This window comes from Cynocephalus volans, chromosome 15 (assembly GCF_027409185.1).
Source record: "Cynocephalus volans isolate mCynVol1 chromosome 15, mCynVol1.pri, whole genome shotgun sequence".
Classification (NCBI taxonomy): Eukaryota; Metazoa; Chordata; class Mammalia; order Dermoptera; family Cynocephalidae; genus Cynocephalus; species Cynocephalus volans.
The window spans coordinates 63,399,671-63,543,849 of NC_084474.1; the positions used below are offsets into that span (position 1 = coordinate 63,399,671).

Here is a 144,179-nt window from a genome sequence, read left to right on the forward strand (position 1 = left end):
TGCATGGTTTCCCTGTTTCCACTCCTGCTACTATGAATTTTGCACATGCCAGAAATAGGGTTAAAAAAGAAAAAAAAAAAACAAAAACAAAAAACCCAACAGATTGTATCATTATCCTGTTTAGAGTCATCAATATTTTCTCATTACACTGGGAATAAAATCAGCCCCATACCATGGTTTACAGAGCACCGTTGAACCAGCTTCTTGTCTGCACCCACCTTCCCCTTCCCCCTCAGTGTGCTTAGCCACCATGGCCTCCTTGATGCTCCCATAACATACTAAGCACTTTTCTGCCTCAGGGCTCACCGTGTTATAAAAACATCATTTGTTCTTCTTACAACATTTTACCCCTACATCTTCACTTGACTGTTTTTCTTTGATTAGCACCAATGTTGTTTCTTTAGAGATGTGTTCCTTACCTTCACCCATCACTCTTGGTCAAAACTGCTTGTTTATTTTCTTTGGAGCACTAACCACTATCTAAAACTCTCCTGTTTATTTGTTGGCATGTCTTTCATGGACACAGAGTGTAAGCTCCCTAAGAGCAGAAACCTTGTCTGTCTCTTTCACTATTAATGACTGACCCAGTAAAGTACCTAACTAGCATGGTAGTACCAAACAAGTATTTGGATGAATTAATTCATTCAACAGCTAGTTTTAGACCCCCTACTGTGCCAGGTACTGTTCTAAGTTCTTGACATAAGAGGGTACTTCAAAAAGTTCATGGAAAAATAGTATTTAAAGGTAATACAAATCTTTCCATGAACTTTTTGAAGTACCCTTGTGTATCTGTGAACAAAACAGCACACAGATTCTGCTCTCATAGAACAAATATTTCAGTGGGCGGGATGGGTAATAACCTGGACGTAATAAATAAAAAAGTTGTATGTTTAAAGGTAAGTGCTATGTTGAAGGGATACCTGCACTCCCATATTCATTGCAGCTCTATTTACAATAGCCAAAATACGGAACCAACCTAAGTGTTCATTGATAGATAACTGGATAAGGAAAATGTGGTATATATACACAATGGAATACTACTCAGCCATAAAAAAAGAATGAAATTCTGCCATTGGCAGCAACATGGATGAGTCTGGAGAAAATTATGTTAAGTGAAATAAGCCAGACAAGGAAAGAGAAATATCACATGTCCTCACTCATAACAGGGTGCTAAGAAAGAAGGAAAGAAAGGAAGGAAGACAGAAAGAAAAAGAAAGAAAAGACTACAACAATGTGTTGAACTTTCAGAAGGAGAGAACAAACCTAAGGATACTAGAGATGGGGGAAGTGAGGGAGAGAGTTTGGGGAGTGATAGTTCAGGTAAACAGTATAAAGAAAAATTATGATTTGTAATAATGAATATGCTAAAATAAAAAGAATTTTAAAAAGGTTTTTAGTGCTACAAAGTTGAATAAGAAAAAAAGAATAAAGGTAAGTGCTATGTAAGGAGAGTTTCTGGATGAGAATTTAGGATATTCTCTAGGTATCTTCCCTTTGTGTGGTACAGAGTAGAAAAGGCATTTGCATTACAGACACTTGAAAAAACCTTGGCGTGTGGAGATAAACTATGAGATCCTGAGCAACTTTCCTCTTTGAGGCTTAGTTCCCTTATCTGTAAGACAATACCCACCTCACAAGGTTGATGTGAAAAATAAGCGAATTAGTATAGATCAAACACACTTCCCAGCCCCCCCAACCCTATCATTCCAATGGAAGAAGAGCATATGTCACTACCATATTCTCCTCCTGCTCACCTGGCATGCTTAAAAAATCAACCCAACTTTCTGAAAATACTCAATACTTGCTTCCTGAACAAATATGTGAACAAACAAGTGTATGAGTAATTTAAAAGCAAACAAAGCTATATTTACTCAGAAATGATGCTTTTTAAGTCGGGATAGTAAATCCTCGCATTTCTTTATTATTTTTCCCTTTTTCTCATTTCTTACTGCAATTTTTACAGACCCTATTGGTAGAGAAGGAAGATCCGCTATCCATTTAGTTTTTCTTATCATGTATACAAGTAAACTTACAGACAATTATTTTATAGGAGGATAAAACATTTATTTAAATGGAAACACTAGTCTTTATTTTGATCATGCTGAAGTGCGTGGTTACAAACAATTTCCAACAAAACACTATATATAATAAGCAAAAAATAAGTTAGTACATTGTAAACTTACATAGTTTCATCAATTAACAGGTTTAGGAACAAACAAGCCACTTTAGACTTTGGAGCTACATTTAGTAAAAAAATGCAAACATTCAAACCTTATCAACCCCAAGTAAGACACTAAAGAGCTATTCAAGACTTCTTCAAACCAATTACACAAATACATTTTTATTTTTGGTTACAGTCTCCTGCTATGCACAAGACCATAGGAATGCTGGAACAATTACACATTTGAAAACGGCACAAAGCAAAGCAAGGAGATAACATGCCAGCCTTAGAGAAGCTGTCTTGAAAGTGCAAACTGCATTTTCTCTTCCTGAACCACTAGGATAAGAACAGGTACCTCGACGACACGGCAGGGTCATGAGCATGCTTTCTAAACCAGACTGTTGGGACATTTACTGGAACCAGGTCTCCATGCCTCTGAAGATACCTTCGGTTTTAAACAGTGAACAGGCTTCAACTAAATATAGTGCAAATCAAATACCGAGGAGCAAAACGACAGAATAGAGACGACCATCGATCGACCTGCTGTCTCTCTACCTGGCACAATGCCACACGTGACAAATTGGCACACGGTAACAACTTCCATTTAGGTTTTGATATGGAAGGCGGTGCGGCGGAGAGAATGCAGGGCCACCACACAGCAGCCCCGGAGCAAGGCTCCGATGTTGTAGACGGGATCTGTCCCCCGTCTCTGAGTACTGAATGCCCACAGAACGGTGGGGACCACGGGGGCGGCCACCGCCAGGAGATCCACCAGGAAGCTGCTGCTCCAATAGTGTGTCGCGACGCGCCCCCGAGGCAGCGGGATGAGGCCGTCCAGCCTTTGCTCCGTGCAGGCTGCAAAGTCCAGCTCCCTCATGAGGCGGTTCTCGGGAGCTTCCACGTCCACCGTCGAGTATGCGGTCTCCACGGGAGACAATAGGATGGCTGAGTTCGGATCTCTCGGAGTTAGATCAACCACTAAGGCAGGGATGGGCTTTGGGAAGCTCTCCGTGAAGTCAGCCCCAGACTCATCAGGGGATGCCGAGCTCGAGGGACAGGGGTCCCGGAGCTTGAGCACGTTCTGAATGAGCTCCGACACCGCGGGGCTGTAGGACACCACGTCGGTCTGGATGGCTTGCTCCACCACCACGCTGCCCTCCTCCTGACCCACCGCCACCCGGGGGATCTCAGGGACTGCGGCCCCAGGAGTGGAATGAACAAACTGCAGATCTCCAGATTCTGTGGTGGTGGCTGTCACCATGTCATCAAGCAAATCTGTGCCATCCGCCATGCTATCTCCCACCAGCAGCTCGCTGTCGGCCCCTTGCTCAGTGACCTGCTCCTCCAGAGAGAACCCATCCACCACATGACCAAATGGGGTGTTTAGGGTTAAGCTTTTCTCTGGGGAATCACATGGGAAGTCTAGACACAGTTCATCCCTCAGGGAGCCACTGTGTGCCATCTCCATGCTCTGAAGTAGAGACTCCAACTTCTTGTTTTGTATGTTTATGTCCACAAAATATTTCTGAATGCCTTTATCTTTATCAGCCAAGCTGCTCCTCATAGTTTCGATGACCTGTTTGAGCTGTTTAATCTCTTTCCTGGCTTCCTTGAGTGCCAGCTGGGCCTCTACCCGGTGGCATTCTTCCTCAATCCAGTCTTCTCTCATGCGGGCCAGCTGGGACTTAAGCTCCACAATTTCAGTTTCTCTGGAGTTGGAAGACATGCATGGTTAAGAAAAATGTCAACTCTGAACCAGGCAACAAGCAATTCTGACACACAGCCAAGAGCCCGTGCTCTCCACTTGAAACAGGTTAAATCAGTTTTGATTTTTTTTTCCTTTGGCAGATACTAGCCGTTTAATTGTAAAATAGCTACAGTAATAACAGTAATCTGAATCAGAATCAAAATATCTACCATTGTTTCCTTTTTCCTTTTTTGAGCGCTCACTGCGTGTCAGCATTACACCAAGTACTTTACAAACATTATCCTCTACTCACTACTTAATATTTGAAATTTTATTATTAGAACACATTAGAATCTCTTAGCCTGCTTTTATCTCCATAGCCTACCCTTTCATAATGTCTACAGCTTGTGGGAGCAAAGACCATTTAGCTTTTAATTACTTATCAAAGACAGAAGATGAACTGATAAGCTTTAGCCTTGCAAAATTGTTCTGGTCATATTCTGATGATAATTTAAAATTTTTTAAAACCAGGAAATGCTACACGTAGCAAGGACTTTGTAAAAAGTTGCTTATTCTATCTCCTTTTAGGTAAGATGATATTGAATCTATCCTGCACTGAGGAGAATCTATCCTATTTTTTAGATCTTTCACAAGAATCTGTTTCATGACCTTTGTCAAGAAATTCTTTCTGATAAAATTTTTTAATTATGTAATATAATTTCCTCATAGACAATGTAAATATATGTCCTCATATTGTCAGTGGATATAAAGACCAGGTAGTCAGGATCCTCATACATGTAAAGAGATGTTAGTATTGCTTCTTTAAGTTTAGGCTTGAAAGTTTCTCAAGTTTTGCTCCTTTCCAATCCCTCCCTCCCGCGAGTGCTCAAATCCTCCTATGGATTCCTCAAATCAAAAACCAAACACACTTCCAGAAAGTACAGTATGACTCATGCCAGAGGTAAGTTTGGATCTCAAGTCTATTATTACAGGGGAGTGAAGAACCAAATTATCACAGAAGATGAAAAATGCCCCTCCTCACAGCCTATGCCCTTGTCTGCCCCCAGTTTTATAAACTAAGGTCACTGGGTCTTCTCCATATCCTTGTGGCAGCAGAGGAGGAGGTCTGGGCTGATCAAACAGCCATGTGCTAAAGCAGTCCCCAGGCTTCCCTGAGTTCACAGCTACCCTGGTGAGAGCTCTGTTAATTTGTCCCAAAATGGTCCAGGGGAAAACCATGGAGCAGGAAAACTGGCCTGCCCCCAATATGTCAGAGGTCTTCTCTCTGAGATAAGATCTCTTAAGCAGGGCATGCTTATTAACACTTAGCCAAGAATAACAAACCTCTTCCTTGAGCACAGAAATAGCCTTCAGGAATTACAATACACAAAGATATCCACTCTCTCACAGAGAGAAACAGAGTTTAATGGGGCCCACCGTGTGACCCATTCTGCTAAAAGTATGGGATTGTTCCTGCAAGTGTTTCTGCTATTTAAAAATAGTCATGCCACACACCCAATGGTTCATGTCAAAGCTGTATGCACCCAGAAAAAACAGAGGGTCCCCTTAACCCACCCCCCCTGAACTCCTTAAACAGCAAAATCACACAAAATTATGAAATGGCTCTGTTCAGAGACTGATTTAAGAAATGTGACAAAAATTAAAACCATTTTTTTTTCTTTTCTAATTTACTATAGTTTGGGTTCATATTTCATTTTATGGGGAAAAAACTATCCTAAAGCAAACAGTACAAGAAATGCAGATTCACCTTTCATGAAGTCGTGACTCTGATTCCTTCAGCTTGGTCTTTAGGTGCCTCACTGTAACCTCTTTCTGCTGCAGAGGAGTCAAATACTGCTCTGGATTTGGGGGTTTGATGCCATGATTTTCTCCGCAAGACATATACTTTCCAGACCGTCTGAAATAATCCAAGTAATTAAATGTTACTTTTTGCCCTGTATCCTTTTCTATAAAAAGAAAAGTAACACACAGTATTATGGACTGAATATTTATATCCCCCCAAAATTCAAATTTTGAAATCCTAACCCCCAAGGGAATGGTCTAGCAGATGGGGTCTTTGGGAGGTAATTAGGTCATGAGGGTGGAGCTCTCATAAAGAGGATTAGGGACCTTATAAAAGAGACCCCAGAGAGCTCTCTCCTTCTCTTTGCACCTTGGGAGGATACAACAAGAAGTTAGCAGTCTGCAACCCAGAAGAGAGCCTTCCCCAGAACCAGGCCAAGCTGGCATGCTCATGTGGGACTCCCAGTCTCCAGAACTGTGAGATACACACTTCTGTTGTGTATAAGCCACCCAGTTTATGGTACTTTGTTATAGCAGCCGAAACAAACTAAGACATACAGCTAACAGCTTGAGAAGGAATGGCAGCTGTGTGTTGCGTCTTAAACCTCAATAATGGGTGACCTCACTTCAGAAGGTGGACTACAATATGCCTGCCAATCTTAGGACTGTTAATTACTTGGAAGATTGAGGAATGTCTGTGTCTTTGTGCAGGGGGTAGGGACAGTGGAGAGAGAGGATTTTCTATGGCTTAGGAATGATCTCATTCAAAATAATGCACAATTGTCCACAGGCCTGAGATGTCAGTTCAAAATAACATGCTGTTATGTTAAAGGACAATGAGTGCGGGAGGCAGGAGGGTAGGAGAGGAACGAGGTGATCTAACTTTCCATACAATATGCCACTGCCTAAAGATCCTGATTGTTCCGTGCACTGGCCAGAAAAAAATCCTGATTGTTGCTAGTTGAATTAAAATTGTTCTGAAATCAGTCCCTGATGTGAATGTGATGATTTGGTGGAAATGGAAAGTTCTTTGCTCTGAAGGGAACCAGTTTCTTCTACTTCATTCTCACCAGTGTGTTTTTGAAGCGAGGTACTCAAAGTTCTACAAAAGAGCCCTAGCTGGAATCTCGGTCCCTCTCAGGCCAAGATTCTGGGCATCCCTGCTGTAAGAGAGCTGATTAATGAGAACAGGGATGTCTAGAAGGAAGGAGGAGACTGAGAGAGGAGGCTGCCAGCTTTTTCCTAAACTCTGGACCCAAGCCAAGCCACTGCGCCACTCTGCGCCCCTGAGCCTGCACTCCATCCAAGATGCCTGTGTCTAGTTCCCAGCCCACCCGTCCTCCTGCGGTGGCTTTGGATGTGCAGTTCCGTCTTTCTGCTCCACAGTCCCTGCAACCCCATACTAATTAAGTTCTTGCTTGCCTTTAAGATCTCCCTCCAATTTCACTCTCTAAGGGAGTCCTCCCCAATCCCTCCAGACTAAGCTGAACCCCCTCCCCCCCTTTTACACACTTATATAGCAGCAGGAGCTTGCAGAATAATTTTAATTTGTTTTTGCCATTAGATGGTGTATTAGTTCATTTCTGTTGCTTATAACAGAATATCTGAAACTGAGTAATTTATAAAGGAATAAAATTTATTTCTTTCAGTTTTGGAGGCTGGAAAGTCCAAAGTCCAGGGAACATATCTGGTGAGGGCCTTCTTCTGGGTGGGAACTCTCTACAGGGTCTTGTGGCAATGAGGGTGTCACATGGCAAGAATGGGCTGAGCAAGAGAGCCACCCTTCTCACTCACTCTCCTTATAAAACCGTTAGAACCACATCCATTACCCCATATATGAATCAATCCATTCACAAAGGCACAGTCCTCACAATCTAATCACCTCTAAAAGGCCCCACCCTTCAGATACTGTAACTGGATTTCCCACCCTCTTAACACTGTTACAATGGAGATCAAGTTTCCAATACATGAACTCTTGGGGAACACATCTGATCTTTAGCAGATGATTAATGTTCTTCTCCTCTGGGCAGTAAGCACAGGGGCCATCTCTGTTGCTCACTGCTCTATTCCCAGTACTTAACACTGCACAATAAACATGAGGTGTGAGAATGAATGAACACATGTATGATTCTTCCCTGTTCTGAGGGAATAGGTCCCTCCTACTGCCACTGTAACATTCTCTCTCTATATCCAGTAACTGCCTGGACTGCTATACCTTGTTAAAAATTGTGGTTTGTGCTCTTTCTGCAGCAGCCCTTAAAGTATTAGCTGACCTTGGGAAAGCAGAGAGGTGTTTTATTGCAGAATAGGGCAGAGGATCAAGAGCTGTATAACATTTTTTTTTTTAAGGAAAAGCATACCAAGTTGGAGAAACTCAGAGGCGTAAATTAGGAGGTGGACTCACCTCATGATGGGGCTGCAGTCACTTCCTTTGTAGGAGCCTGAGTTGCTACTACTTGGGGAAGAAGGTGTGTAACCGGGATGGATGTTAACAGGGCTCAGCTGATTCCTGCACAGCATGGACAGAAGGTCCTTTTCTCGTGGGGAGGGTGGACTGCTGCCAGATTTGTACGATGAAGCTCCATTGCTCCGCCCATGTGGACCTCGACTGAGAGAAAAGCATGAAAAATGTTAAAATCCTTGGAGCTAGAGATGCCTGAGTGCTAATGTCTGACTCCTTAAAGCTAGTTACTACTAAGGAAACCCAATTTATAGAGGCAAAAGGAGAAATATAATTATTAGTGCAAACTGTCCTCATGAGCTGCCTCTTTCCACCTGTCTGGTATTCTCTCTCCTTGTATCATTAGCACAAGCAACCTCTCCCTCTGCTGTTCTCTCAAATAGTTTCTGACCATGAAGCTTGTTTTGGATTAAATCCAATTGCCTGCTAAGAATACACACCATGTAAAATATTGATTTGGCTTAGGTTTATTTTGGAGGCTGTTTCAAAGATGTGGTTTTTGTTCCAGTTACACCTGTTTCAGTTTAGAAATATATGGGGTTGGTTCATGTTGGGGTAGAAAAATTAAGGTCGTTCCTTTGGAGGATGGGGAGCATGGCCATTGCCCATAAACGGGGAGGAGAAAACAGGAGAGATAAACAGAGCCCACAAAAATATATGAAGTCTATAATTTTGACCACTTAAGTTTTTTCTTTTCTTTCCATCCCCAATGACTTAATACAACCTTTATCACTTAACTACTGAATGTTGTAAAGGCCCCTCTTAGTTTCCTGCCTCTTGCCTTGCCCCTCCAGCAAGAGGCTGACCTGTGGCTGTAGTGGCCTTTCTAAAATGGAATTTGAATATCACTGCTCTCCTCAAAGACATTCAGTGGTTCACATGCCTCTGGAATAAAGGCCGGACTAAGATAGCTCACAAGGTCCAATCCCACCACCCATCCAGCCCCATCCACCACCACTCCTCCCACCCCGCAGGGTACTCCGGCAGTCCAAACAGCTTACAGTTTCCTGCAGGATTCATGCTCTTGATCATCCTTAGGTTTTTGAACTTATAGTTTCTTCTGCCTAGAATTTTTCCTCCTGCTGCCTTCCCTAAGTCCCTGGATACCAGGATACTCCTACTTTGGGACTGACGGGAACCTTCTCCAAGCAGCCTTCTCTGAATTCTTCCTTTCCTAGGCCAATGTAGGTGCTACTCCATGGTGCTCCCTAATACTCTGTGCAGACTTCCCTCATGAAACTTATCGTATGGCATCACAACTGCATTCCTACTTGTCTTTCCCACTAGACCGGACATCCTTGAGGGCAGGAACATGGCCTGTTCTTTCACATCCTCACTACTTCCTGGCACATAGTAGGTGCTCCCTAAATGACTGGTGAATGCATAAAATGGGTTCAAGTGCTGGCACTGCCACTTACTAGGAATTGAGGCAAGTAAGCCACTTAACATATGGTGATATGTATATTTATACTCTCATATATATATCTATGTATCACATAGATATACATATATATATATACACACACACACCTTTCCTGACTTCCTTGCAGAATTGATGCGAAAATCAAATCAAAGAATGCATGAAAATGCATTCGATAAGCTGTTATTAAGTGCAACTCAACTGTAGACTATAATTACAAGATAAACTTGTTTGGACTTCCCTGTTCATCTAGTTCCAGAGATTTGCTACCCACTAGCGTAGGAAAGCATCTTGAGAATGTTGAAAGTACTGAAATAGGATAACAGTTCTGTGTCAGGAATCTTACTTGATGACATTACAAGAAAATAAAAGGGAACAAGGTATCTTGCATATAGCAGACTGCTTTTTGACAATCCCCTCTTTGGAATTTTAATTACAACTGTATTCAACTAACATATCTCAACAAGAAACATGTGTAAATATGAATGGGAGTGTTCTTGTGGGTATAACTTGGCCCCCAAACCATAATTACTTATTTGAAATCGAATATAATTTCAACTGGCTTTCAACCCATAAAATCACACATAAATGAAACATCACCAAATTCTAAAGTTAAAAGTTCTTTCATATTGACACTATCCAAATAGACTCTCCTTTTCGTGAGAAGGGGACACTTTATATGGAACAGATGGGCTGATGGCTTTGTGACAAACCAACTTCAGCAGCCCAGGGACGGGAACAACTTCATGAGTAGCTGCAAGGAATGTCCTCTGGCTTGGATTTTCTTCTCCATGCTTCACTCCTAAGTCTGGCACCAACCAACCTGACTATTTCTCAGTGTGACCATGAGATATATGGAGGATTAACCATTACAAGTTAGGAGAAAATTAGCTAACCCTAATTTTGACCTAGGGAGTTTTATTCTGAATTAACCTTTGCTGAGGACCTTCTGTGACCCTAGTGCTGTTCCAGGCACTTTATGAACATAGTTTCACTCCTCTTTGGCATCAGCCTATAAGGCCAGTACAATCACTAACTTCCTCTTACACATGAACTCACTGAGTCTCAGGGGAGATAACTGATCCATGTATACACAGGTGAAATGGGATTCAAATGCAGATCTCCTAATTCTACAGAAATCTCTCACATTTTATACATATGTAGTACATTGCTTTGGGCTTGTTAGGCACTGGCTATGTATATGGTTATAACCTGAAAACATCATCACTGATACTGTTAGTGTGATGACGCACTAAGGGGCATAATTAGTGAAACACAAATTAACTTAGATGAGGGTTTGGTAAGAACTCATCTGCTACACAGAATAAAGCAAAGACTCTCCAAGCTTTAAAACATTACTAAAGTATAATCAAGTCTTCACATATATTTCAGGAAATGAATGGTTAGACTGTTTATAATAGCTAATTTCAAAAAACAAACAAACAAAAAAAACCCTACCTGCTTAAATATACCAGTTCTGTTCCTTTCATTTAGTTTAGTTCAAATGCTAACATATAGGTACAAACATCATAGACGATGATAAAAAACATTTTCAAAGAAGCAGCTTGGGTTCTATGCATGTCATGGCCGTGAACAGGCAAACCTAATGCTACCCTCCTCAGCCCACCCCAAATCCCTTGGTCTGGTGAACAAGAACAACACAGTCCACAGAGGAGAGAAAATTCTGCTGACCCTGCACGCTTCCTTCATACCTCAATATTGTAACTGGAAAGTAAGAGAAAAGGAGAAGTGAAGAAAGAAACCTCACAAGAGGTCCAGGTGAATTTCTATTCCCAGCCATGGCCCTTTACTTCACGTATGTTCCTGTCTATGACAGTAACATACACGATCATCATCACCGTGATCATTGTTCAAGGCTGAACGGTGCCTTCCCCAAATTCATATATTGAAGCCCTAACTCCCAGTACCTCAGAATGTGACTGTATTTGGAGATAGTGCTTTTAAAGAGGATTATATTAAAATGAGACAATTAGGGTGGGCCCTAATCCAATTTAACTGGTGTCCTTAGAGGAAGAGGGAATTGGACACATACATGAATAGAGGAAAGACAATGTAGTGACAGGGAGAAGACAGCCATCTGCATCCAGGCCAAGGAGAGAGGCCTCAAAAGAGACCAACCCTCTAGGCACCTTGATCTTGGACTTCCAGTCTCCTGAGTTGTGGGTAAAGAAATCTCTGTGGTTTAGGCTACCCAGTCCGTGGTACTTTGCTGTGCAGCCCTAGCAGACTAATATAATCACAGTCACCCTGATCACCACACCACCATCAGCAGCAGCAGAGTGTCTATTAGTATTACCTTTACCATAACTGACAAGAATAGCCATTTATTGACCCTTTTACTAAGTTCTGGGCACCGTGTCAAGCACTCACATTTATCAGCTTATTTAGCTTAGTGAGGTAGATACATTATTAGCCCATTTTCCAGAACAGGAAACTGAGGCTTGGGGCTATATACCTGATAAACAATGGAGGCTGACCTGAAGCCCGGATCTGTCTGACTCCAAATTCTAAGCTTGTTTTTTTCCTCTCTCTCACTTCTGTCTGCTTCTGAACAGGTTAGCATTTTAATTTAAGAAAGAGAATTTCTTAGAAATATCAGCAGAGTTAGTAATTGACTTCTAAAGGACTTTTGGTTTTTGGCTTCTCTAAGTTCTTTGATACCTTGTAACATGGGTATGTGCCAATTTCTTGAATGGGTTACATAAGTGGTTTATTCTCAGAACAAGCCACATCTGGTTTATATAGAGAATGTTTAAATTCATGCCCTGTAATCTCAGAGTCACTTTATTTCCAAAATAGAGGGGGTCTGGGGATAGAGCGCTTGTGCTTTTTTACTGTGGACTTCACTCCTGTTACAGGTTTGTTTGATTTCAGCTTTACTTTCAAGGTTAAAAATGTGTACTGGGGGTCTCATGTTCCCTTTGTAAACATCAGCCAAAGCATTTGCTCACCCAAGAGTAATAGAAAATATTTGCTAGCTGAGTCCTGGAAATGCAATATTTTAGAAACTAAATGGTTTTTCTCCAGGAAGAGACTTTAAAAATATAGTCCAACTCCCTTTTTACAAATTTGGACACTGAGCCCAGGACAGTCAAGTGATTTGACAGAGTCATTCCCAGGTGTTGCTGTGGCTTATCCTGTTGCTTCCTTCAGGTCCCTGCTCAGAGCTCACCTCATCACCGACGTCTCCTGGAACCAGCCCATCTAAAATATACCACATCCCATTACTCTCTATATCTTCTCCTTGCATGTTTTTAAAAATAATTATATCATTTATTTCTTTATTATCTAAGCCCTACCGGAATGAATATCATTCTCATGGAGTATTGTTTACTGCTGTATCTCTAGACCTTGCCTCAGAGTAGATGCTCCATGAATACTTGTTGAGTGAATAAAGCCACTGGCAAGCAGAGAATCCTGGAGCTTACAGCCCCTCCCGTTGAATGTGAGCAGGGACTCCCATTTTCGCACAGTCCTCTTGCCCAATTCAAATAACATGAATGGTGAACATTCACTGATGGTTACTGTGCTCCAGTAAATAACCCAGCACTTTACCTGCATTAGCTCACTTAATCCTAACAATAAACCCCACGAGGCAGGTATGACTACAGCTCTGTATTACAGCTGTGGAAACTGAGGCCTAAAGAAGTTAAACAGCTTCACACAGCCTATAGATGGTGGCACTGGCATCAAAACAAGGCTGCCTGGCTCCAGAGTCCACACCCTCAGCTCCTTGGCTCCCGTGCTAGCCTCTTGCAGTGGTGGCCATGAACGTTACACTTTCTTCGCTCCTTCCCCAAGTAAATGTTGGGAGTGGTCAGGGGTAACCATGCTTCCTTCACAAAGATGACGTGGAAGCCCAGCTAGAGGAAAGAAACGGTGAAGTCAGAGGCTTCACAGCTCATAGATTCCTGAAGGGGAGATGGGGAGGAAAGTGGGAAACAACTCACTTAATACCCAGGTGAGTACACAGGTGAATGAGAGAAAGAGAGAAGGGGGAGGATGAGTGGACACAGAGCCGAGCACTGGATGACAGACAGCCATGGGTGGACAGACACAGGCCAAGCAATGTGACCAAAGTAGGTAAGGTGAGGAAAAAAGTGACAATTTCAAATCACTGTTAGAAAAACCCAGACAACTCCCTGAGTAATAATAAAATATGAACAGACTGTAATCTGGTGGTTCTATAAATACACAAGGTGCAGGTGAGTCACCTGTGTAAGGTGCCTTAATTACAGAGCAGGAGGCAGTGCCTACTTGCGTGTAAAAGAAGACCGCTTGCTTCCAGCAGTAGACATATGGACCTCAGGAGCGGAAATGCTGCCCGTGCTGCTTGAGGAGCTAAAATCAGCTTCACTACCTGAAAAACAACAGGGGAGAGAGAGAAGCATGAAGGAAAGGACACCCGAGAGCACGCTGGCCTGCTGAGGCCCCCGGCTCTCTGTGTCTGTACACTGTAACTCAGCAAGTGCCAACATTCCAGAGCTTCCAGGCTCTCAGCGTTTCCCTCAAAGCAAACAAGAGAAGAAGACACGAGTACAAGACATCATTTCATAATTACTGCCTAGAAGCACAGTGAGGCCGGTTTCATAAAAATGCCAGTCTTCCAGCAGACTACCAACAGTGACCCAAGCTGCGCAAGAAATGCACACCTGTTCCCATGTGTTAAGCTCCCACTCAGCAACAATGTAACAATGTACCAGCCCAAAATTTAAGCAAAAGGAAAAACATACTTATCAGTCCAAACGTAGTTTTTCCAAGAGAGTTTATCTTTGGGCTTTGCAGTCAGCTAGTCAGTCACACTTAAATTTGGCATGTTAGGTCTGGAGGCAGTCAACCAGTTAGAAGCAGTCAGGAAGAAAGCCTGGGCTCTAGAAACTGCTGGAACCAGCACTATCTGATTACTGACTTTCTCTGACTGCAGCTTCAGCTTTTCTATAAAGAACAGGACCTTAATCAAAAGCAGGAATTTAACATTTCCAAACCCAATGGCAGAGATGGAAACTGTGAATTACACTCAAATTTGGAATTTTAGCTCTGGAGTGGGAGCGTGGTTGTTCATTAGTTTACAAAGTTCACATTACATTTTGAGTACAGACTAGAGTTGGGTGTGTACTTATAACAGAAACATGCTGTGTGGTAGAATAATTCATATAAATTCACTATAACAAAAACATAGTTCTGAAATAGTAATAATGAAAATATTCCCATAGATTGGGGGGGGGGAGGCGTGGAAGAGGCAAGAGAGAATGACAGGAAGAAGAAAAATAGGAACTTCAAAAAAAAAGATGAAATTCCACATGCTTTGGGAAAATAGATCTCGGTGTACAATTTTATTTGACCTTATTATTTAACTCCTACAACACAATTTATGACTCTTCTGGTCTAAAACCCAGAGCCAGCTCATATTTCTGAGCTGAGGAAAATATGAATAATCTAAATCCTTGGGTTTTTAAGAAGCAGTGAACAATAATCATTATCATAATAACAACTATTTATTGAGTGCCTACTAGGTCCTGGGCCCTGTGCAAGATGCTTTCTATTCTTTATATCATCTAATCTTGGCAAGTTTATAAGGCAGACATTAATCTCACTGTTCTAGTATTGAGGAAACCAAAGCTTATCTGCTCAAGACTTGCAGGGGATGCATCCCACCCAGGACCAAATCCTCATGTTACTTTTACAATACCAGGCCTCTTCCTCAGGAAGGCAGTGGGAAAAAGCCAGGGAACAAGAGAGGTTCTTAAGTAAACTATACATTACCATCGCCCTAACAAGCCAAGATGGGCCATAGGTACAAGATGCAGCCAGATTTTGGCCCGCCAGTAAACAGATTCTTTGATGAGTTTTATTAGTTTTGCTAGAGGGGAAGGTAGGTAACAACAGCAAGAGAGGAAAATCCCTTCTCTGGCATCCAGGACCTCTCAGGAAGCCCAGCCTTTTCTGGGAAAGAGATCAAGAGTGACCCATTAGCTAGAAGACAGCGGTGACTCTCAGATCTCAGCAGAATTCTAGAAAGATTAGGGTGGCAATTTATCAGGACCGAGACCAGTTTTTTCTTCTGGATGGCAGAGACTTTGTCTAATGATGTTATGAGCTCCAAGAAGCAATCTGAGCTTAATTAGTTGCTGTTGAGCAATGCACTGGCTAAACTGTGGAATTTAACACAATCTCAAGGATTCATGATAGGCAGTGCTATCCAGTGACATGTAATTCCTGACAGCCTAATTCAACCAGCCTTGTGTGCTAGTAAATGATCAAGTTGGTTATTAAATAATAAAAGTGGGCAATTTTCAAAAATAGGTCCTGTAGTTGCAGTCACCAGGTTTAAGAGATTATTTCCTAATGTGATATTATTACTCTGAAACACCTAATTTTCAGTGTTTAATAGAAACACAAAAACACATCAATTATGATTTAACTGCTTGCATAAAAACAGAAATTCTAGAACAGGAACACACAATTGCTGAAAATCCATTGTCACCTCACAATGCCTTCGATCTGTGGTAATTATGTTCTCTGAACTAAAGGAACAGCTTTGTTCTATACTTTATTGCTACTGGAACTCAATATATTGACTCTTACGTGTTTGCAGGGCCTAAGGTCACTTTGTTCCAGTACTTTTCTGTCTAATCTTCTGCACATCTGAAAGAGATTAGAAGACACACTCAGGGGACCCTGAAGCTATATTCAGGACTATTTGAATGATACGATAGGGAAAGATTTACGTGCTACTTCACAACTATTTCAGTTTAAGATTTTAAAAAAACAAACTATTTCCAGTTTGGTTAATGTAGTGTAAAATCAATGAGCTCTTTTTAAGGGATACACAGGAGAGCTAATTTTAACACATCGTCTGATATACTCTCCTCATTTACTAAGCAAAATAACTAAGGGAAAGACTGGAGACCTGAAACCCCCCATTTATCTATTAGTTGGTAAAAACACAAGGAAGAAGAGGCACTCTTTCTTCATTTCCTGTAAGCAGTGTATCCAACTAGGGTATTGTTGCAGCTGCTGTAGCTCAGTGCTCTTTTGGGTTACTGAAATCACACAAAGAGAGTACCTAACCTAAAAACAGAACCTGGGTCACACATCCTGGATTCAAATCCCATCTCCACTGCTTACTAGATGGAGGACTTTAGGCAAGTTACTTTACCTCTCTGTGCCTCAGTTTCCTAATCTGTTAAATGAAGATGATCCTCATAGCACCTGCCTCATAGGGTAATTGTAAGCAATGAACATATTTATACATAGTTACATATGTATATATAAAGTGCTTAGAAAAACACCTGACCTATCATAACCCGTCAACAAATGTTAGCTGTTATTACTAATTCTACAGGGGTTAAAAAGACAACTTTTATTATATTACACATTTCCTTTGTAGAAAATTTAGAAAATAGCGGTGATCAAGAAGGAAAAATATAATCTACAATTACATCACCAAAAAAATAACTAAAGTTAACTTTTTTTTGGTATACAACTATTCAGCATTCATACTTAATATATTACGATAACACTTACCTATTTCTCTATTATTATATGAATATCTTTAAGTATTTTAAATATTAAATTGTTTTATTAAATCAATGAATATGTAGGCTATTTCTAACTTTTCTATTATTAGAAACAAACCATCCTAAACATCTTTTACATATTAACTCATTTATTTATTATGATCATATAAACCCTACGAGGTAGGGACAATTATCAGTGCCTTTTATAAATGAGGCAGAGAGAAGGTGAATGATGTGCACAAGGGGACAAAATTAATAGGAACACAGGTCATTTGACCTTAGGGTCCATGCTCTTAATCACAGGCTTAACATTCAGTGGATATCCTTGGGCGTACACATTTATATCCTTGTCTGCTAATGTCTTTAGGATTTCTTTTTTCAGCATTTATTTATACATATTTGTGGGATACAGTGTGTTGTTTCAATACATGCCTATTTGGTACATTGGTTCACTTAGGGTAGATAGCATAGCTTTTTACCCATTAATCCACCACTTCCTCTCTACCTTGCTCCACCTGCCCCCATCAGCCTCTGGTAATAATTATTCTACTCTACTTCTATGAGTATCATTTTTTTTCTTAGATTCCACATTTGAGTGAGATCATACAGTATTTGTCCTTCTGTATCTGGTTTATTTCACTTAACATAATGGTCTCCAGTTCCATCCATGTTGCTGCAAATAACAGGATTTCATTTTTTAAAAATAACTTAATAGTATTCCATTGTGTATATACATACATATATATGTATGTATGTATGTATGTATGTGTATATGTATATGTGTATACCAACGGATTAAAAAAACTCATACATCCATTGATGGGCATTTAGGTTGATTCCAATGCTTGGCTACTATGAACAGTGCTGCAATGAACACGGGAGGTGTCTTTTTGATACACTGATTTCATTTCCTTTGGGTATATGGCCTGTAGTGGGATAGCTGGGTCATAAAGGAGTTCAATTTTTAGTTCTCTGAGGAACCTCCATACTGTTTTCCGCATTGGCTGGACCAATTTACATTCCCACCAACAATGGAGAATTCCCTTTTCTCTGTATCTTCTCCAGCATTTGTTATTTTCTGTCTTTTTGAAAATAGCCACAGAATGAGTTTCTAAAAGTAGAATTTTTAAGCCAAAGGATGTGCTCAATTTAAAGACTTTAATACATATTCCATAGGGATTTGGGAATGGCACTAGCCTAAAGTAGTTTTTGTGGTCAAGAAAGTGTTTTCACCCATTGGCCTGTGTACAGATACCCAATTGGAAAATCTCTAATATCACTGGAAGTACTTTGACAAAGCGTGGGAGACTATTTGGCCATTGAAAAGTTGTGCTTGAAGAGCTGCAGGGAATTTTTAATCATGCATATTCAAGTCATCCTCATCAACACTGTCTTTATTCCTCATCAACATTGTCTTCGATCAGCTGCCTGGGCTGGTACAGCAGGATTCCAGAAGTGAACAGGAAGGATAAATTGGATGACCTTTAAGATACCTTGTGATACCAAACTCTTGGTGACTAAGCGTCCTGCAGCAGAAGGCATTTTTCCAACTATCAAGAAGTCATGTTCGATGGCCTCTAGAAGTTCTGGTGACTTTCTGTTTAATAGTATTGCTGGACTCCTTTGAAAGTTGTTACTTTTATTTATAATGTTAGGGTCATAGGCATTCTGTGCATGTATGGTAAGGCCAGGGATTTAGAGAAGAAAAATTGAAACAAAAAGAATATGTGCCAAAGCTTCTGCACAGCAAAAGAAACAATTAACAGAGTTAAAAGACAACCAACAGAGTGGGAGAAAATATTTGCAAAATATACATTTGACAATGGATTAATATCCAGAATATTTAAGGAACTCAAACAACTTTACAAGAAAAAAACAAGCAACCCAATTAAAAAATGGGCAAAAGAGCTAAGTAGGCATTTCTCTAAGGAAGATATACAAATGGCCAACAGACATATGAAAAAAGGCTCAACATCACTCAGCATCCGGGAAATAAAAATCAAAACCACACTGAGATACCATCTAATCCCAGTTAGGATGGCTAAAATCCAAAAGACTCTGAACGATAAATGCTGACGAGGTTGTGGAGAAAAAGGAACTCTCATACATTGTTGGTGGGACTGCAAAATGGTGCAGCATCTATGGAAAATGGTATGGAGGTTCCTCAAACAATTGCAGATAGATCTACCAGACGACCCAGCTATCCCACTGTTGGGAATATACCCAGAGGAATGGAAATCATCAAGTCGAAGGTATACCTGTTCCCCAATGTTCATCGCAGCACTCTTTACAATAGCCAAGAGTTGGAACCAGCCCAAATGTCCATCATCAGATGAGTGGATACGGAAAATGTGGTACATCTACACAATGGAATACTACTCAGCTATAAAAACGAATGAAATACTGCCATTTGCAACAACATGGATGGACCTTGAGAGAATTATATTAAGTGAAACGAGTCAGGCACAGAAAGAGAAATACCACATGTTCTCACTTATTGGTGGGAGCTAAAAATTAATATATAAATTCACACACACACACACACACACAAAAAAAAAAAACAAAAAAAAAACCAGGGGGGGCGAAGAAGATATAACAACCACAATTACTTGAAGTTGATACGACAAGCAAACAGAGGGGACATCACTGGTGGGGGGAGGGGGGAGGGAGGAGGGAGGGAGGTTTTGGTGACGGGCAATAATAATTAGCCACAATGTATATCGATAAAATAAAATTAAAAAAAAAAAAAGAATATGTGCCAAAACTGATCATTAGACTTATTTTTAAAACACGGCCTGATATCAGGTCTCTTAGGATGTCATTACTTTTGCCTGCTTTGGAGTACTATGGAGTCCTCGTACATCAGAACATCACAGGCCTCTGAGAACAGAACAATCCTGCCACCTACTAAACTGTATTAAGCCATTCTAAACCACTGATTTTTGAGTAACCCCAAACCCTCCTTTATCCTTTGTCACTACAAAGCTATCAAATTAATTCAGGTTGTTCACCTATATCTCCACCTCGAACAGAGGCAGCAAATTTAAAAAAAGAAAAAAAAAATTAGTGCCCCATCCGTTCATCTCCCACCCCATCCCCCGCCCCCCAAGATACACAGATCTTTTATTTCAAGGTCTCTGGGGAGGAGAGGAGTCATTTTCACTAAAGCCAAGCACAGCTATTAAGGATCAGCTGCAGCAGTGGACACGTGCAATTATAGAAGACACTATTAGAAGAAACTACTCTAAAGTAGATTCAGTAGGATTGATTCTTAGTTGCAAAGGTTTGGGGGCCCAGCCAAGGGTCCAAGAAACAGGGTTTTTGTTTCAGTTTTTGCAAACTACTTCCCTGACTCCACGTGGGTATTTGTCTCAGAAAGGAAATATTTGGCCAAAATATTGATTAAAGAAATATTCGTCAAAGGGGCTGAGCCCGTGGCGCACTAGAGAAATATTCGTCTATACAGGTTTTCTTGAATTTCAGAAGCCTTCTTGAAAAAATGTAAATATAATTTCGATTGATATAAAAATTTCAAAAACTATTTATCTTCATTCTGACTGATGTTCAATTGGAGCTACCACACACTTAAAAGCATACAAAAAGTCTTTAAAAAGTTCAGGAAGAGATTTGTATTATCTTTTAATTTCATTTTCCACAAACTTTTTGAAGTACTCTCATATATATAAACATTTAAAAATAAAAAAATTCAAATTTATTTAGAAGTGGATAATTTATATTGATAAATTTAACTTCATAAAGATAAAACTAATTATGGGAAAATGGCATAGTCAAAGACAAATAATACACTGACAAAATATTTACAATGTATGATAAAAGTTTAATCTCCTTAATTTCCCAGAAGCTCATCCAAATTAGTAAAACAACAACAACAAAAACAGAAAGATGGGCAAAGGACACGAACAGGCAGATGACAGAAAAAGAAAGAAAAACAAACGGCCAACATTCATAAAAATACATAAATGTAAATGAACACAAGGAGATTTTTTATTCTATCAGATTGGCAAAAAAAAAAAGTTCGATAATATGGTTTCTGTTAAGGATTTGCGAAAATAGACACTCAGATTGAGTTAGTGAGAATGTGAATCGATGCTACGTGCATAAAAAAAGAAAACCGTACTGCTAGGAATTTATCCTGCACATCACATCCAAAAGGCCAACCTAATTGTCCATTCATAGCAACTGGTTAAATCAGGTGGACAGCAGCCTCAGAGAACTCTGTGCAATCATGAAAAGGAGTGATGTGAACCTGGAGTGAAAAGATCTCAAAGGTCTGTTATGGATGAGAAAAACAAGATGCAGCACAGTGAGTATAGCATGGCTGCTTTGGGTAAGTAAATCTTTTAATAATATGTAACGTGCTATATGCATAGAACATTTTTCTTGATGGATAAAAAATGACCTGTTAATAGTGGGTTCTCTTGGGAACAGGAAAGTGGGGATAAAAAGAGGCTCTTCATTTTATCATCTTTCTGAGCCACTTGGCTTTTCTAACCATGTACATATTTCTCTTATTATGAAAGTATAAATAAGAAGTGCAGTGACTTATAAACAATTGTTTTTTTTTCTTTTGAGAAATTTAAAATTTTCTAAGGAAAATCTTTTTATAATAAAAGTAATCACACCATATAATGTATTATTAAGAGGGTTTTAGAGTCAAGACACCTGGGTTTGAATCTTGGATCCTCCACTTTCTCTCTCTGGAGCACAGAGCAAGGAATTTCTCTCTCTCTGCCTTAGTTTCCTCATCTGTAAAATGGAGATGAGGATATTAACAGTAAGTATTGCTAAGGGATTGTGGGAGCTCAGGTGAAACATGCAAAGAAATTAGAAGAGTGCCTCGTACACAACAAGCACTCAATATATGTTTATTATTATTTTAGCTAGAACTACTGGTATAGTGGCTCAAGGGCCAGAAGAGGGCATTTCAAATGATATTTCTTCTTTCTCTTAAAAAAAGCCCCACATTAAGAAATGCCTTATTCTACTCAAGTCATACTTTTTTTTTTTTTTTTTTTTGTCTTTTTTTCTGTGACCGGTATGGGGATCGCAACCCTTGGCTTGGTGTTGTCCGCACAACGCTCAGCCAGTGAGTGCACCGGCCAGCCCTATATAGGATCCGAACCCGCTCCGCAGCTGCGCTCCCAAGCGCCGCACTCTCCCGAGTGCGCCACGGGGCTGGCCCAAGTCATACATTTTTATAAGCACTCTTTACAGAAGATGGTTTTCCCTCAGCCGTTATTCAGTGAAGAGCATGTTTCTAAGTTTTACTCTGTGTGTGTGTGTGTGTGTGTGTGTGTGTGTGTGTGTGTGTGTGTGTGTGTGTGTGTGTGTGTGTACACAATAGACTGTTTCTAAAGATCTGGATCCACATGGCCTCCTCCAAAAAACTTTAGACTTGTTCCTGGGTTAGGACCCCGCCTTCAGAAAGCCCCAGGGAAAATGCAGGTAGGTTTACTACAGCTCTCATCTTAGCAGAGGCCAGTCTCCCAAGTCAGGTAGCTTTGAAGGTCTGAGAAAGGAAGGGAAAGAGCATGGGAAAAGAGGCCCTAAGAGGGCCGAGAGAGAGGGTCAAGGGCAGCTCCGTCTAGTTCATCCTTTGTCTTGGACTGGCTCAGCTACCTGTCCTTGGCAAAAATATGGGGAGTCTACCTGCTGACCAAGAAGAGTGAATGGGAGAAATTATAAACAAGGCAGGTGTAAAGGAGGGGAAATGAAAATTTCTGACCAGAAGGCACTACAAAGCATGACTCCACTTCTCACTAGCTGTGTGGTCTTGGCCAAGTTTTTTTTAACCTCTCTAAGCCTTAGTTTCCTCATTTATGTACATATGCATATACACACACATATAGTCATGCACCACATAACGATGTTTCGATAGACGATGGACCACATATACAACAGTTGTCCCATAAGATTATAATGGCTGTACTATATAGCCTAGTATGTAGTAGGTTATACCATAGGTTTGTGTAAGTACACCCTATAATGTTTGCACAATGATGAAATTGTCTAATGATGCATTTCTTAGAACATAGCACAGTAGCTAAGCGATGAATGACTGTATACATAAATACATGTAGGTATACATGTATATTTTTTAAAGGTTAATTTATTATTCATTTAGCAAAAATTTATTGAGCATCTGCTGTGTGTCAGGCCCTGCTCTAGGTGTGAGGATAATGATTCTTACCTCGTAGGGTTGTTGTGAAGATGAAATGAGCTAATGCGCAGAAAGTGGTTGAGATGCTCATAAATATTAATATTATAATAATTATTAATAATGTAGTGATTCCTAAACCTTAACGTTTAATAATAGTGCAGATTTCTGGGCAACACTCACGGAAATTCAACTTCAGAAGGTATGGGAGAAGGGCAATCCAGAAATCTTTATTTTTAATAATTACCATGGATAATTGTGCAGTAGGTGGCCCATGGATCACATTTTGAGGAGGAGAGCTCCAAAAATAAGGAGCACCCAGACTTTCTTTCCAGGTCTTGTCAAATTGCAAGAGCTTTCTTAAGTGAGAAGTGGAGGGCAGGTGATCAGGAGCTAAGGCAGAGAAGCCACCAGGAGGAGAAGATATTAATCCTTCTTGTGCTTCTACAGAGCACACGGGAGTGAAGAATTTAACTCAGAGAGTGATCTGTACCCTCACTGCTCTCCAAGGATACTTTCTTGGATTTCTGGAGGACTGGAGAGGAAGATGGGAATATACACAAGGTGCAGGTTGCTTGAAACTGGGCAAGTTGCATCCAAACTCATGTACACAAATGTTGATTTGCAATGCTAGTACGATACTCAGCAGTTGATCCATGCTTTGAACTCCTCACAATCCTGTTTTAAAAGAGGAGGAGCCCACCAGTGTGCAGTTGAGTGTGTCAGACACAATTAAACAAAGAAAAACATTTCACAATCCAGTACATACCACATTTGGGTTATACCATCAACCCTAACCTTCTGTCTTCGGGGTGGTCCATGTGTCCATGGCAGACATGCTGAATGGCACCAAAGGAACCATGGGGTTCAAGAGAACCACAGGTTCAATGGGAACATCAGGTTCAAAGAACCACATACAGACCTCCATTGTCTCCTGCACTGAATCAGCATCGGAAACGAGCCCTTTGGCATGTGGCCTGCAGGGCAGCCCTCTCCTCCACTGCCTTTCACTGAACAGGTCTGGGAAGGGTCACATCCACAGTGGTCATGAGCTTCATTCTAACTGATTATCTTGGGGACCCAGTAGTGACAGAGCAAATCCTCCTTGAAGTATTTTCCACATTCTTACAAGTTCCTTATTTTTTATTTTTTGTCAAATTTACTGAACTGAACTGGATTTCTACTCCTTTAAAAAAAAAGCTAGCTGGAAAGCCTGCTGTTTCTATTTAAGGAGAAGTGTTTATCCAGTGTTTACCAAAATGAGAGGCCTGCCCTCCGTGTCTGGCAGGAAAACCTAAATCAGGGAAAAGCAGCACTAAAGGGTGTGGATTGGGGGTGTCATTGTTGGGGAAAGTTAACAGGAGAGGAAGGAGGTGATGAAGGGGTGGGAGAGAAAAATGTGGACTGAGATGCCAGGAGCACTAAAAGCTTAGGGCAGGGCCAGGATTTACATCTGTGACTTGAAGTCCAGAATATAAGGGAGAAGGGAAGGACAGAATTTTTCTGAGTCACCTCATTCCCCACTCTTCTCTCCTCTGAGTGAGGTGGTGCTGTCTGCTTGCAATTCTAGACCATGAATGGAACAAAAACACCAACTGGCTGGGAAAGAGTTGGCATAACTTAATTCTCTGTTAAGGCATCCAACAGGGCTCTACAGTAGCGTGGTTTTTACCTCACGTCTGTACTTAAGCACAGCTTTTCCACTCGAAGACCTGCCAGTCTTGACTGCCTCCCCTCATTTTCATCCCCACCATGGGACAACCTCCAGGGCACTCCACAGTCTGCTCTGGACTCACAGGTTCCTTTCCACCCTTGGCAGCAGCACTGGGAGTGCCACAGTCCACGATGCACACAGAAGGCGCGCCTCATCTCGCACCTTGACTTTCTCAGCAGCACTGATGTCCACCTTCGCTCCACCGAAACAGACCAGAGTTCCCTCACCGGCCTCAGCCACGCTCCACTTCCAATATCTTGATCCCCTTTCACCCTGGTTCATTAATTATCTCCTCTCTCTCGCTTGCATATTCCATCTCCATGAAGTTGTACCTCTTTGCTTTTTATGAGGTAATACAGTTAGTACCATATTGTGTGACCTTGGGAAAGGCACAACCTCTCTATGCCTCACTTTCTTCTAGGAAAGGGGAATAATACTATTATCTACTTCATAAAGTTGTTGTAAGGATTATGTAAGATAATATATGTAAAACATATAAAAATTAGTGCCTGTCACTCAGTGAGCACTTTAAAATATGGCTATTATCTTAATTTGTATTCTCATAATCACCCTCTCTGAACCACATCGGGGTCCCAACACTTGTAAGGCCAAAATCAGGGAGATGCAATCAGGACTTGGAGCAGGGACGAGGGATGAGGTGAGGCTGTCGCGTGGGATATGAGTGGCAAGAGAGGACTCAAACAAGCATGGAAATAAACAAACAGAGGATGGTTCTGACAGAGGGTGGTAAATAATCTTCCTCCTCCTTTTAGATTATAAATCAATGAGTAAATCTCACACCTTGGCTATACTGACCGAACTCTCCAATTTCACAGGAAGCCCTACAGGACACCAGACAATAGGGAGCTAATTATCAAGCCCTTCTGGTAGGGTCTGTGGATCTTTCACCATCTGTGCATGTTGACAGTGGGCGCCAACATCCCCATAGGGTGAGATTTCAGTAGTTCATATTTGTATGTCCCACAGCTCTTTGGACATCTAGCAAGTGTCAGGTTGAGACCCTGATCCTGCCATCAGAAAGAGGCAAATGTCTTAGGAGGGACATAGGTGCTAAAAGAGGTCAACAAAGGGAATAACTGTTTCCCGCTGGAAGAATTAATGCTTCATGGAGAGGCACACAGAACTAGCCAGCTTTTGAAACCATTCACAACTATGCACGACTGTCGCCCGCAGAGCTGTGGAGATGGGCATTGGGGGTGAAGGGAAGAGCATATGGAGATGGTAACTCTGCAAGAAGGAGAAGCAGCAGTGGGCAGCAAGGCAGTAAAGGCAACTTGGAGGCAGTCGAATTTAAATTCCTCCTAAGACACAGACCCAGTGTTCCTCACTGGTAAAGTTAAGAGTTGCTCATCCTTGACACATAGGTCTTTTTTATTTTCTAAAATTCCTATGTTCATTTCTCTAAGAAAGGTAATATGTTTACATGTCTTCTCTGAGAAACATATTACCTTTCTCAGAGAGGTGAGTATCAAAGAAAAGGAAGCATGTGTTTAGCTAGTGCAGTGATACTGCAGCCACAACTCTGTCTGGTGGGACTCTGCTGACCACCCCTACTGGTCTAGGGACCCCTCCATTTATAGGCTGGAGCAACTGACATGAGAGATGGGAGACAGTGACACAGGTCTTATTCAGGTCATAGCCTGCTGTGTGGAAACCAAGCATGAAACTATTTTTCCACAGGAGAGTGACACTATTATTTTCTCTGTGACCCAGAAAGCTATTTTCTCAATTTCCTTTTGTATTTAAATATGAGTCTCAGATGCACAGAACTGGATTAATCATAATCCTTGGTTCTTGACACACTCTCATCATTGACCTGTGCAAGACTATCTTTCATTTATTTATTTGCTGGCTGCCTTGTGTATGTATTTATGTTTTGATTACTTATTCACACTTAATATTAAAATAAACGAAGAGACCACCACCCATCACAAAAACTAGAACCCTGACATTAACTTACATCTACCTGTGTGGTTCTCCCTGATCTATCTCCTGCTCGCCATTGACTTGCTTTCCCTTTTACAAAGAATTATCACATCTACATGTATTCCTAAAAAGTAGATAATTTTGGTTTTTCATTCATTTGCTTTTAACTTTTTTTATAAACAGATTATCATGACATGTATAATTTTGGGGGACAATTTTCACTCAACATTATATTGCTAAAATTCTCCATATAGTTGTACTACATTCGTCTGCAATCTAATATTCCAGTGTATGATTTATACCATAATTTATCTCTCCATTCTCCTGATGATGAGAAAATGAGTTGGATTTATTCCAGCTACTCAACTAGCTAGATTTTCTATTCTGATATACATTTATTTGCATTTTCCCAGGCACAAGTATCCCTAAGAAAATAATTAAAAGAGTAAATCGACTTTTATGTAATGTATTCCATAGACAAAAAGAAATGCTCTGTGGATCATCTATCCTTAGACATTTGTCCTTACACCCCTTTCCATCTCACTACGGAGAATCAAGAGTTAAAAGTAAAGCTAGAATCTTTGCTTTACTTTACCTTAGTTTTAGGGTTCAACGTGTCTAAAGTGACCCTTCTCACCCTATGGTAGCCCTATAAGATCAGGAATTACTGATGCCTTGTTGGGCTTGGCTTAGGTCACTCCACGACCCTGCCTCTTAGCCTTGGCAAGGAGACCAGCCCATGAGGGTGAGAAGCTGAACCAGAGTTACTGGATTATGCACACAGCCTTGCTGAGGGGGAAGACCCTTGTCCCAGGGTGAAGAGGAAGAGAGGAGGGATCCTGGGGAGTATGTGCTGGTGTTTAATGCAGCCCTGAAATTGTTCCTAGTTCCAAGGCCAAACACTGAGTTTGAGTCGCAAGTGAGGGAAATAATCTGAGTTTTAAGCTGGGGCCCATGTAAGTCTCTGTATTAGAACGCAACCGCCCTGCTTTAGAAATTTTAAAGCCAAAGCAAAGTTTCTGTCTTTTGATTTTCATCTAAGCATCTGAGGCTTTATGAAGCTAAGTAACTTGGTCTGTGCAGCAGGCCAGGCAATGATGGGATAGATTTTAAACCATCCTCTGCTCCTAAATTCACCAGTCATCTTCTCGTTCCTCTGAGACAGTGGTTCTCGAAATGTGGTTCCAAACCAGCAGGAGCAGCATCACCTGAGAACACGTTTCTGACTCACTGAGGATGGTTTAAAATGTATCCCAACCATTGCCTGACCTGCACTACTGATCAAGTTATTTAACTTTACAAAGACATTTTGTGAGGCTAAATAACTTATGGGTAGGAGCAGGGCCCACTAATATAGGTTTTAATAAATCCTCCAGGTATATGAACACTGAAGTTTGAGAGCCACTGTTCTAAGACACCCCTGTGCCTGAGATCCCTCCTACAGCAGCTTCCTGATTAGCTGCCTCTGAGTGAGTGAGGGCAGCAGGTTTGACTGTAATTTAAAATATAGATGCACTTTGTGGTATATCTTTTGGGAACCATTGTTACATATTTCGTATCCAAAATGAGTGAACTGCCTCATTTAGTTGGCGTAATACTGAGTGGCACTAGCCATGCTTCATGAAATTGACAATTCATGTCTAACAGTTGTGGTTAAGAACAAGTTCTATCACCAGTGAATCCAGGGTTCAAATATCTGTTCTTTCATTTAATGACAGTGTGACCCTCAGGCAATCACTCAACCTCACTACATTTCAGCTTCCTCGCTCTAAAAAGAGGTAAAAGAGTGCCTATCACACGGCATTGTTGTGAGAATTAATGTCATACTATAAGTGCACAATAAACTTTCGTCATCATTATTAGCCTACTTATTCATGTGTTTGGTATGTGTGCTGCTAAACACTAAGTTTCTATAAGAATTCTTGCATGTGGGCACCACAGACTTTTTTTTAAGTAGTGTGACCTAAATAAGAAGGGAAAGGGTTTATTAAATGACTAAACTCTAATACAAGTGATAAGTTTATTACAGATTACCTGGCTTCTCTCAGTAACAGCTAGAAATGGCTTGTTATGTCCACATACTGTTCAAAGTGCTTTACATGGATGCTCATTTAATCCTCCATCAAGTTATAAGATACATAAAATTATTATTCTTATTTTACAGATGAGAGAAAGAGAGAACAATTAACTTGCTCAAGGTCACACAACTTGTAAATGGTGAAGCTGGGATCTGAAACTTCACAATAACAAATGCATCAAAATATGCCTTAAAGGCTAAGAAAGAGACTGCAGGGAACTTCAAATGCTGGGGAGAATTTGTTTTACCCAGAAGTGTTTGCTTGCTTGCTTGCTCTTTCAAAGGGCATGCTGAAATCTTTGAAAATGTATTTACAAGCATGCTATTTATAAAAAAGTTTTTTTTTTTTTTTTTTTTTTTTTTTTTTAACATAGCAAGCCTTGGGGCTGAGCCATTCATTTACTTTCAACTAAAATAATACGACTGGATCTTCATTCTCAAGCAAAAAGTTAACATATTATAATTATATTTAAAAGACAGGAGTTTTTCATGGTGTGGTCTCAGTACCACCTTCATCAATATCACTTGGACTACTGATTAAAAATACAGATTCCTGACTTATACTCCAAATCTACGGACTGAAATTTCTTCAAGTTAGTCCACAACCACAGTTCTACAAAGTGCCCAGGTGATCTTTTATGTCCAGTAAAGTTTGAGAACCACTACAATAAACAGTTCTTATTTTCAAATCTGTCTGTTTAGTGACTCTCTGATCTGTATGCTTCTTCCCATCCAGAATGTCCTAGCTGAGGCTGTCATCAATTCTCACCCAGAATCACTGAACCAGCCACTCACTGTGCCAGCTGTTGGCATGGCCCCGAGCACTCTGTCTTCACACTGCTCTGGAGCAGAAATCTCATTAGGTGATTCCCTTGTGCACACCCTTCAATGGCACCCGTGTGCATAAGATAAAGTCCAAACTCCTGAGCACGATCTACCAGTCCTTCACATTCAGCCCTACCAAACCACAGCACCCCCAGCCAGGAGAATCACTCACCCTTTCCTGGAGGTGGCACAATGGTTTCCAGACTCCCAGTTTCCACACACGCTGTTCACTCCACCTGGATTATTTTCCTGTTCCTCTGGGCATGGCTAACTACTCCCTGTCCCTCAGGTCTCAGTTCAGTCTCTGCCTCTACTTCCTTCAGGAAAGGGATTAGGTGCCTCACCTGTATGTCTCACCTCACCCAGAACTTAACAAGCATTTATCGCACTGCACTGCACTTGCCTGTTTGTTTTAATACATTTCCCAGTGTGCTGTCAGCTCCTTGAGGGCTTGTCTATCATTGTATCCCAGTGTCTAACACAGGGCTTAGCACATAGTAGGTGGTGTTACCTTGAAAGATTTCACAGCATTAAAGGTTTCTCCACCTTTGGCATTTATCAGTAGCTACTGGAAAGGGTTTCTATTGAGTGACCTTCCTCTTTCTGCTACGTCTCCTTTTAGGCTTGGTTGACAGACTAGTGTTATTTACAATGACAAAAATATTCCCTCCACTCCTACCTCCATCTCAGATGCCCAAATATTTTAAAACTCGTATTTTCAGCCCAGGATATTAGCATGCAAAAACCATGTAGACCAGGAAGACCTCCGTCTCATTCATCAGTATATCCCCAGAGCCAAGCATAGTGCCTGGCTTATAGTAGACTCAGAAGACAATTGAATAAGTGAGGGAAGAAAGGTATTGAAAGGACTAAGATATGATTGTGGAAATTGTATTAACAATTTTTGAAAAATCACAAAAGAAGAGAGAAAGCTGGTTGAAAACAGACAAATTACCATGCAGGTTATTAATGTAGAGAAAAGAAAAAATCTGAAATATCACAAACTGCTAAGCTGGATGTTCATCTCCAGTAAAATTGTAGAAAAGGTCCAGTAGTAAAGCAAGAAAGATCCAGCACGAGCTCACTGAGAACAGGATATGAAAAACAATTCTCACTTCCTTCTCTGACAGTTCTGATTGCCACATAAATCACCTGTCTGCAATTCAGCAGACAGTACAAACATTTAGGACATTCTTAAGAACAAGGATGACATATGTGCACAGGATGATAGCATAGGTCAGTACCCAAAGGATGTTGACTAATGGACTGCCTGTCAACCTCCAGGGAAATCTCTAGTTACATGCCACCTGGCTGTGTCCTCACCCTATTCTATTTAATATGCTTTATTAATGACATGAATAAAAACATGGAAGGCACACTGGACAACAGACTACAGATTACACAAACCTTGAAGGGATAACTAACACAATGAATGACAAAGTCAGACAATAATGTTACCAGCCACCGTGGACTCAGAGTCTCCTCTGATAATAACTCTACATCTGCTTTTTGCTTTAATCCTTCCTTCCAGAGACATATAGGGTAAAGAAGAGAAAACTGAAATTCTGAGTAGTGATGAGACTTGCCCCAAGTCACAGAGCTAGTAAACAGCAGAGCTGGCTGGTCTGGCTCCAGAGTCTGCTTTCTTCTTTGGAACCTAGTAACCAGAATTCCCAAGGATCTAAGAAACAGAAACCAAGGTGATAGCAATCAATTTAGTCCATTTTGAATATGGGTTGAGCCTTTCACACACTAAGGGACTGCATGGAAAGGGACGGAGGGCAGGAGAAACACAGTTCCAGTGCTCAGGGCTTTTCCAGGAGGAGATGCACTACACAAACAACCAGGATAGAAGGCAGAACAGGCCGAGTACAACACAGAGACAGAGGGCAGTCATGGAACACAGAAGACGAGGAAATGCTCTCAGCCAGGACAAGGGGGAAAGGGCAGAGCAGTGCATCACGGAAGAGATGCCGCTTGAGATGGGCCTGGAGAACCAGGCAGGCTATGAACAAGTGTTGGGGGTGTGGAAGGGAGCTGATCTTAGCTGAAAGGGACTGTGTGAACATGGAGGAAGGAAAACATGGAGCACAGGGAGAATATACTGAGTCCCATGTCTTGCTGGAGTATAGTAGTCAGATAAGAAAATACAGCTGCAAAGGTGAGTTGCAGCCAGAGCAAAAAATGTGAAAGCTATGCTTTGGACAGGAGAGAACCATAACATACTGAAGGCAAGATGGAACCATGACGAGTTTTGAATGGGGCGTAAAATGAACTGTGTGTGATAGTTCATGAAGATATTGTGACAATGATATCTGGAGGAGAGACTGGAGGCTGGACATCAACTCAGGTGACTATCACAGTTCAAGGATGAATCACATGGTAAGGGGGAAAGAGCCCTGACTGCAGAGTCCCTTTCCACATAGCTCTTAGGTTCATGAAATTAACTGCATAGGTTCAAAATCATCTAAAACTGTAGGTGAACAAAAGGACTTACAACAGGAAAGGCATAAAGTAAGTTAAACATTAAGAAACACCTTTTTTCTTATGCTACAAGCTTGACTACAGCACTACCCACATAAAAGAACAGTGAAATAGAGATATATCAAATGTTTTCTGTACAACCAAAGAGCAGAAAAACAAACCAGGAATTATCTCAATCAAATGAAAGGAAAAAATGTATCTCATATTGCCTTTTGTGAAAAATTGAATTTGTGAAAAACTGAATAATCTGATAAGAATGGATTGGGATGCTCCCAGATCAATACTAGATTTAAACCTGTGTAATCTTTAATATAAATTTTTTTTGTAAGCACAAATGTCTATAAAATAAAACAAATAAGCTGGGCAAATTCTGGCAATTTCTGGCATCTGTGTGGAGTGTGAGAACAAAAGCAGATGAAGAATTGAAAGGCCTACCGGTGTTTGTTTAAATTGACCTGTGTTCGGGCCAAGCCCGTGGCGCACTCGGTAGTGGGCGGCGCTGGGAGCGCAGCAATGCTCCCGCCGCGGGTTCGGATCCTATATAGGAATGACCGGTGCACTTACTGGCTGAGTGCTGGTCACGAAAACGACACAAAAATAAAAAATAAAAAAAATAAATTGACCTGTGTTCAAGGAACTAAAGTGCAAAAGGGAGAGATGGGATAATGAAGTCACATGGAAATGTTTCCAGGAGAAGGCCTGTCAGTACAACAGAGAGATTTCTGCATCAAGGGATGGGCTTGGAGGAAAGCAGGTGCAAGGTAGGTGGACCGGCTCCTGCACTCTTGCCCTGGGACACCTGTTCAATGCCCGCAGAGCCCAGCGCTTGCCCCAGGTGGGGACATGCACCTGGGACACCATGCTCCTCCCACTTCAGCCCTCCTTTTGGAGCTGGGATGTATACTGAGGAAAGACGAGGTATTCCACCTCCAGCAGCAAGCCCCAGCATTGTGCTTTACACCACTGTCTATCAACTGAGAATTATTTGAATTCTCAAGCTTCTGAACAAAATGTTTTTGAACATTCCTCCCCCGCTTCCTGCTGTACACAATGCCCCCCCCCTAAAAAGTTTTTTACTAAACCTGGAGTGGTTTATAGCACTTAATAAGAATAAAGCACACTCACGATTCGCTTATGTTCTGCACACAAATTTTGCTCTGCATTTGCATGGACTTGTTAAATGAAACCTTCCCCAGGATCTCAACCCTCAGTGCCATCTGGCACAGAGCACCTGTTCCCAGGCCAACCCTCTGCTTGCCCAGCTCCTCTGTCCCACCCCCTGACACAAGTAAACTTTTAAATTTAAGTGTACTCAGTGTTCTCTACTTTTCTCCTTCCCTTCCCGCCCCCACCAATGTTCTATGAAAAACCAAAATGGAATAGAAAAGCAAAGCAGAGCATTCCAAAAAAAAAAAAAAAAAAATCAAGGCCACTGTCCTTAGGAGCACTGGAGAGTGTTTGCATGGCAGAAAAAGAAGAGAATATGTTGGCTTTGGAAATGGTAGTTTGAAAATACTAATAATATGTGTTAAATAGTTTGTTACTAATATCTGTAGGCTACATTTATAAGCACCTCAATGGGACAAAACTAACAAGAAGGAGCTCAGAAGGAGCAAGCCCACTAAAATTGAATTCCAATACCTTCTTGGCAGGTAGAAGCTCAAAACTGTCATCTGGGCTCTGTCATGTCTGTTCATTCGCAAACATCTCTGTTGGACACACTGAGTTTAGGCACTGTGCTAATTATGAACATGAAGGCAAAGAAGACATGGCTCCAAGAATTTAAGATTTTACCCTTATGTTGTCCAACATGTTTTAAGGGGCACATATCTAAGGTGGTAAAATTGTTTCTAACATGCAAGGAAATGATAAAATACACATTTCAATAAAGTGGTTACCCCTGAGGGGAGGCAGAGAATGGGATCCGGGAGGAGCATGCAGGCAGCTGCAGTGTGCTAATTCTGAAAGTGGAAAGTGGGATTACAGTGTTCATTGAATTATGCTGCCTAGCTTACATATATGTCATATACATCCTTTGCATGCATCACATTATATGTCATATGTAAAAAGAAATAAGGGAAGCAGTGAAAATTAATTTAAAATAAAAGATAATAAAGTGATTGAGAGAGAGAAAGAAAGAAAGAAAGAAAGAAAGAAAGAAAGAAAGAAAGAAAGAAAGAAAGAAAGAAAGAAAGAAAGAAAAGAATGAAAAACATGATCCTTGCCCAGAGAGATCACATCCTACGAGGGGAAAGAGCCATTTAAAAAATAACTATTAAATATAACATGGTAACATAACAATAGAATTAAAACCAAACTGGAAAAATAAAAAGAAAAATAATCAAAAAACCTCTAAGGACATACAAAGTATTTCAATTAACAACAACAACATGTAAAGTTCAGATCTCCAAGTATCTTTGTACTTAAAAATCCTGTTTTACCCTTTTAAGCATCAATATTGTATTATGTCCCCTGGGATCCTTCTCAGACCCCCAAAGTCTGGGTTACATGGTTCTCCTTTGTGCTCTCCTGGGACTCTGTGCTTCCCCCCAAAATATATCACATAGGTGCAGGGGTTCCCTGGTTTACTGATGTATCCCAGGGCCTGTCACATCCATAAATATTAGTAGAAAAATCAAATGAGTAGCACTACTGGGTTGTTTTATTAAATGATGGCTGGGACTGATGAGAAAAGGAAGAAAATGCTAAGTTGGAGAATCCCATACAAAACTCAAGAATGGCCCAGTTTTGCACAGGCAAAACCCCTTTATACCGGCCCTGGTTCTCTGGGTTTGACAGTGTAAGAAACAATGGCTCAATCTGCAGATCCCAAGCCATTGCTCTGTATGCACTAGTACTTCTAAGCCTGTGGCTTGGATCCTTCACTTCTTCCATTAGGTATGAGGGAAAAGCATTGGATGTCAGGCAGTAACCCAGTATCAGGTTCAGGCACAGCCTCCATCTCTCAAGAACAGTCAGGCCTGCCAGTAGTCTCAGCAGAAATCAGATCATCCTGGCAGAGGCTTGCACAGCCTGCCTATCTCAGCCTCAGAGGTGAGTACAAGAAGCCAAAGACTCAGGAAGATCCAGTTTCTTTGAATAATGTTGCCGCCACACAAGACAAGGGAGCATCCCTTCCTCTGATACTGCCACAAACTCACCTGATGAAAAAGCACTCAGTAAATAGAACTGTTAACTGAGACCTCAAAAAGCTCTTCAGATGTAAACAAAAGGATATGACTCATAACTCATGACAGCAGCACCAAGCACCTAACAAACATTTGATAAATTGTGCACCATCAGAGCATGTGCTTGCATGACCAATAACAATGGAAAAGAAAGTGGGGCATTATTTTGATCACAGACCATAGAATATGTGTAAAATGTCACCACGCTAGTGGGGATGTTGCTAAGGATTTAATTTTTGCCTTGAAACCTTACAGTAGATGACTTATTCTAGGTAGGTCATCTGAGTGATAGTGCATCTGAAATTATGTTTAGCAAAATGTATTCTCCATTTGTGGTATACATTGATTCCAAGTTCCCAACCTCTTGAGGCCTCATTTTAAACCACATCCTACAAATGTCCACCCCCTTTTTCCATTCAAGTGAGTTGGTATGGTCCTTTTTGGACATGCTACATTCTTTCCAGAGAAAGAGCAAACAGAGCAGAATATGCAAGAAAGAAGTGGAAAATGAAAATGACATTAAAATAAAAATAAAACTGCAAAATGTAATCTGGGTCAGTGTTTTAAAATTAGCACCAGTAGGCTCTGCACACATGGCATTGGTTTTATATATTATCTATTTTTTTTTGGCTCAGATGTCACACAAGATTAGTGCAAAAGGAAAAATCCCAGCATGGGGCCTATTTTTATACAGATTAATCAATCATTTCCCATCTCCTCTTCTCCCATCATTTCCTGAACTTTCAACTTAATGAAATTACTCTTTTTTCAAAATATGTCATTTACTGCACTCTAAACAGAAATCCTTCCAGGAAAGGAAGTGGGCTTAAAATCTGAACCGAAATTCTAATTGTCACATTTTTATTTAATTCAAATTATAAATATTAACTAGACTTATGCTATGGCCTAGCCTCTTTTATCTTATATTTCTATTGTATTAGTGGCAACAATATTAATTGGCAAACATTTTATTATATGTGAGGGTACCTCAAAAAGTTTGTGGAACAAACAATTAAACATAACAAACAATTAAAACATAACAAAAATCTTTCCACGAACTTTCTGAAGACCCCTCATATGTAAATATATAGCCATTTAGCAAAACATAAAGCCACATATTTAAAAAGAAAAGAAAACTGTATGGTTCATTTTCTGATAGTTACATTCTCGTGTACACTGAATCCCATAATTCCCATCAAAATGCCAAACACATAGTAGGTTCTTAGTAAGTACTTGATATGAAATTTGATAGGCTAAATGAAATCAAACCAAAATATTGTTCTAGCTGTTAGCTATAGCCTCTCCTGACTACTAGGTATTGTAGAAATGATGATGATAATGCTTACAGTAATCATAATACAACAGCACCTAATATTTATTGTATGCCACGTGCCATTGATTATATCATTGAATTTTCAAAGCAACCTTATCTGTTAGGTATTACTATTATCTGCAGTATATAGATGAAGGAACAGTTTCAGAGAGGTGATTCAGATGTTTTGAGGTCAAAAAAATCCCACACTTTGCTGGTTTTGAGGGATAGATGGGAGAGAGAATTCATCCCAGACACATTGAGAAAGAGATATGGGGGCTTATACATGAATGAAGTGAAAGAAAAACTTTGGGAAAGTGTCATCGATATGGTTTCCAGGTTTCCAAAACCATGATCTCTACAGAATTTATTATTCACCCATGTTTGTCCACTGTTCCAACTACTGATGGAAATTATATTTATAAAATATTAAGGCAATGACCGAAAGCTTGACCCCAGTGACAAAGTCAGAGACAGAGTAGTCATCAGTAGATTCACATTCTCAAAGGGTGGTACCTTTCCATCATCTGGGGCAATTAAGATTGAGCCCTGACTAACCACTGGAAAATATGACGTTAAACAGCTTGTCCTTTGCCTGGATGGTCATAAGCACAGGAAATAAAAGAAGTTTACAATCAAGCATAATGCTCTCTGCTCACTCTTTTTAAAAGAGAAAGAATAAATCTCTTTTATACCAATATTGCACGTTTTTCTTTTTGTTTAGAGCTGATAGATGCCAGCTATATACTGTGGACAGTCTAAAAATCTTCATTTTATACAATTTTAAAGTTACTGAAGTAGAGTCGGAGTTACCATATGTATAGTTTTTCTTTTGTTTCTACTGATTAATTTTAACATCACAGACATTAATCATTTGCCCAGCAGATGAAAAGGGCTTTAAGATGACTCATGTGTTTTACAACATTAGGAAACCAATCCTTATGCTCTTGGAATGTACAGTAAAGAGAAGTGTTAGATCAAATCAGTTAATAAAAATAAAAATATTCCATTTCCTGATTCCATGGTCATGAAGAATTTCAGAATTTATACTGGATGCCATATGAGAAAAGTAAATTAAAACTGGTTAGAGAGACGGGCTCTGAATAATTTTCACGGTAAATTGGCAGAGATGGGCATTCCCTTTCTTAATCACATGAACTGGCTCTCTCGATAATAAATACAGTGCATCTCAGCCTACCCAGGGGCCTAGTGCACACTATGTGCAGTGCCAATTAGCATTAATTGTGACTGTGCTCATCTATTCCCATAGCACACTACCGGAAAAGCCAGGCTTTGCACTTATAAATGCAACATGCAATGCTCAGAGTTAGGAGAGCATTCTAGAATGTAACCATCAATGGTCAATCTTTTTTTGGGGGGGAGGGCATCAAATTGCACAAATACAGTCACAAATGACAAGGGGTATTTAATAATATAGGTGTGTATTTTTTAAAGTTTAGTTATAGAAACTGCATTCATAATATCAGTATTCAAAAAGGTGGGGCTGGCCAGTTAGCTCAGTTGGTGTTATAACATCAAAGTCAAGGAAGGGTTCAGATCCCCATACCAGCCAGCTGCCAAAAAAAAAAAAAAAAAAAAAAAATACATACATATGTATATATATATATATATATATATATATATATATATATATAAAAGGTGGAATTGAAAATTTGTTTTTAGGCTACATTTTTAGCCTACCACAACTAACTTTATACACACACAGACACACATACACTCACAGCATATCCACTACGATCCAGTATAATTATTTACTTACTGTGACTAATACTACTTACTTAGAAGGTAAGCTCCGTAGACTTTCATGGCAAACATTGCCTCTGCAAACAGCCTCCCACCATAGCCTGGGGTATGTCTTTTGCAGAAATACAGTGTGTGCAGCTTACCTCTCAGTAGAGTACAGTCTCTGAGCGGGGTATCCATGGAGACCGAGCTTTCTGCATGTGCAGGGCAAGGAAGTTACTCTGCTGGGCACCATAGCAACAGGAGGCAGAGGGAAAGCCAGCCTATCAGGGAAGAGCACAGGGCCTTCTCCCTGGTGACTGCAGCATTTCAAATGAAACCACTGCCCTCACGAATGGACACAAAGCATTTGAAGAAATACCAAATTGTCAAATAGAAGCAAATGTCTAAGCAACAGTCAAGGCTAAGCCTTTAACAATATTGGAGCAAAACACAAAGATTCCTTACACATCAATTATAATATCCCAATGGGCAAGCAAGATATAACATCAAAACCCTACACATTCTTAAATTTAATGGCAAGCATGTAACATTTTGAGGAAAATACTTGGTGTACTTCATGAATTCCAGCTATTTAAATATGCAAGGCACTTCACAGCTCTGTCGGGAAGGGAGGAGCAGGGGAGATTCGTTGTTCTGAGGAGAGAAAGTGGAATCTAGGGCTCTCTCGGACAACTGTCGACATATTCCTTCCAAATAAGAGCTTGCTCAGAGTAAACATGTTTATTAAGCTTCCACCAAAGCCCTTCATTTTGTCAGTATAATTCTTACTAAGGAGGCATCCATGTGACAGTGACAGTAAGTGAACATTCAAATGCCTTAAAGTTGTTATTTGTAAACTTCCCCATTGGTTATTTTATAGCAATAATGGAAGTGATCATTTATTGAGCATATACTGTATGCCAGGCAAATACCGTCACTACAAACAAAGCCTCCTGCCAAATTCTGACACGGATTTTTGCAAAAATAGAGGATGTCCATGTTTCCCTCCCAGTGTTGGGAAATATTTACGTGCACATCCAGTACTATACTGTATACCTAATATCTTATTATTCTCACAGCAACATGAAAGAGCTCACTATTAATTCTTCCCCCATATTATAGTTAAAGAAAAAGAGAGAACATTTCCTTACATTACAAAAGAAGCTCTCCCACTCCCACCAACTCCCTTTCCCTCCACTGTTCTGCAGGGGACCTGGCCCGCCCTCTTTCAGCATCTAAATACAAGGTGAGATACCCCTCCTCCCACAATTACCTCAGAAAAGAAGACGTCTCCTTATACTACAGTCTTCCCAAAGCCTCTTATTATAGACCTCTCTCATAATTACCTTCTTTGAACAAAAAGTGCCATTGGAAACAGACACATCAGTCTGAATTGGCCTCAATCTGGGCTAGTTTTGGCTGCCTTCAGAGGTCAGCTGACAGAACTGTTTAAAATGAAGAAGATGAAGAAATTCAAAAACAGACTCTGTAATTATTCCTATGATATGACTCCTCTGGCCTTTTAAAGGTCACTTTAAATAGTAAAACATGCATAGTCAGTGGTTAAGTTATAGAGATCACAAAAACCTACACATGTTCCTTGCCGTCTGAATGCAGGAACTGACTAGCTTTGGGTAGTGAAAGATACTCACTCACATACATCTACAGAATAAACAAAAATCAGATGTCCCCATGCTATACAGCGGATGCTGTGACACAGGTTGTTAGTTGTTCACTAAGGTCCACCTTCATTCCCCTTCTTCCATAATAACGGGTGCCCGTTTGACTAAGATGTTCTGAGCTATAATTGGAAATGACATATGCCACTTCTTTGTCCTGACCTTAAGATGACTGAGCGCCTGCCCCCCTGGACCTTTCCCCCTTCCTTCTGCCTGGTAGACGACAACTAATATGGCCCCACAAGGGAAAGCCAAGTGTTACAGTGGCATAGGTGCCTACTAGCTTGGGTCACCCAAATACCTATGTGCTATTATTTTTCAAGAGACAAACATCTGTCTAGCTTTAACCTCTGTATTCTGGGGTCTCTTTGTTCCAGTAACATACCCTCATAGTACTCATAGGCTTGAAAAAATGTCCAGTGAGAAAGTACCAGACATGGATTCAAAATCGCTTTATCTGACACAAATCAAGTGGTAGTGAAGATGATGTTCTCTGAAAAAGTCAGATAAGTTAAAAAGTAGCTCCAGAGATGAGGAAGACTAAATAAACTTTTAAAATAAATATGATTAAAAGCAACATTTCTAAATTTTTTTTTTTTTTTTGTCTTTTTTGTGACCGGCACTCAGCCAGTGAGTGCACCGGCCATTCCTATATAGGATCCGAACCCGCAGTGGGAGTGTCGCTGCGCTCCCAGCACCGCACTCTCCCGAGTGCGCCACGGGCTCGGCCCAACATTTCTAAATTTTTAATAGAGTATAAAGAAGTATGTTTAACTAAAATAGTAAGTTTAAAAACCATTAAATATTGACTATTTCATCCATATCTTTAAAGGTTTCCTGGAGTTAGCAAATAAAATAAAATATTTTTTAATCTCACTAGGAAAATGATGGGGGGAACCTTATATTCTGTCATATACACTGTATCCCTATATTTCTCTCTCTTCTCACTGCTTCCATCCTAGGCTAAGCCATCTAAAGTAGTGTCCTGCTTCCAGGTTTACCTCTTGATAATCCAAGCTCCACAGAGTTGCCAGAGGGATCTCAAACACATAAATCAAATCATTTTTCTCCTCTTAAATTAAAACCCTCGCATGGCGTCCCATTACTCTAACAATACAGACCTCATCTGCTACCACTCTCTTCCTTTCCTAACTCACTGTGCTGCCCACTGACTGCGTTCCCCGCTGACTCCACCAATCCTCCCCAGACGTGAAGGAATATGGCTGAATTCTCAGCTCAAATGTCATCTCCCCAGACACTCTGCTGCCCCATCCGCTGTAGCTCTCTCTCACATTACCTTGTTTTACTTGTCACTGTCTGAACTGATCTTCCTTGTGTGCTTATGTATCAGCCATCTCCCATGTTAAAGGCTGGCTCCATCAGAACAGGCATCTTGTCTGTTTTTCCACTCCATCCTCAATGCCTGGAACAACGGTGTCGGCACAGCGTAAATGTTTAATAAGCACTTGTGGAATGAATAAGGGAAGCTACTCAATGTACAGCTAGCATTCAAACTTAGCTTTAGCAGAAATATCTTCTTGACTACGTTGTGAAGTGAGGCTTCCCTTTCTTTAGACACTTCTATAGTGACCATCTTCTTGCAATGCTGCAGACATTCCAGTCCGTGCATCTTGGAACACAAGCCCATTGCAGCCAAGTTCCTGAAGCGTCACCTCACTTAACCATGGCCTCCATACATGTAGCTTACTGATGACCCTTGGCTGCTATCAGATACAAGCTTAGGTGGTAGAAGAAGTTAACTACTGAACTACCCAAACGAACAACATACTTTGCTGTTCAACAAACAACTTTTTGTAAATAATCCTCCAGTACACCACAATACCATACAACAAATTGTACCTGCAAAGAAGACAGTGAGGTCAGCGTAGTAATCTCTCTGGCTCCTTCTCTGACAGTGCCTGCATTCTCTGCCAAAACCCACAGTTCCTTCACACAAAGCCTAGAAGTTCTCTCCCTCTGGGTTCTGGGTAACACAACACTCCTCATGCCCCTTTAGGATGTGGAAATGGCTCCAAGCTATTGCCAACACCAAGAATTTTACCACTCTTTGTTGGATACCCTAAGCTTATACCTTTGCAGATAGTCTCTTTTGTAAAGTCTCAATGACAAACAAACAAACAAACAAAAAACTTCAACCTAAACGTATATCTATATATCTGCATTATTTACAACTCTTGGTTTATAGGTTTGTGTGTAAAAGAAGTTTCTGGGTTTATTTCTGTTACGTTGACAGTTGAAAAACATGTTCAATGGTAGGTGTGTGGTCTGCTAGAGCTTCTGCTATGGATGAGAAACCTATAATAATCTCAACACATCACAGTACTTAGTAAGCATTTGGCAGGCCCGCAGATCAGTGGCCAAGAACACTGTGCATGCAATAAATTCTAGTAGACCCAGGATTTGAAAGGCAGTTACCTTTGGGAAGAAGAGGATTATAATTTGCTAATTCTTAGAGAAAAACTATTAAAGGACCATGTAGCCCCATTATATTGATTGGGTGCATCATCAAAAACACAGATGGGAGAAAGACATGAGAGTAAATACGCAACCCTGCCATAAAGATAAACACTTAATTCCGCTCAACACATTTAAGCGTCATTTTATTGGTTTGGTCCCTGCTGGGGAGAAGGGATAGACTATAAAATAGTCCACCAAAATATTACCTTCTGTATCTTGGCTGAACATTCTTTTTCTCAGGGTGAAAGAAAGTTTCAGAGATCCCTGTCAGTATAAATGAAAAAGCTCTTATTTAAGTTGACAAAGTCTAATGATCTTCATTTAAGAAAGTATTCATAATATGCAGGACAGCACATAAACCATTTTGACAAAGAAAGAAAGTACATGATTAACTAGGAAACACTGAATACCTTAACATTCCTTTGATATTCACATCCTCATGGTTTATTTTACTGATATACATCCAAACAGCCTTATGTATTCAACTTTCTGTACTTTATTAAAGTTACACTGAGGCTCATTGATTTCTTTTATCAGCAACAACCAGCATAATCTACATATGGACTGTATCAGCTAATTTATAAGAATTAATAAGAAATTTTAGGGATCTACAAACATTGAAGAAAAATAATTCACATCTCCTATCAGCACATCTTTCTCAATTGTCACACTCCACTACTATAGTTAAAATTACTCCTTTGAAGGTAGACTTTACAACTATCACAGTGGTTAAGAGTTAGAAAGAAGGCTACCCTGTTTAAAATCCATTTACAAGCTGTGTGACCTTGGATGAGTTACTTAACCTCTCTGTGCTTCAGTTTCTTTACCTGTAAAATGTGGGATAATGATAGCCCTTTTTTGCACTGATGTTAGGATTAAATGAGTTAAGTCTTTGGAATTTTGCCTGAGACAGTCAGTACTCAATAACTATTACCTACAAAAAAAAAAAAAAAAAAAAAAAAAATTCAGAGTGCTATCCAAGCCCACAATTACATCTAATGTATCTCCTTCCAAATATTTTTATAAGGCTTTCGGTATCTGAAATAGATTATAGCCTATGTTTGAGGCTGGGCTTTGCTGCTGGAAGACCTTTGCTTATAACTGGCAAGCTGTTAGAAAAATAATGCCTTGCCAAAGAATGCAGAAAGTTTCCATATAGCCTAAATCTTCCCTTTCAGCACTAAAAGTTTAATTTTTTTCTATTCTATAGAAATATTTCTTTAATGTTTAAAACATTTTTCTGACTTCACACACATCATTTTCTGCCAACTCCACCATCACAATGACGCTGCTTTTATATCAATTATTGCACAAAGTGCTACAAAATATTTAAAGCTGGTAATAGCCTGAAACACTTAAAAGGCCACTAAGGCTTTTTAATGGTCTTCCATCTGCTTTTTCATATTTTCCTATCTCTTTCCTCAGTGTCAAGCCAACAGCTGTGAATTCAGACTCCTGTCAGTGTGTCCTCCTATATAACAAGTATTATTCTCATTTTATGTGAACTGGGATAATATAAAATGTTAGAATTTTTTTCTAATACACATAAGTTCTCTATGAGAGTTTAAGGAGCTTTTCTGTAAATAAAGTACATGGAATTTGTGACATCTATTTTAAGAACTACAAATGACCACCAGTAACATTTAGAGAGGAATTACTCTGTGCCAGGTCTGACATTGAACACTTTATATTCACTAATTTAATCTATTTAATTGGTTCAACAACCCATTTTACAAATGCAGAACATATAGTTTCAAGGAGATAATACGTAGCTGAAGATCACACAGTTACGAAGCGATGACATGAAAGTTTGAACCTAGTTCAGAGTCTGGAGGTTAGAAAGTGCTTCCTCATTTCCAACATACACACACACACACAGTTTTTCCCCAAGACAGGACAAGTTGGGCAAGCTGGGGAGAAGCTGGGTAAGTCTAAGCTCTCAACTCTTCTCTAGGGAGCTCAAGTTATTACAAGAATGGCTTACTCCAGGTAAGTTGTCGAGCTGTTATTTTATTTCAGAGAACTAACTTTGAAGGGAAAGTGATGCCGACAGGATAAGCACAGGAACATCTGTTGGCTATCGCTGGGTGTGAAAAGAGCCTCTATTAAGGGAACCAGTGTTGATTAATCACTAACCCAGTTGGTGCCTTCTGAGTTTTCTAGCAAACGCCTCTGAATGGGGGAAATAGTTTTTTTAAAGTAACCAATCCTCTGCTGTTGTTGTGAGATTGGTTATCATAGCTCAGCTTGGCCAGCTCTCCAATTTCAGTAGCCTGGCTGGTGTCTGATGCCAAGGGAATACTAACTTAGTTTGAATGCTAATGAGATACAGTGACATCTTTCAAATGCAGATTTGAACATTTCTGTTCCTAAATGTGTATTTCTTTTAAATTACAGTGACCCTAGCCATTTGTACTTTACCTATCTGCTTAATCACCGCTGGTGGTTTTCTCTTCTCACATTTTCTAATTATTTGCTCAAATTGTGGAATTGTTTCTCCACCTCTCCAAACAGCCTTGTGGACAAAGGATTTAGTACTCTATTTGTAAAACAATAACGCTGAATCTTTTTCTTCCCTGGGTTAAGATACTCCCCAAAGTAAATCAAGTATTAAAGAAGGCCCAGGAATGTCATTGCACATCCTAGCACAGTAATCCAATTGGGTCTTTCATTTCAGAAATAGTCTCATCAGGAATCTGACGGCAAACTACATACATATAGGAGGAGCACCTGGGGGAAGGAACGTTACCACCCCAGATTCGTCAAACAGTTCCAAGTCAGAATGCCTTCATTCCTTTTATTTTAATTTATATTATAGTCTACATGAACAGTAAAGTATTCTGCCTTCAATTACAAGCTCCCTAAAATCAGGGATAACATAGAGGTCATCTTTGCCCCATCTTCCCCACGTCCCTCCCACACTAAACATTGTGGAGGATACTAACATTAATAAAGCACATGTATTTCACAGGCCTTAACCTTTAGCCTAGCAGGGCCACAGCCTTAGATTAGAAGGACCACAGTCCTTAGATCAGGCTGAAGCTTAGTAGGATCTTTATCTAAGTAGGACCACAGTCCTTAGCTTTTAGAAGGGCCAAAGCCCTTTAGTTTAGGCTGTGGCATAGTAGGACCACAGTCCTTAGTTTTAGCAAGGCCAAAGACTTGTTAGTTTGAGGAATAACCTAACCTTTTAGTACTGCACATAGAAATGCTAAGTTTGGGAAAAAACAGAAAACTTTCACAGGACTAAAAAGTCTCTGGTGTGGATATGAAAATTGTAACACAGCAAAAGTGCTTGCTCTAAGGGCAGATGCCCTTGGTGCAGCTAAACCTAATTATGAGAAAGTATGTGAGTTAAAAGCTTCAAGGCTACTCTGCCAATTAGTGGTCGGTTCCACATTTCACCTTCAACTGCTTCTCTAAGTTTCCTAGGGAACTAAGTGTTGCCATAACGATTATCTCATTGGTTCTTTTGTATGTCATATAGCTTAGTTTTATGATTCCTTTGATGGTAAATTGCTTAAGCTATTTTTAAGGTGCACCTGCTTTAATGAAAATTGTTATGTAGCCAGTTTGTTTATGTTTTCACTATGACTGATTAACCACCTGTGTTCTTTTCTGTAACTTTCTTGGCTGGACAATAAAAACCGAGGTCCTTTCCCAGGAATTCCTTCTCTCTTGAAGAAGTCATCTCCTGGGATTTAACCCCTTCGGGCCTCTCACTGCTCAGGAGAAATGGGTTTTGAGTAATCCTTTGTGTCTCTGTCTCTGTCACCCTCGGGGAGAGGTGACAAAACATAATGCTGTCAGGAAGTATACACTGTATTTCTCATTTAAGTATTTACTGGACACCTGCTTTATGACAGACACAATATTAGTCTGCGGAGATTGAGTCTTGAATGTTTTGCTTACTTATAGATAAAAGGAAAACGTGAAAACAGAGAGCCATTATCCAATAGGACTGTAAGGATGTTTTCTTTTGCTCCTTGGTAGCAATTTTTAATTATATCTGCATGGGTATTAAGTGATAGAAGCCAAAACGACAGAAGGCTCACTGCCTTTAAAAAGTTTCCAGAATGAGTTCCTGCTTGGGGGCAGGAAGGCTTTCCTGCTGCCTGTGCCACAGAGCCCTGTTGGCAAGGTGCAGTTGCTCTGTTCACCTTTCCAAGCCCATCTCTGCATCCTGTGACACATTTCCCTTTTTCTGCATCATATCAGTGAATATTTTTAGCTTGTTATCTTAATGACCAAAGGACATTTCAATAACTGCTTTCTGAGGTGAACAGCAGTGTTCCAGAATCTAGAACAATGGACCTAAAATTAAATGGGCTACGGTTACTTAATGTTAAAGAGCTCCGAGTATCTGTGTAAGAGCCACTAATTGCTTGCTATTTTAATAAGGTGATATTGGTTTTAATGAGTTGACTTTATTTTTACAAAGTAGCACGTGCATCAAAATGAGCTGAAGATCAGTTTCGGCTGAGGAGAGATGGTCACTTGAGGCTATGGAGGAGGCAGAACATTTTACCCTGAGAGCAGTACCTGCTTGTGGTTTAACAGATTATGTCTCTGCATTTTATAAATTTTAAGTCATCCAGAGGCCTCGCTTCCAGGATTTGCTCTTTTCATATTTATGAGACTGACAGGTTTATTCTGCTGAAAGTTCAGAGAACTATAGGTCAGGGTGCAGATTTTTCTCAAATGCAAAGAGCTTGCTGTACAGAATTGAGTTGCATTCAAAAGCTGTCACAACTTTCTCAGTGACAACATTAGGAATTTTAGGCAACTAAGAAATAGACTTTAAGGATCCCTTTACCTTGGTTGAATACAGATAAATAAAAAGATTACCAGGTAAAGAATGCTTAGGTGATATTTATGCCTATGAGCAATTAAATCAGATGCAGTTGGTGAAAGTGGTTATTTCAGGCTCTGCCTTTGGGCACGGGTCATTAAACTGGGAATCATAAATCTTAATAAAGGAGATCCATAAAACCTCTAAAAAAGTATGAGATATTTCATGCAAATGGGCATTTTTCTGGTGTATGGGTCCATAGCCTTCATGATTCTCACAGATCCACGAATCTAAACAGAATGAAGAAAAATTGTTCTGGTTTTCCTTCCTCCTTCTCTCCCTCCCTCTCTTCTCTTTTTTTCCTGCACTTTCTTCATGAAGACCTAAGCCGTCATGATTCTCAGCAAGATGAGTGGCTGATCTTCTAGTAAATGAGTACTTTCTGCAGGATTAGGAACTTGCTTAGAGTGAATTCCTTATATACATGGAGTTTTAAGTCTTCTGTTAACATTTGATGATTCTTATGATTATTGAAACAAGAAAGAGCAATAACCTTAACTCTCATTTAAACTTAGTTTGTTCTTACTGCACCACTCTTGTCTCTTGTTCTATCATTTTTATTTTATTTTTTTAATTTAATTTAATTTTGTCAATACACAATGTAGTTGATTTTCATGTCCCTTTATCAAATCCTCCCTCCCCTCTCCCTCTCCCCACTCCTGCCCATCAACATCATATCTGTTTGCTTAACAACTTCAAGGAATTGTGATTGTGTGTCTTCTTCCTGCCCCACCCCCATTTGTTTGTGTATTTATTTATTTATTTTATTGCCACCACCTTACATTGTTTTTGGAATGAAGTGATCAAGGGTTGGGGGACATAAAAATAATGAAATCATGTCAAGTTGCATTCAAAACCTGCAATACCTAACTACTACTTTTCATATACTTTTCATATACTTTTGATCTACTTTTCATTTAGAATGGCTGTAATCAAAAAGGCAGACAATAACAAGTGTTGACAAGGATGTAGAGAAATTGGAATCCTCATACGTTGCTGGTGGGAATATATAATGTGCAGTCATTTTGAAAAACAGTCTGGTAGCTCCTCAAAAAATTTACACATGGAGTTACCGTATGACCCAGAAATTTCATTTCTAGTATATACCCCCCAAAACTGAAAACACGTTCACCCAAAAACTTGAACACAAATGTTCATAGAACTATTATTCGAAGAGCCAAAAAGTGGAAACAACACAAATGTCTAGCAACTAAAGAATGGATAAACAAAATGTGGTTGTTTTGTTTATCCATTTGCACTAAGGCAAGATGTTAACCATAGGGGAAGCTGCAAGTAGTAATGGTGAGGAGTATATGGGAACTCTATACTCTCCACCCAATTTTTTTAATACACCTAAAATTGCTAAAAAAAAAAAAAAAATCTATTTTAAAGTGTGTTAAATTCATACAACAGAAAGTTATCCAACCATAAAAAGGAATAAAAAGGAATGAAGTACTGAAACATGCTATATGGATATACCCTGAAAACATTATTACAAGTGAAAGAAGCCAAACACAAAAGGCCACATAGTGTATAATCCCATTTGTATGAGATATCTGGAATAGGCAAATCCATACAGATAGTGAGTGAATTAGTACTTGCCAGGGACTGGAGGTAAGGGGGCATGGAGAGTGACTGCTAATGGGCATGGGGTTCCTTTTGGGGGGTGATAAAAATTTTTTGGAATTGGATAACGGTGATGTTTGCACAACAGTTTGAACAGGCTAAAAACCACTAAACTGTGTACTTTAAAAGGGTGAATTTATGGTATGTGAATTATATCTCAATTAAAAAAAATGACAACTGAGTTGAAGGAGGGAGAGTGGCAGTCTTGGTCCTTGGGTAGAGTACATTACGTAATGGTTTTATTTCTTGGCTGTAATTGTGTGACTTTCTTTAACTCATTGCGCTCTCTTAAACATTGAGCGTACCCAATACTAGCTGCACAATCCCCATCGTCCTCTTTTCTATATTGTTCTTACTTCCCCATTGTGTATCATTCCCTTTCTTTCTCATATTATTCCAAAGCAAAAAACTATTAGCAAATTCATCATGACTAACATTTATCTGGTGCCATTAGGAGACAAAGGATTTCTTTTTCACATAGTTTAAGTTTTGCTTTGAGATGAAATGACATTCTGTTTGGTTGACAAAAAAACAGGATGAAGAATAATTCATTATGATATACTGTGTACATCAATTATTCAGGAAGAACAAAAGCAGACAGAGATGCTAGCATTCAACAGAAGAGGACAAAGGACCAACCCTTGGCCCCATCAAAACAAAACCACCTGTAGCTCTTTGAATAGTAATGTTATCACCAAACAAAAATTAGAAAAGAAATGTAAGGGATGAGAACTTGTGCAAGCCATTAATCTGTCTTTTCAGGCTCATCAATACTCGTATGCATAGTATAACTGTGGATGTTAAACTAAAGGATGAAATATTGGCAGGTTGTCTCCCAATGCCAATGCTAAGGTTCTTTTACTTTAAAGTTATCACTTTAGATTTTTAAAAATTATATTTGTTTATATACTGTATGTATATTTCTGGGATACAAAATATTTATTTACATACTGCAGATTCTGAGAATTGACCTTTTCTGATGCTCGTGACATTTCATTCATTGCAATAATTATCTCCATTTCATCTTTTATCTCCTAATATTTTGTAATTATTGAACATCTATATGTATATATACATGTAACAACATATTCATATTTAAATCTCTAGAAGAAAATAACTAAGTTAGCAAGTATGTCCAACTTTATAGATTGGCATCAAGATAACCTATTCTTTTTATAAATTGTGGCCAATTTAGGTGACCAAGTAATGTCTTAGTATAGTTTAAGCTAGAATTAAATCTGTTAGGTCACCCAGCTTATATTGCTTCAACTTTGTTCTTTTTATAAATTTGTTCATAATGAATACCATTACAGAAAATATTCCCCTCTCCTTCCCACCTCCTTTATTTATTTATTTATTTGTTTGTTTGTTTGTTTGTTTGTTTGTTTGTTTCTTTATCTGGAAGTGTTTAATCCACCTCCTTTAAAAATGATGTTTTTGGGGCTGGCTGTTCAGCTCAGAGTGTGATGTTATAACACCAAGATCAAGGGTTTGGATCCCCATATTGGCCAGCTTCCTATCCCCCCTCCCCCAAAGCTGATGTTTCTGGGTACTGGGTACAATACTAGTGACCTCTGACTTGATAGATAGGTGTTCTGTTTCAAATGTGAAATCACTCCAGCCATATTGCTCTGGTAAATACATGGAGAGTAAGTACACTGACCTGGCTTTACAAGGCCTGACTTTGATTCTTTCTTATATCGAGCTGACTGGATGCTTCCCTCACCAACCATTCCAATCGTGCATTTCTTTCTGGTGAAGTCTTCATCACTTCCAGGACAAAAGCCAGTGGGGCTGTTCCCAGCATCTGAGGGAGTCTTCACAGGAGATACTGACTGGCTGCTAGGACATCCTGTGTCATCTAGAAGACAGAAATCGATAAGTGGTTAATGATGACGAGGAAATCAGTGATGGTACAGATAAGCCACACAGCGTGCCACATGCACACACATGCACACATGCGCTCACGCACCTACTCTGCTTATGAGGCCCCAGGTTAACTGCTGTGGATGACTTTCCTTTTATTTCTCTGTATTTTGGCCACTCATCTTAACCAAGAAAATATCAACTATGTTGAGAGAATATTTTAAGGCAAAACTTCCTAAACTTTTTGATCACAAATATTTCTGTAATGTTCGTCTTGTCAAAACTTAAAAGATATGTCTGTTTTAACAGTTCGTGTAGTATAATTTTGGGTCATATCCATCCATAGATTTATGTATAATATTAGTAACAAAAAGTTCACCAGAACAACTCAGGATCACTAATGTGAACTTTTCAGAGTTGTTTATGTTAGGAAAATAAACTTACTTGAATATTATTGACCACACCCAGTTTTTGATCACTTGGCCTGCCATTCGGTTAATAGAGTTTGATAGATAAGACATTTGGCTTTAGGAATTTAAGGAAGCAGAAGGAAGTGATCCAGTTTTATCATACACACTCAACCAAAAATACATCAATCAGGTATATTGTTGTCTGGAGTAAACTGGTAAATGAAAGCTGATATTCAAAGTAGAACTATTTCCTTAACTTTACAGATACAGAATATTACAAGGGTCATTATTTCAAGCTAATATGCATGATATGAAGTGACCTGTGAAGATACTTATTAAGCAAATGGGAAAGTCATACTGTTGACTTCTATAAATGCTTTCCATATTTATTAAAATATTTATTATGGATGGTTAGTTCATTTGTACTTTGATGAGAAGAACTATATCTAAAGAATTGGAATGTAAAGTCAAATCCGTATTTCTTAAAAACAGTCTACTCAAACTGATCAGCTAGTAGTAAATTTTCATTACTAAGTAAATTCTCTACTAAATAGAAATATTTTGATGCCAGAGTCACTTTAGTAACTAATTAGACAAAAGAATGAATAAGACTTTTATTACTAATAACTTCCAGGACTTTAAGGGATCTAAAATAATTTGCCATCTATTAATGGCTATCTTAAAACTCTATAGCTTGAATAAAGATAGAAACAGAAGTAGACCTGAATAAAATGACTGATTGTCTAAGTTAAGATGACTAGTATCTGTGTAAAAAAGAATTGCCATTGCATCATTTTTGACCTTTATTTCATTTTTTATGATGAAATATCCCAGTTCCTGGAACAAAGAGAACTTGGCACTAATAAAATGATTTATTTCTCTTGATATCCTTTTTTGACTTTTGGACATAGGACCTTCATGGTCCATTTCTGGAAGTGAATGGTTTTTAGTATACCCTTCACATCTGCTGTCTTTGCTTTTTTTTTTTTTTTTTTTTTTTTTTTGATAGTCATAAGGTTTTTTATTTTTACTATTTTTCTCCCTTTTTTATTATGAATATTCATGAGATGCAAAGCTAATCCGTGCTGAATTCTTCCTGAACTCCTGAAGAAACCCTGGCCTTAATTACAGAGTGATGAGGACCACTCTTGGCTGCCACTGCTCAGCTAATTTCACCACTCACTGTCCCTGCCTTGCTCTCACATTCGCGCGTCCCATGCTTCCAACCAAAGAAATCTGAGCTCCTCTCTAAAGGTGCAAAGCTGCTAATTACTTAGCCAGATTCCAGCAATTCCACAAGGCTCAACAGGTCTGCACATCGCCTCAGCAGAGTCTTTCTTTCTGGATTCCTATCCCAAAGCAGATAAACTCAAATAAATGAGGTCTACTCCTTCAAAATCACATATTGCCTTTTAAATCATTTCCTTATGAGTCGGTTCCATAAATTACTTCTTTTGAAAGAGAGATGGCCCAAATAAATAAAAATTCATGCTTCAGAATGTCTACCCTAAAAAAGTCATTTTTCTTGAAAACTCTGACTCAAAGAGATAAAATTAAACAATTTCTAGTACCAAGAAACTGTATGGAGAAACACTGCCAAAATTATACTTTAAATAAATATAAAGCAAATGTGTTTTGTTTGGTTCTATAACTATTTTGCTGGAGTTAGATAAGAAAGGATATGTGCATATCATGTTTTCAGTACTAGCAATTTCAAGGACTAAGCGCTAGCGTCTGGTTAAGAATTGGAAACTGAAATTATTTAGAGTGGTGGTGATATGGAAAGGCAGTAGCAATTTTTCACTTGGCATGTGTGCCTCACATCAATATTCATATCTCTAGGGGCAAGGAATAAGAAAATAAATACCCAAATAAATCTTGAACTTCAGGTACCTCTTAGAATATTTGAATCACTACCTAAACATCTCTTAACTGTGCACTATCGTGCTTCATATTGAGGGGGGAAACAATTGGAATGGTCTTTCATTGGTCAAAAGAATGCATATCAAGTCCTGGTACTGGATCAGCCCACAGGCATTGTACCCAGTACCCACCCTGATGGAGCTTATAAATAAGCCAAAAGGAGTTGGGTGTACATCACCTACCATGCACAGTTCTTGTAAATTGTCAAGTCTGTTAAAATAAAACTATACCCAAGAAAATCAATGAGTTATCAGAAAAGCCTGGAACATTGGCCTGTTTTGTTTAATGCAACCAACCAACACTAACAAAGGAATCTAGTTTGGAAAGGGCAGGACCATTCATTTTCCTATGGCAGAGGGCACACTTTAAATTATGCAAAGTAAGACCCAGCAAAGTCCTAGAGCTTCATGTGCCAGAGTAATCTGGTCACCTGCGGCCCCTAAGGTATTTTCCTGTGTGTGGCACAGAAGAGGTGATCGTCTTTCAACACGTTTTTGTTTACACTCCTTCCCTGCTTTCCCACTCCCCTCTCTTTCTCTTCATGGCCTCTTTAGAAGTTGACCACCAGTCTGGATGAAGATAACCCTCTTTTTCAAAATACTATATAAAATATTCTTAGTTCACATTTCAGCTTCTAAGAATAGTGAAGCCACACTTATGTTCTTCGGTTGTTCATATCTAATCTTACTATCTGGTAAACTACATGTGAATCATGCACATATTAAAGAGAATTATTTATTAAACCTGCTTCAGTTAAACTTCTTGAGTGTTGAGTATGCCTTCTGTTTCCTGCCACTACCCTGATGGCTAAATTTGCCCTATAGAATCTATATATTTATAAACATGATATTTATAAGGCTAGCTTTTATAAGTTATGTTAATATAAAGAAATTATCAGTGACAACAATTTCTAATATGACACCATGAGAAAATTGTTTCTGGGTAGAAAATGGCACAAAATCCTGAATGATCTACCCAAAAAGTGTTGGATGTTTCAAATTTCCAGAAGAATGCCTGAGAAATGTTAGAACATTTCAGTCTGGTTTTGCCATAAAGGAAGCTTTGCTCCAAGGCTTTAGGAAAAGGATGTAGAGGATCATTGGTCTATTGGAAAGAGAGTAATTTAAAACATGTTCATACATACACACACACAGAGTTCTTCCATCGTTGAGATTTTACATTTCGTTCTCTATTTTTTCTCTGTTATTCATGGAAGTATAACTTTAAAAAGAAACAGGACCACTTTACATGTTTTACACAGTGTGATCCATTTGAACATTTGGGATGATTTCCTTTTTGAGTCAACAATTTTAAATTCCACTTAGACAGTCCAGGACAGCCCCTGGAGGAACTCAGGTAAAAGTGACCTTCATCAAGGCCACATCTAAATGACCACCTGCTACAGTGAAGGAGACTAATTTACATTTCCTCATCAATTTATATTAAGAAATAGGTTCTTTTGTTGTTTTCTTGTTTATTTGCTTAGAATTTGTCAACACACAGAATTAAGGGTAATAGAATGAATTATTCACAGATCCAAGAACCTCCGGAAGTTGTGGCCTATCTAAAGTATTGTGAGAAATATACCTACTGAATAGTCTCCAAATTACTGTTAAGGAAAAAATAAGACTCTAAAGTCTACAAAGACAGATGGGAGAAACAGACAACTTATAAATTTGTAGCCTGGATGTTATTAAACAAGTTAATTTTTAAATCTATTTTCCTCTCTCTTTACATTACAAGCTCTCTGAGAATATGAGATATAGTTAATTGTACGATTACCCTACTTATGGTTCTGAAAAACATGTGTTTAAGTACCTTTAAAATAATTTGGATCTTATTTTAAATACACTAAAAATATCTTGCACAATTAAAGAAAATCTGTTGAGATTGTTAAAATTTTAACTTAATTTTTTTATTATAAAAAGTAATAATTATCTTTGTGGGAAATTTAGAGTGCAGAATAGTGTAAAGAAGTAAAGAAAAAAAAAAAGGGATTATATTTTCCCATAACTGCATTACCCAGAAAAAAAATTAACTATTTGGCCCTTTTGTTAGTCTTTTTTATTTACTTTTTCAATGAATATGGTTTCTTGCTTGCTTGCTTTTTGTTTTATCAAAATTTCAACATATATTATAGACAGTTTCATTACTCTGTCATTGAAAATTTCTTCCTGGGATTTGTTAGGCTAGAAAGAAAAAAGATATTAAAGACTAACAGGAGCCAACACAAAGGGGCCACTGTATCTCCTAAATATGTACAATTATTGTGTCAATTAAAAACTAATAAAAAATTTAAAAACCTTCTGAATTTCCAAGAAAGAGTGAGAGACAGGGAGAAAGAAAGAGAGGAGGGAGAGAGAGAGAGGGAGGGGGAGAGAGAGAGAGAGAGAGGTTCCCTGTTATCCAGGAACCAATTATTTATATTGAAAATTGGCAATTAAAAGGAAAAAAAGAATTATCATATCTACTGAGTGTAAAAACTGTTTCTACTTATATACAAACTCTTATTTCAGTGTCACCAAAATCCTCATTGGTATGGGAAAGTTCTTTACAGGATCATTCTGGTTAATGCAAGTAGACAGAATCATAGAAATAGAAATTTACTAATTCACAAACTCTGATGAAATAACTTATTTAGGCAACAGGCATAACAAATGAAACCATTAGACAAAAGGCTAATGGAGAGTTTACAGGGGAGGCATCAGAACTCACCCACCCATCTGTACCCACTGAAGATTCTTAGCATCGCCCCCTATGGGACAACAGGCATTAACTATCTTCTGATGGGATGTGAGATGAAGCACACAGCACTCCCTAGGAAGTATTCTTGCCACAAAAAAATTGCCCCCAAATCTAATCAAGGCGTTTAAACCTTTAAATGTCCATCTCCTAAAATATAGAGAGAATAATGAGTTAAGTCAGGGATTGGGAAACTGCAGCCAGCTTGCCAGATCTGGTCTGCTGCCCGTTTTTGTAAATAAGGTGTCACTGGAGCAGTCATGACCAATCCTTAACATATTGTCTATGGTGGCTTTCAAGCTACAATGGCAGAGTTGAATAGTGCCTCAGAGGCTGTCTGGCCAGTAGAGTTGAGAGTATTTACTATCTGGCCCTTTATAGAAAAAGTCTGTTGACTTCTGGGTTAAATGCTATCTTGAGAAAGAAAACAGACACTTCTGAGACAATTGGCGCTATTTTAATGTTCTCTTCCATACCAGGGAATTATGTGAATTGTCTTAGTAATTATCATGCACTATGATTATATAAGAAAATTTGAAATTTTTTTTAAAGAAATGCATGCTGAGGTACGTAGATAGACATGAAATGACATGATGTCTGGAGATTTGCTTTAAAATGCTTCAGCAAAGGAATAAGAAAAAAGAAAAAAAGGGGAAGATATAGTAAATGTAGCAGTATCTTGCTATCATTTAATCTGGATAATGTGAATAAGCAGCATATGAGGGTTCATTGTACTATTTTCCCTGCTTTTTAGTATGTTTTTAGAAGTTTAAAAATGTTTAATTTCTTGAAAACACTATCTTAAAAGAGTACCTATTTAAAATAGATACAAACACAGCATTTTAAAGACCAATTCCTCTTGTACAGTATTGTAGATTATTTCCATTTTTCACTATTATTAATACTAATTTCCTGCCACTTTGAGTATTATTTTGTTTGCATTTTTTCAAGTTAATAATTAAAAAAGGATTTTTCAAGTGTCAATTTGCATGTATTTAATTATTAGTGAGGCACAAGGTCCTTCACACATTTGTTGGCCTTTTTTACTTATTCTGTGAGTTGCTCATGTCCTTTGATAATTTTTCTATTTAGGTATTTAGGCTTTCTTATTGATCTGTAAGAAATCCTTATATATGAAAGGCATTAACTCTTTGTCATGTTTCACCCAGTTTGTTGTTTGCTTTTGACCTTGTAATGTTTTTGACTTTCAAATCTTTTTCAATTCTGTTATATATCTCCATATGGTCCTTTGTGATTTCTTCTAATGTTTTTATGCCTAGAATGCCCTCTTTTACTCCAAGATCAATTAAATATTTACCTATATATTGTTCCACATGTCTATAGTTTCACTTTTCATTTAAATTAAATCCACTTGGAATTGACTTTAAAATGTAATGTGGGGCCAGCCCCGTGGCTCACTCGGGAGAGTGTTGCACTGGTAGCAAGGCCGCGGGGCCGGTGCGCTCACTGGCTGAGCGTGGTGTGGGTGACACCAAGCTAAGGGTTATGATCCCTTTACCAGCCAGAAAAAATAAATAAATAAATTTAAATAAATAAATAAATAAATATGTAATGTGAAGGTTAGATGCTAACTTATTATTATTGTTGTAATTTTTAATCTTTCCACATTAATTTGTGATACTTTTATGATTAAAATTTGAAAGTAATGATTGCATAATTTATTGACACATTTTGAAATATTAGGAATGTCTAAAGTTTGTGTGTGTTATAAAATTTCCTGACATTTAACAAAAGTGCCTACCAACCAGTGCCATAAAACACATTTGGTGGCAATTATGATGACCAAATCCCTACTTAAATCTCCTCACACCAATTACACATAAGAATAAAACACAGGTTCTAAAGATTACAAATAAAATATTTCTGCAAAGTCCAAGATGCATCGCTAAAATTTCTGGTTCCCTTTTGAATTTAGATCTCAGAGGCTCGTTGGTTTTCCTAAACGTTGAACTAGAAAACTAGAAGACACATTCAAAAATAACATCATGCAGAGGAAAACACGCTTTTTATTTTTTTACCATAATGTCTTGAAACATTCAGTTATAGTTTGATGCTATTCAATGTTCAGTTGCATTATTTGAGGGAAAAATCATTTCTATTTTAAGGAAACATTACTTTAAGGTATATGGAAATCTAGTTGATTCTCATGAATAACAGAAGCATTTACTGACTACTTATTCATGCATTTAATAAATATTTATTGAGTATCAACTATGTACCAGACACTGCTATTATTATTATTATTATTATTATTCCTGCAGAAACTGACATGTTTGAAGATAGCTTGATGGAGACATAAAATGTCACAGCTAAACTCACAGTTAATCTGAACCATGTGAAATTCTTACCACACACCATTTATATGCACTGAGAGGATGTAGGTAGAGTAAGAAAACTAACATTTATTAAGTGCCTACCATGTGGCAAGCACACTAATTTTTATCATATATTTTAATAATATGTAATCTTACAGTTGGGAAAACTGAGACTTGGAAAGGTTAAGAATTTCAGTCACATAGTTACTAAGTAACTGATTCAGGATTCAAACTCAGGTTTGTCTGACTCTAAAAGTCTGTTTTTACACTACCATAAGCTAGTTGTTTTCTAAAATTTTCTACTTATGTTTGTTCCAAGAGGAAATATCAGCAATTCTGGGAATGCCCAAATTAAAAAACAGGCAAAGAAAGCTGCTAGAAAGAAGCCATCCCATAATAAGCAGACCACAAAAATTTGAGGCAAGAAACTCTTTACAGTTGTTTCCAGTGTTCTTGTTTCAACACGTGTAGCCATATAAAATGCATGCCATTCAGATAATTTTGCATTCTAGGTTTTCAATAGCAAGATTTGAGCTTCTATTCCTTCATTGCATTTTAGCATTTTTTTTGGAGTGAGAACTCACAAATCTACAAGGCTCTAAACTAACTTTTCTTCAGTATTATACAATATATCACTAACCAGTGGCCAATGCTGAAGTGTAGGAATCTCATCCATCCGTACATCCGTCCATCCATCTATCCATCCATCCATTTATTCTTTCCACAAATAATCACTGACTTCCTATTGTGTGTTAGGTATTGTTCTAGATAATAGGGATGTAATGATGATCAAGTCTCTAAGATCCTTACCCTCAAGGAGTTCACATTCTAGTGGTAAGGTCAGACGGTTAATAAACAAGTAAAAAAAATACATAAAGAAGATATTTTGGATTGTGATATACTGTTAACAAGATAAATTAGATGATAGTATGTAGACTAACTAGGTAGGAGTGGGAAAGAACTTCATTAGGTAGGATGTCAGCGAAGGCTCCTAAAGAGGTAATTTGAGCTGAGACCAGAAACTGAGAAGAAACTAATCATAGAGAAGGCAGGGAAAAGAATTCCAGGCAGAGGGAAAAGGAGTACAAACAGCTCTGAGATAGGAAGGAAAACGGTGCATTGAGGAGACTGAAAGGAAGCCAGGAAGGTTGATGGGAGAGAATGAGAGATGATGAGGTGAAAGGGAGGCAGAAGCCCACGCACGTGCAGGATTGTGGGCCAGGAGTCGTTAGGTTTATCTTAAGTGCAACGGAAGCCATAGCGTACAGTAAGCATGAGATGGCAAAAATTTGGTTTGTGCTCATAAAGGAGAACAGACTGAATTAATTATATATATCTAATATTTACTGAGTGCCTACCAAGTACCAAGCACTATTCTAAACACCTTACTTAACACAAGTAAAGTTAATCTACTCTCCCTTTGAAATAGGCACTATTGTCACCTTGATTTGCAGTTGACATGTAAGACTAGCATCAGTGTTTAAGCCACCTGCCCAAGCTTGTAATCAGTAAGTGGTAGAACTGTGGTATGAATCCAGAGAGGCTAACTCCAGACTCTTCTTAACTACTATGCCACATGGCCCCTTCAGGAATGAAAGGGCAGGAGTAAGTAACGCCCTGTGGAGGCCACTACCATAGTATAAATGAGAAGTGATAGTGGCTTGACTAGGGTGGTAGCAGTGAAAATTGAGAAAAGTAAACGGATTTGGGATCCATTTGGAAAAATAACTGAAAGCCTTTATTTATGACATAAAAAAATAGGAAAGGATCAAGGATGTCTTCCAGGATTTTTCCTTAAAGAAGTAGGTATATGGTGGTCATTTCTGAGTTGAAGAAAATTGGGTTTATGAGTGTACAGGGGGTGAAATCAATAATTCTTGTTTTGCTATGTTAAATTTGAGGCATAAATTAAACATGACACTGGAGGTATCAAATAGGCACTTGGGTAAGTGAGCCTCAAGCTCGGGGAAGAGACCAGAGCATTGCCACCCAACAGGTGAGGGATTTAAAGACACAGACCTGGATACAAGCCCTTGGGGAGGGTGGAAAGAGAAGAGAGCCAACTAAGGGGGCGGTAGAGTGACTTGGAGAAGGCAGGAGGAACTCTCAGGGAGTGGGATCACAGAAGCCAAGGAGGAAAATCTTTCTCAAGAGAGGGGTTTGTTCAGCTATGTTGAGTCCTGCTGGGAGGTCAAGGAAAATGAGCGCAGACAAGGGAATGTTAGATTTGCCAAGGTGGGCATTCATGTGCAGAACAAGGGCAAGTTAAGGAAACAGTATTTTGGTGAAGGTTTGCTGTGAAGAGGAGCAGAGAAATGGGATGGACGTTGCAAAGAGTGAGGGTTCGGGGGAGCTTTCTTTTTTTTAAAGATGTGGAGCGTATGTGTGTGCTGATGGAAGTGAGCTTGTCAAGTTAATTCGAACAAGCACCTTGCACTAAGACATCTAATCTACATCTATAAAAGTGAACTGGAGAGTGGAATAATTATTTAGTGAGTGCCTCCTTTGTTTCTTGGAAACAAAATAATTATTTCACACGTAAACATTCCCTGGATTTCTGAGCTATTTTGGAGCCTGGAGTGCTCCCATAAAAGTCACTCTGGTGAGGCCCTGGGCGGTGAAGGAGGACGTGCAGCGAGGTAAGCTCCGTTTCCTCAGAGGACGCAGTCTGCTCTGAAACAAGGGCCTTGTACTTGGTTTTCTACCAAGCATCAAGTTGATTTGTGTTAACAGACCCTGGAGAGGGAATTTAGAGGGGAAGATATCTTGGCCTAAATACCTATGTAATGTAGTGCAAGTAATAAATCTACCTCGATGTTTTGGTGAGGGGGAGCTCATGCTGACACTGGGAAGCAGAGGGTGGCTCTAACTTTGCCAGAAGACAGGCGAGTCCCTGCAAGGGGGTGGTGAATCCCTCTGTCATAAAAGCTTTCATTCCTCTTGGTCTTTCTTTCTTAGGTTATGATCTTCCCCAAAGAAGCATGTTATGACTCTTTCTGACCTTCCTTCTCCTTAGTAATATGGGTTTATTTGCAGTTTCTAGGCCATGCCTTTCTAAAGGCTTGGCTATTTTATTTTTTAAGTTTCCTTGGTGAGAGAAGAGGGGGAGAGGAGAAGGGGAGAGAGGACAACTGGAAGGATGAGAAAGGAAAAGGAGAGAGACAGATCAAGAACTTGTCTCTCAATCTCTTGAAAACCTTATCATAAGGAAACTCCACACCACACTAAGAACACCTGAATTACAGTTAGCTGTCTCATAGCGATGTAAATATTTCCCCCCCTCTTCTATTTTTTCTCATATTAAGAATCTGAAGATAGTGATGGTCAAGACAGAGTAAGGGATAAAAATGGAAGAAAGAAGAAAAAAAGCAATGCTCATTATATAGTTTATTCAATTGCTACATTTGAGTTTTTTCTATTAAAAAAAGAATTGTTTCAGATAATGTATTTGTATCATGGTATTTACTTATTTTAAAAAAAGAAACAAAGAAAGAAAAGAGAGTATAAGAAGAAATAGTCTCATAAATAGTCTAATTCCAGTGACATTCATAAAACAAAATTCTGAATTTTGAAAGTTAGCCTCACAGACAAAATATCCACTGAAGAATGGTTGAATTAATGATGGTCCTCCGTAGAGTGGAATACCATGCTGTCATTACAATGAATGAAGGGGACTTCTATGCACTGACAAGCAATGACAGGTGCAGGTATTGCCTGGAATACACAATCCTTGAGAGAAAGAGGCATGCCAGTATTGTTCATTGCTCTCCCTCAGCTACTAGAATAGTGTCTTGCTCACATTAGGTGTTCAATAAATATTTACATAAATGAACAGAAAAGATTACAGATCAATATAGTATGAGCTCTGGCAAAATGCAGAACAAAATAAATCCTATAAGTGTGATTATATCTACACTAACACACGTATTTGCACATTTTATAATAAACATGTTTTTGTTACTTTTGAATTTAAAAATAAAAACATAATAATTAGCATTAAAGAAAATATAAACCTCAGAATAAATATAAGGTGTAGGTTAGGGTCCATAGGGTCTCAAGAATTCTGAGGGTTAAGGCAGTCTCTAACAGGATGCATGGGCACCCACACAGAAGAAGAGGGAATAAGACTGTACCAGCTAGTAAAGAGGAAGAGAGCCCAGAGAAAATCCCCACCAAGCAAGTAAAGGTTGAAGAATGTGAGTTTCTAGTGGGATGGGAGTGAGTGATGTATGATCTCAATGATGGCACAGGTGTGCATTCAGAAACTTGGCCTGGGTTCCCTAAAAAGATAGAGCAGCCAACTGCAAATAATAACAGGTCTCCTTCTGGAACAAGAGGAGCCTAACAGCAGGCAGGGGAGCTCTGGAGCATGACAACTGTACCTAGCATTGTCAGGAGTACTGGGTCAGGAGTTGCTGGTAGAGAAGGGGCTGGATTGTGTTTTCAAAGCAGGCAAGACAAGCAGCAGGGAAAGTCTGGGGCAGTTACTGTGCCCACAGGTCGGAAAAGTCACTTACAATGCAAACACACCCAGCAGTCTTGTATACATGAAGTGCATCAAGTCTCTCCTTGGTCAGTGGGGCTTTCTCAGAATAAAAATCAGGTGGGTTGTGGTGATGGCTAATTATGTAGCCTTGTGCTAAAATACCTTGTTGATAGTAATCTGGGCTGCTGGTTTTTCTCATGGCTTGCATGACTGAGAAATAAGGATTAAGTAAGACAGTTCCCTATTAAATATGCCCTGAACTTTCAGTACACTATGTTTTTACACACGTTGATCTCTCTGTCTGTCATGAATACTCTTTTCAAACTCCTATACTGCTTTCAAAACCTTGCTTATGTGCCAACGCTTGAGGGGAGCATTTTCTGGTTTTCTTAGTGAGAAATCTCTCTTCTTGCTGCCCACAACTCTGGGAAACATGGTCCTATTACGGAGCTTGCTCTTTTTGACACTTAGAAATGCTAATCTCAGGATGGAAATGTTTCCTTCATTTAGCAAAACTATGAAATTGAGTACTGAGTACTTTTCTAGTTGTTTTATTTCCCCCCAAACTAGGAGAGTGCCCTGCTCACAAAATATTTTATTAAATGAATGAGACTTCTTCAGTTGTCCTGTTCTCATAATTATGTCTTCTACTAAATTCCAACAAATACTTATTAAGCAACTGCTAAGAGTCAGGTGTAGTGCAGGGGACTATATTGTTCCTGCCTTCATGGAGCTTACAGTCTACTGGGGAGTCAAGAAACTAAACAACAAATCTTAAAACCAGGTCATGTGGTATGACAGACAAAGCACAAAGAGACACCTAACCTGGACTTTGAAATGTATCCTTTAGCTTCCTACTCTGACTAATATGGTTTGAATGTTTGTCCCCTCCAAAGCTCGCATTGAAACTTAATCCCCTATAAAGTATTTGAAAGATGAGGCCTTTAAGAGGTGATTAGTCCGTGAGAGCTATGAACTTATGGATGGATTAATCGATTCGTGGATTAATGGGTCAATGGATAAATGGGATATCATGAGAGTGGCACTAGCAGCTCTATAAGGAGAGAAAGAAACATGTTAGTGTGCTCTTGACCTGTTGCCATGTGATTGCCTGTGTCACCTGGACACTCTGCAGCGTTCCCACAAAGAGGAAGGCCCTCAGCAGATGTGCCCCTCAACCTTGAACTTACTTATATTCACATCAAGTCTTCCTTATCTACTCCCAGTCTTGTTACAAAGAGTTAGCACTTCAATCTCTTTTAATCTCTTTCTCTCTTCCTCAGTCTCACTCTCTTTCTTCCTTTATTGTCTACTCCCCCCAGCCTGAAAACTTTATTAAATACCTGTCATTTGATAAATGCCTGCTTTTTAGTGTAAATGAAACATTAGTTTTTATGCTATTTTTTTCCCATCTCAGTTAAGCTTTCTTTTAAAAAAAGTTGTCTACAATTTCTCTATTTGCCACATGCAGTTTGATGCGATTTGGAGTCAATCTCCACAATTTTCTGCACCTAAGATCAATTTTCTACCTAAGAAACAATTTTCTAACTAAGATCACTGATAACCCAATGGTCTGATCCTTGAGCACTATTCAGTGCACATTTTACTCAATCTTGCTGTGACATCTGAACTTTTGGGCTACTTTCTTCTTGGAACTCTCTCTTCCCTTGGGACTGGACACCCTGTCACTCTGGCTCTCCTCCTTTTTCTCCGAATGCTCACCCTCAGGTGTCTTGGTTTCCTTTTTCTGTCTACTCCTGCTGTATCTCAGAGTTCTATCCTTGGTTCTCTAATCTTCCTCCATGCACTGCCTTCCTGTGATGTTATCAACTCCTTTGGCTTCAGCTGCCACCATCTCTCAATTCTCTTTGGGGCTCTAGATTTTTGTCTCAGATACAACAAAGTCTAAATTGAACTAATTAACTTGACCCCTTGTCCTTCTCCCCAGTCCTGCTATACCATTTGCATTCATCAGTAGAAATTCAGACACAATCCTTTCCTTCTCCTTTACTTGCAACTGGTGACTGAGACCCGTCTACTCTAGCCTAAACCTCACACATACTCAGTCTTCACTGAGAATGTTGCAATGGCCTTCAAATCAGGTAGGCTCCTTGCCGGCATTTCCTGCCTCTCCCATCCACTGTTCAACACTTAATCAGAAAGATCTTCCTAAATTATGAATCTGGTCATAACTCTTCCCTGCTGAAAACCCCCACTGGCTCTGCAAGATCTTTAGGAATTGCAAAACAGTAGCCCATGAGCCACATCCAGCTATTCATGCGGCTATTCAGCTATTCAGCTATTTGGCCCACAGAGGTAGTTTAGAAGATGAATTTTAAAAATTCTGAATACGTTTAAAGTGGCGCACACTATCCAGCTCTGGAGTCTCCTCTATTGTCTTCTATCCAGGTGTCTTCACCCTTTACATTGCTGGCTTTGTTCCTGTATGGACCCTTGATCTCACGGATCAAGTTCCTAGCATGGCATACAAAACCTTTCATGATCTGGCCCTGCTTGCCTTTCTCTCTCATTTCATGCTTTTAATTCAGGTCCACTGATGCCAAGGCTCATGTTTATCTACTACACCATGCTAAAGAATGTTACTTCTTTGTATCTTTAAGCTTATGAAATGTGAGAGGCCCAATGTAGATAATAAACAGAGCAACAAACTTAAATTACAAAGCAGGAGTGTGTGTGGAGTAGTTGTGGGTAAAAAGGTCAGGGACACAAAACAAGTTAGTAAAAGTAGTAGTGTGGGAATCACACCCAAAGATTTTCTATCCCGTTTATTTTGGTGTCAGGGTTAAGGCAGTGAAATAATGAATTTTTCCAATCCTTGTGTTTTATTCATCTTTGTAGCCTTTGCACAATTCTTGATCCTTAGCAGGCATTTAGTAAATGCCTATTGGACAAATATGCTTTTGTGGAAGCTCGCAAAAAGTTGAATGTCCTGCTATGCCCAGGCCTCAGTTTCTCTTCTGTTTACACTTTTCAGTGTATCCACTGGGTGTTCAGGGTACATTCTTGGTGTACCCAGTATACCCACTTTCAGTGCACCTCAAGTCATCCAAATACCAAAGAAAGAAAATGCAAAATAGTAAAAAGTATTGCTAGAGATAGTAAATCCAGAGAGGATTATACAGGAAAATAAAATAAACGCTTTCTCCACTTCCTTACTTTTCTACCATTTGAATACAAGTTAAATCCATTATGTAGATATAAATAATATTATTGCTATGACTAATGACATGGGACTTATAGGTAAAGAGTCAGAAGCTATAATTTCCAGAAAACGTGGAAGCATCACTTGCCCCATGACCATTGGTTTAAATAGCCTGGCCAGCTACCACTTCTACCATCTTTGATCCTTATTCATCTTGTGATGCCACCCACTTCAGGCATAGCCTCACACTCATACCAAAACCCCAAACATAGACCACAAAGCAGTGAGGCTGGGACTTCAGTATGCACAAGAATCATCTGAAAAGCCTGTAAAATACAGATTCCTGGGCCCTCCCATTCCAAGATAATACGTTTAGGGTGGGGCTGAGGTATCCACATTTTAAACAAGTTTTACTGAAGATTCTAAAGTAGGCAAACACTATACTTTGAAAGTGGGAAATACTGTCATAAAGATGAGTATTTCAGAACATAAAAGATTTTCAGGTTAAGTACCATAATTTGCTTTCAAACATGGTCCAATTCCAGCATGGTTACCTAGTTCCCACTGCTAAGAATTTTTTTTTATTATATGGCAAAAAATTTTGCTTTTGTCCTAATTGCAGTTACCATGTTCTCAAAGAAATATTGCCTATATACCCTTCATCTTCAACCTGTTTCATTAGGTTCATATTTCTGTGGCTGAAGCAGCCAAGCACTTGAAATATACATTACAAAACAGTGCCTAAACCCCATACTCATTAAAGTGATGCTAAACTGTTAGGGCCTTTGTTTTCTGATTGCCCGCAGGTTGGCAGTCATTCAACTGTGGAATAATTTCGTTACTGCAGCTCGCCTCACTTTAAGCAGTTCATCTCGATTCTAACCATTATGTTCAAAGGTTCACTCTATCCAGATGCCAAGTTTCCTCAACTGACAAAAGCATAGCAGAAATATTTCTGTTTGGCAAGGGTTGGCAGATTTTTGGAGGCATTGTCATGCCTCAGCAGGGTACTAGTTAGGTTATAATTTGCCTTAATTGTTCTTCCCACAAACAGCAACAATGATTACCTCTAGGTCATTGGCACTCACAGAAAGATTTCTTCCCAGTCACTGTAAAATCCTAAATACTTTCTACAAACATACTCAGGATCAGGCTGCAAAGAATCTTGGATTCTGACCATTTTGTTTACTGACCTAATCCATGGTTTTTAATGTGTTAAGTCAGAAATTTGCCTGTATATCTGTGTGTGCACATTAGAAACATGGAAATAACTCAGAGAAATTACTGGTCTCCCATAAAACAACCAGTGTTCTATATGCATAATTTGTTCCACCTGCCATGTTTACAAGGCACCCCAAGGAGAACTAGCTTAAAACCCAGCAATCCATCTGCCTCCCAGTTCTAAGGTGTAATTATTGACTCAACTAAGCAAAGAGGAATGCACAGCATGCATGTAACCATGTCTGGTGACTGATGTACTCACCCAGGTCATCAGCTTTTCTAACAGTGGCTGGAGTCGTGGTACCAATGACAAACACAATTCACTACTAACAGAAGAAGGGGAGAAAAATGGACAGAGGACTAGACTTGATGGGCCACACCCAGAACACAAGTCAAAAATATGGGCTTTATCACTTTTCATGTGCACGTTAAAAACAAGAAAGCTGTGGGGGTAGGGAAGAGGTGACATTATGCCAAAACACTGATTTAAACAAAACTGATTTATAAAAAAGAAGAGATATGAAAACAAGTGTTTTATTTCTATCATCTTACTACTAACTGTACTTCCGTATGTATTCTTTTCCTTTAAATAAAGCATTAATTAATATTTCCTAAGAATGAACAATGCTCTCCTTTCTGTGTACACAAAATAAGGCCTGGCATCCAATACAATATAAATTTAACTGTCTTCAGCTAAGGTCACAGTGACCGAAATTGAATACAAACTGTAAAGAATAGACCGTTTTAACACTAGAATGATGTCCAACTGCAAAAAATTCATGTGCTGATGAAATGCACAAAACACAATTCATATTTGCAAAGAAATTCTGCTAATAAGAAGTTCTTAAAAGATGAGTTCTTTGGGGACACACCCCAAATGAATTGCAAAAGGTTACATACAACTCCTTCCCTCTGAAATGAGACAGACACACCATACAAATTAGCATACAGAATATCAAGTCATTAAATGTTCCTTGCCAAGGCTCCCATGGGAAGAAAGGAGGAAGGCAGTGGAGTGGGGGAGGAAAAAAGGAAAGCATGTGAAAATGGACAGGTCACTTTGGAAATAGTTCCAGCCTTTTAATTTCACAGATCGGTGAAATTATAAGAAAAACATGAGAGAGGGGGTATAGGAAACATCAACATAGTTGTCATTTATTTTTGCCATAGTATAAATACCATTTACTATCATGAATTTTTGTTTTAATACAAATGGAAGGCCAGACTCTCAAAATAAAGGATAATCCTTTATATTAAGTAAATTTAACTTTACGTAAGCTCACTACTTTGTTTTTCTTTTAAAAAATGAATATCTTGGAATCTATGATTCTTTTCACAACTAATACCTTTGAAATAGATTTGGAGAGTCTTTTGTTTGCAGTTTTGGAAATACAACTTTCAAATTAAATTTCATCATGTTTGAGTAACATCTTCCTTTATAATTTCACTACCAGATTGTAAGAATTCTCCTAACTACGCACATCCCCTTTCACATGAGTGAATGTGATGATGTATAATGAAGATAAGCTAATGCAGAATGATTAGTGTAAAGTCATAAAGTTATGAGGACAACAGACACCTCTAAATTATTTTAGTTTCGTTCTAACAAAGGATGGCATTTTTAATGTTTGAATGTACCTTGTTCTCTGGCTTAACTGCCATGAGTAAGCAACGAACTCATATTCTGGCCTCAGTGTTAGAGTGGCTGGATTAAAACCAGCTATTTCCCCCTGCTGGTTGGACATATTTTACATTCTCTATCTTACTGCCTGCAGCATTAGCACTCCCCATAGTACCAAACCCATTTATTTTCCACCCACTGACTGACCTCCTAAAGCATCATTAACATACCCCCAAAGGCCTTGCTGCTGTCAATTTTAGTCAGCACAACACTAAAAGCCTTTGTGGGGTTTATCAGAGCTCTGTAGAACGGTGAGCAAGGAAGGAAAAGGCATTAAAACCAAACCTTGGGGAATTGCTAACACAGGAAGATGAGGGAGAAATGAGGGAGAGGTCCAGGAATGGAGGGAATCCTACCTGGAGGCAGGGTGCAGGGCTAAAGATTGACAGGTTAGTTTAGAGACACCCATAATTAAATGCTTCTGTCACTCAATTCTCAGCTAGTTAATGGCAGAAGGATCAATACCCATTCTCGATTTTCATGTACAGCATTATGGCCCTAGTGGGAAACAGGTCTCTTGGGAAGGAGGGATGATTCAGGAAATGGGTCTGGGAAAGAATGATTCATGACCGAAATTAATAATTTTATTGGTTTGCCTTTATATTTTCTCAAATATATTTGGGTTTTTTCTTTTGTTTTGATCAACTTTTTCTTTTTTTCTCTGACAGCACTACTTATCATGAACTCAGACATAGAGAAATTGTTTACATGGAGAGAATATCAGGAATAAATGTGAAACTGAGTTATGTAAACAAAGCTATGTCAGTTTGAAGTGATATCCCCAGAGTTCATCCACACTCACCACAGTGAGACCTGGGCTCCCAAACGGAGTGAAGTGAACAGCATTACATTCTGCAAATACAACTTGAGTTCTAGACATCTTAACTTCTCTAGCTTGCCAGTTATTCTTTTGTTTTCTTCTTGGGAGAGGACTAAGCAAATTGTCAGTGGGTTTCCATTTTAAACTAGATTCATATCATTCAAATGGCAAAAAATAAGTTTTAAAACACAATATTTTGATAGAATTTTTTTTCAGAACCAAGCAGAAAATTTGAGGTTTCTAGAGAAAAAATAAAAATAGGCAGCACAGCATGGGATGGAATTATTTTGTGAGAGTATGTAATAAATCCAAAGGTGCATTTATAAAATCTTTGAAAAATATATTTACCGGCACTAAATGTAATGGAATGTTGCATCTTGCTAAATTAGGATGTTAATCATTCCATCTTGATTTATGTGTCCCTTCTCATACATGTGTCCATCTTCAAATTACATGTTCCCTAAATAAGTTTTTAAAAATTACCCACTATGAAATATTCTTCACTAATAATAAGACAATCACTCCTTCAAATTTTACCTACATTCCTAATACTTCTCAAAGAATACAAATCCTCCTAAGTCATGTGCTTCAATGGGTACAACAGGATCTGTCAAGTGGTAATGGTAGCACCTGCAGGAGCTATGAAGAGATTTGTGCCCTTACCAAATATGCTCACAACTTTAAGGAAACTTCCTTAATCATGTGCCAATACTGATATTCATAGCTCATCGTATTAAAAAACATCATTTATTAAGCACCTCTATAAGCCAGGCACTGAACTAGGAGTACATTTAGGTAGATGGTCTCATTCAACCTCACAGCAACTCTGCAAGGTAGGAATTACTATCCCATTTTATGGATGTAATAACTGAGGCTGAGGGAGGTTAAGCAACTTGCTCAAGGTCACACAGTATAAGAGTGGTGGGAAGGGTTAGGGATTCTAGCCCTTCCTGAATTCAGGCCTGACAGATTTCAAAGCCTTTGATCTTCCCCACTAAACTACAAAGCCAGACCAGCCTTGGCATACAAACCTGCTTGATCTTGACCTCATTTATTAGGAGTTGCTTTATCTTTGGGAATTTCATAATCAGAAGTACAAGGCTTATATTATAGGCTAGTATAAAATTTGATTTAATATCTTTTTCAGATTTAACAAAGGAATAATTTTTTAAAAACATTGATAGACACAAGAAGTTAGATTTTACCTTCTATATTATAAACCAGAATAACATATAAAAATAGGTATAAAATTCCATTGGGTTGAACCATACAAAATTGCTGTGTTTGTAGATCAAAACAGCCAAAAAGGTGTAACCTTATGCAATTCATCCTAATAGCAGAAGTCTAGTTCTAGGCTATAGGGGCCCACTCAGGTCCATTCACAATGAGCCTGCAGTGCACACGCCCCGTGCCTGTGGTGGCTTCCCGTGTACTGTACCTGAGCAGAAGCTGTTGCTGCTAATGGTCCTCGCTGAGCGCCCAGAGCTGCTGGGGTTGAACTCTCTGCTCTCCTCCTCAGAAAAGGGAGAATCAGAGGCTGGGGACACTTTGTGCTGTTGCTGGGGCAGATGGGGCCGAAGAATCAACCGGGGAATTCGGCTTCGGGAAATCTCCTTCTCATGATGCTGCACTCTCTGCTCCTTCTCAAAATTGAACAACAACAACAACAACAAAAAAAAAAAAAAAAAAAAAAAAAAAACCACCAAAACAAACAAACAAAAACACAAAAGGAAAATTGTTTTCCCTTCTTAACTCTTGTCTGCTTCTTAAAGGCTCAGTTTCTAAGTTTTCTAAAAAATCACCTTTCTGAATATTGAAACTTCACAGTCAGAGTAGTCCTTCTTATCTCAGTTGCTAAAATGAGCTCCAAAACTCTTCCACTGAGCTAATCCTTCTAATCTACCAAGCAGCACACGGGCACGAGCAAGCGCGCGTGCACCCCCCCACCCCCACCCAGCAGGAAGCCATCCCATTCCCCCATGCGATTCCTGACTCACCTTCCCACTCTGGCTTTTTCTATCACATTCAAGTTTTCGGCTCTCAAAGGCTCTTTATTACAGCACACTCCGGCATATTACTTGATTTCCTTTAGACTTCCATTTTACTTTCCCTGAATTAGTTGAGACAATTTGCCTTCTGTTTTCCTGATTCCTCACAAAGTAGACCCCATACCTGAAACAATCCTTTCCTGATGGATCACACACACTTATCTTTAAAATCCCTCCTCTTCTGGACAGGATCTTAATTATCCATTAATATCCTGGTACACAAGGCTTGTTGCCAACAGAAAAGCAAACAAATCCAATACCCGGGAAGATGGCTCCACCTTTTACATCATGTTTAGCTTTTGTTTTCCTTACAGGACACCTAAAAGAAGAGAGATTTTTTTCTCTCTCTCTCCTTAAAAACACAGCGTTAAATACCTTGCCACGCCTTGCTTAAGAAAATACATAAAAAGTGTATTTTCACAATGCTTGTCAATTTATAATGTGCTTTTAGCTCATTTGATTTTTACACCTCAGGCTGTAACATAGAGGGCACAGTAATTCATGTTCTTGTTTACAGACGAGGAAACTGAGGTTAAAGGAGGTAAAGATGCTTAGCCAAGACTGTGCATCCTCTAGAAGCAGAAGGAGCTTGAAATCCAGTGCTGTTCGGGGTCACCACCACCCTGCCATATTAAAATGGATTCCTAGGAGGAGCTTTTTGCAAAACTTCCACTGCTCCCTACAACCTCCGCAACTGAAAAAAGAGCCTTGGATTAGGTAACAAACACCATGTCGCAACATGACCTCCTGCTCATTTCCACGGGCTTACCAGGAAGGGTCACAGCGAAAGCAAGCACCTCTGGGAGGTCCGCACGGGCACAGCGCAGGAACGAAGGGAGGACCCCGGCCGCAGGGAGCTGCTGAGGTCGCCCAGGCATCCACCCTACCCTGGGCCGCGAGCCGCACCCAGCCTCGGGTTTGCCCTGCTCATCGGTCACCCAGCAGGTATCACACGTCACCCACTCTGCTCATACCGCAAACCCCGAACCAATGCGGGGTCGCTGACACGCTGAAGTCCTTGCTTCTCAATCACAAATACACCAGATTCCTTTAATTCACATCACACACAAGACATCAGCTGAAAGCTGCACCCTCAACCCCCCGTTTCCCGACGTCGGATTGACCTTCGAAGTCAATTTTGTGAACTCTCCTGTCAATCGCCCACATCTCCTCCTCAGGTACCACCTTTCCTCTCCTGGGGTCTCATCACCTAAGCAAATGCCCCTGTGCCCCCCTCGTCCCCTCCACTTCCTCTGCCCCTGTCCCCCGACTCTGCACGCCCCCCTCCCGCGCTCACCTGGGCCGCTCCCTGCCCCGCAGGGTCCACTGCCACCCGCGCCCGCACAACGCGCCCTGCTTACCTTGGTGTCCCGGAGCGGCCCCATCTCGCCGCTATCCGCCGGCTCCTCGCGCCGCCGCTGCCGCCGTCCAGGAGGAGGCACCTACGCGCGCGGGAGCGAAGCACTGCGCTGAGCTCGGCTCCGAGGGCTCACCCGGCCGCCCCGCCCCGGCCGGGCACGTGGTGCAGTCGCCGCCGCCGCCGCCCGCGGCCGCTCCCGGGGCGCCTGTCCGCGACCGCCCTCACCTGCGGGGCCCGGGGCAGCTGGTTCTCGCGTCGGCGCGCTCCACCCGCCAGATGTCGCCTCTGGCACGCCCCCCCGCCGCGGTGCCCGCGCCCCGCCCTCCCTGCTGAGCCCGCTCCGATGGGGGCAGGCGGCGGCTGGCAACAGCTGCAGCCCAGGGGCACCCCCACCCTCTTGTTTGCACCTGATCTCAAGGGGTCGCGAGTTGAATGGAGAGGCTAAAAAAAAAGCGGCGACGTCACAGAGGCCAAAATAGAAAGAGGGAAAGTTTTCCCCTCGCGGCCTCTCCTTGGCCTCTCGGGTTTGAGTCAACATCCACATATCCACAATGACCTCGCCCGAGAGTGGCGGGGCGGGTCCCCCCTCCCCCGGAGCCCAGCCGGGCCGGTGCTACAGGACTGACACAGCATGTTGGTTCCCCGATCTCAAAGGCTGCGATTCTCTCTGGGGCGGGTGCATCAGAAGGGCCTTCGGTTGGCAGCTTAGTGTCGCAGGAAAAGAACGATGAGGCGCCTCCCTCCGGCTTGGGAAGCCAGGCTGCTTAGGGGAGAACAACCTTCCCCCCCCCCCCCCCCCCCCGCCTCCTGGGCGCTGGGAACGAGCCCAGCACATTGCGATGGGAACACTGCATTTGAACGCAGAAACCAGGTTTTCAGGCGAGCACCCCAGTCCCTTCAAGCCGAATGTCAGTATGCCTAAAGTTCTTGACCCCTCTGGGCTTCAAGTTTATCCTTGTTAAATGGAGGGATGATAATAATAATACCCACCTCAAGGATCTGAGGATTTGATGAGGAAAATAACCCAGCTGTACCCAGCTGATTGAACAGAACTTTCCAAAGGGCAGTTAAGTCAGGTCCAAGTGGTCCATTCAGTATTTGCTGATGCCTTGTACATGACAGGCAGAAAAAGCATTTGTGATGCTGACAAATTTGTTCAAAAAAAGCTGAAGAACCTGTCTGACACAGGGATCATTAGCTGGGTTATGGGCCTTGATTTATTACATTTGCTATGCTTAAACCTTGTCTGGAGATGGAATTCAACATGTATGACTTATATACCCTTTATTCAGAATTGGAGAATTTTCTAAGTAGCAAAGGGATGGTAAACAGTCTGATCCTTATGCTCCAGTGTACTACATGGAAGGACCATGATCCTTGAAAATTGTATTTGAACGTTCACAACCTCCGTTTGTTTGCCCTCCAAACAACATTTCTCTGAGTCCTCAACTCTCAAGCCTAGGAATGTACCTTGTGAGTTTAGAGACAACCTGAAGTAAGTGGATTAGAGGAATCAATCTGCCTTCTTCCTATAGCCCCCAAAGATACTTTACCCCATAAATCTTTGTATCTTTTCAATCTACTTAGCTCTCTTAATTAAGCAGTGAAGTCAGTAATCTTAAGATTCTTTATTTGGGAAAAAAAGGTGAGTAATTCATACTTTCTATACCCATAGCTTTCTCAGATACTAACCTCAGGAAAGTGATGGTCCACCATGATTCATACAATCTATCATTTTTAAAATTATGAGCATGGGGACATATATTGTGAGATAGGAATGAACTATTAAGGTTAAAAGATGCTTCTGAGTTCCCTACTGAGAACTGAGAATTGAATATGGTGACCCAATAGCAGAAATACCTTTCACTTAGCTGTTCAAGTCAGAACCTCAGAGTCATTCTTGACTTCTTCCTTTCACTCACCTGACCCCTTCATGGCATAAACCACCAAGTGATCTTCACACTACCCTGTTAATAAATGTCTTCAATCTGATTACTTTTGTCCACTGTTCTTCTCCATTATCTTCATATAGACTAAACCACAATCACCCTAGATTATTACAATAGTGGTCTAATGGTCTAATGAAAGTTGTCTTGCTTCTGATCTTGCCTCTTATTCCTTTCTTGCCTGTTTTCCAATTTGTTTCACAAAGCCATTCTGAAAGGCTAAATCAAGTCATGCTTCTCCATTAAAAGTCATTAATAACTTCCTTGTTGTCCTCAAGGTAATATTCAAACTCCTTAGCATGCCACAAAGGCCTTTCATGATCTGGCCACCTTGCTGCCTCGTTTACCTCTCCAATCTCCTTTCCTGCCACTCCTCTTCTATAGATACTCCTTCCCTTCCCAAGCCCTCTTAGTCCCTGCAACTCCACCTCCACATACGGATGTGTATATATAGCACATTTCTGATCCAGCTCAAACTGGAGCACTTCCAGTTCTCCTGAGGTTTCCTGTTCTCTTTTTCCTCTAGACAGCACATGCTGGTCCCTTTGTGTAGGGCATATCTTGCACCCCATTCACCCATCATCCTCAAGTCCTAAAGGTACATTGTTTCATTTTAGACAGCTTCCTCTAGGAAACCTCCCAGTACTTCCAGGATACCTGTATTTACCCCCAGGAGAGCCGTCATAATCTTGTATCAGAATTTCCCATTTACTTGTTTGTCTTTATCAGGGATTGTAGGCAGTTCCTAGTACATTTCCTGTCACACAGTAGGCACTCAACATATAACTGCCAAATGAATGAATGAATGCATGAATTCTGTAACCCCATGAGGGGCCCTTCAGCACAGGATAAAGAACACTGATACAACTTCTGTTTTGCAAATGACACAGATAAAGCTGCCTCCAATATGTCTTTGTATTTGATCATGGGGTGTGTGTCTAAAAAACCCAACATGTGTTCAGTGAAAGCTTTCACTGCAGAAGTGCAGGCACTGAGAGACTGTGTGGTAGCCCAGTTGTCACCATAGCAACCTGCCGAGGGAAAGACTGATGATTTAGTGTTCAGAAGCTTTTTAGATCTGTACTTTTGGAACCCAAGCCTGTTTGTTTTCCCTCTGTTCTAAAAGGCAAGTTTTACAAATGATAATATCTATGCTGCCTTTAATTTAATTCAAGTGTTTCTCATGTCATTAAGAGAAACATCTTATAACATTTGGATTATACCATAAAAGAGATATAATCTAATACAGTGCAATATATTCATCTCTCATCTGCTTTGAAATATTATTATGCATCACTTTCATTTTCTACTTAAATACTTATTTTACTGTCTTGTAATTTTGTGGCTTTTCCTTTAAAAATGAATGTATTGCTGGGTTTTAGAAAATATCAACTGCTTTAGAAGGATTTAGCCCTTAAAGATTATAAATAATATACCTGTTTAGGCCTGGCAAGAAACAAAGGAGATAGGGTACTGTAGATTGGGGAGAATGGAATATCTTTATATAATTATGCTCTAAATCTGAGATAAATTATTTATTTGTTTATGTGAAATTTGTAATTAAATGATTTCTACCTTCCACATGCACAAAACTTTATATTTTCAGAGCTCTTTCACACATATAATCTTATTTGAGCCTCATAAAAATCTTGTGAGATATATGTGGCCAATCCTGAAAGCAGATAAGTAATAAAGGACAGGTTTTTATCGATAGGAACCCCCAAGACCGCAAACTTCACAGAAAAGACAATATAAATAGACTGCCAAAGAGAAAACATTTGCACCACACAACCAAGACACGTCGCGGTCCCCACATCCACCCTTCCTCACACCTCACCTGCGTGTGCTGAGGGCTTTCTTGGACTCAATCAGGGCTGACAAAGCACCGTCTACTAATCCTATCAGCTGTGCGAGCAAGCGCTGCCGTCTCTCTCTCGGTGACCCGATGTTGGGTGATCTGCACAGCAACAAGGAGCAGCTGACGTGCTTCACAACACGTCATGAAAAGAAACTGCATTCTGGGGCATCCTGGGATTATTATTATTTTGGGGCGGTGTGGGGGGGTGGAGACCCATATTTTTCTTACCAGAGAGAGAACTGACCATTTTCCTCTGAGTGTCTGCGTGTTATCGTTATTATATGGTTAAGGTTTTTTGATGTTGTAAACTGTAATGACTAGAATTATGCAAGATCGCTCCCTGAGGAGGGGCCAAGAGGGTACTTGGGGCAGAGAGGGGAGTGGGTAACCTGAGGCAGATCACATTGAGCTTGAATATTCATTGGGTTCAGACTGTGTCAATTATCTCTGCGCTGCAAATGAGTTTTCAATCAGGGACATCTCAGTGAAGAACAGAAATTGAGAAAGTCCAGGTGAGGAGACAGAAGTTGGGGGCTGGGGACTTTGAAGGATGCTAAGAATATAGTCTTCTGTTTGTCTCATGGGGGAGTAGACATGCGGTAGTCTCCCAAGAAACGCTGTCTGCCATTTGTGGTCTTTTGTCCAGTTGTGAGACTAGGGTAAGATACTAGCTAAAAACAGGTACGGTTATTGTACTAAACAAAACGGGGACTCATGGTTGGACAAGTAGTGTATACTTATTGGGATAATGGATTAGAATGATTAAAATTAAGATGCTCTGGAAAGTATAAGCATAAAGGTTGTCCTCCAGGTAGGAGAATCTGAATCTTGACATTTACCTTATGAAATACTTTAGATAACTGGACAATCTGTTGGTCTCACAGGTTTACAGAAAGGGAAAAGGAAGTTATCTTTAAGGTACGCACAGGAAAGCCTAAATCCAGAAGTTGAATTCAGGGCATAATAGAAGACACTAGAAGCTGTGAGGAGGGCAGTTGAAAGTTGCCTCAAACCAGCAAGGTAGCTACCTAGAGAGATGAGGAGTGGAGGCTGAGACTCTTCTCAGACGTAGCAGGAGCTAAGCAGGTACTCCAGGTTAGAGGCTCTGAGGCATTCATTCAGCATCTATAGCAGTCTAGGCTTAGAAAAGAAATTTACCAATCTGATTCCCAGAAAGCAGATCTATGGCTAGACTTGAATAACATTAAAAAGAAACTGCCCCCCATAATATCATTTATTTCCATGATTTTGTACTTTTTTTCCTTTTCACTTTCCTTTAAAAAATAATTCTGCCTTTGTTTCTGCTAAAAAATGTGGAGGGGGGGAAGAGTAGGATTTTGAGATCTCTGTTCAGAGAACAAGAGCATTATTGCAAAATGGAGCAGAGCGCCCCTAGCGGCCGACTACTATGACAGCAGCTACAGGAGCCCCGGGGACCAGTTCCGCTGTTGGTGGTGGTGGTGGCGGTAGGGGGTTACCTCTGCAATTACAGAGCTGAGGACAGTTTTGATTGCTGCTTTATTTCTACCTCTTAGGCCATTTTTGTGAACCATTTTCTTTATACTTGAAATCTTGTGACGTAGTGAGTAAATTTAGCCACTGCTGTGTACTCCTAGCTCCTCTCCAATCCACTGCAGAAAAATATGTAGGAAAATAAATCTAGAATTTGGGAATCTGGCCTATGTTGTTTGATCTGTTCATGTGTTCACTTTAGCTACTTACTGAATTCTGTTTGATTGAAGAGAAAATATTGATTTTTTAAAAGAAGATAGCTTTAATATTTTCTTTTTTAAGGCACTAAACCACATCATCACAATTTTAGAAAATGAAAGAAAAAATTACTCATCATCTTATTGCCCTAATATCCTTCTGTTAGCATTTTGGTGTATTTGCTTTCAGGCTTATCTACTATGCATCAGAAACAGCACTGTTAAAATGAGAATAAAATTCTAAGTGACATATGGCATTTTTGACCTCTTGATGTCATAGCATATGGCTGTTTCCAGATGACTGTTGTAGGCTCGAATGCCCGTTGTTTTCTCATGAAGTTACTCACCTCAGTGTGTCCTCTGATTGGGCACTAATCTGAGATACAGGGCTCTCAGGCCTCTTTAGCACTGTTGACTAACAGCTGGGACTGCTGCTAGAAGCTTGGAAGCTCCAGGGTCGCTTCCCAGGTCCCTGTCCTTGGTGGCAACTGGACCAGTCTGAAGCTTTGGGAAGATTTGCTGGTGAAGAATTAGCAAAGCTAAGGCTGGAGAAGTGACTTTAACTCAGAGACTGACAGAAAAACACCTTTGTTGCTTTCTATTAAGAAGTCCAGCTACCGGCTTGCCATAATGCAATGCTAATTCAGGGCAGAGCAGGAAAGCCGAATGAGTTTCCCAAGTATGCAAATAGATCTGTGATGAGAAAAATGTAGTTTAATAAGGGACATGGATTATTCGGTCCCCTAAGCCTGGACTTGAGTGCTCTTTTGCCTCTTTCTGACAGTGCTCTCTTGGGCCAGTTGTTTAACCCCTCTAGCACTCAGCATATGGCAAGTTGCATGGTAGTCAGTTAAAATACAGAAGGAAGAACCAGTTGCACCAGTTAATGTCTTTTGGTAAATTAACTTCTCTGAGCCTCATTTTCACACGTATAAAATGGACTTAATAATAGTAATTTGCTCATAATACTGTTATAAAGATTAGATAAGAATACATGCAAAGCCTGGCATTTATGTCTGGCACATGGTTGGAGCTTAACAGATATCCTCTCTTTCTCAGGATCAAATTATGCCAACCACTGTTGCTGCCTCCTGCTTGTTTATTTCACATTCTCCTCAGCTCAAGGATTTTAATTTTTATTAAAGGAAAACAATAAGTTTTCCCTAGATGACCTATAACATATAAAGAAGGAAACCGAATTTCTCATTAGGAAAGATGACAGGACTTTTCCTCCCAAAAGTAGATCCAAAAGGGTGAGAGTACAAGGCATGATAAATGGCCGGACATCATTCATTCATCCATCAATTTTTACTTTGTTCCTATTCTGAGGCAGCCACTGGCTCAACCACTGGTTCCAGGGTATTCAAAGGTGAACACTGTTTTCCTTTCCTCGAGTGTCTCATAGTGGGCATGACCATCAGCTGTGGCACTATTGAGTGTGTTAGCACCATGACAGATCGATGCCCAGAGGGCTTGTCAGCATCTCAATTAGGCTGGGGTCTGAGGCTTCCAGAGATGAGTTTTGAGATGATTTTTGAAGGATGAATAGGTCTTATTATACTTTTGGCCTTTTGAGAATTCCTTTTTCTTTATCTCGCCTCTCCCCTCTCCCTCTTCTGACTCCTCTCTTTCTTCTCCTCCTCTTCTTCCTTCTCTCTCTCTCTCTCTCCCCCCTTCCACTCTTCCTCTTTTTCTCTTTTTTCTTTCTATTTTGAGAAACTTCTGCTGCCTGCCTGGCCCAATGGACTGATGCAGAGAGAAGCAACTTTGGGTTTCCTTTTGAATCTTTATTGCCTAGCTATAACCTTCTAGAAGAAAGGGATTTGTCTCAGAATCTGGATCACCTAGCGCAGCACCAAACAACACCTGATGCCTCAATAACTATTTGTTAATTAGCAGTATTACTTAAAAATCTAAGAACATCATGTTATACTGCCATCTATTGCTTTATTAGGGAATTTTTCTTTTGACAGGTAAAATTTCTTGATCTGAAACAAGAGAAGTCTTCCTAATAAACCTCAATAGTGCCTTTATTCAAACTTTTGGCACTATTTCAGAAAACTTTCAAAATGTAAGGCGACACATAACTGAGTGTCAATGAACATAATCATATGGACGTGGGATAATGAGCAAGTGCTTTGATAGTGGTTCCAAATTCTTCTGCTTACACGCTAGGCCACTTTAGACAAGTTAGGTAACATCTCTGTATGTCTGTATTCTTATTTGTAAAATATATATGTGGTTATAATTCATAGGTCTATTTCAAGGATCAATTTCTATAACAATTATAATAAGCCAGCACAGTCCCTTGTACAAACCAGGGGTTCAATGACAGGGTAAGTTTCTTTTTCCCTCCTGCTTTCTTCTCCTCTTCCTCAATTCACAATGACCCCAGGGGACAATAAACTTTGTCATTCAATTTTAGCCAGACAATCAGCTAAATCTTTCTGACATAAGAATAATAAATGATATTCAGATGGTCCCTACATTTTCTATTCCTAGGTTTTTAGGGGTTTTTTAAAAATAGACTTCATAGTTTTTGAACAGCTTTAGGTTTACAGGAAAATTTAAAGAGAAAGTGCAGACAGTTCCTGTATACCCTCTCCCTGGGTTTTTTTTGGTTTTCTGTGTTTTTTCTTTTTTTTTTTCTTTTTCTTTTTTTTTTTTTTTTTTTTTTTTTCCCCTTTTGGGTGTTTTTAATCTTTGGACACAATCCATTCTGCATCTACCTGACTAATTAGGTATAATTATACTCTACTTTTGAAGAAGGTGCCAATGAATCTACAACCCTTGTCTTCCTCTGTCCTTCCACATACTCCCTACTTGTTTGTTTTGCCTCTAAGGTGTTCTGTGTCTCCGTGGTGGATTCAATGTCCAGACTCCTGGAACCTTCCCAGATAGTCTTAACAGTACTACCTTTCCTCTGAAGCTGGGCATAGGAGGAATCCTCACAACACTGCAGATGAATGACATTGCTTGTTTTTGCTCCCTAGCCACAGTGGGGCCTCGGTGCTGCCTGGCATCATTTTATGCTCTTGTCAGTGTTCTTTCCTATTCCCCACAGCATCTATTTTAAACTTTTTCCACATTTTAAATCCACCATTCTACCATCTCTACCCTCAGACTGTGCAGATGCCCTGGTCTCCTGACTGACAGACAAAATAGAAGGTATTAAGAGAACTCTCTCAGTCTCCTGCCTCCAAACCTATAAATTCACCTGCCTCCACCCCATCCTTTCCATTTATGGTACATTAGAAAGCAAGTTGTGTTACTTCTTATGCAAGGGTAATTTACCTGAGATTTGGATCCCACCTTTTTCCACATCTTAAGAGAAGATACCCTATCAGTTAGTCCTTCAAACTCTTCAGGCTTTTATTTCCTTACCTGTAAAATGCAATAATCATAGTACCTACCTCACAAGAGTGGGAAGAGGAAACCTGGTTGTTTGTGAGTAGGAGAGCTGGTCTGCCTGCTTCCCTGAGGATGCAGGCATGCACAGCCACAGGAAATACAGGCAGATAGGGAGCTCCGCCCCCATGTTGGGCACCATTCGGTTGGACAAATGAGCCCCCACCAGCTAAGGTGCCAATCAACGGAGACTACCCAGGCTCAACCAATGACCAAAGCACAAGAATCCAGCTAAGAGGAATGAAACGCCATGCTCTTGAGCTACATTGCTATAGTCTGCTCCATCCTCTCCGGAGGGTACTTTCTCTTGCGCTAAATAAACTGCTCTTTGTTTTTCACCTCTGGTGTGTCTCATCCACTTCTCTGTTCGACACACCAAGAACCCGGACTTAGCTGGCGGAACCTGCAATTTCCTCAGTTTCCCTTAACATTTTGGTTCCCTGATGCTCACATGGCTACTGTGAGCATCAGAGGAATTAATACACATAAAGAACATGAAAGAGCGGCCAGTACATGCCAAACACTCGATGAGTGTTAGCTGTTGCTATTGGTTCTTCTTCTTCCTTTTTTTCTTCCTTTTTTTTTTTTTTTTTTTTTTTTGATAACTTTAACTACTTTTTTACTGGACATTTCACATCAGCATTTAAACATGCTAAAATCTTTCCTGATGAAATAAATGAATGACTCCTAATCTCTCGTATCTTGTTACTGCCACCCAATTGCTTCTCCCCACTCATCACCAAACTTCTGAGAAAGTCAGTTGTCTACATCATGTGTCACCTCCCTGCCCCTTGACCTGATCCACTCCACTCATGAACTCACCCTTCTACAAGACAGTTTTTGCCCAAAGTCACAGGTTGTCTCCATGTGGTTTGATCTAATGGATAGTTTTTATCTTAATCTTGACTTCTCATCAGCCTTTGGCATCAATACTCCCACATTTTTGAGAATCACTTTTTTTTTCCCTGTAACACCACCCTCCTGTTTTTTTCCTACTTCTCAGTACCCTTTCAGCCTGTTCCTTAAATGTTGGTATTGCTCAGTTTCAAGCTCTAACCCTTTCATGCTTTCATCCTATCTTCCCTACCTGGGTAATATTTTTCTTTCTTTGTTATTTGTAGGCAGATCTTCTATAAAGTCTATAAATCCCCATCTCTAGCCCATGATTATCCCACAATCCATCTGTATATCTCTACTTTTATAGCCCATAGAGTCCACAAACTCACTATATACCAAACTGAATTAATTATAGTTCCTCTAAGAGCTGACCTTACTTACCTCCATCATCATGGAGACACCAGAACTTGGGTGACATTTTTAACTCACATCATCATGGAGACCCTGGAACCTGGGTGACATTTTTAACTCTTCTCTTTCTCTCAATTTCTACAATGAATTGAAACCTAAATTCAATCTATTCTACCTCTTAATTATTTTTAAAATGTGTTCATTTTTCTACTACATCTTCATGCCTGGATTTCTAACCTGGCCTCCAGACTTGCCCCCTTTAGTCTGTGTTTAAACAGCAGCCAGAATGATCTCTTTAAAGTGCAGATCTGATCATCCCCCACCCACTGCTTCTCCCAGCCCCAGTTGAAACCTTTCAAGGCTTTCCATTGCCCTCAAGAGAAAGTCCATACCCTAGCGCAGGGCTTACAGGATCCCTCATGATATAATCCCTGCATCTCTCCTTTGGCCTTCACAAAGTTTTCCTTTTCTAGAATACTCTTCCCAATCTCCAGCTTCCACCTCGCACTACCGTCCAGTTCTTCTTGTCCTTCAGATATATGCATTAGATAATTTGATTTGTTAGAGACATGGAATTTTACTCCTGTCTTGAGTGTGAAATACATGAGAGAATGATTTCTGGCTTTGAAAATACTTTCTGTTGAAACTATTGGGTGTATAGTATGATGAAAAGATAGAGTCATATTAAACATATGATGAACATAGAATTGTGCTTGCTTTGGGGCTTGTAATAAGACTTGAACAGCAATTCAAAAGAATTTTTTTATATATATATTTTATTTTATTTTATTTTGTCAAAATACAATGTGGTTGATTATTGTGGCCCATTACCAAAACCTCCCTCCCTCCTTCCTTTCCCCCTCCCTCCCAACAATGTCCTTTCTGTTTGCTTGTTGTATCAATTTCAAGGAATTGTAATTGTTATGTCTTCTTCCCCCCGCCCTGGGTTTTTTGTGTGTGTGTGCATTGATTTATTTATTTTTAGCTCCCACAAATAAGTGAGAACATGTGATATTTCTCTTTCTGTGTCTGACTCATTTCACTTAATATAATTCTCTCTTTTAAGGGACCAAGTGAAATAATGACTTCCAAACTGGTATAACTTGAAAAGCTTCTGCCAGAGAAAATACATACATTTTATCCTATGTATTATAAAATATTAATCTTAGCTTCATTATTTTAATGGACTCTTTTCTCTTGGGAGAGAATTCAAAGAATACTCTTTGAAAAACTATTCCCATGATTCCTTGTTATAGTTTTGCTCCTGTTTTCTCCTACTGCTTATTTGACTTTTAGTATTAAAATAGAAAACAATTTTAGGCAAGAATTTTTTTAAAAAGACACTAGTGTTTATATTTTTAAATATTCATAGTTACATTGCTATGTTTTTAATGTTATAATAAACTCAGAAAAATACAGCATTTTCAAATGTATGTGTGATTTAGGAAGATCTATTTTGAAACTTGGAAAAATAATTAATAGTTACTTTGGGCAAGATAATTTAGAAAATCTCACACTACAAACATATACATTATACTTTGAGAGCAGCCTATTTCCTAATGCTTGAGACACTGAGTAAAGAAGTGTGAGTTTGTTAAAAACCCATGTGCTTGTATTCCCATAGTAAACACCTAGAATTTTTGCCTACAAATCACTATTTTTCTTCTGCCTACACTAATACCAGTAGTCCTCTCCACAGAGTCCTAAATTTAGAAATACCTCTACAGAAAAAGACTCTGAAATGTTGAGAATGAGAAATAATATAGAATTAGGGATCTTATATTGTTAATTTTGGCTTTTAATTATGCAATAAGGGATACATAAAAAATATTGTCTTAGAATACAAAGATTATTCATCGCTAAACACAATGAAGATGAAGCAAACAATAATTAGGCAATTTTTCTAAAGCTTACCAAAAAATTGCCTTACAGAATTATATTTTTACTGACTGCAAATCCTATCCCATGAATTTCAGACTTTTTATAAATAAGCGATTTTGTTTATTCAACAAATATTAATTGAGCTTGCTATGTGCCAAGAACCCCAGTAAGTGTTGGGAGACATTTAAATAGTTTGCCTTCGTAGTAGGAATAGGAGTGATTTCTTATTTTATTCTGTGCCCTTGCCCAGGGCCCTGAGTAGTGTTTGGACTGCCATAAGGCTATGGAGAATAAAAGTAGAATAATGAACTTCACCCAAATACTAAGCCATGCTGCATCCTTTTAGGCAATTTTTAAATAATAAAATAAAATATGATCATTTTAACACTTACAGGATAAACAAATGACTCATTTAATATTAATACAGATAACTTCTATTTCTAGCTCTAAAACTGTATTTTAAGACAAATCAAGAATGAAAACACATAAAAACCATGACAAAAGGATCCTGTTTATGAACACAGAACAAATTTTGTATTTTTCCCTTTATAATTAAGAAGTGTAGTCAAGTGAAAGGTAAGCATTTCTTTGTTTTCCCTCTTGGACAAATCCTTTGAATTACTTTTCCACAGAGTAATGCTGTTTCTATAAACACTGAAAACTAAGTGGACATGCGTCCTTTTATTAATGGTAGAAATGTACTCATATCTTCACTTCATTTTGCCTTAGTAGCTCTATAATTACACTATACTAAAGACCAGTCACTTCTCCATAATTTAAAAATGAAGTGATAGGTAATTAAAGAGGGGATATGAGCAGAAAATTCCAAGATTTTTTGATTTTTTTTTTAATCAGGAGGATTTATGGTTCTTCCTCAAAACCGAGGTTTTCTGGTGGTCTTTTGCCCAAAAGTAATTTGTTTGTTCTAGGGAGCTTTAATGAGAGAAGACTGGCAGCAGGTCCGTAGTTATAACATGCCTGGCATTGAGCTTTCTGTAGAAATGCGCATTATTTATTCAAGTTCTTTTTCAAGCATTTTATTCCTGTCACCTGACTTCATCCTTTCCTTTCCACTGTTGCCATTGAAACTGGAAATGGCTGCAGCATACAAAACATATGATAAATCTTTGGGAATTTGCCTTTGTAGTTTTTGAGCACCACTGCCAAACTTCTTGCCTAGAGATCTGTGTGAAGCTTTTCAATCTGAAACTTCGAGCAATTCCATTCTTCAGCCAACTGGGAAGCATACACATGATTTAATTGTAGCAGCCCTTCAAAGGGATTAATAAACATTTCAAGTTCTTAGACTCTATATTTTTCTAAGCACTGTTTTTTGATTTGTTTGTTTTGTTTTTGGTGGCTGTCCAGTATGGGGATCCGAACCCATGACCTTGGTGATACCAGCCTCATGCTCTCCCAAGTGAGCTAACTGGCCAGCCCCTGACTCCATATTTTTTTTAAGGCTTGCTCATTTGTTGGTCATATATTTACATCCCATAATTTTAAACACTGAGATGCATCTACTTTATGGAAACCCCCAAATGTGATACACATAGTTTTGAATAGCATTAGTATAAATGAGGATTCTTTCCCCCCAATTTTTTATCACAATGCTAGCCTCTATTTATTCTGATCTTTCTGAAAGATACTGCCTTTGGGTTTTTTATTCATTTACCAGTAAACCACTGAGTGTACCATACAAGGTCCCTTTCTTGAGGGTACTGTAGCACTTCTCAGGAAGTGATGTGGTGAAGAGTCAGTCACACTGTCCTGGAAGACAATGCCATTTGGAGAGTGGTTCTAATATCTTAATGATATTAGAATGTGTAGGACAAATTTTTTAGGCTAGTTAGTATCCTCAGGTTGTTCTGGATTCTCATTTTTCGGCCTGGACTTATGATTTTCTCAGTGGCCATGTTTTTAAGCTGAAGCATTAAGACAGGAACTATATGAAGGAGGGCTTTGCCTGTCCTGTTTTTACGCTGTAACACATGCATTCCATCTGTTCTTTGGTGGTTAAACACTCTTCCACAAACTCCACTGAGGTTTTTAATTCACAAACAGGGCATATTCAATGTAAACTATAAAGAGAAGTGTAGCAAAAATGTCAATAAAGCCATTGTTTTAAATGTGTTTAGGGCTGCTAGCTCTCTCAATGACGAATAAGATAAGGTATTGAAAATTGGAAAGGATATTTCCTGCTTAAGAGGGTCAGAAACTGTTCATTTGGAGAGCAGAACCAATGCTCTCACCTATTAAACCAATATGCTTCTTATTACATCCTCTCTAAGTTCTGAAACCGAATTAAGAATTGTATTCTTAAAGCCTTCTGCCTTCAGCTGCTTGACCTCTTTTAAATCCGGTAATGCAACACTTAAAGCAATCTCACCCACAAAGAATATATACATCATTTCAAAATCACTATCACTATTGTTTTTGGACCCTTGTGTTTTCCAATAAGGATGGAAAAGTACCAGGCTTGCTGAGCAGTGACCATTAGATCATGTTTGATGACTTTTCCAATAATGTTAGTGAACTCACACTCACTTTCAGAAAGCTAGTCTTGCCTAAAGTCTGTCCACTGAGTGATGGTTTGGCAATCTGAGAAAATTAGCCAAAGGAATTTCCACTTTGGCCACTGTGTAGGCAATAACAAACAACCTGACAATCTGCTGCCTTTTTTTTTGCCTCCATACTTAAAAAATTTGTATTGATGATTACCAGATTGATTACTCTCATGCAGCAGGTAGGGATTTTTTAAAGCTTATAGCTCTTTGTTGCATTTCACTGGCTAAGTGTTTATTTACATTGTCTTTTTTCAATGAGGAGCCCATGATGCCATTGACAAAAGCAGCACTGTATTTCACATTGGCCCAATTTGGATGTTTTTGTTGTTGTTGTTCATAGAGAGCAAAAAATTCCACCCATCACAACTCAATCACCAGATCCATAGGAGCTCTTCAATTCTGCCTGCTACTTTTTAACTCTTCCCCACACCAAGAGCCATTCAGTCATTCCCTTCTACTCCTGTTTTTCATTCATTTTCCTTTCTTCCAAATCTTATAGCTCTTTTGCAGTTCCCGGTAAGTAGGTGCAATCTAGTGAACTGTCAGTATAAGGAAAAAAAAAATATATATATATATATATTAACTATTATTAATTAGTTTTAGAAATAGAAGCAGGTGTTTTATAAAACTTTCTCAAGTCAGTTTTTTAAAAATTATATGAATAAGATCCTGAGTACATTTGTCATGTGAAAATATAATGTTACATAGAAAAGGGCAAAAATTTAATTTTTATATTAACTTTAATGTTTATGAATCAAGCAGCCAATTAGCCAAATAGTTCTGATTAAATAACTAAAATATACCTAATTCTGAGCTGTCTTCTGATAGTATCCACTAGACTTGGTTTATTTTTTATTTTATTTATTTTTCTTTTTTCTTTTTTCTTTCAAAAGATGACTGGTTAGGGTATCTCAACACCTGACTTGGTGTTGTTGGCACCCTGCTCTCCCAAGTGAGCTGACCGGCCATCCCTATATAGGGATCCGAACCCTTGGCCTTGGTGTTATCAACACCACACTCTCCCAAGTGAGCCACGGGCCGGCCCCATAGGCTTGGCTTATTTCAATAATAATAAAGAAAGACATCTTTCCACATTGCTTTCAAATTTAAAACAAAGCCAGAAATATATTTTTTGTTTGCAGATCAGAAAATAAAAGCCCTTTTCCTTGTTAGCCTAGGAAGAAGGCTGATCAACAGTTACTTATAAGTTTTTAAAGTTTTTTGCATTTACAGTTTTAATAAATGTCCTCCATCAGTCCTATGTTGAGAAGTTACAAGTTATTTTAAAATCTATTTTATTATTTATACATGTCAGAGAGATGAGTATATCACAAACTTTCAAATTTGTGTTTTTAGCTATGTCAATACTGTGTCTTATCTCAGACAATTCACTTGGGGTTCACGGTTGTTATCTGATATCTGTTATCTGTTCGTGCTGGCCATTTTTTAATGCTAACATTTATTTTCTATGACTCACATGAGTATATATTTCCAAGTATAGTGTGGCTAGCCTCTGTAACAGTTTACAAGATTATTATCTGTTCAAACTTAGGAAAACTCTTAATGCAAGGCTAAAGAAAACAATAAAGCAATCAACAAGAAAGTATAGAAACTAAAAATAAGTTAAAAATCAATAACCTAAATAAAAACAAATAAATATTATTAATTAATAATATTTCTGCTCACTTTACTGAGATTAATAAACATTTTTGACTTTATCATTTGACTTTAATGTCTAAACTATTTCTCGCTAAGCAAATGTTTATTGAGTATTTATTCTGACTATGGTACTACTTTTACTAATGACAAATAAAAGGGAGGTCTCCATTCCACAGTGAGTGGAGCTGAAAAAGACATGAATTGCTGGGTATCCAGGGAAGATTCTGGAAACATACAGAGAATATGGATCTACTCATATACAAATCTGGAAAGATTTACTCTGGAAGTACTGTGAAATTCTCAAGATCATATCCAAGAATTAAAAAGAGAAAGTTGAGGCCAAAGTGATTAAAAGGGAAAAGGGAAACTAAAATGATCCAAAAGGAGTGAGGATGTTGAATGAGGAAACTAAAACTGTAAGGGTTTGAATCTGGACAAAGAAAGATTTAGTAAGTTTTGGACAGAAATAACCATACAGGTTATAGATACAGTGATCTCAGACGCCCACTGTGCAAATGCTGGAATATGAGTATAAGGAGGTACCTTCCGACACTTGAGAAAGTTAAGACAAAGTCAGTGGTCTCTAAAGTGCAGAGAAGCTCACTGTCAGGCTGGGGTGCAGCTAAAGGAACTATTGGGTGTAAAAAAAAGAAATGCTAGAGTGTTAATTTGTAAATAAAAAATGACGATATTTAATATTATGTAGTAATACCAGTACCCTCATTTTGCTCCTAAATCAGATGTCTGGAGCTACCTATGTAAATGCTGAGAACAAGAGATCCCTAATGCAGGCTCAGACAGTGGTGTCCTTCTTTCATGTACAGGGTAATGTAACAGTGCATATTGCATGTGCCCAGATAATAGAGAATAGTTTTAACTCAACAAAATGAAGAAATGGCTTTAAAAAGTGCCCTGCGAAGAAATGCAGAATGAAGTTAAAGCTAACAGCGCAAAGAGAAGCAAACCAGAAAATGGTAGAGCTGTCTCTCTTAAGTCTGAACTCATTGTTAGCCACATTATGAAGTAAAAACAATGGAGAATAAATTACATATAGTAAGGGTGTGTGTTCAACAATTCTCTTATAACAGAGGTGTGTGATCAAAGAAGTTTGCATAGCACTGGTCTAGGATCACATAACATGAAATATCGATATGTATGCTTACCAAATTCACTATTTCCAAGAAGTAATATGTATCAGAAAATTGTGATCTTTGATACCTCTGCAATAGTTTCTTCCCTTGAGAACTTTTTATTTCTCTCTGATGCTTTCTGCAAAATGTAGATATCCAGCTTGTCCAAGCTGAGGTCTTTTATTTTTAAATATCACTTGGACATGTTATTTGGAAATACTGTGTCTCAAACCCAAACTATATTTTAAATATAAGTCATTATTTCATATTCTCCTCAAATTAGCTCCCCATCCCAAACTTATCTATGTCATCATCATTTCTTTAGGATGAAAGACAGAGAAAGCATAGAGGTCAATCAAGAGCATTGGATCTAGGCTGCCTGAATTAAAATATCCGCTCAGCTGTGACTTTGGACAACTTACCTTTCCCCTATGAATTTCAGTTTCCCCATCTATAAAATGGTAGAAATATTACGTCTATAAATGCGTCATGAAACTCAGGAAAAGCACATAAAACACTGTTTGGCACAGAGAAAATGCTCAAAATTATTAGCTATTATTTTTTGTATCTGTACTCAAAGCCTTGGGGATGTTTTTGACAATCTCACTTGCTTTTTTTCTTACCTCCTGTTTCCCATCACCACATCCTGACTGTTCTTTCTTTCAAAAACTGCTCCTGCTTTAGTCCCGTGGCCACTGCCCCAGAGAGACACTCATCCTTCCAACTTAGCCAAAAGCTAAGACGTCTCTTTGCAGCCTCTTCCAGACTCTAATCTATTTCCACATTGGGCTATATAAATCTAGTCTTAGCATAGGATTCATCTGGTGAACCCTTATCATGGATCCTCTGATGTCCACCAGAACACAATGTAAACCATGCCTCTGGCTTCAATAGTGTTCAAAATTGTCTTTAATTTGCAAACTTATTCCAGCCCACTTCTGTTCCCCTTTTCTGAACTGGAATATATGCTCTGCAGAATTTAATATTCACTCTCCATTTGTTTTCTAATTATATGTCTTTTCTTCCCAATCCAATCATGACCCTGAAGGCAAAGGAAACAGTGTTTCACTTTCTTTTTACCTTCCCAAAGCACCTGGTCCCAAACAAAGTAAACAGATTGTAAATACATACTTTTTGGTCAATTGATGAACACATTTTACAATACAGAAAAGGTCATGGACAATTACTTATAATGGGTTACTAAGAGAAGTTTGGATGCTAACATACACTTGATTTTTGAGGTGGAAATCAAAAAGATAGACACTCCCTTCTGCAACATAATGTTTAGTTTAATGCCACTGTCAAGGATTCCACAAATATTGAGCAAATTATATCAAGCTCTAGAAATATAAAGAGACACAACATATAATCTCTCTCAGTCATATCTTACAGGTGTGTGTGGGAGGTGAGGTTTATAAAAATACATGTATATAACAAGGAAATAAGGGCAGCATTAAGACTGATGCTGGTAGGTGCAATAATGAATAGAATGGGATGGAATAGTTCCTGGGTCAGACCTATTTGTGATATTTCTTAGATATCATTTTTTACGTTTAACTCTCATAACTTGCTTAAATATTCTAACTTTGGTTAGTCAATGTATGTGTGTATAATAATAATGAATCAATTAGGCTTCTGAAAATGGTTGGTGAAAGCATATTTTAAAAAAATAAATTATAGTTAACGTATGACTACCTCTGATAGAGGAGTCTTTTCTTTTACAATAAAAATATTTCTGATAGTACTTTATTATTTGTTTTACTCTTTCCTTCTTCCTACTATAATTTTTACCTCAATTTCCCTTTTTTTATTCTCATTTTCAAACCTTCTATTTGACCCCAACCTGTACTATCTGTCCAGTGACTTTACTCCTTTTGCCCGCAAAAAAATACCAATGGTATTTATTGGCTTTGCTTAGTGTTGCCGATCCTATTTCATACTGAACAGGTTGCAAGTGATCCTATACTTCTACCACTAATGAGAGGTTAAATTTAAAGGTACTGTGTAATAGTAAGAGCCATGGAGTTTGGCTGACAGTATATGTCTAATTAGTATTGCTATTTTCATTAACAGGACGGATACAAATGTAGTATGATCACTTGATATATTAAGCTAAATGAACAGGTAATTACAAATTTTGCACAGTGCTTACCAAGATGATTTCTGGCTTCAATAAATCACATGCAATATAAGTTAAGAACAAATAAAAATTTGAAAATTTAAGTAAATAAATAAGTTTATATAATAGCTCCAATCAAGGGGGGGGAATCACAAAATGGGTGTGTGCTGATCAATGGTATATGACATTATTTCTCAAAGTGTGTTACTAAGAACCAAGTCCTGTAACCTGCTTGGAGAAGAAAATGTGTTCCATTGTCAGAAAGGACTGGAAATGCTGTATACCATGTGGCTCTTTAAAGTTCTCATTCCAGATTAAGCTCTTAGGGGCCCTAAGAAATTTTCCAGTAAAGAGATAGGTTTGAGTAGGTTTAACTCAAATTTTTCTAACTCACTTAACCAGAGAAATTTTTTTCTCAGAAAATGTGACATCTGGCAGTCCTAGTGTTAGAAGAAACACACTATACAAAAGGTGTTCACCGATTAAGTGTTAAGGAGGTCAGAAGAGGGGTTTCCTCCTCTTGTACTGGGGGAAAAACCTTATAAAGAAGGAATATTTTGAGTTAGATCTTGAAGACTGTGGTGGATATGAGCAGAGGAGGCATCCCAAACAAAAGGAATATTGTGACCCAAGAAACACAGAGAAGAGGGTGTTGGGAGGAGTGATTTAGAAGAAACTGTTGGCGAAGGAGAAGATTCCTGTAGGACAGAAACGAGGAAATGGGGCTTTAATTCTGTGAAAGCAATAATGCTTAGTAAAGTGAGTAGCAAACTATATACTCTCATGCATTTTCTCTCATATTATCATCATTTTATAAATGCTTATTTGATCGTGAAAGTGATCACTTAATTAAAACCTGAATGGTCTAGGCAAGCACCATACAATAGAAATATAATGAGACACAAATGTGATTTTGTATTTTCTGGCAGCAACATCAAAAAAATAAAATAAAAAGAAACAAGTGAAATTAATTTAACAATATATTTTACTTAACGTATCCAAACTATTATCATTTCAACATGCAATCAATATAAAAATTAAAGTGAGTTTTTTGGAGGGTGCTAACCCTTCAACATCGGGTTTATATTTTACATTTACAACACATCTGAATTCAGACGATCTACATTTCCAGTGCTCAATACCCATGTGGCTAGTACTACCGTATTAGACAGCACAGGTTTATATATTAGCATAAATTGGATGGATAAAGCAGAGTTGATTTGGGTAGTTTTCTAAAAGCTTTGACCATAATCAAAAGTTTTACATTCTTTTAAATTAACTGCTAAGACATACTTGCTTTGCCAATTTTGGAAATTTAAATTTCATTTTTTTGGCTGGATTTAAAATAAGCAAATTACAGATTAAAGGGGAAAAGCTCCCTTTGTCCCTCCAGATCAAGTAATTAATGTAAATAAATTACTGTCAAGTTTTCTTTTGGCCTATTAATTCTTTAAGAGAAGTTAGTGGATTTGTGACAGATAAACAGGAAGGCTCTACAGCATATGCCAGCTGATTTGTAACCATGTACATGTTTTGTGAAACTATTTTTCAGGTTTTTAAAATTTCAAATGATTCCTCCTGCTGGTGAGTTTCTTCACATTTCATCACATTTCTAAATAAGTGATCCTGTAACAGTGAAGAACTCACGTCCTGAGGCATTATACCAACACTTGCCAAATGCTTCTGCTGAAAATACAAAGCAGTTTTATTCACACTTCCCATTTTTGAATCCACTAAGGCCATTTTGGAGGAGGAGAAACTAGAAGCCTGCTGTTCAACTTTTGTTTTCCACAAATTCTCTTCACTGAGAGGTTGTATGATTGTTAAGTTTCCAAAGCACACTTACTACTCATTAGAAGCTGAATAAATATGGCACATTCTGTAAATGGAAGTGCTAGAACACTGCTGCTTTAAAATGGAAGACAGACGCCAAGGCAACTGCTGTGCTTCTGAGCAGAGAGCTCTATTTGACCAATGTGGACATGGCTTAGGAATGTAAAATATCCAACAGCACAGTATATTCTTTTTTTTTTTTTTTTTTTTTTAACACAGTATATTCTTTGAAAGTTCATAGCTTTATTCCAGGTTTCTGAACCTCAGCACTGTTAACATAGTGGGCCGGATAATTCTTGTTGTGGGGCTGTCCTTTCCATTGTAGGATGTTTAGCAGCATCTCCAGCCTCTACCCACTAGATGTACTCCCCTGTGGAGTATACTAACATTAATAAAGCAAATGTATTTTACAGGGCCTAGCTTCCAAAGCCCTGTAGTTTCAGGTATAACCTAACTTTTTAAAATTACATATAGAAATGTTAAGCTTACAAAAGACAGGAAATTTTCCCCAGGCTAAAGTCTCTGTTGTAGGTAAAGAATTGTAACACAGCAAAATTGCTGGCTCAAGGACAGATGTCCTTGGTTAACCTACTGATAGAAATGTTAAGAAAGTTACTTCATACTAAGGAAATTGCTGTAAGAAAAGACAGTATTTGCTAAGAACAAGCTTTTGTTGGTGGATCAACTTAACCATTTACAAATTGCATTATGGAATGCTACTCTTTGTTTATTTCACTGATGTTACTAGTTTCCATTTGTTAAAAACTATACTTAGCCCTAATTCTGCCCATATCCTTATGTTTTTGCAATGATTAAATCAACTGAATTTTTTTGTGAAACTTCCTTGTCTTTACAATAAAAGAGAGAAGCTAACTTTGAATCAGGCTGCCACATTCAGTTTTCTCCTCCTAATGGGGAAATTACTGAAGTGCAGTCCTTCCAGGCCTCTCAATGCATACATAGTGCTTTGAGTAATCGTGTAATTCTTTTTCTCGTCTCTGTTACACAGGGGGAAGTGTAACACTCCTCACATCCCCCCTCAAGTTGTGACAAATCAAAAATGTCTCCAGACATTGCTGAATGTCGCCTGGGAGACAAGAATGTCCTCGATTGAGAACCACTACTCTATTCAAAGTCTGAAAATTATACATTTAAAACTATAGTATGAGCTCTAATCTCAGAGTATAAGCCCATTAATATTATTAGAAACTACCTTACTTTTCCTAAGAGCTTATAGTCTTTGAAAGACGGATGAGATTCACATGATATTCTCTTAAAATCTAACTTCTCAATCTCAATGATCTTGTTTTAATTTGTCCTCTAATTTAAATATCCATCTCATTTTTATCAGGAATTGGTATATGGTAATGGGAATGTCAACTTTCATAAAAAATCAATTATAATGTACAACAGTGTACAAAGAGAGAGCAGCTTGAATCTCCTTAGATATGTTTCAAGGGTGTTTACTCAAATTGTTTTCATAATGACCTGTACTCCCAAAATAAAGAAGGGCACTAAAACATCACTACCATCAATTTGGTATCTTTCAGTAACACCACAAAGAAAATGCAGTGATTCATGTTTTTTTTTTTTAAAGGTATTAACTTTTTTTTTTTTTTTTAATTTTATTTTGTCGATATACATTGTGGCTGATTATTGCTCCCCATCACCAAAACCTCCCTCCCTTCTCCCTCCCCCCTCCCCCCCAACAATGTCCTTTCTGTTTGCTTGTTGTATCAACTTCAAATAATTGTGGTTGTTATATCTTCTCCCCCCCCCCCGGTTTGTGTGTGTGTGTGTGTGTGTGTGTGTGTGTGTGTGTGTGTGAATTTATATATTAATTTTTAGCTCCCACCAATAAGTGAGAACATGTGGTATTTCTCTTTCTGTGCCTGACTTGTTTCACTTAATATAATTCTCTCAAGGTCCATCCATGTTGTTGCAAATGGCAGTATTTCATTCGTTTTTATAGCTGAGTAGTATTCCATTGTGTAGATGTACCACATTTTCCGTATCCACTCATCTGATGATGGGCATTTGGGCTGGTTCCAACTCTTGGCTATTGTAAAGAGTGCTGCGATGAACATTGGGGAACAGGTATACCTTCGACTTGATGATTTCCATTCCTCTGGGTATATTCCCAACAGTGGGATGGCTGGGTCGTATGGTAGATCTATTTGCAATTGTTTAAGGAACCTCCATACCATTTTCCATAGAGGCTGCACCATTTTGCAGTCCCACCAACAATGTATGAGAGTTCCTTTTTCTCCGCAGCCTCGCCAGCATTTATTGTTCATAGTCTTTTGGATTTTAGCCATCCTAACTGGGGTTAGATGGTATCTCAATGTGGTTTTGATTTGCATTTCCCGGATGCTGAGTGATGTTGAGCATTTTTTCATATGTCTGTTGGCCATTTGGATATCTTCCTTAGAGAAATGCCTACTTAGCTCTTTTGCCCATTTTTTAATTGGGTTGCTTGTTTTCTTCTTGTACAGTTGTTTGAGTTCCTTATATATTCTGGATATTAATCCTTTGTCAGATATATATTTTGCAAATATTTTCTCCCACTCTGTTGGTTGTCTTTTAACTCTTTTAATTGTTTCTTTTGCTGTGCAGAAGCTTTTTAGTTTGATATAATCCCATTTGTTTATTTTTCCTTTGGTTGCCCGTGCTTTTGGGGTCGTATTCATGAAGTCTGTGCCCAGTCCTATTTCCTGAAGTGTTTCTCCTATATTTTCTTTAGGAAGTTTTATTGTTTCAGGGTGTATATTTAAATCCTTAATCCATTTTGAGTTGATTTTAGTATACGGCGAGAGGTATGGATCTAGTTTCATTCTCCTGCATATGGATATCCAGTTCTCCCAGCACCATTTGCTGAAGAGGCAGTCCCTTCGCCACTGAATAGGCTTGGTGCCTTTGTCAAAGATCAGCTGACAGTAAGTGTGTGGGTTGATTTCTGGATTCTCTATTCTATTCCATTGGTCAGTGTGTCTGTTTTTATGCCAGTACCATACTGTTTTGGTTATTATAGCTTTGTAGTATAGCTTAAAGTCAGGTAGTGTTATGCCTCCAGCTTAAGTGATTCATGTTTTAAATAGTGTCTAAAACCCCTCTAACCACATAAAATACCATGAGTGACCAAAACTCTTCAAAGCAAATTTTATATTTCTCTCATTCTCTTTCAAAAAAGTCAGAAATAAAGCATCTTAGCACAGTCAATTTCTTGTCATATGTAAAATTAGGAGAATTTAAGAATAGTAAAAAGATATTCCATATTTTTAAGCTTATAAGTTTGCTTAGAAATGATAGAATAGGCAGAAAGAAGTAAAACGAGGACAAGGAACATGGTGATCTAACAGAGGCTAGGTCGGCCAAAGCAGGTATAATGTATACAAACTATTCTTTACCACCCTCTGGTGGTTTGCTAAAAATAATAAAACAAAACAAAACAAAACAAAGCAAAATAAAGCCTGAAAGAACCATTATTCTAATCATGTATAATATTATTAGCTAGTATTTGTTGATTAGCACTACACTAGGTTAAAGGAACATTCTCTCATTTCATCCTTAGCGATCGCTTGAGGTGGTTGTTATGACTCAGGTCTCATCGTTAAGGAAACTGGAGCTCAATGTGATGAAGTAACTGGTAGAAAATGATGCATCTGGTAGAAATGGCATTCCTCTTAGTAAGAGCTGGCCTGACACCATAAGGCTAATGGACTTTTTGGCAAAACAGTGGAGTCCTGTCATGTGTTCATTTAAATTAATCAAACTTCACTATTAAAGTTGAGAATAAGAGAGTGAAATGGGAGGTATGGATCTGCTGTCCCCTTGGTTCTCATATCTTACTGAACTATGTGTGTTTCTAGTATTTAAAGATCCAGATATTTTAAAATCAGTGTTCCAATTATAAACCAACAAACTCATCTGCTATTAAAAGAAAATTGGCCTGTTCTGATGCTAGAAGAAAACAGGCTAAATACTGAATTTAATGGGCAATTTAAATAATTTTCAGAGATATTTTAACTATATTATTATTATTATTTGCTTTACATGCTTTTTTAAAAAACCTAAGCCCAATATATAATGGCATCGTTATCACCTTTGTATGTGCATATGTGTACTAGAATAGGCGTAATGGGTAATTTTGAGGAGGATGTCACCCCCAAATTTTCCAAGAAGAAAAATGAAACCAAAAAACATATTCTTTATGGTATGATTTAAAATAGCAAAATAGTATTCTTCTCTTTCAGACCTTTGCTGGCAAAGATGAATATATTTTAGAGCGGTCTCAAGATGGATGCAATTCAGACTGAGCCAGGGCAACACGAATTGGTAAATGTTTTATTTTCAAACTTGATAGTCCTTTGAAAGAGTCACAGTGAAAAAGATTGGGCTGGTAACTCAAGCTCAATAATTTATAATTTAAAATTCCTCTTTATTTTTATTATGTGTATTTTATGAAAAATAGTAATATCTGTGTTCAATTCAATTGTATTAAATTTTAGGTACAAATAAATTGAAATTCATCCACACATCAAGTTTTTAAGTGTCTATGAAATAGGAGATACTGAAAACAGAACAAAAATTTTACCAGGCAGTGGAAATGCAGGCTTATTTTCCTGACATTTAATTATTCTATAAAGCAACTGATCTATGTGACTGAAGATATTTATTAACTCTGGCATAAATACCTATAAAATCTGTTTGAATACATTACATGTATAAGTATTATTATGGAAAACATATCTATGTATTGAACTTCAACTGGAAAACATCTTATTGTCATTTGTGATTTAATATTATGTCAGGTTTTACTCAAACACCATATGTTTTAATATCTGCAGCACAAGTAAGAGAAACGTGGATTCACTTATATGAATTAAAAGCTTATTCAGGTTAATTCTTTCCTCTCCCCACTTCTCTTCCCTAACTTGCCCAAGGAAAATACAAGGCATCCAGAGGCTACTATTCATAATGGAGAATAAAGCATTTATTAATTTTATAGCTCCCATACGAAGGACATTTATTTATTAGTTTAAATAAATGTGTATTCCTTGATGGCAACTGTCTTTGTGCAAGTAATATTGACTAAACCTGGATCTTAGCTACATATGCAAAACATGGAAATCCATGCAAAAGTGTGTAGCCGGAGCACTTTAATCCTTCAATAACCAATAAATGGTCATTACAATCACCTTTATTTTCAGTAAAAAGTGAGAGGTTTAGCAGGTTTAAGTCAAATGAAAAGATTAGTAATGGTAACAGAACTACGAGCAGAACTCTAATTAATAAATTCATTTTCATGGTGTAGAAATTAGCTTCTGTTTTATTATTGTTGTTAGCTATTGCCAACATATATGTATGCATCAATATACCAATAAAAAGATCAAAATTGCATACTAAATAGATTAAATTCTACTTTAAGAAAAATTTTTAAAAATCAGACTCTAAATTTACAAAAAGAAAAATACAACCTTAATAATATTACCTTACATATGTTAGTTTTACAAATCATTTTCACTTATTCTCGCTCTAATTTCTAAATGCCTCTTGACCCTTGCTATGATATTTTTCTGTAGTACTATTTTTATGAGGCTATAATGTAATTATTTTTTGTTTTTGTGAGTACGATTGAATGAAGGTATAAATGGTGGTTAACTTCTATAATTTATCTTTTGTCACTGTTTAAATATATCTTTAAATAAAATTTTAAATTAAAGAACATTTTCCTTATCTCTGCCAGGATATCAGTTCTTGTCAAACAATCCTGATTCTTTTCTTTCTTTTCTTCCCTCTCTCCCTCTCTTCCTTCCTTCCATATATACTATAATTCTGGGAATACAATTTAATTACTTTTACTAAAGAAATGAGAGGGAAAAAGGGAGAGAGAGGAGGAGCAGAGAAGCAACATTGTTTTACTTTATGTAGATATCAGAGGAAACCTTAATATAGAATTTCTCCTCTTTGTGCTCTAAGAGATTAAAAAACCCCACAAGTTCTTTTTAAAAATAAAAGACTGACTGAGATAACATATCTCAAATGATAAATCTTCTAGATAAAGTTACTTGCTCTTTCCAATTTACAGCATAGAAATCAGGTTTGAGAATCGTGACTTCAAATGTATGTTTGTTTTCTTTTCCCATAATAATTCTTTTTGAAAGAGTGAACTCAAACTTATATGCAGAAAATCATTATCATATTGAATTTGAGACATTTTATTTCAGCAGTCCCAGTTTTTTTCCTTATCTTAGGTGTGGCATGATGTTTTCTTAAAACGAGAAGAAGGCTATTTAAGTGCATATTTCATAAGCTTCTTATTCATTATTCATACCCTTAGAGATAGAAGGGGTATTCTCTCAGATGTGTCCTCTGAGAAGTACACTAAGCCTAAACCTCAAAGAATCTCTTCCGGTAGGGGCTGGAGGGAAGCTCAGTGAAGATGGCAGATGGTCTTCCTCAGATACATTTCACAGTGGTTCTCCAGGGGGGTTAATGACCACTGGAATTTACTTTTCAGCAACATGAACTAGGCTAATAGCACTTTACCCTAAAATAATTTGAGTGATTGCAGTGTTTGAAAAGTTTCAAACTAGTTTTGTTCTTTTTGTTTCAGAAGTACTATTTTCTGAAATATGAAAGTAAATCAACCTCTAATTGAATTTTGGGAAGTTTCAGGTCACTTATTTATTTATTTAAATTGGATTTATGCTCTTTGCAAAGATGTACAGCTGATTTAGGCCTATGAGTTAATTAATATGCACTGGAAATGCTGTGAGTACTTTATAAATATTTAATTATAAAAATGGGGATAGCATATTCTTCCCCTACTTGAGTTAAAAATGAGCTATTAGTGTAAACCTTTTTTAAAAACTCACTTATAAAGTCAAAATGAACTTAGAAATTGGGTGCTAAAATGTACAATGTAATTTAAGAACAGGAATGAAAACCTTTCTTTTTCCTTAATATCAGATTATGTTTTTTTCCTGAACAATCTGTATTACTTAAGTAATAAATGAAATATTAAAAAGAAAATGAAAAGATAAAAATTAATTTTAGAAGTAACCTCTTCCTTCATCCCACTTCTGCATGTATCTAAGACAGATTCATAGTCCTTATCTCAGAAAAACATTTACTGTCATTTTAAATTCAGTTCTTACATACAGTCATTGGTTATCATTATTAGAAAGAATGTAGCAAATGCAAGTAATTTTATGGCTGTTTTGCATTTAATAAACTGTAGTTGAGCAACTTGGAATCTGGGGTGTCAGTATCAATAGCAGGTGTCTAACTCCAGTTTCACAATACAGCATCAGTTTTTTGTTAACAAATGGAAATTAGTGAGAATTTAACTGGAATAGAAAAAGCATTAGCAATTTCTGTATTGAGATTCATAGCTTGATGTCTGGAAGTTGTATGATTAAAAGTGACTTAAATATTTTCTTAATAAATTGAGCTGTGGACATGGCACCCAAGAGGGAATGGAATTTTCTTTATAATTAAGAAGATGTCACTTTGGCACTTAGTGGATTGCTTTGGCAGTAGTCAATGTTAACATTTAAATTGGCTAAGATCTCGGAGTATATGTTATGAAAAAAATCCCTCTGTCTCTCCCTTCTCCCTACTCCTTTTCTCTGTTCAGGAAGATATAGGGGGGAAAAAGAGTCAGAAATATGTACTTGGTTGGAGAGAGGCAAGAGTTATGCACATGAATTAAGGTCTAAGTGGGAGGCCTTTAAAGAACTGTGTCAATAAGCGACAATGAGCATTCACAAAACCGAAAGAATTTAAGACACTTTAAAAATAATATATACCAATTAATCCCTGGGAACTTTTCAATTAAAAAAGATGAGAGCACTCAAATAATTTAAAATGCTTTCTGCAGTATATTTGCCAATTATAAGAATAAGGACATATTTTAGATACAGATGGTCCTGAATTAGTTTGGTTCAACTTAACGATTTTTCGATTTTACAATGGTGTGAAAGCAATATACATTTAGTAGAAACTGTACTTCGAATTTGATCTTTTTCCAGGCTAGCAATATGAAGAATTTTTCCAGGCTAGCAATATGAAGAATGATTCACTCTCTCTCTGTCTGCTGGGCAGTGGCAGCGAGACACAGCTGCCAGTCAGCCTCAGGATCACCAGGGTAAACAAACAATACTCTGCAGTGTACTGTGCTGCAGCATTTTTCAGATATAATTTTGCCCAACCATAGTCTAATGTAAATGTCCTAAGTATGTTTAAAATAGGCTAGGCTAAGCTATGATGTTCAGTAGGTTAGGTGTATTAAATGCATTTTCTTTCTTTCTCTTTCTTTCTTTCTTTCTTATTTTTATTTTTATTTTTATTTTTATTTTTATTTTTGTTTTTTTGTGGCTGGCTGGTGAGGGGATCTGAACACTTGAACTTAGTGTTATCAGCCCCATGCTCTCTCAAGTCAACTAATTGGCCAGCCCTAAATGCATTTTCAACTTACAATATCATCAACTGATTATGGGTTTACAGGGACATATTCCCTCATTTTAACATTCAGATGAATTAACAACACTTGCAATTTCTGCATGATTTCTTAATGATGTTAAATTCCTTTAATTATCTTGAAATGAATTACAAAGAAATACACTTCATTTTCCAACAAAGCTTTGAATTGATCCACTTGAAAAAACAACAGATGAATACACATGATATGTGAGAAATAATAGTCTTTCCATACCTATTGCCTTAAAGTTATCTTGGGACTTTTTAATATTAAAGTTAATAAACTGAAGAAGGAAGGTGAACATTGATTTAGATTAAGCACCCACTGTGTATCAGTCAGGCGCTATGCTAGACTTTTAATACCATTATCTCCTTAATCTTTTCACTAACCCTGTAAATGAAGTAGTAGTCTAGCCATTTTTTTCTACATGAGAAAACTAGCCTGTCGATATACATTGTAGCTGATTATTGCTCCCCATCACCAAAACCTCCAAATTTAAAAAAAAAAATAAATAAATAAAATAAAATAAAATAAAATAAAATAAAATAAAATAAAAAGAAAACTACTCTGGACCCATAAAAAAAAAAGAAAAAAAGAAAACTAGCCTGAATGTTCCCTAAACTGCAGGCTGAAATAGGTCTTAAGGACAAAAGTGTGATAAACTCAGACACTATTTTTTAAAATTTATTTATTTTATTTTATCATTGCACAATGTAAATATTTTATTTTTTTAAATTTAGATATAGATATATTTAGGTATAGAAAAGTAGAATTAAACACCCTTTTTAATTTTACTTTTCCATAGCTGACTCCAAGTACATTAGCATTTAGATAAAATACCTTGCTTTGCATTCTCAAAGCTAAATACATTTGCACCCGTATGAATTTTATTCATTATGCCCTGTAACTCAAAATTGTTGGATTAAACTTGATACTCCATTCCCTGCTTTCTCTTAGATGTAGATAAACAGCTTAGTACCTGATATTGCAGTTTGGGGTGTGGAGAAATAGCAGTTTCAAGTGACTTTAAAAATTATGCTGGAAGGCTCTTCTTTCTAAGGCAACCTTGGCTAAATCTTAGAATTACCTGGGGAACTTTTAAAAACATTGTTGCATGGGCCTCACCATGTGATCTAAAGGGCAGCTAAGGTTGGAAAAACACAGTTCTCAGTTTCTCCCCACAGTACGGCATTATGAGGGTGTCTTCAAAAAGTTCCTGGGAAGATTAGTATTATACTTGAATTCCACTTTTCCACAGACTTTTTGAAATGTTCTGCAATCGCCCATGTGACCTCAAATGAGATGAGGTTTGGGGCAGCAGGTGGCCGTGAAGAATTAAGGATAACTCTGATGGCAACAGTAATCACCATCACTTCAGGATAGATTTCTGAACTTCTGTGAAAACATTATAAGCCTCACTACAGAGAAAACTGCCTCAAAATGTCTTGGACATTGGCCAACAACATTTTCCTCCTTGCTGAGATGGGGGTTTAACTGGTACCCATTAAATGTCAACTGGGATTGGAATCTATAGGAAAAACAACTATATCTAAATCCAGTTTCACCTACAAGAATTTTCAACAGGTTTTAAAGTAGACTATTACATTCATGTTGCTGTTTTTGAAAATCTACATACTAGACAGTTTAGCAATAAATAATACAGCATTTCTACTTAAGAGCAGATATGATCTTTAATCCTAATCTGTGAGAGTTCCCAACTGGAAGAACTGGTATAAGGTCTCATAGGCTATGAAAACATTCAACATGCGACTCTAAAACAACTAACATATCACATTCAAATTAATTTAATTTTAAATGATTCTAGATCAGAGCATTAATTCTCAGTTACATTCTAGGGCGAAGTCTGTAGCATAAAATTATATAATCTGGAATAAACTCTAGATAGAAACTAATTGAAAGTCAATCAGTCACTTGACTGCTGTCAAACTGGCAGGTACAGGAATGGCTACGTGCCTCCACAGTTAGTAGTTCTCTCCTTGTCAGTCAGACCAGAGATACTCACAGTGAAGACACAGGAAGTCATTTTGTACTGTTTGATTAAAGGAAAACTGCTTTCTACCCTAATGAAAAATTAGGGATAATTTTTATAACACAAGATTTATCGTTTCTTTGCAGGAATCATAAGTCAGGCAGTATAAATTCATCACTGTTTAAATGCTCAGTTGGAAACTTAAATTATCTCCAGATCCCTTCTAACTCCAAAAGGAGCCTTCTTTGGAAAATCAGCAACATTTTCCAAAATGTGGTTTAGCTAACCACATCTTCCTTAATATTTTCTGACAAATCTTTGATAAGAATATAACCCCCTAGAAAAACAAACATTCCTCCCTCATTACCACAAGCAAACTTACCTACTGGGAAGGAGAAGTAATCAAAAATTAACTGGCTTAGGCAAGTAGTAAGAGCTATATAAGGCTTCAGTTCTGGAGCCAAGTGTTGGCGACTTATTTAAATGAAACCAAGAGCCAGATGGCTGTGGCTACCCGCTAAACGGAAACCGGAGAAATCTGCACTGGTGTGTAATGCTTTCGGGTGCCTCCTTTCGTTCTAAGTAGAATCTAATGCTGAAATTGCAGTTTGCATCCCTGCTTGCTCAGGGAACACTGATGCAATCTGACAAAACTCCCAGCTTAAATATCCTGATGGGAGGAAAATAAGTCCCAGAAGATGGCATCTCCCTTGGGTATTAGTAAAACAAGCCATTCGATGAATGTGTAAATCTGAACAGTTGGAAATTTATGGTCACATTAATGTTACCTTATCTTATTTGTAGGACATATTAGAAACATTGAGAAAAGAAATTTTCCACTTCTTGTGAATGTCCCTTAAGGAAGTCAAGGGTGTGTCTTTGAATATTTTTACCTCTTTCTTCTCCCTGGCACACAAAATTTTTATTGGCATGTGTGTAAAAAGAGAAAAGAAATTCCTTAGGGCAGTGAAATGTAGATCAAAGCATAGCATAACGGGATGAAAAATTCTATGAAAAAAATTAAGGATATGAAGAGAAAAAGAAACCTAACAGTGTAATTTATTCATGTGTTAGCATGATATATTTTAAAGTACAGGAGAAGTTTAGTTTCAGATAATACTTAATGCTGTTTTTCATTGTACTCAAGGATTATAAAGCATGGAATTAGTATCTAATCCAGAGTTTCTAAAAAGAACTAAAAAGTGTTTTATGTCCTATTTCATCCCTTCTCTCACTGTCTGTATAACTGATGAAGTTTATTTTCCTCTCTTTATATGTGATAATAGAATAACAGAATACATAGTTCAATGACTGGGGGAAAAATCTCTCAAAGGAAAGATCAAGCCATTACACATTTAATTTATGAGACTTTGTAGATATTTACTGATATATACAGGACTAGTAAGCACATCAATAATATATCAGTCGCTCATCAAATGCATATCTTCATCAACATTGCAGCAAGGAATTAGATTGTGTTTTGAATTTTCAGTGAAGAAAATGAGTGTTTAGGTATTACCAGTATGTGAAATGTTTTTAGCACTATTGGGTTTAGTCAACTGTTTATTTTCAAATTTCTAAGATGGATATCAGAATGCAAATTTATGAATGGTAAGAATTTTATGTGCTTAATACAACTATTCTTTTTTTTTTTTTTCTTTTTCTTTTTTGTCTTTTTCGTGACCGGTACTCAGCCAGTGAGTGCACCGGCCATTCCTATATAGGATCAGAACCCGTGGCGGGAGCGTCGCTGCGCTCCCAGCCCCGCACTCTCCCAAGTGCGCCACGGGCTCAGCCCTTAATACAACTATTCTACCAAATCTATTCTCCTAGTGTTCCTTTATGAGGAGAAATCAGTATTATTACTTTTGAGTTGAGTTCAAGATGAATTTTCTAGACAAACTCCAGTGATTACTGGTTACAGCTAAATAAAAAGATGCTGGATTTGAAAGTTTTTGTTGTAAAAATGCAACATAAAGACAAGAAATATACTATTGGAAAATAGTGTTAGAAAATGACTTACTGGGATTACTAACTAAACTTCTGTAAACAAGTTTAATATAATTATTTAAAACATAATTGATCTACATACCCAGGATGTTTGATATTGGTTTTGTTGGAAACTGAAAAATAAGTCCCTTTGCTTGGAACATTTTTTCTCAAGTCTTTGGCTAGATCCCATGCCACAACTACTTCATTACAAAGAGAGAGAACACACTAGTTGTTAGAGAATTAGCACTGTTCTGTAGTGCCCCCAAAACATTTCCAACTGGGGGCAGAGAGTAGAGAGGACTGTATATTCTTTTTCTACTCCATCATTTTCTTTCTCCACTTTCCATATAAACCCAAAGGATATCTCTGGTTCTTGGCATTTTTGCTTTTCCCTGTGAATAATCTCCTCTTTTCCCAGCTATGAAGAGGGAGAAAAGTGACTTCTTTACTGTTAGGTAGAAAAGAAAGTTTTCCTAGGTAAGAAGTCTGTCATAAATAAGTGAGGAGAAAGACTTCTAAAGAGCTAGAATTTGCATGATGACATGGAAATTACAAAGGCACTTACATGCTCAAGAATAGGCTGGGGTTTTGGTATAGTAATGATTAGGAACTAAGAATTAGGCAGTTTCGAGTTTTGAGTCTGAATACATAATTACTGACTGGGTTACTTAAGACGGTCACAACTTTCCTCATTTGTAAAGAAGAAATTACAATAGTTGTAGTGATCATAAATAAAGGGGCATAGGTAAAACACTTTAAAAATAGCTAGCATTTAATACACACTAAAAACTATTAGATTTATTTTTGCCCTTGGTAATTTAATGCATCGAGGAAAACAAATGTATATCAGTATCTATAACTTGACAACTGGGGAATACAATCCCCTTCAAAAGTGGGTAGCTGTAAATAATACCACCTTATTAGTGCCATCAATTCTAGCTCTTTTTGTACTTATTCACTCATTCATATTCTAGTTCATTTAGCAAATATTTATGAGCACTCATTATGTGTTAGAAACTGTGTTATATACTAGAGATAAATCACTGAAAATGTTAAACAAGTTAAGTCTGAATAATCTTAAATTCTAGTTGCATATACTGCTTTCTGTTATTTTATTTTTGTGCACATGCAATAATTATTACATTTAAGACTTCTCAGGGGCAAGGGCCATATATTAAAACTCTTCATATTCTTCACAATTATATGTATTAAGTATTCATTGACTTAATCTGTAACTGTTAATAATAAATATTCTATATACTCATGAAAGGTAATACAAATAATAGCCTATTACTTGAAAATGTATGATATTTCTTGTGGTTTGAAATTGCATGAAGAATGCCTACAAGGATTTACTGTATTAAGAGTCAAAGAGAGAAAGCATTATTATGCATCTAAGAAAATCCAAAAGGAAGATTTTTTGGAAAACATAGAAATTGAGAACTATTGAATATTATTGCTGTTATTATACTTTAATGAATGAAGGAATTGTAGAAGCAAAATGATCAAAATTATCAAGTTGTACTTCAAATAGGTTAAAAACAAATATTTGCTAATTCATATTATAAACTGCACATTACTCAAATACATAACATGCGAAAATTTTCTTGCTATACTGATTATAAAGATGAATGATACATGAATTTCTAAGTCCATAATTGTATTCTTATAAGTTGTTAACTGGGAGAAATAACAATCCCCCCCAACCTTTTTTTCCCCACCAAGTAGTGGGGCCATTGAGGAAAAGCCTGTTTCAGCACCATGGACAAAAGCACCCAAAGCACGCAGCCTTACTCTTGGGATCTGCAGGATATGTTCCCCTTAGGTTAAAATAGCCTTATAGTAGCCACCTTCCATCTTTCCATACTGAATATGTTCAGCTGTATAATATGAAGTTTACACTTTCAACTCCCTTCTATCGTATGGAAAAACATAATGGCCCTTTCAAAGACATGCATCAACGTGATAAATGTATTAAAATGTCATTAGGTTTAATGGCTGCTACTTACTCAGACTATTATTTCCTACCTTTTAATGTTAATTTAATGTATATTAATGGTGTGAAATTGATGAAATATGAATTGAGTTTCCTTACGCAGAGGTTAAACTAAGGAAGAAGGAAGAAAACTGGTTAATATTACCTTCCACCCCATCCTTCACATATACGACAAAAGATGTCAGCTCTGCCCTTGGGAAAGAAATGCTCACTGTTGGTAAGTTGAACCTAAATTGATTTTTATGGTTTTAACTCAGGAAACTGTCTTTGGTTGGGTCACCAAAGGTTCACAGTTTTCTTCAGGGAATACGAAAATACGTCTCTTCTGAGATTAAATTCACATTCTATTGCATATTTTCAGAAAAAAAACAGATAGCTTCTTATTTTCTTCCCTTGCTGTATTCAACTCGAAGATTCAACTTAAAGGGTCATTCAGGATATTCTTATTTTTTAATCTCTCCACATCACCACCATTTGTCACATAAAATAATGTTTAATTAATTTTAAATCTGAATAAAATATTATGATAATAAACACTAATGTGAAAAATGGAAAAATAAAATATTCTGATCCCAGGAACGTTTGAAGCCATAAAATGTTGGCTCGTGATATCAGGAAGACTGGGATCTAATTTAAAAATAAGACTTGCAAAAATATTAAGAAACAGAAAAATATCCACTTTAATTATATTTGAAGGAAGAAGAGAAAGGAAGGTATAAACTCACTCCTTGTTGCAGTTCATTTAATACAGAAGGATGGCTGAGAGAATATAGAACTTTTTAGCAACTCTTTTGAGTGTCGATCAAATAAAAATGATCTCCAAACTAAGAAAAAATAAAAACAGAATAAAACTTGGTAAAGGAGAATAAAGCTTAGGCCAAGTAATAATACTAGCTTCTGCTAAGGAATGTTTTTCATTTGACAGACAAACTATGTACCAGAATTTATAATCTCATCTTTTACCAATATAGAATTATGGTACCACTGTTAATCTCTTTGATGAATCCTGAAGATGAGAAGAGATGCCAAGAGGGTAGAAATCCAGAAACTAAGCACACAGTTCTGATTTTCAGCAACTAGAGAGAAGGAAGAGTCTCTAAAACACTGTTTAGTGAAACTGAAATGAAATACTAGGCTATATTTTGGCACAAATTAATAAAAAGATGGTTTCTGAGCACTTGGAAAAGAAAAAAGGGATACTTAAAGATCACTCTGGTCTTCAAAGAATACTAGCTTCATTTTTTTTTCTTTTTTCTTTCTTTCTTTTTTTTTTTTTACAAATAGGGTTAAGACTAGTAAATCTGAGAAATGATAAGGATGGAGGTCACAAACCTTAGACCCTTACTTAGACAGGTAATTAACACAAATGACCTAAGTGGCCAGTGTACTATCAAACAGATTGGTAACGAGCACAGAGAACAGAAGAAACTGTACACCTGCTAGCACTACTCAGCTCCTCAGCTCCACCTGATGGCATCTTTCCAGGGAAGCCAGAGGTCTCAGATTTTTATATGACTCCTCTTGACTTTTAAAATATTTAGTTTCAACTTCTTATTAATGAGTACTCCCCTGATTTTATAAAATGAAACAAAATACATCTGTAGTCTGAATCTGGCCCATAGGCTGTCAGCATGGGACATGTAGCAAAGCTTACGGACTTTTGTGAGGCATCTGGCAAGGTTTCACATGACATTATTATTGAGAATTTTTGGTTGGGTGACAGTGGAGATACTACAGTTAGGTAGGTTCAAATCTAATATTAATAAGAGGACAATTGTATTTTTCCAATGATGAAATGGACTGCCCTAACACTAGGAGTACTCACTCTAATCACAATTTGACAATTCACAAAACCATACAGAAAAATAATCTGGATCTGAATTTTTAATTTAGTATTAATATTTTCTCTAGTTGCTCTGTGTAGATAGGCTTCCCTCTCTCACTGCTCCCTGGAGCACCTTCCAAAGCCTTGGTGTACGGTGTTTACCAATGTGCTAGGTATACTACTGGTGGTACATAGATGCTTTTAGGTGGTTCATGGATAAGTCTTTTTAAAAGATATATATTTATTTTTACACATTAGGAGAACTAGAATTAATATAAAACTTGTTATTTCATGGATATTATTTCTTAAATGCTAAGTAAAAAAATAGCATCTCAATTTAAATAATATTAAGTAAATAGTAGTATAGTTCATATTCAGAGATGGTAAAAACTGTGAAGTACACTAAAAAAGCTGAAGTTCTGGAACTATTGCCTTCTCTCATGCAGAAGGATGCTTCTTTGGTCAGAAGTGTGTATACAAGGACATTTATTTCCTTTGCCAGCATCTGCTAGGACCTCAGTCTATAGGACCACCAAAGCCTTAGTTTCCTGCTCATTAGAGAACACATTTAGGTATTCTGGGCCACCATTGGTGGCCAATCCCCCCCAAAAGAAAGACCCTGATGTTGGTGAGGTTAGCTCTACAAATCCATGAAAGACTTTTCAGATATTTCAACTAATTTAATTTACATTCTTGATTTTTCTCAAAGAAAGGTCTTTATGAACATCAATTTCTTTCTCTAGAAAACTTACACCTCCTATCACTTCTGTTGGGTGATGTCTCTGAGTTGTCACCCAAAGCACAGAAAACATACTGCTAAGAAGAGGAAAGACCAGTTTCAAGATGGCGGCGGCTGCGGCGGCTGGCGCGGAGTAGCTGAGGTGGAAAAGGTGGCCACTGGGCCTCAGGCAGCCGGGAAACTTGTGGACCTTCCTCTGGCCATCTCTTAAGGGACGACTGCTGCTGCTGGCCGGTCGTGGGGGCTCAACGCCACTTTGCCCCCGGTAGGAGAGGCTGCCTCATTTACAGGCAACAGCTTTGAAGTGTGGAGCAGGAAAAGAACTGATTCTTAGCTGCAAAAGCGAGTCTCGAAACAGGGAACACGGCGCCAGGGCTGCTGTGGATGCAGCCAGGATCCCGGAGGCTGGGGCCGCATTGAAGGCGGCCAGCTGCCCTATTCAGGATTCGAGGTTTCAGGCCAGCATTAAAGAAGATTCCTGGGAGCGCCCGAGCGGCGCCGCGACTGAACAGCCCGAGGCGGCGGCGCCGAGAACACGGAAGGCAACAAACCAGAGACAGAGCGAGCGCCCGACCTGGCACAGCACTGTGAGTGATCCCTGGCACAGCTCTGTTCGGGCGGTGGATGCCCACGCGGCTCCCGCCTGTACCACCAGGCCACTCACTGCCCCGGTGCTGCCTCCATTTTCCCAGGTGCGGGCAGCTCCGCCCTGCTCGGCCATCACTGAGCCCATTTGCTTGGCCTGGCGTGGGGCTTTCCGGACCCTGCAGGCCGGCCTCCTCTCCCACTCCCTCCGCGGTTCTCTGGCGGGGCTGGGGGTGTGGGGCGTCCCGACCAGTGTTGGGAGGGCTAGGAAGTACGGGCGGGCCAACTGTCACTCCACCACACCCTGGACTCCGGCCCGGTAAACTTCCTGTTACTGGGAGGCAGATACCATCTCTGTGACCACCAGTTTGGAAAAAAGCCTAACGAATTTCTGGTTGGGAATAGTGTGGTAGGAGAGTTCCCAGGTCCGCTTGAACCTGCCGGAGAGCAGGCTGCAGGCAGGCACTAGACTCGGTTTATACCGGGGGGATACAAAGGTGAACAAGACCCGAGAAAGATCTACACAGTGCTACAAAGGCACCCAGAGAGACCGGTCGTCTGTGCCTAGCAGAAACCTGGTAGACTTCCTGGGCGAGGCGGTGCTGAGCAGGGTCTTGAAGGCCCAGCTGATAGACGAGGGGTGCAGAAGACACACCCCAGCCCAGCACAGTGTGCACAGAGGGGGGAGACGTGCGGCCAGGGAGGCGGAGACTCGACAGAAACCACACACCCAGTGGGGTCGCCACTGCACGATCTAACAGCCTGGGCCAGAGCACACGGAACGGGGAGAAGTCCTGTACAGAAAGTGAAAGCTCAACAGAGATCACACACCCTGTGGTACGTGATCCACCAGCCCAGCAGAGTACAAGCTGACCAGAAAGGTGGATCCCTGGAGAAGCCCAAGACCCGAGGCAACCACACACACAAGACACTAGAGGCCAACTGAGCAGTCACGGCGGGAGCCATACCAAATTGGCAACCACAGCAACATCCTAGTTAGTCATTAGTCTCAAACCGGTGGACTGTGAAACCCCCTGCCACAATGAATAAACACCAAAAAAAAGACACCAGAAATACAAAAAATCAAGAAAGTACACCACCAAAAGTTAATAAATCTCATACCCTAGATCCTATAGAACAAGAAGCCCTTGAAATAACTGACAAGGAATTTCGAGTGATAATTCTAAGGAAACTGAATGAGATACAAGAAAACTCAGCTAGACATCATGATGAAATGAGGAAAAGTATACAGGATCTGAAAGAGGAAATGTACAAGGAAATCAAAGTCCTGAAAAAAAATGTAGCAGAACTTGCTGAACTGAAGAAGTTATTCAGCGAAATAAAAAACACAACGGAGAGTTTAACCAGCAGGCTTGTCAAAGTTGAAGAGAGAACCTCTGAACTTGAAGATGGGCTGTTTGAAATAACACAAGCAGACAAAAAGAAAGAAAAAAGAATCAAGGACATGGAAGAAAATCTGAGAGAGATATCAGACAACCTCAAGCGCTCAAATATCCGAGTCATGGGTATTCCAGAAGGGGAAGAAAATGGAGATTCCATTGAAAACATATTCAACAAAATAGTGGCAGAAAACTTCCCAGGTATAGGAAAAATCACAGATCTTCAGATCCAGGAAGCTCAACGATCTCCAAACGTATTCAACCGAAAAAGGCCTTCTCCAAGACATGTCATAATCAAATTGGCAAAACTCAGAGACAAAGAGAGAATCTTAAAAGCTGCAAGAGAGAAGCGTCAAATCACCTATAAGGGAGCCCCAATCAGGTTAACATCAGACTTTTCATCACAAACCCTAAAAGCTAGAAAGGAATGGGATGATATTTTCAAAATACTAAAAGACAAAGATTGCCAGCCAAGAATACTCTACCCTGCAAGGCTATCCTTCCGAAATGAGGGGCAAATAGTATATTTCTCAGACAAACAAAAACTGCGGGAGTTCACTACCACAAGACCACCCTTACAAGAAATCCTCAAGGGAGTACTGGGTTTGGTTCCTGAAAAATAACTACCACTGCCATAAAAACCTAAGAAAAATCTAAACCCGCTAGTACAATAAAAATGGCATTCATGAAGAGAAAACAAGCTAACAAAAACACTATCTACAACCTAAAGAACCAACAAACAAAGAAACCAAACAGTAAATCAGAAAGCAAGGAACAAAAGACACCTAAGACAACCAAACAACCAATAAAATGCTAGGAATAAATCAACACCTTTCAATAACAACTCTTAATGTTAAAGGCTTAAATTCCCCAATTAAAAGACACAGACTGGCTGACTGGATCAAAAAGCAGGACCCAACTATATGCTGCCTACAAGAGACCCACCTCACCCATAAAGATTCACACAGACTAAGAGTGAAAGGATGGAAAAAGATTTACCATGCAAACAGAAAAGAAAAACGAGCTGGAGTGGCTATTCTTATATCTGACAAAATAGACTTTAAACTAAAAACCATAAAAAGAGACAATGAGGGACACTACTTAATGATAAAAGGACTGATCCATCAAGAAGACATAACAATCATAAATATGTATGCACCCAATGGTGGAGCAGCCAGATTTATAAAACAAACTCTATTAGACCTAAAGGAGGAAATAGACACTAATACCATAATAGCAGGGGACCTGAACACCCCACTGTCAATATTAGACAGATCATCTAGGCAAAGAATCAGTAGAGAAACACAAGATCTAAACAAGACTCTAGACCAATTGGAATTGGCAGATATCTACAGAACATTCCACCCAACAACCTCAGAATATTCATTCTTCTCATCAGCACATGGATCATTCTCCAGGATAGATCACATATTAGGTCACAAATCAAGTCTCAATAAATTCAAAAAAATTGGAATTATCCCATGTATCTTCTCAGACCACAATGGATTAAAACTAGAAATTAATAACAAACGAAACTCTGGAAACTATACAAACACATGGAAATTAAACAGCATTCTACTTAATGACATATGGGTCCAAGAAGAAATCAAGCAGGAAATCAAAAAGTTTATTGAAACTAATGAAAACAATGATACATCATACCAAAACCTGTGGGATACTGCAAAAGCAGTATTGAGGGGAAAATTTATTGCATTAAATGCTCACTTCAGAAGAATGGAAAGATGGCAAGTGAACAACCTAACACTTCACCTTAAAGAACTAGAAAAACAAGAACAATCCAATCCTAAAGTTAGCAGACGGAAAGAAATCATTAAGATCAGAGCAGAACTGAATGAAATTGAAAACCAAAAAACAATTCAAAAGATCAACGAATCAAAAAGTTGGTTTTTTGAAAAGATAAATAAAATTGACAAACCATTAGCATGGCTAACAAAAAAAAGAAGAGAGAAGACTCAAATAACAAAAATTAGAAATGAAAAAGGCGATATTACAACTGATTCATCTGAAATACAAGGAATCATTCGAGACTACTACAAACAACTATACGCCAACAAATTTGAAAATCTGGAGGAAATGGATAAATTTCTGGACACACACAAGCTCCCAAAACTGAACCGTGAAGACGTAGAAAATTTGAACAGACCAATAACAATAAAGGAGATTGAAGCTGTTATCAGAAGGCTCCCAACAAAGAAAAGCCCAGGACCAGATGGATTCACAGCAGAATTTTACCAAACATTCAAAGAGGAATTGACACCAATTCTTTACAAACTATTCCAAAAGATTGAAATGGACGCAAATCTCCCAAACTCATTCTATGAAGCAAACATCATCCTGATACCAAAACCAGGTAAAGATATAACCAAAAAAGAAAACTACAGGCCGATATCCTTGATGAATATAGATGCAAAAATCCTCACTAAAATACTAGCAAACAGAATACAGCAACACATACGAAAAATTATTCATCATGATCAAGTGGGATTCATCCCAGGGATGCAAGGTTGGTTCAACATACGCAAATCAATAAATGTGATACACCATATTAATAAACTCAAACACAAGGACCATATGATCATCTCTATAGATGCTGAAAAAGCATTTGATAAAGTTCAGCACTCATTCATGACAAAGACCCTCTATAAGTTAGGTATAGAGGGAAAGTATCTCAACATAATTAAAGCCATATATGACAAACCCACTGCCAATATCATCCTGAATGGGGAAAAGCTGAAAGCTTTTCCTTTAAGAACAGGCACTAGACAAGGATGCCCACTCTCACCACTCCTATTCAACATAGTGTTGGAAGTACTAGCCAGAGCAATCAGAGAAGAGAAGGAAATAAAGGGCATCCAGATTGGAAAAGATGAAGTCAAACTGTCCCTGTTTGCAGATGACATGATCCTATATATCGAACAGCCTAAAACCTCTACAAAAAAACTCTTGGAATTGATAAATGATTTCAGCACAGTAGCAGGATACAAAATCAACACACAAAAATCAGTAGCATTTCTTTTCTCCAATAGTGAACATGCAGAAGGAGAAATCAAGAAAGCCTGCCCATTTACAATAACCACCAAAAAAATAAAATACTTAGGAATTGAGTTAACCAAGGAGGTGAAAAATCTCTATAATGAGAACTACAAACCACTGCTGAGAGAAATTAGAGAGGATACAAGAAGATGGAAAGATATTCCATGCTCTTGGATTGGAAGAATCAACATAGTGAAAATGTCCATACTACCCAAAGTGATATACAAATTCAATGCAATCCCCATCAAAATTCCAAAGACATTTTTCTCAGAAATGGAAAAAACTATTCAGACATTTATATGGAACAATAAAAGACCACGCATAGCCAAAGCAATGCTGAGCAAAAAAAATAAAGCTGGAGGCATAACACTACCTGACTTTAAGCTATACTACAAAGCTATAATAACCAAAACAGTATGGTACTGGCATAAAAACAGACACACGGACCAATGGAATAGAATAGAGAATCCAGAAATCAACCCACACACTTACTGCCATCTGATCTTTGACAAAGGCACCAAGCCTATTCACTGGGGAAGGGACTGCCTCTTCAGCAAGTGGTGCTGGGATAACTGGATATCGATATGCAGGAGAATGAAACTAGATCCATACCTCTCACCGTATACTAAAATCAACTCAAAATGGATTAAGGATTTAAATATACACCCTGAGACAATAAAACTTCTTGAAGAAAACATAGGAGAAACACTTCAGGAAATAGGACTGGGCACAGACTTCATGAATACGACCCCAAAAGCACGGGCAACCAAAGGAAAAATAAACAAATGGGATTATATCAAACTAAAAAGCTTCTGCACAGCAAAAGAAACAATTAAAAGAGTTAAAAGACAACCAACAGAGTGGGAGAAAATATTTGCAAAATATACATCTGACAAAGGATTAATATCCAGAATATATAAGGAACTCAAACAACTGTACAAGAAGAAAACAAGCAACCCAATTAAAAAATGGGCAAAAGAGCTAAGTAGGCATTTCTCTAAGGAAGATATCCAAATGGCCAACAGACATATGAAAAAATGCTCAACATCACTCAGCATCCGGGAAATGCAAATCAAAACCACATTGAGATACCATCTAACCCCAGTTAGGATGGCTAAAATCCAAAAGACTATGAACGATAAATGCTGGCGAGGCTGCGGAGAAAAAGGAACTCTCATACATTGTTGGTGGGACTGCAAAATGGTGCAGCCTCTATGGAAAATGGTATGGAGGTTCCTTAAACAATTGCAAATAGATCTACCATACGACCCAGCCATCCCACTGTTGGGAATATACCCAGAGGAATGGAAATCATCAAGTCGAAGGTATACCTGTTCCCCAATGTTCATCACAGCACTCTTTACAATAGCCAAGAGTTGGAACCAGCCCAAATGCCCATCATCAGATGAGTGGATACGGAAAATGTGGTACATCTACACAATGGAATACTACTCAGCTATAAAAACGAATGAAATACTGCCATTTGCAACAACATGGATGGACCTTGAGAGAATTATATTAAGTGAAACAAGTCAGGCACAGAAAGAGAAATACCACATGTTCTCACTTATTGGAGGGAGCTAAAAATTAATATATAAATTCACACACACACACACACACACACACACACACACAAACCGGGGGGGGGAAGAAGATATAACAACCACAATTATTTGAAGTTGATACAACAAGCAAACAGAAAGGACATTGTTGGGGGGGAGGGGGGGAGGGAGAAGGGAGGGAGGTTTTGGTGATGGGGAGCAATAATCAGCTACAATGTATATCGACAAAATAAAATTAAAAAAAAAAATAGACCAAAAGATTAGGAAATTCCAAAAAAAAAAAAAAAAAAAAAGAAGAGGAAAGACCAATTGCAGACCTAAAACCTCAATATTGTCATGCAGAAAAAAGAGAGAAAGAAAAACATCAGGATGTTATATTGGCAAAATAATTATTTAAAGGAAACACTTTTTTCTTTTCCAAAATTTTTAATAAACTGAAATTAATATCTATTGCTAAGATGCTGTTTAGTACCTCCAAGGTATACTGATATCCTAGCCTGAATACTAATACCTTAAAAGTGCATATGGTCTTTTGAAATATCTGTAAAGAGGTATGCAGGTATTAACCTGTATCACAAGAATTTTATGTACGTATTAAATACTTAAAATAGTATACATAGCAAAACAAAGTATTTTATGTACATTCAGATTTAGAAAAATAACCAATATTGAAATTCAATTTTAAAGAAAGTTTTAAATTTTGAAATAATGATAGACTCACTGGAGGTCACAAATATAGTACAGAGGGGTCCCATGTACCCTTTGACCAATTCCTCCCAATGCTTATATCTTATATAACAATGGTGTAATATAAAAACCAGGAAATTCACATTGATGCAATGTGTGTTTATAGCTCTATGACATTTCATCACGTGTAGATTTGATTAGCCACCACCATAATCAAGATACACAGCTCTGCCACCATCACAAAGATCTCTTTCACACTACCCCTTTATAGCCACTCTCCTCTCACTCCATCTCCAAGCCCTGCCAATCACTAGTTTGTAAAATTACTCTTTGGGGCTTATCTCTTACATACTTTTACATGCATGCATGCATGTGTGTGTGTGTGTGTGTGTGTGTGTATCTCCCACACGACTGGATATTAGGAGATAGCTGGTTCTCAGTTTGCCACTGGCTAATTATTTATATCCCTGGACAACTCACTCACTCTCTGCCAGCCTCAGTAGCTCATTTGTAAAACTGAAGTTCTGGACCCCTTTCTTTTTAGGGTTCTAGCATTTAAGAACACATACAATTATTTAATTTTAATTATGATACCACCTTTAAAAAGAATGAAATTCTAACATTCACAGCAAGATGGATGAACTTAGAGAAAATTATGTTAAGTGAAATAAGCCAGGCACAGAAAGAGAAATACTGCACATCTTAACTTATAAGTGGGAGCTAAAAAACCAAAAAAAGCAAAAACAAACAAACAAACAAACAAAAAAAGAAAGATACAACAATGACAATAATACATTGAATTTTCAAAAGGATAAAACAGAACTGAGGTTACCAGAGGCAGGAAAGGGGGAGGGGGAGGGGCGTAGGGAGGAATTGGTAAAGGGCCATGAAAACCAATTACATTGTATAATGTTGAATATACTAATTACCCAGATTTGATCATCTCATATTGCACTCAGGTATTGATATTCAATGCTGTACCCCACGGATGTGTACAATAAACTATGTTTCAATAAAATAAACATTATGATACCACCTTAAAGACTATTAAATGCAAATCAAGCTAATAAAATATGATTTTAGTATGCAGAGATTATCATGCATTGAACATTACATTTTAAATGTATTCTGTATTAAAATATTGTTACTGTCAATTAAATTAAGTAACCAAAAACCTGCATTATGATAATATACTGCTGCTCTAAAATCTGAAGCATGTAAAAAGAAAAGATTTCACTTGGAATCATAAAGGGATGGGTGCCACTGTTCTCCCAAATATACAAGTGGAGAAAACCTGGCACAGAGAATACCTGACTCTTTTTGCCCCCAAGGGTACCCTTTGGGGAGAAAGAAGCAAATATTCCAAAAACTATCTGAGCTGGCAATACTGCAGTATAAACTTTAAGTTGAAGATTCTGAACTGTGGGGTTCACATTTGGCTCTTTTCTGAGGAGAGAGATTCATTCAGACGCTGGAGCTGCCCTTTGCATCTGCTGCCCGTGGCTTGCGGTCAGGGCCAGAGGACCCACGAGGAACGTAGCAGCGGAGCCTCCTGCTTTCCTCGACAGCACTGCCCCAGAGAAGATACAAACGGGAAAGCCGTTTCCCCCAAGTGACTTCTTCCATTTGAAGCTTTAAAAATCTCTTCCCACGTATTAATTTAATCTTACAGATCTTCTCCGCTCTACAGTTCGCGGAGAAGATCAAACCTGTTGATACCACCCACCACGAAGAGGTTTGGAGCTCATCAATTGAGCCCTTCAACAACATATTGATGAAAATCGGATCCTCCGTTCTCACCTTGAATAATCTTTAGGAAGCCGATTCTTGAAGTGACCTCTGGGGACTTTGGACTATCCATCTTTGGAGAGTTCTACAGAGGTTTTTTTGGAAACCACCTATTCTTTACTAAACCTTCTTTATCAAAAGGCACCATTTCCAAGCCCCACTCCTGAAAACCATCAAGAAAGGGAGATCCAAAATCGAAGGGCAATACGCTGACCTGGTCACACTTGCTTCTTGCAAGGAGTCCAGCCCGGCCATCTCAGTAACCAATCAAGCAAGGAGGCTGTCCCCCTGGCTTCCCTCTGCGGAGAGTCCCCGTGATGCCTCATTTCCCACATTTGCCCACGGCCTCCTTCTGTGCGTCCCTGAGCACCCTGGATTCCTCCCCAGCTGGGAGGGGAGGTCCCGGGGCCCGCAGCTCCGCGTCTCGGCCCGCATTGGACCGAAGCCGATCAGTCTCCCTCCCGCGCCCACGGGCACCGACTGCAGAGCCCGCAAAGACGCCCCGGTCTTACCCTTTCTCTCCCAGAAGGGCCCCATCGCGCTGTCCAGGAAGAGGCACTCGGGTGCGCCCGGGAGGCCGCGGCCCGGTGGGGCCGAGAGTGGGCTCTAGCGGGACCCCGCGTCGCCGCTGGTTGCCGCTCAGGCTGGGGGAGCCGGCCCCGGCCCGCTCCGCCTGCACCTGCCCGGGTCGGACACGTGGTGCCGCGGCAGCCCGTGCGCTCCCGTCCCCGCCGCCCTTCGGCCTCTGCAGCCAGCCCAGCAGCGGCCGGGGCTGCGGACAAAGTGGGGAGATGGGCGGGGAACCAAAGGGCCGGCACTGGTAGGTGGCGCACAGCGACGAGGGTGCGGTGAGGGCTGCGTGCCGGGGGCGCCAGGGTCCTGCTGCTGGGGCTCGCGATCTGGAGGCCCGGTCCCTGTCGTCAGGGCCCCAGCAGACTGCGCCGCAGGCTGTTTCCTGCAGCCGCTCGGGGCGGGGGTGGCGCACTGCAGAGGATCCGGGTTCCTGCCGATTGACAGAGCCCAGCTAAGGGAGTGAGGGTCCGCGTTGCACAACCCGGCGCGGATCACCCTGTGTGTCTGAGGACCTGGGTCACGAGCCTCCCTCGCGGTCTCCTCTTACCCCAGTTGAGGACTACACTGTCCCTGCGTGGAGATGAAAAGCACTGAAAACCGCAGCGTGGACCTAAGGTGTCCTATAGTTCAGTCTCCCCCTGGGAAAATTCCTCTCGCGACCACAGCTGGGCGCGAAGGCCTCCCTGCAGCTACAAGCTCTTTCCAACTTCACCAGTGACCTTTGGCGCCTCTTCTAAACAAGTTGTCTCTGTCCGAGTTTCCTGCTCTCTGACCTGGGGATAAAAGTGGCCTTTTAATTTTCTAGTTTTCAGAAAACTGGGTTAAAGGAAATACTCCAGACTTCTTTAATAGCTAGTGCGATATACATATGACTTTAGGTAAGGCTGAAGGAAACTTCAGACTGGAAAGGAAACCGTGTCTTAATTTGTTAATCCAAATGCAAAAGTAATCATCAACCCCACCTGCTTTTCTGGGAAGATAGGTTTTTGAAGAGACTGGTGGGAAGATGCTTTCTCCCCTCAGAATTTCCAGAGTCCCAGGTAGCCCCATCAAGAACATCCAACTTTACTAAAGCTCTTCATGTTGAAACTGTTTACATCATCCTACATAGCTAAGGGTCAGAGAGCAGCCATCACAGTATGGCTAAATAAAGGCTCTTCCAGGTGAGTTTCTAGTTATTTGTTTACTCTTAGATCAATCTTCACTTTTACCCCTTCTTCTGTACCGGCCTCTCCCTCCCACTGTAATCACTATAGTTTAAAACACACAGTCAGCTTAAAGTATAATGTACTTGTATTCACGTATGAGAGAACTTTGCAGTGCAAATTCATACCATTGAAACCCATCAGCCTCATGTGCCTACTTACCTTAGCACGTGTGAAATGCATTGCACATTTTATTTTGTTGTCCCAGCTTATTTGCATCTGGTCATGCCTTCTTCTTTCTGATCATAAGTCTCAGATACTATGATCTCTCCTATCTGATGTTTCCTAAGCCCTAGAAATCCCCTCCCCCATTGAAAATGCAGATTCATAGCATAATGGAACCCATCACAACAACAACAAAAATATGTTGCATGTGTGCCACGTCTTGGTGTTGCTAGATTTTAAGATATACCTTGCCCTCTCACCCACCCCCATCCACCTCTATTCAAGGTCCATCCATTGAGTTTAATCCTCCCTTGGCCTTTAAAGAATTTGAGACCATCCCCGCAACCTCACGTTTGGATTTTGGTCAAAACTGCTGGCTGCCCAGCGTTTCCTTCACCAGCTTGGCTTACGTTCTCATGGGACTGTGACCTAGGAATTTGGCTTCCTTTCTCTCTCTCTCCATAATCCAGGCTTCCAGGACCTCTGCATCATATATTCCTGGGATGTTTTCTGACTCCCTACTAGTTCTTTATAGAATCACTGTGAAGCTAAAAAAAGAAAGTTCATGCAAAGTGCTATGGAAATGCAAGACTATTGGGTTAAAGACAACCAATCTCATGCTCTTGCAATTTTATAATTTCCTTTAGAACAGGGATTTCCACGTATTTGGAAGGAAATGCCATTAGATTTTTATTCTGAAGGCTCAAAAGCACTTGGAGTGTGTGTGTGGGTGTGGGTGTGTGTGTGCACGCTACGTGGGAGGGGTGGGGAGGTGAGGGTAGTAAAGTGGGGAAGAGGGGAAGGGTGGACATGTGCTGATGCAGAGTTGCTGAGTGGAAAGGGTCATGTAGACTAGAAAATGAAAAGAGGAGAGGGGAAAATCCTGCCTAGGACTGGTTTTCATCACATTGGGCACAGTGCTGACTGTACTGTGAAACAAAAGGAGGGGGACTCATCCATAGGAATTTGTTCCTCGCTCCCTGTCAACTTGCATCCTCCATGCTGTGTCTTCTGTACGAGGACCTTCTGAAATTAAGAATACAATAAATATCTCCAGACAAATATCAAAGCACAAACCACTGAACTCAAACTTTGATGGATATGTTGCAAGAATACAGTGTCATTGTAGAAACTGGTGTAGAATTTACTTTGGAAGGAAGGTTTAAGTCAGGGTTTTTATAGAATCTTGGAGATTGAAGGATTTAAAAATGTTATCTAATTCAGCCTTTTAGATGTTGCAGCACTCATGTCTCCTCAGTTCTGGGGTTCTTTATCCTTTTCAGTTCTCAACTCCTTCCCTAAACTCATATGTTTCCAAACTAGTGCTTATTCCTCATGACTCCCAAAACAATGACAACACCACCAAAAAATCTTTCCCTCTACCTACTTGTTTCTTCCTAGATTCTAGGTTTGAATTAGGCTGGAGGAAATTCCCTTTTGACTCCTCTAGACCTGAGAAGGATGTTAAATAGTAAGCTCACAAGATGGAGAGTTTATTTATTTATTTTTATTTATTTTAATTATTATTTTTTTTTAAGATGGAGAGTTTAAATGGTGCCCAGGAGCCACATGTTCATATAAGAAACCCAAAGTTAAAGGGAAACAAATTTAGTTAAAATGATTGCAAGGAAATACCTGCCTTTCTTTCCTGGGCTAAAGTATAGTTGTCTTGATCTACGAATATTTGAAGTTTAGCTCTTCACCACTTTTATCAAAAAATATGTAGAACTAGTATCTGTCTATCATTAATTTACTTATCTAGAAACATTTATCCAGTGCCATATTCCAAACCTATCTTTTCTTCCCTTTCCCTCTCTCTATGTCCTTAAGACTTGTCTGCTAAAGTGAGATTAGACTGTGTATTAGTCTGTTTTCTGTCACTGATAACAGAATACATGAAACTGAGTAATTTGTAAAGAAAAGAGCATTATTTCTTACAGTTTGGGAGGCTGGAAAGTCCTAGGTCCAGGGGGCCTTCTTGCTGGTGGGAACTCTCTACAGAGTCCCGTGGCAAAGCAGGGTATCACTTAATGAAGACTAAGCAAGAACTTTTTAACATGCTCACTTACTCTCCGTATAAAGCCACTAGTCTGCTCCCTCATAACCCATTAAACCATTAACACATTAATCCATGGATGAATTAATCCATTCATGAAGGCATAGTCCTCAGGATCCGATCACCTGTTTAAGGCCCCACCTTTCAAATACCATACTCAGGTTTCCTACCTTTTAAACACTGTTAGATTGTGGCTCAAGCTCCAACATGAGCTTGAGGGGACATTCAAACCACAGCAGATGGATGTGTTACTCTTTCAAGATAACAGGATGGGAAGTGCTCACATTTGCTGAGTGTATACTATATACCAGGCAGTAATTTACATTGTCTAATTTAATTATTACTTTTTTTTAAATAAGAAGTAGTTATACTTAAACACTTTACTGATGAAGAAAAGGAGACCAATCACAAAGCTAATAAATTGTGCAGTTGAGATTTGAAGCTAAATAGTTACTATTATTCTGTATTTCTGTTCACTACAGAGGCTTTCTGGGGGCAATGCCTTTACTCAAAGGAATACCCAAACGGGAGAAATATCAGGAAGGAAAGGAGTAGATTTGTTCATGGGGTCTTTTGTGCAGTCAGCTTAAACATACAGTAGCTGTTTCTTTACTTATGGAAAGGACTGGGCTAGAGTCTAATCAAAATCCTTGTGAAGACTGGAAATCTGTGTTAGACTGCCTTAAACCACACATATGATGATTCACATTTATTAAAAAAAACCGTATTGGAGAAAGATTACTTACTACTATTTCCAGGCCTACACCAAGATTAGGAAAAAATTGAAAATTAGCCAGTAACTTTTATTCATAATAGACTCATTTAGTGAAATGACATACATGGTGAATTTAAGCAAGTCACATACCCTCTCTGAGCCTATAGTGTTTCATCTGTAAAACAGAAAAAATAAGTATAATGCTCCAGGAGTTTGAGGTGAGTGTCAAAGGAAATAATGGAAACAAAAGTGCTTTGTGAACAGTAACCACATATACATTATGCGGTATGTATCTGACAATAAGAAAAGAGCTAAATAGTAAATTGAGTGGAAAAATAATATTTTGTAATTCAAGTAAGCTTTGAACAGTCATGAAATTTTACCATAGATAGGAAATTTGTAGTTTATTTAATTTCCTACATTTGATAAATGAAGAAACAAATGCCCAGAAAAAGTAAATTTTCTAGTCACATCACATCCTTATGAAATTGTTGAAAATTCTAAAATAAGTAAGGGGTACTGTGGGAATAGACAGAATCAGTCAATGACTATTTATCGAGGGGCTATTATACTCACACAGTTTTAGATGTTAGGAATATAGTGACGAACAAGAAAAATAGCATCCCTGCCATCAAAGAACTGATATTCTAATGGAGAAAGTCAGATAAAAGGAGTGTGCACAAAAGGTCATTTCAGGCACTAAGAAGAATTTTATAGAAGTTAAAATAGGAAATATAGTAATGAGCCTCAAGGTTTAGCTTACTCAGGAGCCACCCCTGAAGTGACACTTGAATTGAGACCTCAGTGATAGATACAGGCAGCTTCAATGAGTAAGATAATGAGAAGTGAAAATATTTGAGACATTTTAGAGATAGAGCTGATAGGATTTACTCATGGTTTGAACGAGAGGTCTATGGGGGAGAAGGGAGGAATCAGAAATGATGCCTAGGTTTCGGGTCTGAGCAACTGAGTGGATGGGGGTGTGAGTTCTTTTTAGATGGGACAGGATTATGGTAGTGGTGATGGCTGAAAAGTGGGTGGGAGAAATTATTAGTTCTGTTTTAGTCGTGTGAAATTTCAAATAGTCAAGCATTCAAATGGAGTTGTTGAGTGGAAGTCCAGAGCTCAGAGAAGTCCAGACTGAAGATAAATATTTGAGAGTCCTCATCATGTAGACAGTTTTAAAGCCATGGGATTATTCTTCTTAAGTGAATAAATGGAATGGGTTTTATTTTATCTTTTTCTTTTTGGTCAGGTTGCTGTATAAGCAAGGTGGTTCAAACCCATCTTAGCTTGTTGCTCAAAACTGAAGTCACCTGAAGCTGCTCAATCAGAGCTTAGCAGAGCATCACGATAGCAACAGGTCTTGTCAAAGGGGAAAGTGAGTCTCCTCTCATTTTGAGGCTTCACTCAGATGTCTACACGGAGTTTGGATGTGTTGTCCACTCCAAAACTCATGTGGAAATTTGATCCCCAATGTGGCAGTGTTGGAAACTGATTGAGTCATGGGGCGGATCCCTCATGAATGGATTAATGCTCTCCCTGGGGGAGGAGGGATTAATGAGTGAGTTCTAGCTCTGTTAGTTCCCGCGAGAGCTTGTTGCTTAAAAAGACCCTGGCACCTTCTCTCTCTCTCTTGCTTCCTCTCGCCATGTGGTCTGCTTGTACCCACCGGCTCCCTGCCACTTTCCACCATGAGTAGAAGCAGCCTGAGGCCAGTGCCAGATGCAGCTGTCCCAGAATCCTAAGCCAAATAAGCCTCTTTCCTTTATAAATTACCCAGTCTCAGGTAATTCTGACATAGCAACACAAAACGGACTAAAACATCTACCATTTCAAAATGAAGGTTTTTACAACTGCAATTTTACTCCTTTTATTAAGGCCCACAAATGTGCCTCAAATTCATTTCAGTAACTGTTGTGATGAGAAAGGACTACCAGCTCCTCTGCAGGAGTGAGCTTTTATTGGTGCATTATGTGTTCTCATAACCCCAACTTCTGAGTACTTAGATGATAATGGCTTCATATTTCTGTTTTTAAAATATGTAGGTAAAGCCATCACTCAATTTAGATTTCTTATCAAAATTATCTTGAGAGCCTATTTTTGCTTACCTTTTAATTTCTATGGCGTGTTAGAAATATATCTTTCATTGTTTGCATTATTTAGAACTGTGGTAGCAGTTGTCATAATGTCCCCAAAGAAATTGTTCTCGGGTAAAAATTCTTTTGACTTAGAGGAAGAAATATTGAAGTCTGAGTTTACTGACTTCAGGTATAGTCTTTCTCAAGGTAAAATCTCTGATCACAAAGGCCCTCTAGTGCCTCCAAATACCCATGTTTCACAATGACTTTATGTTCTACCTTTAGACAATAAATTCTGTAACTCAGCATTGGCTTTGTCTTGTAGTTCTATTTAATTTTCCTGAGTAAAATATACAAGCACATTACAGAATATTTAAGAATACAAGAAAGCACCAAGAAGAAAAAAGAATCATTTGTATTTTTTATTCAAAGGTAAATGCTAATAATATTTTGGTGCATGTCTTTCTTATATTACTTTTCAAATAAAGTAGAAACATAGTTAATATACCGTCTTAAATAATATCTTTTCCTGGTCACAAAGTTATACATTATAAAAATCTGGAAAATAGTAAGTACAAAAAACCAGAAAAATTAAAATTACTTATTCTATTCTCTGAAGTAAACATTAATACAAATTTTCCTGCATTTTTTCTATAAAGTAGATATTATACATAAATATGTATATGATATATGTATACATATATTTTAAAATGAGATTTCCTCTTTTACAACTTGATGTTTTCACCAAACAATACCATGTGTAATTTTATCTATTATTGATTATTTCACTACACAATTATTTTAACAACGTCATAATATTATGTCGTGTCCCCATACTATGCCGTTTTCTGCCAAAATATAGATATTCACAGACAGTGCCATGGTTTTATGCAAAGGAATACATTCATGTCAAATTGAAATGAATGTCTTTAAGAATTTTATGCAAGGTAAGTTAAGACAATAAGGCTATCAAGGTAATCGTTAAGGGAAGAATCAGTGGCATGTTAGGAAGTTTTTAACCTTTGAGTATGAACAGATTAGGGCAGCCCCCGGCTTGTTCATGAAGCCTATTGAGTGTAGGGCTGTGATCCAGACATTCTGTTGTAGGTCAGCTGTAGTTATAAAGGCTGTTTAAAGGTATGAATAATGTTAAAGCACCAGTGTATTTTGCACAGTATGGTTGTATATACATGTACTGATATAGATACAGATATATGAGTAGATAATATAAATGTGTGTGTGTGTGTGTGTGTGTGTGTGTGTGTGTGTGTGTGTGTAAGCAGATGAATGGCAGCCCTGGAAAGGAGACCAGCTTTGGCTTTTCTGTAACTTGGCGTATCCTCTCCTCGCCACCTGGCTCCAAATTGTGCCTGGTGATTTGATTTTTATTATTTTAAAAGTTGCTGCTGTAGAGCATAAACACCAAATTGTTGAGTTTTATGGACTTGTTTTCAGTTTACAAACTGGCACTGAACTTTGAGGGCTGGATGGAACAATACTCTAGGTATTCTTTCTTTTGGAGACCAACAAACCAGGAACCAGTATGCCAGGTTTCTACATTTTATTCAACTAGTGTGGGTCATTGAAAAGATTAATAATGTATTTCATAGTGAGGTTCATGGGTCAATACCACCTGCATTAGAGATATTTGGGCCTTGTTAAAAATTCAGATTTCTGTGGTCCACTCTCTACCAAATAAATCAAATTCTCAGATTTAACACATTTTCCAGCTGATTTGGATGGACACAATTTAGGGAATTAAGAAAAGTATGCCTGTGAGCTTCTTAGCGTTTTTTTTTTTTTTTTTTTTTTCTTATTTGTATTTCTGTCACCTAGCACAGCGCCTGGTCCGTGGGAAATAATGGTTATATATTTATTACAATGAGTATTTGTTTTAAGAGTTCTAATGTCGGAATACGTTCTTGTACTGTAACGTTTTTCTCCAAAATATCTTGTAACAACTTTCAAACAATCCTCAATCTTTGTGGTTATGCCTTGCATACAGTAGGCACTTAATGAATATCGATCACATAAATGAGTAAAAACTTGTGCTAACACCTGATCATTCTTACCTCAGAGCAGTGGGCTACCTCCAACTCCTGGGAAATTGTCCTCTGTCCCTGAAGGTATCACAGTTAGGAGTCAGACACTCTGTGCTTAATATCTGCCAAAAATTCCACGGGAATAAGTCCTACTGACTTTGTGAGCCCTACTGACTTCAGCTTTGTAATCTATAAAACAAATGAAGTTGCAGAAATTCAAGGAGATAAAACTCATGAGGATACCGTGAAATCATAGAAGTGTTTTGCAAATGTAAATTGTTATTCTTTTTACCCTCTCCATCAAGGTTGTTCCCATCAAGAAATTTCCCACCTGCCTCAGTTCTTGGGAGAACCAATCACTGTCCATTTACCTATGGTAAGCGTGGGGCAAGAGTGCAATTAAGAAATCTGTGTTCTTAAATCCTTAAGGGACAGGATACTTAAGGGATAGGATGGCAAATAAGTTGATTCTCAAGTCCATCATTTCACTTCCAGTATGCAAGGCAAACATCGCTAGTGAATTATCCTGGTTCTATGCACTCAAAGGTGGCCTCCCAAGCTTTCTCAAGACAGTGCCACAGGCAGCCCTTGTGATTGATTGGCGTTAACTCTTCAGTAGAACCTATTTGCCATTTCTGATGTAGAATAAATCTATAAGTAAGCTTGTATTAGATTTATGTACATTTTTCTTAAAGATATAAGATTATATTGCATGTGTGAAGGATGTGTGGGCTGTGTGTGTGTATATATATGGATATATGTATTATATGTGAGGTGATATTGGTACAAAATTCTCTGTGTGTGTAAGTATAGGTGTATGAGTAAAGAAAAGAGAAACCAAGAAGAAATTAAGGTCACATTTTCAGGCTAGGCTCTGACATTAAAAATTCACAACAAAATCTTCTGAAAATAGTTTAAAGAATAATATGAAGGTTATGTAGGTCTTCCAGCTGTCAGCAAGTGTTAATGTCAGCCTCTCAGGTTCAGGCACTAGAACCAGGATTACTATTTTATTTATGGGGAGACCTAAACTGGAGCCTTATCTTTTCGGAACAGGATAAGAGCCTGAAATATTTGAATAATTTAGCTTTACAATAAACTGGATGTCATATCTAAATGAGATCCTAATTTACTTTGCTGTGGTGGAAATACCACTAGTCTTTTAGAGTGGTTTTTCAGCCATGTCCCTTAGCGTCTTACTGAAATATTTCACATCATAAATGAATTTTCTCTTTTGAAAAAGATTGGTCTACTTATTGATAATCTATTAATATGCTAGACAGCACTAGATGCTAGATATACAAAAATGGCAGATCACCCAAGGCATAGTGCTTCTCCTATGTGTTCTCATAGCACTTTTAATTCCCACTATCAGAATATATATCACATTGTTCTATAATTGATGATATCTCCCATTGAAGTACAGACTTTTGTGGAATAGCATTGAGCCACTATTGTATCTCTATTCACGAAGCCAGGGATTGGCAAACTTTTTCTGTAAAGGCTCTGATAGTAAACATTTTAGGATCTGTGGGCCATACAGTCTCTGTCACAACTATTCACCTCACCACTGTAGTCAAAAAGCAGCCATAGACAATATGAAAATGATTGAGTGTGATTGTGTTCCAATAAAACTTTATTTACAAAAACAGGACATGCATTGAAATTTTCTCACCATTGCTTGGCAAATAAGTACTCAACAGATTTTTATTAGTAGTAGTGGTGGTATGTTAGTTTTGTAGAATGAATTAATGAAAGCTTAATGATATTTGCTTTTGTGGATTTTACATTTTAGTGGAGAATAAAACCATTACAACATAGCATGAAAAGGCTTGTGATGGACCATATACAGTGTATTCAGGGAGCCCAGAGAACAAGCATGCTAATCATTCTAATCAATCTAGGGGAGGGAATTAGAAAAGGCTTCCTGATAGAGGTCGATTCTGAGTTCTGTATTGAAGAAATAATAGAAGTAATATGCTGAAGATGAAAGGGACAAAGGGTGTCCTAGGCAGAGGGCATAGCATCAAGTACAAACAAAGAAAACCAGGTGTGCAACTGCATGGCACATTTGGAGAATGCAGGTAGCTTGGTGTGGGAATTTAACCTTGGAAAATGGTTTTGAAGTTTAGTTCTTTATCTTTGTCTAGTTTCCTCTGGAATGAACTCAATTATCATCTTTTTTATTCTCTCTGTCCTACTGGCTCTTTCACCTTAGTGGACAAACATGCTCAAGTGTTTCCTATATTTAAAACTATTATTTCCGTTTCTACTATGACCAGCACCACCACCATTACCACTACTACCTCTGCCTTGACTGTCACCACCACCTCTGCTTTAACTGTCCCCACTGTCATTATCTCCACCATCACTTTTACCACCACCACCACTGCCAACAGCATCTTGACCACCACCTCTGCTACCTCCACCATGCTCATCACCACTGCCTTTATCACCTCCAAGGCCACCACCTCCACCTCTACCACCTTCACCGTCACCTCCCCTGTCACCTCTGTGACCGCCTCCACCACCTTTACTCCATCCCCACCATGGCCATATCCATAATGGAACCTTCCTTTAGTCCTCCATCTCCCTATGTCAGTCAGACACTTCCCTGTTTCACGACAACCTTCTTGAAAGAGTAGTATGCCCTTGCTTTTTCCCCTTTGTCACTCTCATTTGTTGCTCAGAGAATTTAAACCTGCTTTCTAGTCTCATTACCCAATTTAAATTATTTGAAATAAAGTTATTACTGACCATGAACACCATATCGCCACATTTATTGGACACTTATGGCCCTTAACTTACCTGACCTCTCTGCAGCATTTGATTCTGTTTTCTACTTCCTCCTTAAAATATTCTCTTTCTTGGGGTTTTGTAATACTAAAACCTTCTGGTTACCTCCTAATTTTCTGTCCTCTCCCTTTTCAATGTTCTCTAAGGGCCAACTATCATCCAGCTATCCCTTAAATGTGGCAGTTTTTCTTGGCTGTTTGCTGATCGCACCATCTGCTGACTGCAGATGTAACCTCTCATACTTAGTTTCTATAACCAGTGAATAAGATCAAGGCATTTTGCTGCGAATGAATAAGAAGACTTGGGTAAAAAGGTGAAAGTTTGGCAAAGTTGCTGAGGGAAATGAGAAAGGGAGCTAAGACTTGCTGGTCGGGGTGTGGAGCTCGACTGCTGTTGCACATCTTGAATTTGTGTCTTGAAACCACTCAGTTGTAGATATTGTTCCAGCATCCTAAGAATAGGGGGGAAAATTGAATATGTGGCTATAAAAGGGGATAAAATCTCAAATCCTTTTTTCTTACAGTCTCCACTGGGACTATAGCCCCAACTGATATCATATCATCAAATAGATAGATGGAATGGCTATTAAAGAACAGTAATCCCTATTTTGATCAATATATCCTTCTCATTTGATGTGGTAACTCTTTATTCTATCCATCCTTCATTTTCAGAGATTTGTAAGGTTTATATTTATTGTTTTAAATTAATACATTATAAAGTTAGATTTGTCTAGAACCCTTTATGTGATTTTTGTAGACTTTCTTGAGATGATTTATTAACACCAACTCCTGGAACTGACAAAATAAATTTGATGTTAAACATTGGAAGCTGTATCTGCTCCCCCAAAAAGGGGCTTCCCTGTATTTTCAGGACTGGATATGAACCCGTATATTTTAAACCAGAATTTTTATTTGACCATGCATGAATAATTGCATAGCTGAATTTGTATGTGTTATTTGGTATTCTATTTAATCCTGTATTTTCTGTTGCAGATCCTTGGATGTATTACTTGAAATTATTTAAACTCAGAGAAAATTATATTTTGGATAAAATCCAAACATTTAACATTCATTAGAGGTCCCCTGTCTTGCTTTCCAGCCTCAATTTTCCATTCTTCCTAACCTCACAACATATGCTCCATCCATATCGAATTATTTCCAAATCCTCAAACACTCCATGCCTTCACTCACCATCTTGTCCTTGTGCATGCTATTCATTCACAGTGGATCGTGTTCTCCCCTAACTAGCTCTTGCGACTTCTTCAAGATTTCACCTTCATCGGGAGGTCTTCCCTGACACTCTAATGTTAATTAATATCATAGGACTTAGTGCATCATATTGTAATAATTCTATCTTTGTTCTCTCTACTAGACAATAAAATCATTGGAGACTGTTTTCATCCTGGTATACCTAGTTCCTAGCACAGGGCTTGATGATTGAAGATATTCAAGAATTATTTGGTTGAATGAATAAATGAGTGAATGCAATTACTTTCCATATTCCATTTTTCTTTTTAAATCACATTATGCTGACATATTTTTTTCAGTAATGGTTCATAGTTTCTTGAATATAAACTTCTGTTTTAGTAATATTTAATATAAATTTTATTTTTAGTGGTTCTGCATATTTGTAGTTGTATGGTGTGATTCACCAGAGATCTTGTGCTGTTCCTGCTTCCATAAGCAGCACCACCTCCATTTTCGTGCATTTATTTACTTCCTCCTACAGGCCTAGAATGGTTTCACTGCAGCAGGAAGTACATAAGAAGCTTCCTGCCATGGACTAACTAAAGATTGCCTCAGAATCAATCTTTTTGCTGGTACTTGGCATCTATTCTTCTGCTCATCTTACTTGCAGATTACCTGGTTCCTGCTGACTTGCCTGGGCTTTTGGCCATCTGCCTTGCCTTCCAGCTTTGGGAATCTCCAGTACATCTATGCCTTCTTATCTCTCACTCACCTGCTATTGGCTCTGACCTTTATGAAGTCATTTTTTTCCCCTTTTCTTTTTGGTTTTTGACTGATGGCAACATCATGAACTCTGATTCATTCGTGTGTTTGAGTTATGTCTAAGCAATATGGTTGCTGTTTCTTCACCTCACCTAGATCGCTCCCTCTGAATATACCTTCATTTTCCTGGACTTAGATGTATGCACTATAATCTTTAGCTACAGGCCTGGACCATCACATTATTTCTTTTGAACAAGGAGACTATTTTTATTCTTCATATTCTGACTATGGAAGCTGAGGTACAGGGGTCTACAAACTCCAAGTCAACTACTGTGTTATTTATGGGTATATAAAAATTACTTTAATGAGTCTGAAAGTAATGTTTAATCTATTTGCATACTAAATAAAACTTTTTAATTGTGATTGTATATCAGAATTACCTTGGAACCTAAAAATTGCAGATGCCTAGGCACCACTACAGATCCATTGAATTGGAATCTTGAGGTTGGATCTTGCCATATCTATTTTTTAAAGTTTCTTGATTCATTTAGATGGACAGCATGGGTTGAGGTTGGTTACTGCTATACTAATCATTACCCTAGATGTTATACATTAGATATGACAATGAGTATTTCAAATGTCAGAGGACTAATAAAAGTTAACATGCACTTGTTGCTATTTGTATGCATGATGCTAAGTCCTCTAAATCTAGTTTCTTGTTTAGTTAACCTTCAAATCAACACTAGCTAGATGCTGTTCATATGGAAGATGGTTCAACTTCCATTGAGAAAGGTTAAACTACTGTCCCAAGGTTACACAGCTATTGTTGAGTAGGAATTTAAGTATAATTCTTCCTTATGCTTCAATATTATGCTATATGGCATACCAATAGCTCAATAATCATATGTTACCATAAACAGTATATTATAACTCTATTATTAATTCACCATTTTACTATAAGAGTTAATATGTTCAAAACAAATCTGATCATCTTATTACCCTACTTGAGGATTCCTACAGTTTCCTCATGGCCAGCAAGCTAAAGTAAATTTTCTTTGTCATGATATAAAACATCCCTTACAATTCATCTTCTAACTCCCTCTTCAATTCTATCTCCCCTACCATTTCCTATATAAGTTAGTTATTGTGAATTTTTTACCATTTGTGTAAGATACCAAACTCTCAATCAGTGAAATGCTTTTGTATTGGGATTTGCAGGTCATTTGAAGAGTACACCATTTCTCCTTTCCAGATTCTGAAACAATTAAGGAAGAATCACAGGAGTCAAGGATCAGTAGATCAATTTTATTACAAGTAAATCTGAATTGAAAGTGGCAACTTGGATCTAATGTCTTCCTGAACTGAGCTTACCCACCTAGTCACAGATGAAGCAGCGGGATAACTGCAGGTCTCTTGCAGGGAGCCTGGAGCTCTCATGCATTGGAGGAGTATTCTTGAAGCCTGTGGGAAGTGAGCTCATGGACCAAGGCTTTACATGTTAATGACATGCTCCCCAACACCATCAATCCCTTAAGCCATGGCTATATGTAGGGTCGGATGAATGAGAGGTAGAAGCATTCTCCCTGTGCTCTTTGAAAGGGTTGAAGTTCCTGTTAATAATCTGAAACAGGAACTTGGAAAGCGGGAGTAGACAGCTCACCCTACACTTTTCATGTGCAATTTTCCCCATCTTAATGACCTTCTCTGCCTTCACCATCAGCTCAAGAGTTGCTTCCTGGAAACCTCTTTGATTTCTATCATGCCCAGCCTGTGGCTCCTTCTCTACCCAAAGCATTCAGTTCGTACCTCTTTTATGATATATTTATCCTTTGATGATATCCTCATCCTACATATAAATGCATAAATGTGCTTTCTATGCATCCCAATTGCAATGATTGTAAGCTTTTTCGAGGCAGGAATCTTGTCTCATTTGTTCTTGTAACTTTCAATGCTAAGCATGTGCCTGGAGCATTGTGTTCACTCCTCACAGGCCTTCAGGATGTTTCTCCAAGGTCTGATGGCTACAAGCTGCCCTTCTGTGTAGCAGCAGCCTACAGTTGTTCAGTAGCTCTATCTGCGACGGGCGCAGTGCCTGGAACACAGTACCTGGCACAACACATAATAAAGTCTGAGTAAAGGATTTAGTTACAGCAGATAACTTCATATGCTGACATTGACTGTCATTTTGTTTCAAGGTATGGGACTAAACTCACAGTAAAAGATACATATTTTAAGACTGAATGGGTAAAAACAATGAAATGTTTCTGCAAAACAAATAGAAAGAAACAGTCAAATATCAAACAAAAACTACTGAATTGGGAACCTGTAAAATTCCATGAGTTATACAGGCTTAGTCTTAAAATATATTCATTTGCTTTTGAAAGTGTAATTTATAATGCTGTATAACTGATGTAAATGGTAACACATATTCTTTGAAATTAACTCATAGGAGATGTATGCATTTGTAGAGCCTATATTTTATTAAATGGAAATATTAGATTTTTCTTGGAAACTTATCCCATCTTATTATCTTCACAGTCATGGTTTATAGCTTACTTTGTATTTCTTTAAGACTGATATTTTATTTGAAAAGATGAAATTTTTTGTTTTTCAGGAAATAAATTTAAACTAGTACATATTCCTTTTTAGGTGTTGCTATGTGAAATAATCAAATTGAAACAAATATTGGAACGGAATTTATGGTTATATTCCTGTGCCTGTAAGTCAATTTAATTCATCTCTGGTCCTCTGAACTGGTTGGTGAAATCATGAAGATAGCAGGTTGTCATTTCATACTTTATATTTGCCACTTAGACACAGACTCAGGAAGCAAAATTCTGTTTTCCCAGAAAATGTCATTATATTTTCCTTCATATAATACTAAATGTTTTAAGAAGAAAATAAAGATGACATTAAAATTCTTATTTTCTTTAAGTTATTAAACATGAGAGAATATTGGTAATGTACATAGTAATGTACAATGCATGGTATGCAGGAGACTCAGTAAGGTATTGCTGGTAGTGCAGCCGCACTGAAGATGTCTCTTCAAATTTTCAGTTCTGTAAGCTCCTAGAGGCTAGTAGTCATGTCTTATTAACCTTTGTATTGCTTGTATCACCTAGCACAGTCCCTCACATATATGAGATACAATAGATTTTGGTGAATGAATGATTCAATTAATGAATTAAAGAGAAGATTGAATGGGACAACATGTACAAAAAAAGCTTATAAATTATAAAGTGCTGTTCTGATAATAAGGGATCACTATATGTTTTTACTGTTATGAGTAATACTAAAAAATATTTTTGAAGTATGACTATATTTAGAAAAGTACAAGTGTGAGTTTCTAGAAAATAAATAAACTCCTGTAACTAGCCATGAAAGCAAAAACAAAATATTACCAATATCCCAGAGACCCCTCTTATGCCCCCTTCCTGTCACTGTTTTCCCCCAAATTAACCACTATTCTGATTTTTAACACTATAGATTAATGTTGCCTTTTTTTGAATGTCATAAAATGGAATCATACAGAACGCATTTTTTTGTGTCTCACTTCTGCTCAACATTAAGTTTGTGAGATTCATTCATGTTTTAGGATGTAGCTATTGCTGTTCATTCTCATTGCTGTTTAGTATCCCTTTGTCTGAACATACTGCAATTTAATTATCCTTTCTACTGCCAACGGGCATTTAGGTTGTTGTGGACTATTATTAATAATAGTACATTGACTATTCTCCATGCCTTTTGGTGAACATATGTACGTATTTCTGTTGCACGTATACCTAGCAGTGGGATTGCTATAGAGTAGAGACATATTCAGCCTTAGTTGATACTGCCAAACAGTCTTCCAAAGAACTTATGCCTGGTAGTTGCATCCTATCAGCAGCATATTAGAGCTGAATTGCTCTTCATTCTACACAACACTTGGTTGCATTTTAGCCTTTCTGGTGGGCGTATGGTGGCATTACAATGTGTTTTAATTTGCATTCTTATGATGATTAATGAAAATGAGGAGGGTTTTTTTTTTGCTGGCCATTTGAATATCTGCTTTTATCAACTGCCTGTCCAAGATTTTGTACTTTTTTGGGGGGTGGGGGTATTTCTCCCTTTTTATTTTTTCAGTTCTTTATATACTCTGGATATGGGTTCTTTGTCATATATAAGTATTACAAATACCTTTTGTGTGAATATTTTTAACTTACAGTCCATTCAGACGGAAGCTGCTCCACATGGATCAACTACTGGTGGTGTCAAGATGGTGCACTATAGGAATCAGAATAGATTGTATAAGACATGAGTGCTAGGGCAGCACTTCCAAACAACTTAATCAGAATCTCTGGGGATGGAGAGTGGCTGCACATACTGCTTGTCATTGTATCCCCCGTGCCTAATAAGTAGTATTCTTTACATTGAAATAGGTATTTAATATTAGTTCAAGATTCATTCTTTCACCAAACTAGGTACAATATAATTTGAATAACTTGTTTTGCTTGACCAAACACAGTTAATTGGACTTGATAAAGGGAAAAATAAAAATTTATCTTCACTTTTACTCTGTACTCATGATTATAATAAAATAAACTTTCTAACAGAGTGTTTAACAATATCCTCAAATAAAATGAAAAAGTCATTAAATTTTTTTTAACCTTATTCCTCATAAAGTGATGGCATGATTTAAAACATTCTTAAGGGAGATTATGGGATTTTATATTTTGTTGAAAGAGGTTTATGGCTCAAAGTTTCTTGAAGTTTGTTGCTGTGGAGGGGCAAATGGGGTGAAATTAACAGCTGCAGGTTGTGGCTCACGATGAAGAATGTAAGCAGAGAGCTGTCCAACGATGTGAAGACTTGTTTCTGGAGGCTGTGAGTGACCTATTATGAAGGGGAATCATAAGGAGTTTGAATTTCTATCTGGATGGATATTTCCACAGTGGGTCAGATTATATGACTCTTATCAGTGTCTCACAGCCTCGAATTCTATACGTTTCTGCAAAGTAAGTCACTCCTACAGTGCAGATACAATTTTTCCACTGGAGACGAGATCCTTCTAAGCCTACTCCTCTGGATATTCTTGCCCTGGATGCGGAGCAAAAATTCACCTTATGGTTTTGAAAGTAAACCTTTGAGAGAGTATGGGCCAAAAGGAGACTTTCCTGTCATTGATTTAGCAGAGAGCATCTTATTAGTCTTCCCTCTTCCTTTTGGATTTATTCTTGCTCTATGTTTTTAGAGATCCCTACCTCCCTCAGCTACATTCAAGATATTCTGTGAAATGGAAATGTAGATAAGTAGAAAGCAAGATTGACAGTGAGAGTCCTCAATTTGCCATTTATGAAGGGTAATTTGTTCAGCATTAAATATAAAAAGCTCTGCCTGATGGTTCCATATAACCAATGGGATATCTTGTCAACCAATATGCTGGGAAACACGTTTATACAACTCATTCTTTTTAGTAATTATTGCCTTTAAATGAGAGCATCCAAGCATGTTAAGTGAGACAGTTCATAATTGTCAGATATTAGTATAATGGATTCAGCTAAAAGGATTTTAGGCATGTGGGCCAATTTGGCCCCCTGTTCCGGAAACTGTACATGGCATGGAATGAACCTGCCCTTGAAACCAAAGAGAGGATGATATGACTGCCTGGCTTTCGTTATTAACTGACACATTTGCTGTCCAAAACATCATTGACTTGAGTGTATGGGACTTCGGGTAGGTCAACCTCTAACAAACAAAAATATCTGTAGGAAGTTACTGACTCCAGGGTGCACTAAATCCAGAGCTTAATTACCAGGCTGCAAATCCACAATCAAGAATACTTTCACTCAGGTTTCTTAGCTCACATTTCCAAGTGTTGTATGCAATTTGTTAGGCAGCTTTTAGTATTATGTTAGGAAGTAACCTATGCCTGAATTCCCACATATCCTGAGCTGTTCAGCATATCAGGTTAATACTTAGGATTGTAAAAGTTTTGTTATGAGAAACATGACATTTCTGAGTTATTTTTTTGCACATCAGAGAAGTCACACCAATTCAATAGTAACTGGATCAGCATGTCAATCTTGGGCCACATTTTTACATGTTGGAAGGGTTGGCATATTCTACACAGAGTTAGGAACCATTTGAAGATCTCTTTTAATGTTAACCTCAGGAACATTTTGGGAGATTCCAAGGAAAAAATGATTATTTTGATAAACAGATATTTAAGACAAGTGATCTTTAAGCATTATCTATAAGTATTATAAACCTTTGGATAGGGTCAGATCTCTCACTGGTGAATATTTTTTTTAGAATTTCCTTGATTAGAGTTGTGTCCGGGAATCTCTGAGTCTATGATGCAATTTTATTCCACAGCCATGCCCAGATCCGGTTTTGGATTAACCCCATGTTTTTCATCTTTTAAGAAGTGCTCATTAGTTTTCACAGGTAATACATTGATAAATCCTTGTGGAAATATCTCAAACAATAAGTACATATATTCAGGATTAAAGGGTTAGTCTTCAATTAGTCCTCTAATTGTACTTCAGCTGACTCCATCCTAAAAGTAACCATTATTAATAGTGGAGTAATCTTTTTCTGATCATTTTGATGTATTTACATTTACATATATGAACATATGCAAATATGTAGTTTAGCAAATATTAAAGGAACATAAAGTATGCATTTTTTCCTATTTGTTTTTTCATTTAAAAATATAAATAAATTTAAACTAGAAATCATCAGGGCTTGGGAATACATCCTTGTCTGCAAACTCAGATTTAGAGTTTTCCAAAGGCTTCCTCAACTGTTGCACGGAAGAACCCTCCCGAATCTACTATTTCATTTTGCCCTCATTGCCCTTCTTATTGTTTCGCAGTTCAGCTGCATCAAAAGGAAAGGCATTCCATTTGGTGCAATGATTTAGAAAGCTTTGTCTGTGTCTTCAAATTAAAGTATACATAAGATTTTTGAAACAACAGGGTGAGAGAACAGAAACACTAACAAAGATTTTAATTAAGAGCTAAACATGCTACAGAGATAAGCTGCTTAGGCTACAAGGGAATATTTTTCATAGCCTCAGAGATTGAAATGGGATAATTGCTAAGAAAAATGGGTCCATCTGACCTATTTTCCCTTATTTCCACTAAATTCTAGTGGCTTCCCTAACCCTTCCTTTATGGCCACTTGATAACGGAGCCGAGAGCAATGGCTCAGCCATAGCTGAGCTTGATTGCTTACAATCTTCTACCCTCAGGGGTTCGCACCCCCCCTTGATTAGGAGAAATGGCCCCCTGCTCATTCTGTCAAGACTCCTAAGCTGCCCAGTGAATAGTGGAGAAATCTCATTTTGTAGACAAGCATTTTCTGTGAACTCTATTAAGCAACAAAGAAGCAAGGCTTTCATGGGGTCACATTTCCAGAATATAATCACCAACTTCTTGGGTGCAATACAAGGGCTCTGCCGGCGTCCACTCTTTCTGTGTTCACCAATGTGATTATTTCATGATAACAGCTTTCTCGAGGGAGTCGGAGATGCTTTCTGCACATTTTAATGAGCCTGTCATTCTGCCTCAAGTTTTTCCCTTAGTCTTTATTTCTTTTCTGATTCCTTTCTTTCATGTTGTGAGCCACATTTACTTGGAATGCGAGGGAACGGGGATTTTTAAATGTTATCCAGCATAGATGAAAATCCATTGCCTTCCCTTTTTGAGATTTAGCAGTATTGCATTTTTTTGGTTTATCAGTGTTAAAAATAATTCTATATCTGTGTTCTGAAAAAAAATGTATAATAGAGTATGAAATTTAGATATGTACCTAGATAAAAAATAATCTTATTTGTCGCAAAGACTTGAAACAGGCGTTAAATGCAGTTATAATAAAGAGCATTACAACATCTCTGTCTAAAAAAGATTTCAGAGTCATACCCAAAGGCCTAGCAAATGCAAGGCTCCATAGTTCTGGTTTTACTAGATTTTATTAAAAAAGACTAGATCATCCATGTATAAACATGGTTCTCACGCTAATAATTTTATATTATGTGTCACTTAATTTAACTGCAAATGCTGAATTTGCAATTCATAATAACATGTTTTTTGGTTTTTACAAGCAGGAAAAATAGATATAGCAATGATCAGAAAATTTAATTTCATTTCTGCTACTTATTTCATTTATTCTAAATTTATACTTAATTTTCAATATGTTTGATAATTTTTTTCTCACACTCGAGTTTGATTTTATAACCAAACTTACCCTGAGATATAATAGAAGAGGATAGTAGTATAGGATTTTACTTTATTAATAAGTTTCCCCTGAAATTTATTATGTAAGGACTATAGATTATGGTATATTTTAATGAATTTCATCTACCCAGTGATGATTTTTTATCCTAACTTTTCAGATGGCTTTTGTCAATGAATGATGTCTGTGGCTAATGCTCCTTGTAGCTTCACCTATTTAAATTAATCCAGCCTTTTATCCTTTGTAAACATATGTACAATCTGCTTCAATCAGATTTTCTGAAAACAAAGAAAAATATTCTCTGTCTTTTCCCTGTAGGTTTACAAATGATATGCATTGAGCTAATCCAATTGGCCTAATATGATTATTCTGTGTGTGTTTGCAAAAGGACATAGATTGCTCAATAATATATGAGAGAATAGTGGTGACTGTTCTTTTGCCAGCTTCTTTACGTATGCATTTGGGGAAAAAGTGTCTTTGGGCTAAGAACCCATGTGGGCACTAAGACTTTCTATGAGAGTGATTCCTCTTCCTCTGGAAACAAGGATGCATTTTCAAACAGACTAAGAAGATGATGCATTCGCTCACCTACACTCACACTTCTTTTTCCCGTTGTGATGGGGGGCTTATAAGCACACACTCAGACGCCCTCTTGGCCACTGCTGTGACAGAGCCCAGGCCAGGGTCTCCAGGCCAGCTGCCTCAGGGGAGAATACGCCTTCTCTGTCTGAGCCTGGGTGTGCATCCATGAGGCCACCCCTCAAACACCTCCATGGTGTGCTTTCTTCCCCTGCCCTCCCTTTACATGCTGGTGTCCCCAAAGCTCTACCTCAGTTCTCCTCTTTTCATCCTACCTACTCCCTGGTAATTTTACCAAATCCATGGTTCTCATCATCTCCTAATGACTATAAAAATTATATCACCAGCTCAGACCTTCTCCTGAGATCCAGACCCAGATATTTTCATTAGGATATATCTTTTGTTCCTCAAGCTCATTAAAGTCCCAACTAATTATCTTTATTCTCCAACATGCTTTCTCTTGTGTTTCTTATGTAAGGGAGTGACACCACCCATTTGCCCTAAATGGAGTCATAATGGAGTCTCTCTCTTGTCACCTCCTACATTCCACTTTACTAAGTTCTATAAATTTCATCTCGTAAATATCTCTCAGGCTCCTCCTCTGTTTTCCATGACCACTTCTGCTGCATTAGTTAAGTAGTGAATTTCTTTACAGTTTTGTGGGGGAGGGAAGTGAGTGGATCGGGAGGAAGTGTTTTTCTTGGATGTAGTACACACTCCTTGTTAGGCTGGGTTAGACACTGAATATATTAAAATCCTCATTTTCCTTCTTTTTACATAGCTTTTGTGAATATAATTCTAAAAGGTTGTAAATTAGCTCAAGTTTAAAGACAAACCATGATGGTTTATCTGATGACTGAATGTTCTTTGGATCAATTTACCCTTTCACCAACTTTATATGAAAATCTTTTTATGCACACTCTTGCCAAATATCACTTGTTTTTAACAACCTGATGGGCAAGAAGCTGTACTTCATTCTTTTTTAAAGTCTAATTTTTATTATTATCAATAAGTTCTAGCATTTTCATATATTAATTATCCATTTGTTTTTTATGATATGAATTACCTATTGTTCTTATAAATTTTCATAACAATAATAAAATGT

At 38.5% G+C, this 144,179-nt stretch overlaps 1 protein-coding gene across 3 annotated transcripts; it reads right to left on the reverse strand.

Moving 5' to 3' along the window:
* Positions 1–2,208: 2,208 nt before the first annotated feature.
* Positions 2,209–73,313, reverse strand: SYBU (syntabulin). 3 transcript variants are annotated; one of them, XM_063079439.1, is made up of 7 exons: positions 73,237–73,313; positions 71,266–71,467; positions 50,843–51,040; positions 13,811–13,913; positions 8,056–8,259; positions 5,617–5,766; positions 2,209–3,870 (listed from the first exon to the last, which is right to left on the reverse strand). In XM_063079439.1, exons 1-7 carry the CDS (start codon positions 73,258–73,260, stop codon positions 2,766–2,768), a joined length of 1,986 nt encoding a protein of 661 aa, XP_062935509.1. In that variant the 5' UTR covers positions 73,261–73,313; the 3' UTR covers positions 2,209–2,765. The 3 variants fall into 3 exon arrangements, with proteins under 3 accessions (XP_062935509.1, XP_062935510.1, XP_062935511.1); XM_063079440.1 differs by lacking the exon at positions 73,237–73,313 and adding an exon at positions 72,000–72,022; XM_063079441.1 differs by lacking the exons at positions 50,843–51,040; positions 71,266–71,467; positions 73,237–73,313 and adding an exon at positions 21,757–21,838.
* Between the last annotated feature and the right edge of the window lie 70,866 nt (positions 73,314–144,179).

Excerpts from the sequence above, each read along its gene's own strand:
- SYBU (XM_063079439.1), bottom strand. The coding sequence starts at position 73,260 with ATGGGGCCGCTCCGGGACACCAAG. Across the intron at positions 71,468-73,236 it reads GGCCGCTCCGGGACACCAAG|GAGCAGAGAGTGCAGCATCA; the intron begins GTAAGCAGGGCG and ends AATTTTGAGAAG. Across the intron at positions 5,767-8,055 it reads GACTGCAGCCCCATCATGAG|ACGGTCTGGAAAGTATATGT; the intron begins GTGAGTCCACCT and ends GGATTATTTCAG.